This window comes from Dermacentor variabilis, chromosome 5 (assembly GCF_050947875.1).
Source record: "Dermacentor variabilis isolate Ectoservices chromosome 5, ASM5094787v1, whole genome shotgun sequence".
Taxonomy (NCBI): Eukaryota; Metazoa; Arthropoda; class Arachnida; order Ixodida; family Ixodidae; genus Dermacentor; species Dermacentor variabilis.
Genome location: NC_134572.1, coordinates 149,440,775 through 149,584,953, shown reverse-complemented (window position 1 = coordinate 149,584,953; position 144,179 = coordinate 149,440,775). Strand labels below are relative to the sequence as shown.

At 47.2% G+C, this 144,179-nt stretch overlaps 2 protein-coding genes across 2 annotated transcripts in view; both read right to left on the bottom strand.

Annotated features, from left to right (window-relative positions):
* The window catches only part of LOC142583666 (uncharacterized), an 89,012-nt gene extending 83,236 nt beyond the window's left edge, over positions 1–5,776 (bottom strand). The window contains exons 1-2 of the mRNA XM_075694156.1: positions 5,547–5,776; positions 1,014–1,257 (exon numbers count right to left, since the gene is read on the bottom strand). Coding sequence (XP_075550271.1) covers positions 1,014–1,257; positions 5,547–5,707 — 405 coding nt within the window. The 5' untranslated portion in view covers positions 5,708–5,776. The remainder of the gene's footprint in view (positions 1–1,013; positions 1,258–5,546) is intronic.
* Positions 5,777–34,485: 28,709 nt separating this feature from the next.
* LOC142583233 (angiotensin-converting enzyme-like) lies at positions 34,486–134,459 on the bottom strand. Its single transcript, XM_075693605.1, has 15 exons — positions 134,093–134,459; positions 82,788–82,958; positions 80,589–80,747; positions 80,387–80,474; positions 76,631–76,774; positions 73,976–74,164; positions 71,315–71,406; positions 69,565–69,734; positions 64,926–65,050; positions 55,189–55,284; positions 54,630–54,771; positions 50,938–51,036; positions 48,639–48,770; positions 46,783–46,949; positions 34,486–36,658 (listed from the first exon to the last, which is right to left on the bottom strand). Exons 1-15 carry the CDS (start codon positions 134,192–134,194, stop codon positions 36,546–36,548), a joined length of 1,989 nt encoding a protein of 662 aa, XP_075549720.1. The 5' UTR covers positions 134,195–134,459; the 3' UTR covers positions 34,486–36,545.
* Positions 134,460–144,179: the final 9,720 nt, after the last annotated feature.

Here is a 144,179-nt window from a genome sequence, read left to right as displayed (position 1 = left end):
GTCTTGGACCTCGTGCTGTAAATGACCTCCTCTTCAGTGTGTCTCTAAATAGCAGGCTTGGAAGTTTTAAGTGTTTAAGACTTCTGTTAGCTCCGTTTCATCTTTCTTATCCTTCAAAACAGATATTTAACAAGTTCACATTTTTCCGGCCAATTGTGACCTGTTCTTCATGATTGCTTTAGCGGGATTCTTGCGATAAGAAACATTAATATAAGCATTGGTCTTTGTTTCGTCCTGTGTCAACTACCTCAGCTGAGAACCATTGTTGGTATAAGTTAGTACATCAGCGGCTTAATTTTCACCAAAGAGGCAGCAACAAAAATGGAGCTTGACGTCAGGCGACTGGTCTCGGAAAGCCCTATAACGCACCTCCCCCCCCCCCCCACTTCTACGCCCCTCTTTCGGGCCTTCCCGTCGCGCATGTCGTCTGCAGGACTTCTTGTGAATTTTGTATTTTCTAGAAACGCTGATAATAAGATATCAGATTGCTAGCATTTCTACGGCATCTCACTCGCCATTATAAATTAGTCATTCGTCAACAGGCAAAAAAAGAGAACAACTCGCCGTCGAGCAGCTGATGACACTCTGGGATATCATGCACCTACTGGCATCTCGGCTCTTGAGAAAAGGTCCTGCGCGTGTTTTCCCAACCTTTCGAGGCACCGATTGTGGTTCGAGCGAATTTAGGCCCCCTCAAGACCTGCTACCCTCCGCTTTCTACTCAACTTGCGCTTTTGCCTAGCAATCGCCGACAGCCTATCACGTGGTGAAGGCTCTTTTTCTCATGAGCTTTCATTTACGCCTTCTACAACTGGGCCTCAGCGTTCGCAAATGAAGATCTATATTCATGCTTTTTTGCTTCCTTTGTGTTTTCTACTTCGGAAATCTCTATCTAACGCACGTGGAACATAACTTTCGGTTACAACAGAGCCGAGCAAGGCCAGTATATATCGTCGCAAAATTTCGAGAACACATCTCGAACAAATAAAGGCCGCACAGACAGGCCTTCTTACGTCCAGTACAGGAGCCTGCTGCGGAGCCAGGCGTACTGGCATCTGGTCGGTGGAAGGGGGAGGAGGCAGCACCGGCGGGTGCTCGGGCGGCGACTCCTTCGGGGCGTCGGGTGAAGCAGTGGCCCCCTCCGGACTTTTCTGCGCATCTGTCGCGCCACCGTCGTCGCGGTGCTCACCTCTCTTCTTCGACCGCTTGCGGGTCTTGGCGCTGATCTCCGTGTTGGACGCAGCCGAGTCGGGACTCCTGGGAGGTGCGAAGACAGCGCGCACTTTTGCCATCCGCGTTTCTCTTACTCGCAATGGGAAGTTATACTTGCTTGCACTGGTTTGTACTGTATGGTTCTGGAAGCCTCTCGGCAAAAGCTTCTTGTGTCTCGTATGTGCCTCCAAGACATGAGATCAGGCAAACTGACTTGCGATTGCTAGTTATACACTTGGTATTTCAACTGGTTCGGGTCATTCTGCCTGAAAAAGTTTAGATTGCAATAGGTCTAATCACACGCACGCAAGAAAGCACGTTAAAAGACGCGAAGGTGAGTCCCGGGGTCGAAGGCAACAACTGTCGTTCTCCGAGTGCATGCTAGAAGACGCCGCGCCGTCGCAAACGCGTACTTTAGCTAGATGCAGCGCCTTAATAGCGTAGCCTCGTCAACTGTCACATGTGGCAGCGATTAAAACAGCAAGGACACTTACGACAACGGCACTGCGAGAAAAAGGGAGCCGGACTTGCTGTCGCAAGTCATTTCAATCGTCGTTGTAAAGAAATATATTATTTTCCCTGGTCATCCCCTGTACGGAAACCTCGGAAATGCTGGCCTGCTCATAGATAAACAATACTAAGTTTCTATGGGCTTGCTTCTACTGAGAAGAAAGTGAAACTGCTGGTAAAGTTAGAGCACTGCAAATGTTGGCCTGCCCATAGATAAGCAATCCTACATTTCTATGGGCCTGTTTGTACTGAGAAAAAAAAACTTAACTGTTGGTGAAGTCAGAGCACTACACACCGTACTCCACACTGCCTTGTCTTGAAATGCAGATGCAACAATAAGGTTGTAGTGACATTATTGTTTAAAAATGATTTAATCACAAGGAAAATATCTCCGAGCCTGTTTAGGTCGGAAGCCTATTTGCTTTCGCGCACCTTGTACTTTGGCATGTTATATTCTGCAACGATGCTGATATGCAATGCATCTGGAACTGAAGTACGAGATCTCGCAAAAGCAACCGCTACCCATGCTAGGCCTTGATGTCTATTAAGGTCTATAGGCAAAGAAGGTCGGAAGCCTATTTGTTGGTACGTCTAAGGACAGACGATACTACCCCGAGGAAGGGCGGTTATAAGGCTTCAGGGTTACTTGCCTCCCATTACGCTAAAGCTTCCATCCTGGAACGATCTCCAGCGCGTCCACATTAAGCCATCGTCTACGTGTATTGTCCGACAAGCTCACCAGACCCACTGCAAAAACAAGGAAGTGTTACTACAAAACTCGTTTCTTTCAAATGACAGCACCATCGTCACCAATGCAAGCAAGCGTGTCAGCTGCTAGCGTTCTCAACGGCTACGGTACTGTCGCTGTTACGGTGCGTCATACCCATTACATCCAGGTTACGGACACAAATTAGCAGAGAACACCGCCATAGCATAAGCGATCGCGCTGCCAAGCCACCAAGACTGAGAGAGAAATAACTTTATTGGGTCCAGCGGTATGGGGACCCGATGTCCGCCTAAATGGCGGCCAGAAGCCCGTGGGCCCTGGCGGCGCCTTTAGCCCGCTGGACGGCTCAGAGTTGTACTTCCGGGTCCGAACTGAGCAGTACGGCCTCCCATTCCTCCTCAAACTATATTGCTGCTTGTGGAGTCACCTGAGGGTAAGTCCGCAAAATCTGTCTCGGATCCGCCAGTCCCCCACATAACTGACATTTGCCCTCATATTGATCGGGGCAATACCGGCTGTAGGCCACCAGATTCGGATAGGTGTCGGTTTGGAGGCGGCATCAGGCCACCCTCTGCAGCTTACTGAGTGTCGGGTGGATACCGAGCCCTCGCCAATGTGTAGTATTTGGTGATTTCACTGTAGGTAACCATGCGCTCCTCTCTCATCTCTGGGTGAGGCTGCTCTCTGGCTCGGTTAGTGAGTTCTCGAGTCAATGGGAGAGCCGCCTCGTTCCCAGAGAGGGAGGTATGAGCAACAATTGCACGTGTCTTGTTTGTCTTGTACGTCTTGTTTGTACGTGTCTATTGTTTAAAAATTGAATTCAATTCGACAGCCGGGCTGCATATGGAGGGTGTTCCAAACAAGCACCTGCTCTGCCACAACCTCCAGCGATCTACAACAATGCAAACACACCGACACCGATGTCTCTAATAAATGTCGAACGGCTACATGACCACCAAAGAACTGGGGAGAAACTCGCAGCTCACGAACACTTCCTAGGCGGGGTTAATTTTGGACAACCTATCCATTGGTCCGAAGACAGTTATAGCACTAGCACTATCCAAAAGTACAACCGCAAGAACCGACTCACTTCCCCACAGAAAACTTGAAGAGGCAAGCTTTTATATCCGGAAAGCACAAACGTCCATTCTTCCTTCCGATCTACGATACACCTTATAACAAAAACTTTAAAAAATCTCTTTGCTCAGTGCCAAGGCTATCCCAAGAGGGGGCATGAGCTCCTGACTTACTGTGCATTGAAAGCGCTAATGAAATATTAGGAAGAGATAAGCAGCTTCTTCGCAGGCACAGAATTTTCCAGATTAGGAATGATCGCTGTATCGACGGTAAAGTATGACTTCCTGAGTGACGTAGGACGCACCACGACGTAGGTTTTCACGTTTCATGCCAATAATATGCTTGCGTAAATTCAATTTGTGGTACTCGTGCACCAATTTTATGCTTAATTGCGCACATTTCACGTTTCGAAGTATACGAAAAAAATATTCGTATTTACGAGTTGTGACTATTCGAATCAATTAAAGAACCAAATGGGACATTATTCAATTCGTTATTCGAAAGTTTCGAATATTCGCACAAGCTTGCTGAAACATTACGGTGAACGTGTTGGAACCTTCTAGAACGGCACACGAGAAAGAGTCGATGTGGTGACTACGCACATATGTAAACTCTGTACCTAGCGTAAAATAAATATTCGACTCCTCATACCTCGTTTCGTATAGGAAGTCGTCGGTATACTGAACTTCAGGGACATGATGTTAAGGTGGGTAACGCTGGCCCAAGACGTCATGGCGCCATGCCGGCGAAAACTTCTCAGTTGGGCCCCTACACAGTACGCAGCTGAAGCGTCTAACATTGACGCACGGGACAGAGGAGCACATAGTGTGCAAAGTATGTGCGTGCATGTGCTATATAGTGTGGAAGTAGCATGATTGAAAGCTGCGCCTTAATCCGACCCACTTATCTTCAGCTTATGTATAGAAGTGCCAGAAACGCTGGTCTTAGACACACAAATATAACACATTCTTATTCGTGACTGCCAGATATGTTCCGGATACGGTCTTTAAAACCTGACACGTCGGTTTAGTATGGCCAAGCATTACATACATGTTTTTATTTAACGTTTCTAACGACACATTTGTTCTGCGCATGACCGCAAGGTGGTGAAAGGTTCATGATGGGGAGCATGATAGTCGTCCGCCCCACTAATAGCATGATGCTAAAAAGGAAACTACCCATACTGGTTTCTCGGAAAGCTTTGCAGATGAAGCAAAGTTCATCCTGGTCCGGGTACACCGGACCAGGACGAAATTTTCATCTGCGAATTGTCATGACGAATTGTTCTTCATTTCAGCCGGATTATAGTTCGTTCCCAAGGTATATCGTTAGCGACACGGAAAATTTTACTAAGGGCGCGCCAATCCTGCCTGAATCCGGCAGAGTAGAGCACTGACCGAATGTTGGCAGTAGTTGCGCCTTATGCAGGCAGGAAGCACGTGACTATATATGCTGCCGACGACAGTCATTCACACCGTGTGGAACATGTGGTACCATCTGCAGCCGAGTATGTGGGTTTAGTGCAAGTAAAGGAAAACCAGAGGGCACGGCCACTGTTGTATATATAGGCCCAACTGTGATGGTGTCACGAGCTGCGCTCGTGACACATCCAAGTTTGTTATACGTCTTCGCGTTCTTTGCGTTTTGCCAGGTTGCACAAAAACCACACACTCCACGTGCACCGGCACTCCGCTGTCCGCATTGGAACGTCGTTGTCCCGATCACGAGGTGATGCTGCCGCCGTCCGGCAAAACGAGAGAGAAAAGAAAACACATACGTTTGCGACTTAGCGGTGAATGCCAGGGAAATGCGTCGCACCTCTCTGAGTTCCCGGATGCGTATAATTCGTACCGCGTTTACGTTATTGCAAAATGTTGTTCAGGAGCTCACTCGACACGTCCTGCCTCTTCGAGGACGCACGTGCAACTGACAGCGATTCGGAGCGGACAACCGTTCGTTGCAGTACCTGGCACGCGAATGAGAGGTTTGCGCCCAAGGGCCGGGCCCCTGTTGGACTCACTTCTGCCCCTCCTCGGCGGACTGCCGGCGCTGACGCTTGCCGTCGCGCGACTTGTGCTTCTTGTGACGCTTGGCGCCGCCGGTCGCGGTCGCGGTGGCGGTCGTGTCGGCCCCCACGGCGCCCGTGGTGGAATCGTCGGGGCTCTTGTAGTGCGCGTCCATGGCGAACGAGAGATGCGGCTGCCTGGCTCCGAGAGCAGTGACAGAAGGTGCAGTGCGACTGAACGGAGGCTCGCCGGACCAGGGGTTCGCGGTGTCGCGAGGGGTGCACGGGCCTGCAGGGATGCGCGAGCCTTGCGTGCTTCTTCCTTATTACACACGCCATGGCGCTTACCCACTACGGCGCCAAATAAGATGGAAGGAATGGAGACACAACGTAACCCTTTCGGCGCTTTTGTCGGTATAAAAAAGGGCACAAAGAAAAACTGTTCTACATAGTGACAAAAAAGAAAGGTTAGGAAACTCAAGGAGGAACTTGAACTATTGTCGATACATCTCCGCCAGCATAGGCAGCAGTTTCTTCGTGTTTGTCTTTATCAGAACGCCCTAGCGGTGAAAGCAAAATGGCCGAAGGCGAAGAAAACGACTGCAGCAGTAGCCAGGTCTTTTCATACTATTTTACTCAATGAGTAATGTCTCGGTAGCGTCCGTAAATTTGTGTTTTATTTAGAACACGCTTACAAATTTAAGGGTAATTCCATAGGTTTCCGTTCGCATATCGTAGCATATCGCGAAGGTTTAGCTCTCATGTGCGCGTAGTCCAAAACACAACACGGCCTGCACATCCTAAACACAGAACACCAAGGCTCAGCGGTTGTCAAGGGCTTTGCATGTGCTGAATGTAGACTGTGGGCGCCGGTGCTTCCGACAGCTTCCGATTGCTTGTTTTATGATTCCAGAGGCGATAAATCAGCCTGAATTGCTGTACTGAGCGGCAAGGGGACTCCCTTAGCGGAAAGTTTGCGTATGAAGGACTCAAATATGTTCGCCGCATTATAAGAACGGTGGTGTCGTATGTGGAATAGGATGATGATGAATTGCAGGATGGACAGTTTGCTTGTGCAGGCGTGGGAAACCGTAATTGCTGCGCTGTGGGCGAAGAATAGGTCTTCTATGAGGAAAGTAAATCCGACGGTGCGACCATCACAAATGTGGATGCCATTCAGGTGCAATAGAGAGCTGTCTATAACGAGCGCAAATATTGTTTTCAGGCCTTTCATGCACATAACCACTATCTCATTATCATCATGCAAGCTTTCAAGCATTTAAATGCGCCAAACTCCTGAAAGATATATTGAATTTTCCAATTATTTCGCATTGCCTTTTACAATCACTAAGCTCTGGTGTCCTATGTATATGACATGACGCGGGAACTTATAATGATGGGTCCCTCGGAATATAATTAATATATCTATGTTTCGATCGTCATAGCAAATGAATACAAAAGGAAGAAAAAGCATTCTGCACGTTGAAGAATAATTCAGGGCTGAAAGGTTAAAAAAGAGCAAAGAACGCAGTGTTGGGCGGAATTTACTACAAGTGATATTGTTACGTAGGAAGACACCGACGAAAAGCTATTTATAAGTATATTTACAAGGCAAGCCCGCGCTAGCTTCCAATCGTCGTCGTCGTCTTCTTACTGCTCGGCTCTTCTTCATTGGAAATACTATCCCGTAGCACTACCCCCGGCGGCAAAATCGCCGTCCCGGAGCGACTAAAGGCCGGACTCTGAAGCAGTGTAGTAGGTCTTGAGCCTACTGACGTGCACGACATCACTAGATACCAGAGTAGATGATGAGGTTGAGCTCACAGGAGCAATTTCGTACGTCGCAGGCGTCACCTGGCGCAGCACGCGGTAGGGCCCTGTGTATCGCGAAAGGAGCTTTTCTGAAAGTCCGACGTGACGAGAAGGCGACCACAGGAGCACGAGTGCACCAGGCGAAAACTGTACGTCACGGTGGCGGGCGTTGTACTGACGCTGCTGCGTGGTTTGCGAGTCCGTCATTCGAGCACGGGCAAGCTGGCGTGCATGGTCGGCGAGGGCGATGGCGTCGCGCGCATACTCGGTTGTTGAGATCGCAGCAGGAGGAAGTACCGTGTCAAGGGGCAAGGTCGGTTCGCGACCGTAGAGTAGATAAAATGGAGAAAATCCGGCGGTGTCGTGCCGGGAAGAATTATAAGCAAATGTGATGTAAGGAAGGGCAACGTCCCAGTCGTGGTGGTCCTTCGAAACGTACTTGGACAGCATGTCGGTAAGAGTAGGGTTTAACCGCTCTGTCAGGCCATTGGTTTGAGGATGGTATGAGGTAGTCAGCTTGTGTTGAATAGAGCAGGAATGCACAATGTCGGCGATAACTTTCGAGAGGAAGTTACGACCACGGTCAGTAAGCAGCTGTCACGGGGCGTCATGCACTAAGATAATGTCACGCAAGAGAAAGTCCGCGACGTCAGTGGCGCAACTGGTAGGAAGAGCCCGCGTGATGGCGTATCGGGTGGCGTAATCAGTTGCGACGGCTACCCATCTGTTCCCAGAGGATGACGTGGGAAAGGGACCGAGGAGGTCTAATCCAACACGAAAGAACGGTTCCACAGGGACGGTGATCGGCTGGAGATGACCGGTAGGTGTTTTCCGACGCTGGCAGGGATCACAGGCAGCAACATAGCGTCGGACGGAGCTAGCGAGACCAGGCCAATAGAAGCGGCGACGGACGCGGTCGTACGTGCGGGCTACCCCAAGATGTCCTGCAGTGGGTGCGTCATGCATCTCAAAGAGCACAGTCTGTCGTAGATGTTTTGGCACAACAAGAAGAAGATTAGGGCCATCAGGGAGGAAGTTCCTTCGGTACAGAATGCCGCCCTGGAGGACATATCGGCGAACGGATGCGTCGGTAGGTGTAGAGCGCAGACGCTCCATGAGTACTCGCAGCGATAGGCCTCGGTACAGCTCATCGGCGATGTTAGCGAAGGCAGACACAGAGAAAATGCCAAAATGCCATCGGCGGTGCTACTGTCGGCGTCGTCAGGCTCGTCTACCGGGTAGCGAGACAGGCAGTCAGCGTCCTTGTGTAGTCGGCCAGATTTGTAGGTGCCAGAGAACGAATATTCTTGGAGGCCTAAGGCACAGCGACCAAGTCTTCCTGTAGGGTCTTTCAATGAGCATAACCAGCAAAACGCGTGATGGTCTGTGACAACGGAAAAGGGTCGGCCATATAAGTATGGGTGGAACTTCGCAACCGCCCAAACTAGGGCCAGACACTCACGCTCAGTGATGAAATAGTTGCGCTCCGCGGGCGAGAGGAGGCTGCTGGCGTAAGCTATAACACGGTTGTGGCCACGCTGGCGTTGTGCCAGTACTGCGCCAGTTCCGTGACCGCTGGCATCAGTACGGACTTCGGTAGGCGCAGAAGGATCGAAATGGGCCAGAACGGGAGGCGTTGTGAGAAGGTCGATTAGAAGCGAGAATGCAGAGGCCTCGTTATCGCCCCACTGGAAAGGGGCGTCTTTTTCAAAAGCTCGGTTAGTGGTCGTGCTATGGCCACGAAATTTTTCACGAAACGGCGGAAGTACGAGCAAAGGCCGATGAAGCTGCGCACATCCTTGACACACTTTGGAACAGGGAAGTGCGTAACAGCATGGACCTTGCCTGGGTCCGGTTGCACTCCGTTCGCGTCAACGAGATGTCCAAGAACGGTAATCTGGCGACGGCCAAATTGGCACTTCGATGCGTTGAGTTGCAGACCGGCTCGCCGAAAAACGTCCAGGACTGCTGAGAGGCGCTCGAGGTGCGTAGCGAATGTTGGGGAGAATACTATAACGTCGTCAAAGTAGCACAAGAACATGAACCATTTGAAACCGTGAAGAAGGGAGTCCATCATTTGTTCAAAAGTGGCCGGAGCGTTACATAGACCGAACGGCATCACTTTGAATTGATAAAGACCGTCGGGTGTTACAAAGGCAGTCTTCTCGCGGTCGAGATCGTCCACGGCAATCTGCCAATAGCCGGAGCGAAGGTCAATAGAGGAGAAATAGCGAGGAGGCTGTCAAGGGCGTCATCAATCCGAGGTAGGGGATACACGTCCTTTTTGGTAACCCTGTTAAGGTGCCGATAATCCACGCAAAAGCGCCATGAGCCATCCTTCTTCTTTACCAACACAACAGGTGACGCCCATGGACTACATGACGGTTCAATAATGTTCTTGGCAAGCATTTTGCGAACTTCGGTGTGGATAACTTGACGCTCAGCCGGTCATACTCGATACGGGCGGCGATGAATAGGAGAGGCATCGCCGGTATTAATGCGATGTTTAACAGCTGTTGGTTGGGACAAAGGACGATCGTTAAAGTCAAAAATATCTTGGTAGGAAATAAGAATGCGGTAGAGCGCACGAGCGTGCTCGGACGGCATGTCGGGTGCAATCATTTTCTGTAAGTTGGCGATGGTACAAGTTGCCGACTGCGATGGCAGAGGAGGATCGGCTGAATTGTCGTCTACTGAAATCGATGCTACAGAGTGATCCTCGAATGAGCAAAGTTGGGCCAGAGACATCCCGCGTAGCAGCACTTGTGTCGTCAAGCCAAAATTGACCACTGGCAGGCAGACGCAATTCGCCGTAATAGATAAAACTGTATGAGGTACTGTGATCCCGTGTGTAAGGAGGACGTCTTGCACAGGAGCCGCGATGTAGTGACCGTCGGAGACTGGTGGGGATGATACGAAGTCAACGTAAGTCAGTGACGAAGGTGGCAAGCGAACGAAGTCGACGGAACCCTGGCGAGTAGGGTGTTGTTCAGCGGGATCCAGAACAGGCAGGTCGAGGCGGAGAGTACTGGCGGAGCAATCGATGAGAGCAGAATGTGCGGAGAGGAAGTCTAAGCCGAGGATGATGTCGTGGGGACAGTGAGCGATGACTGTGAATAGCACGGTAGTGGAGCGATCGGCGAAGGAGACGCGGGCGGCACACATACCAACTACAGGGGCTGTTCCGCCATCGGCGACACGGACAACAGGCGTCGTGGCGGGCGTGATTATTTTCCTCAGCCGGTTACGAAGGTCAGCGCTCATTACCGACAAATGCGCCCCAGTGTCTATGAGAGCAGATACAGAAACACCGTCGACTTGCACGTCAAAAAGGTTCAGATGAGTGGGCAACGTCAGAAGAGGATTTGGCGGCGTAGGGAGCAATGAAGCGTCACCTCGAGGCGCTGCATCGTCTAGTTTTCCGGCTGGGAGCGGCGTCCGAAGGGAGTCGGCGAATAGGAGCGACGGGGCCGGGGGGAGCGAGATTGTCGTCGTTGGGGCGAAGGCGAACGAGAATAGGGGCGGTTCGGCGCAGGAGAATCGGTGGCGGCATTATCTGAGCTGGCAGCATAGGGACGAGAAAGGCCACCTGGGGGGCGAGAGTAGGCAGTATATGTAGACTGGTTCGGGGAACTCCAGCGACTGCGACAGTGCCGAGAAATGTGCCCAATTCGATGGCAGTGAAAACAAATTGGCTTGTCGTCTGCAGTGCGCCATTCAGAGGGGTTGCGGAAACGTGGTGGTTAAGAAGGTGCGGGACGGGGCGGAATCGAAGAAGCCGGATGGGTATCAGGGCGATGGGCCGAGCAGATGGTGTGGATACCCATGTTGGCGAACTCCTGGCGGACAACTGCCTGGATCAGGGAAACAGTGACTGCAGGTGCATTGGAGGGGCTGGAGTCGAAGGCAGCCGGATAGGCGGCCTCGATCTCACGCCGGACAATCCTGGTAACATCGCCAGTGTTGTTGGGACGAGGAGCGTCGGCACAGGAAGATGTCGCTGGGGTGTTGGGCAGACGGGCAAACTGTTGGTCGATACGTCGGCTTTTAGCGAGTTCCAGGCGGCGGCACTCTTTTATAACTGCATCCACCGTCGCCACGTTGTTAAATACGAGCAAGTTGAAGGCGTCATCGCCAATGCCTTTGAGGATGTGGGAGACCTTGTTGGACTCAGTCATGTGTGCGTCAACTTTGCGGCACAGAGCCAAGACGTCCTGAATGTACGTGACGTAGGGCTCTGTTGACGTCTGCACAGGACCGGAAAGCGCCTTCTGCGCGGCAAGTTGGTGACCGTAGGGGTTGCCGAACAAGTCTCGGAGCTTTTGCTTAAGCGAATCCCAACTGGTGAGGTCATCTTCGTGCGTTCGATACCAAACTCGAGGTGTGCGACCGAGATAAAAGACTACGTTGGCGAGCATGATAGTAGAGTCCCACCGGTTATTGCGGCTGACGTGTTCGTACAGGCTGATCCAGTCCTCGACGTCTTCCCCATCTTTTGCCGAGAATACGCCAGGATCACGGGGAGCGGGGAGAGTGATGTAGGTCGTCGAAGTGGCAGCAGGTGTCAGAGCCGGCGGGGTCGAGTGGTCGTCGCCGGGAGCCATGATGGAAGGCTCGACGTACCGTCCACTGCGAAGCTCCGTGACGAGGTACAGGGAACAACCACCTCCACCAGATATGTTACGTAGGAAGACACCGACGAAAAAATGTTAAAGTGGACTAATTTGATAGAGCCGATTTAAAGAAGAAGAAAAGGTAAAACATAAACGTAGACAGAAAATATGAGAGCGTTAATGTGATTTTGAATAGGATCAAAAAATGTGTGAAGGATCCAATTAATTAAACCTGAAAGGAAAAGAGACGGAAGAAGAGAAAGGCAGGGAGGTTAACCAAACCGGAAATGTGGTTTGCTACCTTACACTAGTGGACGGGGCAAGGGGATGTAGAACGATACTCAAGAACCAGAAAGATATAGAAAAACGAATCACATATATACACAATCACTGCTGTTCAGATACAGGACAGCAGTTAATATTTGTCAGTGCTAAAGTCGGTGTTGCAGCTTTGTCGTCCGCAAGAAGTGCAACAATGCATTTGTAGCCCTCCTCTAGCAGGTGCGACGGCTATTGACTCAGGAAGTTAACGTGGCATTCGCCTTGCAAGTGTACGATTTAATCTTGTTTTTACACTGCTCCATCATGACTTATAGTTGTCAAGGATGTATTCGGAAACGGTCGTGAAAACTTTCCTCTGACGTTCCACAGGCCCCTAATAAGAGAAAATTCGAGAAGCTGCTGTTGTAATCGCACCGCTGGCGCGAGTCGTTGGGAACTCGGCGCTGACGCCCGTGGTTGCACCTGGGTCGCAAGCCCCAAGGGTAGCGTTGGCCTGGCGGCCTGGGGTACAACTGGAAGCATCCGAAGGTCCCGGCAAAGCATGAGTCGACTGGTAACAACAAAACAACTTGTTTATTCTAACATCGCAAAGAGTTGGCGGTCAGGTTGACCGAAGTAGAGAGACGGGAGTGCCCTTTACTCAACAGAAGAAATCGGAGCCCTCCTTTGGCGTCCGGGGGCAGCTGCTTTTATACTCTCGCAGTTGAGGGCAAGAAGGAACCCCTCTATAGATGAGCACGTGACTGTGCCGCTCGGGCACAATGGGATAAGGTGACGCATACTGTCGTGTCGCCGCCGGTCGGGCACAATGGGAAGGAGAAGGTGGCTCACACTGTCGTGTCGCCGCCGGTCGGGCACAATGGGGAGGAGAAGGTGGCTCACACTGTCGTGTCGGCGCCTGTCAGACCCCCTCGCTTCACAGTTGTTGGGAGCTCCTCTCCCCGGCTGCCGCGCTTCGACAAGCGTGGGCACCAATATGCACATACACTCACACACGCACATGAAGACACGTGGCATCGGAACATGCCTGGACGCGCTTGGCGGGGAGGCGTAGCGGCGACGCCGAACGGGCCAAAATGTCTGCCGCTTTGTTGCAGCCGCGCCGGCTAAACCGCGCGTCGTAGGCGAAACGTAACAGACCGCCCCGCCGGGGGAAGGAGATCCCGATGGACAGGGGACTGCATCCGCTGTCCGGAGGGATGTCGTTCGATGATGCTCATAACCGAAGTCGGGCGTCCCTCGACGTTTCTTGAGCGCAGCGCACAGAGAAGGCCTCGTTCTCTCGTTCAGGTTCGCACAGGACACTGCAAAGTGACTTCGGGAGAGTTCACATTTTTGTTCTCGTTCCCGGCAAGCGTTAGAACTACGCTGAAACTCAACCGCTCAGTCAGCAAACACGGCACAACCCTCACTAAGCCCTGCCAGGCTCTTTCCCCTTCTATACCACTGCCTAGTTCTTTACAGTAGTCTAGCAGCACTTAGAACGCGTCCACAAATTGGAAAATTGCACTAGAAAGCATGTCATCACTTTGAAACACTAAACAAAAGCAATATGTTAAAAATCCTGCCTCAGGAAGAAAAACATCAGTAACAAACAATTTTGAGGCTGATTCCTACGTTAGGGGCTTCGACTTAAGCCATCGGCGTTACCGTTGAGACTCCCCTTTTTGTAACGCACCTCAAAGGAATATTGTTGCAAAGCGAGGCTCCAGCGCAGGAGGCGGCCATTTTTGGGAGAGATGGTCTGCAGCCATTGGAGAGGGCAGTGATCCGTCTCAATGATAAACCTCGAGCCGGCTAGATAGCATGACAATTTCTGAACGGCCCACACGAGACACGCACACTCTTTCTCGGTGGCGCTGTACGCCTGCTCACGACTGGTCAGCTTACGACTAGCATACAGGACGGGGTGTTCTACTTCTCCATTTTCCCGTTGGCACAGTACAACGCCCATGCCTCGCTCACTAGCATCGCACTGAACTACGAACCCTTTTGTGTAGTCTGGCGATCTTAGCACAGGCTGGCTTGTTAGGGCGCTCTTTAGGGCGCTAAAAGCTCTTTCCTTTGTCTCGTCCCAGACGACTGTTTGCGGCTCTGTCTTTCTTAGAGCATCCGTCAGGGGAGCCGCGATATCAGAGTACCTGGGGATGTACCTCTGATAGTAGCCGGCGACACCTAAGAACGACCGAATATCGGTCTTCGTGCGCGGTTGCGGGAAGTCTCGCACAGCGGCCACCTTTATTTCAGAGGGGCGGCGACGACCCTTACCAATCACGTGACCGAGGTAGACAACCTCGGCCTGTGCTAACTGGCACTTAGGAGCCTTTACTGTCAAGCCCGCTTCGCGCAGGCGGGTTAGCACTGCCCGCAAGTGTGCCATATGCTCAGACCAGGATGCGGAGAATATCGCTACGTCGTCTAGATACGGTAAAGCGAATTCTTGCTGTCCCCGCAACACTTTATCCATGAGGCTTGAAAAACAGTATGGCGCGTTCTTCAAACCAAAACTCAACACTTTAGGACGGAATGTTCCCATTGGTGAAATGAACGCCGCAAACCTACTAGCCTCTTCTGTAAGTGGAACCTGCCAATAACCCCTGACAAGATCTAGGGTGGAAATAAACTGAGCGCTACTAACTTTCTCAAGGCGCTCCTCGATGTTAGGGATCGGATAAATTTGATCCTTAGTGATGGAATTAAGCCTGCGGTAGTCGACGCAAGGACGAGGTTCCTTGCCCGGTACCTCAACTAAAATCAAAGGGGAGGTACAATCACTCTCACCTGCCTCAATAACACCGAGCTGTAGCATTTTCTTTACCTCAGCCTCCATAATATCGCTCTGGCGGGGTGACACCCGGTACGCCTTGGATCGTACTGGCTCTGGGGAGGTAAGTTCTATGTCATGAGTAAGGACAGAAGTCCTACCAGGCCTCTCAGAGAACAGACCTTGAAACTCTTGTAAGAGCTGGTGTAGTTCGGTTTTCTGCTCAGGCGACAGCGGTGCTTTACTGATAAGGTCACTAATGACTTGACCGGTGTCTTCCCTGTTCGTCACTGAGCCTAGTCCCGGAAGCTCGACCGGAAGCTCTTCAGGAACGTTTACCATCATGCACACCACTGCTTCCCTTTGTCTATAAGGTTTGAGCAGATTACAGTGGTAAACTTGCTGTGCTTTCCGCTTTCCTGGCAGACTCACCACGTAGTTAACGTCCGACAGTTTCTGAACAATTCGTGCTGGGCCCTCCCACTGCACGTCTAGTTTGTTGTTTAGCGATGTGCGCAATATCATGACCTCATCGCCCACCTCAAAACGACGGGCCCTGGCGGTCCGTTCATAATAAACCTTGGCCCTCTGCTGGGCCTTTGTCATTGCTTCACCTGACAACTCCTGTGCCCTTCTTAAGCGTTCGAGGAGCTTAAGCACGTACTCCACCACGACTGGGTCGTCGCCCCTGCCTTCCCACGATTGTCGAAGCATGCGAAGCGGAGACCGAAGCGAGCGACCGTACACCAGCTCAGCTGGCGAAAACCCCGTAGCCGCATGCGGCGCGGTCCTTAATGCAAACATCACCCCAGGCAGACACAGCTCCCAGTCAGTTTGATGTTCAAAACACAATGCTCTCAACACGCGCTTCATGACGGAGTGGAGCTTCTCAACGGAATTCGACTGTGGGTGGTACACTGAGCTGTGTAACAGCTTTACCCCACACCTTTCGAGAAAAGTTGTCGTCAAAGCGCTAGTAAACACTGTGCCCTGATCTGATTGGATTTCCGCAGGAAAACCAACTCGCGCAAATATGGACAGTAGTGCATTGACTATCTCAACTGAGCTGAGTTCTTTAAGCGGCACTGCTTCAGGGAACTTTGTCGCTGGGCAGATCACAGTCAAAATGTGTCTGTACCCCGTGGCTATTACCGGCAGAGGTCCCACTGTGTCAATAACGAGCCGTCTAAAAGGCTCCGTAATGATAGGTACCATTCTCAACGGCGCCCTCGATTTGTCCCCTGGTTTGCCCACCCGCTGACAGGTGTCACATGACCTTACGAAATGGTCTGCGTCCCGAAAACACCCTGGCCAATAGTACTCTTGCAAGAGACGGTCCTTAGTTTTCTTAACTCCTAGGTGTCCGGACCACGAACCCCCATGCGTCAAGCGCAACAGATCCTGACGATAGCATTGAGGAACGATCAGCTGATCGAACTCCACTCCTCTGCGGTCTAGATACTTCCGGTACAGGACTCCACCTCTTTCCACAAAACGCGCATTTTTCCTGGCGATACCTTCCTTGACATTGCAGCGTATGTTTTCTAGGCTACCATCCTTCTTTTGCTCGGCTATCAAAGCCGACCGGCTGACTTTTAGCAACCTATCAAGTCCGTCTGACGTAGGCGCGATGAGCAAATCTGCAGATAGCTTTTCTAACTTTCCCGCATCGGGATTTTCCTCTCCGGTATCTGGTGCCTTTAACGTTACAGACTCAATTTTATTCAGTTCGGGCGTGCTCTGAATATCGGCTTGCTGCGCCTCTGACCCTTTCTCATTGTTCGCCAACGTCGGCCCCGCAACTACCGCCTTTGCAGCGAGCTCCCGAACCTTCGATCTGGTTAAGGCCTGAACGCTAGCCTCACCAAAAAAAGCCCCTTCTCGCGCAGGAGGTGATCGGACCTGTTCGAAAATAGGTACGGGTACTGGGGGGGCAGCATAGATGACACTGCCGCCTCCGTCTCAAGCGCTCCGAAAGGTCCTTCAATAAGCACTTTTGCTACCGGCAGACACACGCTATGAGCTTCCACGGCTTGCTTGATCCATGCGCACTCGCCCGTGAACATATGGGGTTCTACGTAAGAGGGGTGAACTACATCCATCGTAGCTGCGGAATCGCGAAGCACTCGGCACTCTTTCCCGTTCACGAGGAGGTCTCGCATGTAAGGCTCGAGAAGCTTCATGTTCTCGTCAGTGCTGCATAATGAAAAAAACACAACTTTTGGTGTTGTTTCCGGACACTGCGCCGAAAAGTGACCCGGCTTCTGGCACGTATAACAAACGCGCGCTTGCCTCATCTCGAACCGTTTTCTGCGTTCGGCTTCGGTTGCTGCCGTCTCCTTTCGTTCGTTTTGCCGCCGTCTCCGCCGTCTCCTTTCATCCGCACTACGTGTGTTCCCCTTTGCTCTCATGGGTGTGAACTTCGGCCTCTCAAACTTCGAGCCAAACTCACCCTTTTGACCGTCCTTAGCTCCGCGAGCCCGACGCGTCACAAACTCCTCGGCTAGCTCAGCGGCTTTAGCCACCGTACAAACGTCTGGCCTATCCAAGAGCCAGTACCGCACGTTCTCCGGTAACCGACTATAAAACTGTTCTAGCCCGAAACACTGCAGAACTTTCTCGTGGTCACCAAACGCTTTCTCTTCTTTGAGCCACTCCTGCATGTTTGACATAAGCCTGTACGCAAACTCTGTGTATGACTCACTTCTGCCTTTCTCATTTTCCCGAAACTTCCGACGGAACACCTCCGCTGACAGCCTGTACTTTTTTAGCAGACTCGATTTCACTTTGTCGAAATCCTCTGCCTCCTCTCTATCCAAGCGAGCGACTACGTCGGCCGCCTCGCCGGGTAACAAAGTGAGCAAGCGCTGTGGCCACGTTTCCCGAGAGAACCCCTGCTTCTCGCACGTTCGCTCAAAGTTAACCAGGAACAAACCAATGTCCTCTCCAAGCTTAAACGGCCGCATCAGGTCAGTCATTTTGAACAATACTCGTTCTCCTGCACCGTGTGCCTGACTTCCATTACGAGCGCGTTCCATCTCTACCTCGAGACGCTTCATTTCCAAAGCGTGGTCGCGCTCTTCTTTTTCTTTCTCTTTTTGTTCTTTACGTTCTCGCTCCTGTTTTTTTGCAGTCTCCCTCTCCTCAATGGTCTCAAGGCATTCCGACAGCTCGTCATCCTCAGCTTCTAACTCAAGAATAGCCCTTAGCAGTTCAGGTTTTCTGAGTTTGTCTGAGACATCCAGACCCAACTCTCTTGCAAGCTCTAGCAATTTCGGTTTGCGCAACGACTTCAAATCCATGGCTGCTCTGAATGCTGCTTTCTCTACTGCCTATTATTGTCTTGCCGCAATCTAACCCGGCAGCAACGACAACCACAATTACCAGCTCTGTTTCTGACACTAACAAAAGCCTGGCAAAGCTCAGAAGAAGAAAGTCCCGCACTCACCAAACCTCGCAGCCAAGAGTTCAGCGCAGTCGTTCCGCTGCAGGCAACCAGTCATCACACAGGGCTCGTTGCACTGCTCCCGGATCGTTGTTGAGCTGCTCAGCATACAGTCAACTGCATCTCTTCGCTGCTGGCCTCCGTTGTCGCGATCTCACCGCTGGCAGACAGTTGTTGTAATCGCACCGCTGGCGCGAGTCGTTGGGAACTCGGCGCTGACGCCCGTGGTTGCACCTGGGTCGCAAGCCCCAAGGGTAGCGTTGGCCTGGCGGCCTGGGGTACAACTGGAAGCATCCGAAGGTCCCGGCAAAGCATGAGTCGACTGGTAACAACAAAACAACTTGTTTATTCTAACATCGCAAAGAGTTGGCGGTCAGGTTGACCGAAGTAGAGAGACGGGAGTGCCCTTTACTCAACAGAAGAAATCGGAGCCCTCCTTTGGCGTCCGGGGGCAGCTGCTTTTATACTCTCGCAGTTGAGGGCAAGAAGGAACCCCTCTATAGATGAGCACGTGACTGTGCCGCTCGGGCACAATGGGATAAGGTGACGCATACTGTCGTGTCGCCGCCGGTCGGGCACAATGGGGAGGAGAAGGTGGCTCATACTGTCGTGTCGCCGCCGGTCGGGCACAATGGGGAGGAGAAGGTGGCTCACACTTTCGCGTCGGCGCCTGTCAGACCCCCTCGCTTCACAGTTGTTGGGAGCTCCTCTCCCCGGCTGCCGCGCTTCGACAAGCGTGGGCACCAATATGCACATACACTCACACACGCACATGAAGACACGTGGCATCGGAACATGCCTGGACGCGCTTGGCGGGGAGGCGTAGCGGCGACGCCGAACGGGCCAAAATGTCTGTCGCTTTGTTGCAGCCGCGCCGGCTAAACCGCGCGTCGTAGGCGAAACGTAACACTGCAGAATTGTCGGTAGGAAATTTCAGATACGTTTTTATACAGTTTGCAAATTGACGACAGGTTAAGAAGAAATAAGAAATAGTCAGTGGTTTCAGGATTGTGTCAGGTATGGCCTAAAATGGACAGCGCGCAACATTGTATGAGTTCTATGTCCTGTAGAACCCACCTCTCGATGAATGCCAACTTTAATGCGATTAGCAATGACACCATGTGGCGACACACCGCATTGGAAGCGCCAAAGCGCGTCATGTACGAGGCATGTGCTGTAGCTGGGTGGTTCTTTCGCGTTTCCATCTGGACACGCTGAGCCATCTAGCGGCACGGCCGCGAAGTTCGCACGTGGCCTCCGACATGCGTGGCGCACCGGTGCATGCAAACGCTGAGAATTGTTCCCCATAATAAGCGCGCACATTCCTGGGGCTGCGCGCTAAAGCATTGGGCTGCTGCGCTTGAGTAACCCGTGTGAAGCAAGTTCGGATAAGCCCAGCGCGGGAGAAATTTTGAAGAATCATTTATTCGATTACGATGTTTAGGGTACTTCATGCACTTTCCGGGATGTTTCTATTAGTCTCTAACCGTTTTACCGCCGACTTGTTTTACTGGGTATCCATGGTCTAATGGACACAACATCGGGCTGCTGTTCTGAAGGAAGAGTGTTTACACCGTTGGACAAACTTCGGTCACAGAGTATGTAACACTGCGTATGTGCCACCCTCCAATTAACTTCCTTTACACCGACGTGGGTCACTAGATGTGTACCACTGGGTGTGTGAACCTCTTTACCGATCCTTTTTGATGGCAACTTGGGTCACTGAATATGGGCTACTGTGTTTGCGCCGCTCATAAATGAAGGGAAGCGAGATGGAACAGCCCAGCTGCAGCAGATGCCTCATACATGGCGCGTTTCAGTGGTGGCAGTATGGTGCATCGCTACATTGCTTCAGTGCTAATCGCATTAACGTTAGCAGGCATGCTGATATGGTGCTTGCCAGAGTTTTTGATGCGGTTAGCGTTATTAGGATAGTTCACGCACTTTGCAAGGTCTGTCTGTCTGTCTGTCTGTCTGTCTGTCTGTCTGTCTGTCTGTCTGTCTGTCTGTCTGTCTGTCTGTCTGTCTGTCTGTCTGTCTGTCTGTCTGTCTGTCTGTCTGTCTGTCTGTCTGTCTGTCTGTCTGTCTGTCTGTCTGTCTGTCTGTCTGTTGATGCCTCTAACAGTTTTGCTGCCTACGTGATTTGTCCATGGTGTAGTGTTTAAAGCACTGCCTTGCTGCGAGGACCGAACAGGTTTCGAAACCAACTCATCGGGTCGACTTGGGTTACGGCTAACTAAAAGTTATGTGTGCCGCTCATCAGTTAACCCGTTTCACGCCAATCTGTGTTACTGTGTACGTGTGGGCCACTACTTATTTGCCACTCTTCAATGAACCCCGTGCTCCCCAACTTTTATTACTGGGTATGTGAAACCAGGTATGCGCCGCACTTCAAATGAATCTTTATGATGTTAGCTTGGGTCCCTGGGTATGTGCCGCTGCTCAGTGAGTCTCTAGCCGCGTTTACACGAATGCAATGAATGGCGCGTCGCATGACATCACATCAACTTTCTAGCATATCGCATCCAAGTAAACGGGGCTAATGCGCTAGGAAAGAAAGTCACATTAATGCGCCAGACAGGGGTAGATTGAGACGAGTAAGTCGACTTTCGCAGTGCACGAAAACGCGAACGCATCGCATTAGGAATTCCGGGAAATGGTATTTGCTGCAGGTGTGCTGCGCTCACCAAGCTGCTGTGTGGCGTGACGCCGGACGCATGTCGACCTGCTTACTTGCTATAGCCTTCGATGTGCCACGGTCGCCGAGCTGCGGCGTGGTGTGGCGCCGGAAGCGTCTGATGCGTTGCTTTGCCTTCGATGTGCGACATCGTACGTCGCCACCATCGCACCATGGGTGATGCGGTACATGTCATAGAGTTTCTCACTATAACACCTAGAGGGTAATCTGGAGCCACCGTCTATGGGAGTTTCTTAAGGGGCACCGTGCCGTCATGGGAATGACGGTATATGTGTCTGCGAGGCTCGTGTTGGCTGGTGTTGTAAGAGGCGTCGTCTAAAACGTGGATATGGCTGCGCAAATAACGCGTTCTCAAAGTAAAATCTTCATAAGATGTTTCCATTCACGCATATTACATCTTTACTCACCCGCAATGCATGACCAAGCGAAGAAAAGCAAGAACAGACGACCAACTGTTTCATAGCGAGCGCGAACCTTATCGTCTGTCCTCCAACTTTAGCGGCCCGCTGATACTTCTTACGTAAGATGTAGTCGTACACACAATAACAAGTACTCATAGTTAAACAAAACATGTTTTCGCGTAATAATAAAGCTGAAACAGCTTTTCACGTGCTGTTTTAGCAGAAAATGAATCATTGTGACAGACGGAACGGTACTTGCCAAGCGCGTCTTCAAGGTTTGCTGTCTCTCCGAGAACGATGCCAATCCGAAGTCACAATATACCGGCATTCCCATGCATACCACAGCGCAGCAGCGCCAGATTTCCCTCTAGGTAATGTAGTGAGAAACTCTATGCTACATGTAAACGCTGGCGCATCGCCATTCTCGTTATGCGTTAGAAAATGCGACGCGCTACTGTCGCATTCTGTCACATTCGTGAAAACGCGGCTTCTGTACTCTAAACTTGGGTCATTGGGTATGCGCCACTGGGTAGGCGCTCCAAGGTATGTGCCGCTCTTCAATAAACCTATTTGGCGCCAACTTGGTAAAGAGCGTACCTGTCACTGGGTATGTTTCGCTCTTCAATGAACGAGTTCTGTTACGCCGACTTGTGTCACTAGCAATGGGTAACTGAGTATGTGCCACTCTTCGATGAAAATTAATCATTTAGATTTCTCCGGTAGTGCGGGAGACGACGCCACGTCATAAATATTGTGACAACATTGCCTGAATATGTACTCACGCACGCGCGACGCGCATTCTTCGCTCCGACGGCTCTAGATGTCGCAGCATGTTCCGAGGTAAGTGCGACAGAGCATCCCGGCCGAATATACGCCTTATACATGGTTTGTTTGGGCTGTTGCAGTAGGGTGGGCCAATACATTACTTCAGTGCTAATCACAGAAACGTCGACATTCATCGTAAGATGGGTTCTGCCAGACTTGTTTCTTTCATTTTACCGCAATCCACGTGTTGATTACACGCTCCGGTTCTTAGCCAGATCACCAAAGCTGAGTGTTACTTCGAGAAACAACGATCATCGAGTGCTCATGGTCAGCGGCTACTTGCTTTTCTTCCCCTTTTAATTCCAATGTAGGATACCAGACCGAGCATCTCCATGTACACGCACAAAGAAACCTTATTTTGTAATAGCGCAAGTTTGACAAGGACCAACAAGCCCCTATAGCTATCCTCATCGACAAAGAAACCACTTCATGTCTCAACCGATAAATATTGCTCTTCTTGGCATAAGAGAAAGAGAGAGAAGGGAAGAAGGAAAGGCAGGGAGGTTAACCAGACTGAGTCCAGTTTGCTACCCTACACGTGGGGAGGGGAATGGGGAGTGAGAGAGAGAGATAACTTAGGTGTAGGATGTCTATAGTCGGGCACTCTAGTCTGTTGCCTTCAGGTAGTGAAAAGGCGCTCGAGCTGCTTTCTGGGCTAATGAACTGTGAGGCCAGGCTCCCGAGACCTTCGTCTTCGCGACTGATGGTCTCTTCACACTTGCATTTAGCGCACATTGGTGAATCCGCCATTCCAATACGATAGCTGTAGGAGTTGGTGAATGCTACTCCTACCCACAGCCGACACAGCAGTGTTGGGTCACGTCGTGGAAGGTTCGCTGGAAATGTAAGTTTCAGTGATGGGTCGAGGCTGTATAAAGGACACTTAGAGTTCTGTGGTGTATGCCAGTAACTTAACGTGATGGTACGAGCGAGACTGCGAAGCTCCCTTGCAGCGTCGACTCTCGATAAATGTATAAGGAGTGTCGGTGAGCGTCATTGGCGAGGTGATTACCAACGATGCCACAATGTCCCGGCAGCCACTGAAATATGATATCATGTCCTCGTTCAGAAGCGCAATGGCAGGTTCCTTGATTTGTGACACCAGCTGTTCATAATTGCCACGTCGTACACTTCGCAAGCTCTGGAGGGCTGCTTTCGAATAAAAAAAAATATTGCCCATTTGTTGGGTGGTTCTTTTTCAATGTATTCGACAGCAGTGCGAAGAGCGGCCAGTTCGGAACCTGTAGATGTCGTTACGTGTGAAGTCTTAAATTTGATGACGACCGATTGAGATGGTAGAACAACGGCGCCCGTAGAATTTTCCGAGACGGAACCATCCGTGTAAACATGGATTCGGTTAGCATATGAACAATGCAAAAGTTCCAATGTGATCTATTTGAGAGCCGCGGTGGTCAGGCTAGCTTTGTTCACTGTTCCTGGAACAGCAAGGTACACAGGAGGCTTTTTCAAGCACCACATAGGGGATGGCGTTCTTGTTGCGGGTGAATGCCTCAAAGACAAAGAGTGCCGGTTAGCCGCAGTTGATCTAGAGAACGCTGCCTTGGGTCTTTTCTCAGGCAAGTGAGCGAGATGGTGGTCAGGGACTCTGGATATATGGCGAACATGCGCCCGGAGTGCGTCGATAGCTATATAGGTCATTATTGGGGGGTCTCTCGCGGTGGGAATTGTTGCCATGGTTGAAGCCTTTCGAGGTAGCCCCAGACATGTTCGAAGGGCTTGGCCTTGAATGCTCTATAGGACATGGATGGTAATTTTGTTAGCATTGGACAGCACTGGTGTGCTATATCGCAAGTCTCCTAGGAAGAGCGTTCTGTATAGTTGAAGCTAGATGCCACGGATGTGCCCCACATTTTACCGGCAAGAAACCTTAGTATATGGGAGATAGAAGTAAGCCTCTTCTTCAAGTATGAGATGTGGGGGCTCCATGAAAGCTCTCTGTCGATAATAGCGCCTAGGAATCGGAGAGTTTTTTCGTAGGAAATTGGTTTGTGGTCAATAGAAACGGGGTACCAGGTCATGGGCTTGTGGGTAAAAGTGACTAAGGCGCACTTCTCGGTCGAAATGCTGAGGCCTTGAGAACGCAGGTACGATCATGTTAGGGTCATTGCTTTTTGGAGCCGTGCACGCACCTGGAGACGTGTAACTGCCGAGGCCCATATGCATATGTCGTCAGTACATATGGAAAGGTTTACTGTATGTGGTAGAACGTCGGCAAGTCCAAGGATTGCAAGGTTGAACAAAGTAGGGCTAAGAACCCCACCCTGAGGGACGCCACGGCAAGTGTAATGGTCAGTGGTTCGGCCATCTGGACTGTGCACAAAGAAGGACCTTTTGAATAGATTGCTCTGAATCCACCGAAACATGCGTCCACCAATTCCATTATTTTCCAGGGCATCAAGGATGGCTTCATACGTTACATTATCATAGGCGCTTTTCACGTCGAGGAATAGTGCAACCAATGTACGCTTGTGGTCTTTTTCTTGTTGTACAGACGTGACGAGGTCGATGACGTTGTCAATAGAGGAACCGCCTCTTCTAAACCCAGCCATGGCCTCGGGATATACGTTGTGGCACTCAAGATACCACTCTAGGCGGGTGAGAATCATTCTTTCTATGACCTTCCCAACACAGCTGGACAGCGCAATGGGTCGGTAGGACGCTAGGTCAAGTGGCGACTTTCCAGGCTTCAGGAGTGGTATCAAGCGGCTGGACTTCCACCGCTCAGGAACGACGCCATCATTCCATGACTGCTTGTAACATTCCAGAAGTCTGCTTCGGCGATCTTCACCTAGGTGGCATAAAGCAGCGTAGGTGATGCCGTCTTGGCATACGCACAGTGATGAAGATGCCACATGGTAATGCAAGTTACCACGTTTAGGCAACATCCGGAATTTCCCTCTCATTTGATGGCACTCTGAAAGCGCTCCATGGTTGCTTTTTGCCATCCCCTACGAGACAACAGCCTATATCAAGTTATTGTAAATTTTCTCGAAAGCTGGCGGCAAAAATGAGATTGAACCACTTTCATGCAGTTCCGCATGCTGTAATGGTTGGGGTCGTGCATGAAATAGATGGTAGCTGGCCCATGCCGTCGTCCAACCTATCCACGCTGAGGACGTTGTTGAAGGGACATACTTGTTCTTATCGAGAACTAGGAATATGGGATTTATTTACAGTATCTACATGAGAACATTACAGTTCATCAGTCCAGCATGACTTAAAGAGGAGTGCACACTGAGGAGCCGCCAACGGCTCCTTAAATACACTCTGTCCTCCCTAGATCCCTAGGTGAGGGAAAACGGCAGTTCACCGCCAAATAATTCGGAGCGTCTAAAGCCATCGTAGCCGACCCGCCTTTGAGGGGGAAGGTTTACGCACTCACTTCCGCACAGGTTGCACTGACCACACCAAGGTGATATGGTTTTCGCAGACACGGTGCTTGACCCGAGCAGGCGCCTCTTTATCCTCAGAGTTGACCTTTCAGTCAGTTGCCGCTGCGTCTGTACATTGACTGACGACTTCTAAGCTGCGTGAGACGGCACCGCAATATACCTTCCAGGAGCTCCCCTGCTCCAAACAGACTTTGACGGTGACGGCGTACACACTAACAATACTTGCTCCGCCGACTGCGTCTAGCCATCTCGGCGCCCTTCCGTTGAAGATCCGGCGCACTGTCTTCCTTTCAAAGCGAGTCATCGGAGCAGACCTGGTGGCACCTTTCCGTCGGTCGCTTCCCCGAAGATTGCCAGCCCATGCCGGTCAAACGTAACAATGCATCTAACGTCATATCTGAGTGAATGTGTTACTTTTCAGAAGGATTGAAAAACATGCGCACTATAATGTGTACACGACGTCTTTTGTAAAATAACAGAACGAACATATCCTGCAGACGCCAAATGAGATAAACAGAAGAGGCACGTTCTCGTTGCTAGGCGACAGCTGACTGGGCGGAGCATGCGCTCAGCTGGCCCTTCTGGAACGTACTGTGAAGAATTCTTTCCGTACGACCACCGTGCCGGTATGCTATCGTTGGACGTGTCGAAAGTTATTCAGGCAAGCGTACACTACATCTGATTTAGGAGCGTCCTGAAGGAAGGGATGAACAAAGGGAGGTTGTCGGCCAGTGACTTGACAGCTTATTGACGTGACACAGCGGCAGTTGTTCATGAAGGCCTGTTAAGCATTGCGGCGTAGTGGAGTCCAGAGCGAGTGCCATGGCTGTGCTTCGCTAGCACGCGGCGATGACTGGTGACATTATTCGATACTGACTTGTAGCCTTTGCACGAGTTCAGTAGTCGAGCCAGTTGTGTCTAGCTGTCTTCGAGCGAGTTCTTCGTGAATAACCTCTGCGCTCAAGACTGTAGCGTGTGCTCGTCCAAGTCGTTCTATACCATGAATCATTTGGCTTCTGGCGCGCGGACATGCACGTGGGATTGGCATGTAGGCTAGGCACGAGACTTGTCTCGCGTGGAACTGACGACACCTTGTCTGAGTCGGTCCCATAAGTGATTATTTCACTTCTCCGTGACGTAACTTCCAGAGTGATGTCACAGTTGCTACGGAGATTTGGTCAGTGCACACAAATGCTATTGTGGCTTAAAAATGCCTTGGAAGAGGAGAGGGCAAGGAAGGCGTGCCGTTTCTTTCGCTGCCTTAGTTTTCGCTTCTTCAGCTAAATAACTCGTGCTCAAAATGACTTTTACAAACGTGGTCTATGCAGTATGAGGCGGCCGCTTGCGGAAGTAGAAGTTCCAGATTCAGTAGAACACATTGATAAACTCCCAAGTATTCTGTAACACTGGTGTTTTCTCAAGTAACGTCCAGTAGGAAGATAGGAACATTTCAATAAATGGTAAAGTTAGTAACCTTTCTGATGTTTTGCTGTGTTTTAGTTGTTTACAAGTGAATTTTAATCCCGGTGACGTGAAAGCGACGGCTGAAATTGTCAGATTATTGCTGGAAGCTTACAAGTATTATTCTCGTTGCGATGTGCAGGCCACAGAGTATTGCGACTTGTTAAGGCAGAATCTATACTTAACGTATAAATGTTCGTATTAGTTATTTACAGGTCTAATTCTAACGCTAAATTTCCCGAAGACACTTCTCTGGTGCTGTTGTCATCAAAAATGCCCATCGCTATGAGGAAAGAAAGAAAGAAACATCAGCAGCGCTTTTATCGGTAAAGTTCAAGTATTCTTTCTCGTTAATTTTATCATATAGCCTGATTATACTTAAAATTATTTAACAGTAAATTTCATTAAAGTATACTTGCAACACATTATTACATAATTTAGCAGAAATGCGTGACTTTTTTTACGATTCTTGCAGTGGCGATCTTACGCGAATCCACCACGTATTCGTCTTCGCTCAGTACTTGCTTTGAATCAGGTTAGGATTTGGGCGTCGTTCCCTCTTCGCTTTCGGTCCTTCGTCTTTGTGTTCTGTGAGCGATGTTGAATACAACTGCGATACCGGACACAGGTTTGTGTGCACACATGTTCGGGGTCTAGATGGTCATATCGGAGTGCTTCTGTGGAGCGGCCAGAGCGATAGCTCCCGATTAGGCTTGACACCAAATGTGCATCGGACACATGAACACGGAAGCTGTGGCTTGCCTGCAAGGATAATTTGTTGATCGGTTACCGCCATTGTGCCGTCTCACTGGCTACAAGTATTCTAGTACACTCTAATAGAAGCTCCATGGACTGACTCTGCGACTTTGGTATGCTAAGTACTTTGGCGTAGCTATACTTGCCACAAGGCCTCGGTTTTAGGAGGTAAATTGGGTTCGAAATTCCGCATTTTAGCGGCTGTTTTATAAGATATATTCATGACTTTAGAGTGCCTCAATTTAACTAGTCTCATTCGACCGCTACAAGAAGATGGGGATGCCGCTTTGAATCTCGCCAAAAAAGTCAGCGCCCTTGACTTGTTCAGCGAGGAATTCCTGCTGGCGGAGGGACCAAGGGACCGCAATGCGCTTCGAGCCACATCGAAGTGGAACCGACCACTGCAGCAGAAGGTATCCAGATCGAAATTGTATGAAATACGGTTTTCTGTCCCACCCGATGATACCGAAGCCGTTTTTTAGCCGCACCAGCAGCACGTTGGCCTTATTTAAAGCTGCACGCGAATGAAAAGGTAATTGACGTTTTGATCGATGTAGTAGCGTGAGTAAGCGTAATCAACGAAAATATTGTTTTACGGGACCACCTTTCATTGGGAATCCCGTCAAGGTATATGTAGTTATCACTCATTGTTCTTGCACTATGTAGGGGCACATACTAACGGGAACAAGATTAACGCTCGCTGGCAACGAAAACATGAAGTGACACGAAGAAGCGACCCGCCGCGGTAGGTTAGCGGATACATGGTGTTGCGAGGTCGCGGGATCGAATCCCGGCCGCGGCGACCCCATTGCGATGGGGAGAAATGCATAAACCCCCGTATCCAATGTATTGAGTGTACATTACCTGGTCTGGTGGGCGAAATTAAACCGCAGACCCCACTACCGCGTGCCTCATATTCACATCGTGGTTTTGGCAATTGAAACCCAAGAATTCAATTAAATTCACGAATAGGTGCAATGAACGTCTACAATCTAGCGCAATTCACCGCTCTTTTAAATATACATGTAATTATGACAAAAGAGCCTGAAAATCGACAAATTGGCAACCGCGACAGTCGATTACAAGGGTAGTAAAACAAACGTGGAATGGAAGTCCTCTTGATTAAATGTATTCCCCTGCGCATCGTATTTCACATGGTTTCACTCCATCTCAAGATTAACTGGCAAAGTATTTAGTAACGTATTCGCCCCGAATATGGTATCAGATGCGTTGGGGACTCTATACATGAAAGTGATTTCGTAATATATCCTTGCTATCGCAGAGCGTCGAGCCGAAAGATTTGTCGTTCCCGTTTTCGTTCGGGTTCAGTGCAAGCAGTTTACTTTCGGCTCAACTTCGGAGTGAAAATATAGCAGTTCAAGCCCATCCTAACTGGTTCAGGATATGTCGCATAATCAAATAACTTTTTCGAGGAAATGAGAACAAACTTGCTTAAAAAGAAAGCTCGTCTGTTCTCCTGAGCTTCACAAAAAAAAAAAACCCACCTAAAACAAAATATGCATGCTATTTTGTAACGGCCAGTTGATGCCAAAAGAAGTTTTGCATATCCAACCCAAATGTTGAAATCTGTGCGAACGCTAAGCGTTAGTGAAACGGTTCAGTAAAGTCAGTACAGCTGAATGCGATGCGTATAAATTCTGTTGACCGTAAATAAAGTTTTACTGTACCATACCATACCACACCATATCATACCATACCATACCATACCATACCGTACCATACCATACCATGCCATACCATACCATACCATACCATACCATACCATACCATACCATACCATACCATACCATACCATACCATGCCATGCCATGCCATACTATACCATACCGTTGACTGAGCAATGTCACGAGGAACAAGGTGATGCTTGGCATTCTTTGAGGGAAGAGCGGTGATGGGAGGGGTATAAAATAAACATTTTCAAGAACAACAGCAGGCAAAGAAAGCTTCGTTTTAAAAGTCATGTCGTTGGAGCACACCTCATAAGCAATGAAGCATCATTTCAACCCGCACCTACTTGAGACTGCACATCAGTGTGGTGAAAGGTGACCGCCAAGCTAGAAAGTTTTATTTTTTAATTGACCCCTCTCCAGGTTCGGTCATTTTAAACGGACAAGCGCAGCGCATATACAATGCGCGCTGAGGATCGCGCCTGCAAAGTATTACAGCGCTGTGCGCCGCGAAAACACCTGAAATTGTCCCTGCAAACTTCTTAATCTCATCCGCCCACCTAACTTTCTGCCGCCCTCTGCTACGCTTCCCTTCCCTTGGAATCCATTCGGTAACTCTTAATGACCATCGGTTATCTTCCCTCCTCATTACATGTCCGGCCCATGCCCATTTCTTTCTCTTGATTTCAACTAAGATGTCATTTACCCGCGTTTGTTGCCTCACCCAATCTGCTCTTTTCTTATCCCTTAACGTTACACCCATCATTCTTCTTTCCATAGCTCGTTGCGTCTTTCTCAATTTCAGTAGAACCCTTTTCGTAAGCCTCCAGGTTTCTGCCCTGTACGTGACTACTGGTAAGACACAGCTGTTATACACTTTTCTCTTGAGGGATAATGGCAACCTGCTGTTCATGATCTGAGAATGCCTGCCAAACGCACCCCAGCCCGTTCTTATTCTTCTGATTATATCAGTCTGATGATCCGGATCCGCAGTCACTACCTGTCCTAAGTAGATGTATTCCCTTGCCACTTGCAGTGCCTCGCTACCTATCGTAAACTGCTGTTCTCTTCCGAGACTGTTAAACATTACTTTAGTTTTCTGCAGATTAATTTTCAGACCCACCCTTCTGCTTTGCCTATCCAGGTCAGTGAGCATGCATTGGAATTGGTCCGCTGAGTTAATAAGCAAGGCAATATCATCACGAATCGCAAGTTAATTAGGTATTCTCCATTAACTTTTATCCCCAATTCTTCCCAATCCAGGTCTCTGAATACCTCCTGTAAACACGCAGTGAATAGCATTAGAGAGATCGTTTCTCCCTGCCTGACGCCTTTCTTTATTGGGATTTTGTTGCTTTCTTTATGGAGGACTACGGTGGCTGTGGAGCCGCTATAGATATCTTTCAGTATATTTACATACGGCTCGTCTACACCCTGATTCCGTAATGCATCCATGACTGCTGAGGTTTCGACTGAATCAAACGCTTTCTCGTAATCAATGAAAGCTATATATAAGGGTTAGTTATATTCCGCACATTTTTCTATCACCTGATTGATAGTGTGAATATGGTCTATTGTTGAGTAGCCTTTACGGAATCCTGCCTGGTCCTTTGGTTGAGAGAAGTCTAAGGTGTTCCTGATTCTATTTGCGATTAGCTTAGTAAATACTTTGTAGACAATGGACAGTAAGCTGATCGGTCTATAATTTTTCAAGTCTTTGGCGTCCCCTTTCTTATGGATTAGGATTATGTTAGCGTTCTTCCAAGATTCCGGTATGCTCGAAGTCATGAGGCATTGCGTATAGAGGGTGGCCAGTTTTTATAGAACAATCTGCCCACCATCCTTAAACAAGTATACTGTTACCTGATCCTCCCCAGCTGCCTTCCCCACTTGCATAGCTCACAAGGCTTTCTTTACTTCTTCCGGGGTTACTTGTGGCATTTCAAATTCCTCTAGACTATTCTCTCTTCCATTATCGTCGTGGGTGCCACTGGTACTGTACAAATCTCTATAGAACTCCTCAGCCACTTGAACTATCTCATCCTTATTAGTAATGATATTGCCGGCTTTGTCTCTTAACGCATACATCTGATTTTTGGGTATTCCTAGTTTATTCTTCACTGCTTCACAGTTCACACTTCACAGTTTATTTTTCAAAAAAAAAAAAAAAAAGAAAGGCGGGACTGTGACGTGTTCGTCGCACGAACCCCCGGCTCCGGTATAAGAGAACGCAGGGAAGGGATTTCGCTTGCGGGAGCTAGACGGAGGCAAGTGGAGAGGGTTTCTATGTTGCCAGTGGAGCTCGCCTCCTGAATACATGGGTTCACGGCACTTCAGATATTTCTAGATCTGCCATTATTTAACTAATCTGAAAAATTCTTGCGCTAGAACGCTCCTTAGAGGGCACGTAGCAGTTTCCAGCGTTTAAAGCTAGGGAAACTATGGAGTCTGTTTTCTTAGAATGTGGAGACTTCTACCCAGCTATCGATTTACGCACCACTGGCCTCCTTGAAGCCCTTTGGTTCAGCGAGATCAGTGGAAAAGTAAACATGTCTGCAATAGGGATTAGTAAGAGGCGATTGGAGAATTGATGGAATAAAAGCAGGAAAACGACAAAAACGGAGACGTACAAAAGCACAGTTCGCAATAGGGGATCAGAAAATTTGGTTGTGGGAGTTCATAGTGTTTTTTTTATTTAACCTAGGTAGGACATTAGGCAGTATAATAACAAGAGCTAGGTGGCGCAACCCACCGCCCCGTTCGAAAGGGGTCGCTCATAACATCCATCCATCCATCCATCCATCCATCCATCCATCCATCCATCCATCCATCCATCCATCCATCCATCCACCACATAACCAAAATTTGCTCTGTGGCCTAATTAGGGGCCTTTTAACAGATAACTGCTTGACGGTTATCAGTTTAAAACGTTCGCGAGCGTATTACTAACATGCTTGCCTCCCACGCGACACATTGAAAGCCATAGTAAGGGTGCTGCTACTTCCGAACTCGGGGAAAGCTCATGTGCGTTTCCAACTGAGGTAGCATAGTTGAGCGGCAAGTTCAGGCGAAAGCACGAATAAATAGGTCTAAAGAAGGTGGCCCACATAAAGCGAAAACCATTATTTTTTCTTGTAGGTTTTGGTCGGGAGTGAACAAAACCTCAATTCTGTGATTACAGTTCCTATCGACGAAAAAATTGCGTTTTTTAGGTTTTAGGTTTTAATGCGATAGTATTCTTTGGGTATTTCACGCACTTTCTGTAGGCAAACGTGTGTGTGTGAGCGTGCGTGTGTGTGAGCGTGTGTGCGTGCGTGCATGTGTGTGTGAGCGTGCGTGCGTGCGTGTGTGTGTGCGTGCGTGCGTGCGTGCGTGTGTGTGTGTGTGTGTGTGTGTGTGTGTGTGTGTGTGTGTGTGTGTGTGTGTGTGTGTGTGTGTGCTTCCTTTGTGCGCATTTTTAGGCGCGGCTGCAATTTTTCCTCCATCATTACAGACAACGCATTGAAGAACAAATAACTAACATGACTAAAACAAAACATCGACTGTAGCGTTTCAGCAAGCCACTAAGTCAGCCAAGAAAGTATCAGCCAAACAAGCTTGCGCCATCACTGACTTCAACGAGGTATATGAATCGAGTACTGGTTCTTTGCACTATGGAGACGGAGTAGTTCTGTACCAGAAGAACGATAATGAGCATCCAAACCTAAGACGGAAGGTCAGTGACTATTATTCTTGTTCACAAAAGCTCACATAAATTATGCTACTACAAAAAAAGAAAAGCTTCAGCTGTTGTCAGGGCCCTCCCTTACTTCAATACATACCTCGAAGGGAGCCATTTCAAGCTATTCACGGACAACCAAGCGCTGACCCACATATTAAACCTCATTCAAACAAAAGAACTTCTACCTAGGCAGTGACCGAGTGAGACTGAGTATTTGACATGGCCTACAATTATTGGACGCTGGCGTAATGTGGAGACTACACCCCTCTGTTAGAGACTGTGACAAGCATGAGAAGCCCCTATAGCGCGTTGGAAAGGAAAACATGGTGCCTAAAGATGGAAGATAGCAAACACCGAAGTGTTTCGGGTATCTTCGAACTTTACCATGATTCTTTAGATTATGGTGCACAGGATCAGTTGGGGTGAACGCACTGGAAAAATTAGATTCTACTGGGGTGGTATGAAGAGGGACATCTGGAAGTACGGCCGTACTCCCAGATGTCCTGTGCCACGATCCTGTGTCAGATCTGTGTCACGCGTGTCAGTTTTGCAAAGTTAAAGCTAACAACGAAGCACTCGAAGGTCTTGTTTTCTGTGATTTATCTCCATTCAAAAAAAGAAGAAGAAGAAGAAAAGGGAGGCAGTACGGACCACCCGAGCCTCCTTAGCCATCGACCAATGCACGCGGGTGGTATAGCCGTCAGCAAGAAATGTTGAAGACAGCACGCTACAACGGGACCTAATGGTGTCGTGGGAACAGCCTGGCTTGGGACCATTGTGCGATACCAACCGAAGAGGGTGAAGATAGGCAGGCGGCCTCTGTGACGCCTCTACCGAGGTTAAACTCGAAGGAAAGAATCAAGAGGAGCAGGTCTAAAGAGGATAATTATTAGCGAGAACAATCATAATTACAGGATAAGCATGTCCCTTATCAGATTACTCAAATTCATTCAACAGTATCAATCCTCATACACACTACAAATGTTGATGCCGTTGCATGATCGACGTAACTTTTTTTTTTTGCGTGCAGGTAAAGCACTGTAGCGATCTTTAGTGAATGCGAGTAAGACAGAGATTGAAAAATGTATAAACTTCTTTTTATTTCTGTTTGAGTTTGCCAATACAACGCACATAATTTTTAAGTACTGCAGAAACAAAAGAAATTCTTACACTATTTTCTTTGTACACGAAATAGAAGTACGAGGCTGCACTTATGTAGCTCAAGCGTCTGCCACTCATTATAACCAACCAGTATCGCCATTAAAGTTGACGAAGTAAAAACTACACGTCATGGCACAGCGTTCAGGAATTGCACGTGAAATAATAGCTAAAAACTGAGCGCATTATACGTATATCGGGGCACATTTTTGACGAAGTCCCTACAACAGACTGTTTTACTATAATTTCAACACTCCTATGTGCACACGTGAGAGACTTGCTACTATACCTTGCTTTCTTACTTAATAAAAGAAAGATTGGTGAGTTTTGCGGAGGGTTGTCTGAGAACTTGTCCTGCAGACGAAAGATGGCACAGCCTAGTGTCGCACAAACCCTATTGAAATTTGGGCGAGTTTGTATGAAGTACTATTTTACTTAAAGCGCAGAAAAACAAGGACACAAGAAATTATATCTAGTCTTCCTTTCTGGTGTCCTTTTTTCTGTGCGCATTAAGTAAAATACGAATATAAACTCTGTTCTAACACTGGCGTACTGGGTGAACTTCAACGCAAGCAGCTCTTTGTTACTTCTGTCATGTTTCGCAGGAACAAACATCTGTATTTAGTGAGAAACGAAATTATTGGACAGAATTCACGCTCGACAGCACAACGCGTTCGTATCTTTAGAAAACACAATCGTGGTGCAGGTGTCACTCCTCAATAGCTAATATAACCGAGTCTTAGATTATGCTTTTACGTAACGTTATCGTTTTATTGAACTATACGTTTTGTCTCCAGTTATGCAGCCGCACGGCCGGGCATTTTTTTTTTTTCACAATCCGCGTTCATCTATGCGCCTCATGGCTGAAGCATAGCAATAATGAAATCCTACTTGCCGTATTAAAAAAAGTGTCTTTTTTTATTTGGACGACAACCTTGTTATCAGCGCAGTCAATAGTGCGTTCACGCGTTCCATGAGCGTCTAGGGGCTAGTAGTAATACCAGTGTAGCGGCACTACGAGATTGGTGACTTCACAAGTAGATAAGTGATTCAGCTAGAATATGTTACATAATGCTTACGACACAAGCTACATAGGCTGCAAAAGCTCTTATTTTATTAACGCAGAAAGTCGGGCTGGTTGGTGTTGATGCAATTGCTGTGACATGGTTACTAGCGCGAATAAGACTAACGGAAAGAAGTGGGACAGGACAGACCGCCAGACTTCAACTGACAAGCTTTATTCAGAAAAACATGCCAAGAAGCCACCGTACGCTCAAATAAATGCGCAGACAGACGTATTTATTGTAGCATACGGTGGCTACTTAGTATATCTTTCGGAATATGTCAGTTGAAGTATAACGCTGTGTCCTGTCCCACTTTTTCCCGTTAGTCTCATTCGCCCTAGTAACTATGTCACAGCAAGTGCTCTTACTTCATAAATGAAATTTAGGAAAAAAAAACTTCAGAGAGTACAACAGTGCTGTTCATTTTAGATATTTTTGTCGCTCTCGGATACGTGCTCTAAGTAGGGCAAGACAAAAAAAGGAAGACTTGAGGAAGTGTCTAAAGGAATAGGAAGCCCACTCCTTAGTTCAATACCAGTCTGCGTTCCTCGTCAAAGAACTTGCGCATGGCCAAGATGCGAGGTCGCTTTGAAAAGGCTTTAAAATATAGCGATGACAAATATTAATGCAATAAAACAAAAAGAAAAAGGACTAGAAGTAACGACATATGTACGATTCTCAAAACGAGATGCATGCGTTGAAAACTCATGGAGTGATGCGTTATGTTTTAAGTTTCTTTTCATGCAATGAAACGAAAATGAAGCGCAGACATTCGAATAAAAGGAAAATAAAATAAAGAAGAACGCATAAGGTGCCCTTTCGGTGCTGTCACTGCGAGAGACAGCAACGAGGCGAGTTCACGTGGACCGTACTCTGGTTCTGCGGCAACGACAGACTTGCGGCGTCCGGAGCATCATAATGAGCTGTTCTTCCAGCACAAAAAGACGGCTAGAATAGATGCCAGGACAGCTCCTGCTGATAGATCGACTCTGTTGGCGAACGACGGCGAACCCATGTAGTCTTGGACTGCGAAAACAAAGAAAGAAGGAACGTGAAGTGCGCGGTTATCAATTTAAATATTGAATTTTGGTAAAAAGAAAACAAAAATATGTGTATGCACAGGAATTAGAGATATACTTGGTTGGATGTTCACAATTAAAAATGTACCGAAAAGAATATGTCTATGCACAAAACGGTACATCTCATATATATATATATATATATGTGTGTGTGTGTGTGTGTGTGTGTGTGCAGTGGCGTAGCCAGAAATTTTGTTCGGGGGGGGGGCTACGCCACAGGCCCCATGTATATATATATATATATATATATATATATATATATATATATATATATATATATATATATATATACATGGGGCCAGTGACGTAGCCGGAAATTTTGTTCGGGGAGGGGGGGCACATTGCAGCTCGGCCTCCTCCTTAAGAGGAAGCTTTAGCTCGGGTGCTCCTATTTAAATACATGTAGAAGGGGAATTCGTTTTTCCCTGCAACCACTTCACCAAATTTGAGGAGCTTTCTTGCATTTAAAAGAAAAAGTTTAATTCTAGTGACTGCTGGTTTCGAATTTTTCATTTAGGAGGTCACTTATTTATTAAAAATTGGCCAAAATCGAAAATTTACAGAAGATGAAACTATCAAGTTTAAAACTCCGTGACTCAACAATGAAAAATGATATCACAATTCTGTGAATTGCATCTAATAGTACATCTACAGCGGACAAAATAGATATGTTACATATGCATCTCAAAAAAATTTAGTGTTGTGGAAATACGGCTTTTGCAGAACCCTTGTACACAACGTAACCAATTCACGTAAGATACAAATTGACATAGCAAACTTGTCCACTTTGACTGTTATAATAGATGTCGTTTACAGAACCACAATATCTGTTCTTCATGCATAGCTATTAGTTTGTAAACGTCGTGCTTTTATTTTTTCAAATTTTCGAATTTTTCAAAATATTTTAAACAAAATTCGGGCCCTAAATCGAAGTTCTGTTTCCAACAGACATTAAAATTTAACTTTATCTCTCAAATGCCACCAATTTCAATAAAAGCGATAAGCAGGATTATCTCAGAAAAGCGTTTATTTCTGCGTTTTACAAGTATTTGAATAGGCCGCGTCGGATTGGGCCCGAGCTAAAGCTTCCTCTTAAACAATTTGTCGAGTGATCAAATACATGAATAATAACTGCATTGTCATTGCCAAAGATGCTGCAAACGAATTCTTCGACGCTACGCACTGTCAAAACAATAAAATATGTATTTTTTCATAAAAGAATATATTCGTATGTGCCAAAAATTTTGCCCAAGATAACTGATATCAATGCTTCCATATTTTTGTCTATTTATTAGGTAAAGAAAATATCACACGAACTTTTAGAACTATATCAGTTCGAAACCAGGAAAGCAGTGCATGCCGCTGATATGAAAACTTAAAAGGCAATGAGCTGAACAAGTTGAGGACAAATATGTTAATGAAACTTTGTCATTCAAGAACCGTGCTTACATTCTTGTATATATGCAGTGGCCAGTGAAAAATCTCAATGACGCTGTCGTTTGTTCCAATGTATTACGCAGGAGTAGCTGTCCCCTGTCGTGTATCGTGAGTAATTGTACCGAAGTTATAGTCGCGATAGAGAGCACGTATAAAAAGCAGGAGTTCTGCAAGATATACGAGGGCAAGTCAAATGAATGTGAGCCAACAACGGGGTACTTAAATAAAAGTAGTCTTCATGAGAATTTAGACATTTGTCCCATTGACTAACGAGTCGCGTGATTCCCGTCTTATAAAACTCCTTGGGTTGCTGCTGCAAAAAGTCTGTATCTGGTTCCCTTGAGCTGTTTTTTCGGTTGTCCCAAAATGTACGAGTCGCAAGGTGACAGGTCTGAGCTGTATGGCGGATGTTGCAGCGTTTCCTACTTGAACTTTCACAGTTTTGTACTAACCACATAAGCGACGTGGGGACAGGCATTGTCGCGGAACAAGATGACCCCATTCGTCAATTTTCCACGTTGTTCGTTCTTGATTGCGACACGCTGCCGTTCTGGCGTTTCACAATATCGAAAACAATTGATAGCCTCTCAAGATTTAGCAAATTCTATCAGTAATGGACCCTGACGATCGAAAAAAAAGTCACCAACACCTTTCCAGCGGAAATGATGGCCTTTGCGTTCTTTGTGCGTGGTAAATTCGAATGTTTCCACCGTAAGCTTTGCCGTCGTGTTTCAGGCTCGTAGTACTGGCACCAAGGTTCGTCCTCGATCACAATTGCAAACAAGAAGTCGTCATCCTCATTGTGATACCCGATCAGATGAGTCAAGGCAGCGCGAAACTTCTCCGTCTTCTCGCGATGGATCAAAATCTTGGGGATCCATTGCGCACCAAAGAGCCGATAACCGAGAAGCTCATGAATTATGGCGTGAACCGAACCGTGACTGATGTTCAGACGGTCTGCCAGTTCATTGATGCTTATCCTCCGTTCTTGTTTCATCAGCTCATGAACCTTTGAAATTGTGTGGGCGGTGATTGCATGATGGTTTTGGCCCGGTCTTGGAATGTCTTTGCAACGTCCTTTGAACCGTTTGCTCCAACGCTTCACAGTGGTCAATGAAACGCAGTGTTCAACGTACACGGCAGCCATACGCCGATTAATTTCTGTTTTGGAAACACCTTCAGCTGTCAAAAACTTCGCGACACCGAGCTGTTCAAATTCTGAAGTGTCCATAATGTGACGCAACCATATTCAACCCAGTGTATGAGAGCATCAAAGAACATTTAGCTTCACACCTGCGTGTCACTTTTGTAAATGGGACATGCCGTTCTCCTACGCGCATGCCTCGCAGATAATGAACCGAACCATTATTGCGCGGTTAGGGTAGGCTCACTTTCATTTGACTCGCCCTCGTACATTAGAAATGCAAAGATACAATGGGATATACAAATGCGAAAATACGGCTTGATAAAAGACGGAAAAGTGTCACTGGAAACAAAGTTCACTGCATGTATACACAGAATTAACCTCGCAACAAGATATTTAAATATACGTATGAGTCTCCAATGAGTCTATGTATGTAAGAAAATGTAACTGTATATAATGCGTCAAACAAGGCAAATAAACATGTTGCACAATCATAGATTCACAGAATCCTAGATTCCGCCCCCATTCTATCCACACCCCCCGATGTAGTACGCGCGACGGAAGGCGGCGCTCTTGCTCCCCGCTTTTCTCCTTTGCGCACACAAGACTGAGCCACCATCGTCGGCTCACCCATTCCACCTCCCCTCCTACGCTTTCACTCGCACATACAGCATGCAGCGCGTGGTCACGGTGTTATCATCCTTGGACTTTATGCGAAACATGAGGGCGACGGCGACGGCGACGGCAGGAATGCGCCTGGAGTGTCCATATAATTGCTTTCGCAATAATATAATAAACGTATCCGGCAACTGAAGCGTCCCGTCGCCCATTACTTTCCGCAAAAGAAGTATCAAAATCGAACTTTCACCATGCGACAATTCGCTGCGCCGCAACAATGTATTTTTTTTTCTGTGGGGCGGAGGCACCGAAATGAAAAAAAAAAAACGCATAGGAAAGTATGCTGGCCAGAATCGAATGCCTACTTCGGGCACCTAATGGGGCTACGGAAGGAATACCGAAGAAAACATGAGACGCTTGGTCCACTCAGAACCATACGCATACTGCTCAGTATCCTACACCGGCGAAACAAGACTTTCCGGAAAGGTTCCGCTCAAGGAACGCGGTGCAATCCTTCGAGTCCCCACAGTGATGGCAGCGAGCGACCATTGTTTTTTTTCTCTCGTTTGCTAGCCAGAAAGCGTCCAAAACTCTGTCAGGTGAAAATCCACTCGGCCAGAGCAAACCGAACGCGCACCGAAGTGCACCGCGCGGTGGTCGGGGCCATACGAGAAAAACGTATGCGCTCTGGCTGGCTCTGGCAGCCCGCGGGTAGGGTAGCGAGAGCAAAAAAAATTGAAGAGGCTCAATGTGTCCTCGCGAATAAAAGTCAAAGAAGAAAAAAATAAATAAGAGCGTAGTTACTTTGGCTGGCCTTAGTGTCTTGACATGGATGTTCTGGCGTAGGTTAAAAAAATGTTGATATTTTTTTTATGTGACATGACGGCACAAATGAACCACCCCAACGCTTCGTCTCATTGGACCTCGCTGCGTGCTTTGTCAACTCGCCTGCTAGTGTGTTGATTTGGCTTGTCTCGTTGTATGTTCCGACGTAAGACTTTAGAAAAGTCAATGGAACTTTGACGTCAAATGTTTATAACAACATTAAACCCACAAAGTTCCGCAATTGAAAATCTTAAGCACAACTTTCGAATTGTCAATGCAACTTTCACATCAAAAACTTATGAGATTTATACCCATAATGTTTCGCAATTGATATCCATGCCCTCCATATATATTCCGTGGCCTCAGTGAGATGCCGCGGCGAGCCCGCTCACCATCAAAGCGCCCTTGAAACTTTGTGCTCGGATGGGACTGCTTGGCGTTATGTGACTCCCGGTGCATGGGCGTTGCCACGAAATCCAGCCCGAGTTCGGAATCTCCGCGGTTAAATGGCTTTTCGAGGGTCAAAAAGACATCCTTGACAAAATCCAGAGTGATTTCCGGCGCCGGGGGTCGCTTTGGTCGGCGGCGCATGGACAGCACGAAAAAAAATTTTTTTGGGGGGGGGGGCTGAAGCCCCATAAGCCCCCCCCTGGCTACGCCCCTGTGCGTGCGTGCGTGTGTGTGTGTGTGTGTGTGTGTGTGTGTGTGTGTGTGTGTGTGTGTGTGTGTGTGTGTGTGTGTGTGTGTGTGTGTGTCTGTGTGTGTGTGTGTGTGTGTGTGTGTGTGTGTGTGTGTGTGTGTGTGTGTGTGTGTGTGTGTGTGTGTGTGTGTACAACTAATGAAACGATAAAACTGAATCTGGAATAGGCTAATGCGGGTAACGGGGTGACACTTTGAATTTTGGATGTTTTATGTTAAACTTGATGACACCACTGGTTCCACGAGACGCTTTGGTACTTATGACGCGTATTGCGATGTCCTCAGGTGCCACGACCAAGCTTTTTTCGGCGAAGTTACGGTTAAAAGGACGCTAAGGAGGAATATTACCTTAAGTTATGTTCGTAGGCTTACGCCTTAGCAATAGCGATGGCGCCACTGCTACCATTATAGAAGGCTTGTTAAGCCTTATACGCTATGCCAGAACGAGAGACCGGTGGCAACCTCACAGAGAGGTTTTCACACCAGCTCACCATGACGTGGCTGATTCTGACCGTGTTTAGTCCTGTCTAGTTAACAGTTTATAAATGAAAGTTATACAGTCCGGTTAAAGGAACCATAAATTCAACTTAGCATGTTTCGAAAAGGCTTCCCTTTGGCAAAAAACAATCACAACAACTACAAAAAAAAAAGAATCCATGAGACTGTTTATCGAGGCACTTTTCATACTGATCCGCACTCAGGTTCCGCAGCGAGATTCAAGATTGAGAAACTTGACCTTTATTTATTACAGTACCAAACTTTTCTCCCCAAAATAAAAGTACTTCTGCAGTACATCATTCTATGCTGATTTAGTCCTGATCTTTACTGCTAATTTAAAGCGAATCCAAGCGACATGTTTTAAAAGCCTTGGGGCTGGCTTTAGCTAACGTCGCATTCTACTTTGGTGCTAACGCGTTATCTTTTTTTTAGATGTTTACAGTAAATTCAGCCAAATAATCGCAGAACATTTTCCCTAACAAATGTCGTATCGCCGTGTTACGTTACGAAAGTTGCAAATAGAAATTCAATGACTATAAAATCAACGGAAATAAATTCTCAAAATTGCTTTTTTTGGGCGAGTTCGCGCTCCATTCTTTAGGCATAATATCCAGCAAAAATGACTACGTGACAGAATAGGACGCACACACACACGCATAAGCACGGAGCAATACGCGGTCTGACATCGGACATGGTTTCTCCGATAGGGCAAGGCGGTCAGGCAGTCTAGTAAGCGCAAGAACCCTTATCGACTGCAGGCACATGCGAAGTAAAGCGGTGTCGAAATTTCGGATATTTGTGCAAACTTTCTCTCATGTACAGTCGGCGTCACCCTTGTGTAGAACGGAGGAACGGCTGCCTCCGGGGATCTCAGAAGCCAGCCAACGACGCCTAACGGTAGTTGCTGAGGCTACCGGCTAACGGAGGCTGAGGCTGAGGCTACTGAGGCAGCAGCTACCCTTAGACGTCGGGCCCAGCAGCTAGCGCTAGCTATAATCTATACCATTGCTAAACTATAAACTATATAAGCTATACTGTCGGTTAAACCATACCGTCTTGTTAGATCTGGAGGCCCAGCTGCGCAGTAAATCATCTGTTTAGAACCATCATCATCATCATCATCAATATCATCCTATTTTATGTCCAGTGCGCAACGAAGGCATTTGCAACAATGTCCAAACAGACCAGAGCAAACCGTCGATCAAGAAACGTTTCCGCGTGTTGGTATTTTGTGGCCGTAAACTGTGCTACAATAGCAACGATACCGCAAAACCCCGCATATATTACTATGACCTTTTTTTAATTATTAGCATCTCAAATTCCCCCTCGTGCTATGTGCAGCTACTAAACAAAATTTCAGCCAATAATTCAACCAGGTAAGTCGGAGTGACACCGACCGGATGGCTGAAGCAGGCGTCGCCAGCCATGCTGCGCGAGTCAATTATTTAATTAAAAGATTTTACGTGCCAAATTCACGATTTTGATCATGAGGCACGCCGTAATGGACGACCCGAATTAATTTAGACCACCTGTGGTTCTTTAACGTGCACCCAATGCACGGACACGGGAGCTTTTTTCTTTTTTTTTTTTTTTGCATTTCAGCCCCATCGATATTCGGTCGCCGCGACAGGGATATGATCCCTCGACCTCATGCTCAGTAGCGCAACGCCAAAGCGCCTAAGCAACCACGTACGGCGGGTCTGTGAAAGTAGATTACAAACGCATGGGCGAGCATCTTGGAGGACCTTGTGGGACGCGCTTGTGCAGCATTTCGAACTCACTAGACGGGACCGAAGATGGCTTTCTCCGGGACGAGTTGACAGGGAACTATCCGAAAGCAGCGCGACCGAGGACTAGGATGTCTGAAGCGCGCAGGCCGATGTAAACGAACGTTTTCGCGGAATTTGCCTTAAGTGTGTTACATGCAGAGGAAACTTTTTTTTTGCTTTTTCCTATTCCCGAATCTCGCCACGCATTATATGGCGCTTTTTATGATAAAATATCCTTTCTACCATGAATGTCGACGTTATTGAGGTTAGCATTCAAAATACGTAGTTACATACCGTATTGCTGAAGACACCTTTATTTTGAAACTGTGGTCATTCGGAAATTTCTATTGCTTCAGCTTTATGACACTCCTTCATGATTGTATTGCGCTTCTTGTTACACTGACGAACACAAGGAACAAAGCGCGGACGTACGTGGCGCAAACTACCAACTTGTTTAATACTGTTCAAGAACATGCGTATATACAAGATCCTGTGGAGCACTTCTGGAGCCAGATCAAAGTACGTTTGCTGCAGAGGATCATTTTCAGGACCATACTTATTGCACAAGCTTTTTCAGTGCCTTCTCGCAATCCGGTTCCTTATGAAGCGCGATAAGCACCAAATTTTAAGAGCGATGATAGCAAATTTCGTCTTCGGAGGAAATCTTTTAGTTCTGCTGCGATAAAGCTTTACTGAAAAAAAATTAGCTAAACTTCAAAATGAAGTCGCTGAATTCGATGACCATGCACTAACGTTGAAAGTGGATGCCAGCTACAATCACGCGGTCACTTTCAATCGCGATCGCCCTCGACCGGATCCAGAGAACCGCGATCCGTGCATCGCGGTCGGGCGTCTTGGTCGCGATGGTAGATTGGTGACGACGTTTCTGATGACCATGTAGTTGTGAGAGTTGCAGACGATCAGCAGACGATAACAGCCTTACCCCCAATGACAAACCAAACAATATTAAAAAAAAAAGAAGTAACAGGCAGTTTATACTACGATTTTTTGCAGCATATTAGACAAACTTAAGAAGTGATTTGGGACCCATTAACGACCACTGGTGCGCTTCAGCTCACCCAAACTCGATCTGGATCATTGGAACGCGTAGCAGCGATCAGTGTCGATGGTGATCGCGGAATCCGATCGGGATCGGGTCCTACCGCGATTAAACGTGACCGTGTGACATCGGTATTATACGGATGTCACATAGCACATTTGCGATCGCGATCGAGCTCGATTGGGATCGAATTTCTCGGTCGCACTTGGTTCTTTTGCGCAAGTTGGGGAAGGGAGCCAATTGAGGTCAAGAATTTCGACCCGAATCGGGCTCGATCGCTATTGAAAGTGGCCGTGTGTCACTGGTATTATTCATATATAACCGGAATAAAGAATTAGGGTAGAACCCACCTCGCGATAACTGTAAACGCTAAGAGGAAGCTTTAGCGCTGGCTCAACTTCGATGCCGCCTATTCAAATACATATAAAACGAAAATGGTTTTTTCGAGATAAACCCGGACAATGAAATTTGTTACTGTTGAAAGAAAAAATGAAGTTCTATGACTGCTGAAAGCGGACTGTTGATTTATATTATCGATGTTCTAATAAATATTGTTGAGTATCACAAATTAAAAAAAAATAAAGAACGAAAATATCATGTTTACAGTTCTGTAACTCAGAAATGAAAAATGCTATCACAAATCTGTAAATTTCATCTTATAGTGCTTCTAAAGCGGATAAAATATATGTAATATACGTGGCTCTTAAATACACAATAATATCTGAACAGGAAATTTGCAAAACCCTTGTAAGCTTTGTAACCAATTCACGTAAGATATACATTAATAAATCAGATTTTCCCCCTTTGGATGCTCTAACGCATGCACTTTACAGAACTGTGCTATCTGTTCTTGGTGCAGATTTACTACGTATTCGTAAACTTCGCGCTTCTATTTTATTTTACGCTTACCAATTTACGGCAATCTTTTTGCAAAAAACTTAAGGTACTAAATTAAAGTTCTCCTTTCAACTCAACTTTCACCAGAATGTAACTTTGCCTCTCAACTGCAACAAATTTCAGTAAGATCGGTCCAGTGGATTAGCTCAGAAAAAGCATTTCTGCGTTTTACGTGTGTTTGAATGGGCGCGGCATCGCTGTTGGGCCCGAGGTAAATATTCCTCTTAACGTGGTTAGCATTGAAGCATTGCAGCGACACACCACATTGCCAACGCCGAAACGCGTACGCAGCCAGGATACTCTCTCGCACTTCCCACCACACACTCTGCGCCATCTAGCGGTGCCGCCACGAAGTGCGCGCGAGGCGCGGATTCAATTGCGCCGAGCACTGGATAAAATTTTAAGGGATCTTCTTTGTCATTGAAGAACTGCACTTACGCAGATGGCACATATCCATTTGCTCAAGTTGGCGTCAAAGGGGTCCAATGAAGAGTGACACTTTCTTGCTAGTAGCACACGTCCGGCGACTCAAGTTGATGTCAGAGAGGTTCATTAAAGAGTGGCAAACACCAAGTGATGCGTGCACAATGACTCAAGTTGGTCCGACGGTTGATTTCGAACCCTGTTTCCTCGGCGCAGCAGCCCGATGCTGTGCGCATTAGATGATACGGACTGCTCAGTAACACGAGTTGGTGCGAAAACGGTTACAGAAAAAAACAGAGACAAAGAAGCACCAGGGAAAGTGCGTGAATCACTCGAAGAATGCTAATTGCATTGATATTTCTTTAATATCGTTCTGCTTGCTGCGCTATACAGTTATACAAAGCACAAAAAACAAACACACATTGCGCCCATGGGGCTGTGTTTTTTGTTCTTTGTATAACAGTATAGCGCAGCAAGCAGAACGGTGCCATACGAACTAGGCCCAGTCGAAGCTTTCTTTAGTACGTCTCTGGTGCTGGACAGAGTCAAACCAGGGCCACGAGGGTTAATTAGGCACAACCTCGCGCTGTTGCGCACTGCACCACTGATGCGCGCGTGTAATAGCGGAATGAAGCAGTAGTTTTACGTTGTACTTGTAACAACACTATGCGGATTGTTATAGACCATGCCTTAGTGCTCACCGTTGGCCTTGTCCCAGCCGATCTGTTCCTTGCTGATACGTTCGTCGAGCCATTTTTCCAGTGGCGCGAAGTACTTCTTCAGGGACGAAGCCGACATCTCTCTCGTGCCAGCCATGATCTCCAGGACATCGGGCCAGGGCTTGGAACGACCCAGTGACAGTCCCTGTCTGTGAGCGTTTTAGAACACACAAATAATCAAAGCCATGGCATAGCTTGGTGGTTCATTATTTCAAAGCAGTTGCACTTTCAAGGCAAGGCAGGCTTCTTTATTTCACTGCGGTGGACTGCCTGCGAAGCCCGGCGCACCGCAAAAAGCGTTGTCAGCCCTTCCTGTTTAACTGTTTACTTTGATTGTTTTGTTATAAGACATTAAAATTAAACATACCAAATTGTGGGGTATTACGCGTCAACACCATCATCTCATTTTAGGAGACGCCGTAGTGGGGGACTCCGGATTAATTTTGACCACCTGGGGTTTTTTAATGTGCACCTAAATGTAAGTACACGGTGTTTTTGCATTTCGGCGCCATCGAAATGGGGCCTCCGTGACAGGGATTTCATTCAGCAATCTGGTGCTTAGTAGCGCAACGCCAAAGTCACTATGTAACCACGGCGGGTGATGAATATTGTATGCTCTTATGCAACGCTTGGTACAGGCTTTGTTAAAGTGGCAAAAGATCAATGCGCTATCCAAGCGTCTGTGAAAGTTAGAACTGAAATCTGCTGTCTATTCTCGATTGGCTCAGAACTCCACGCGATGGAAAGCATTCTTTATAATGCTTTGTGCATACGCTGCTATAACGCTAAGGTATAAAATTCAGCATCTGCAGGGAAAATTGAAATAGCTTAGGACAACATTGACCGTAATAAGCTAAACAACGCGAACTTTAGAGAATGCCCAAGCTTCAGAACTGGTTAAGCAGCGTAGCTGTCTGAACGGAACATCGTGCGACACAGCAGCATTTCCGCTCTTCATCGCTATGAGTTAACAACTATGCAGCCGAGCCGTTCAATACTCACATTTTGCATTGTTGTATTTGCATTTTGTATAATTCTAGTAAAAGAAATGCAGTCGGAGACATTAGTTACTCGTTACAGCGCTTTTCCTTTCTTTGTTTCCGTTCCTTTCATTCGTATTCTCCTCTCCTCTACATCACCGAAAGCACTTCAGCGAGAAGCTCGAGTATACGGCTACGTGCAACACTGAAATTCTTCCACTCCCCCCAGGAACACGCACAAAGTTTGAACGCCAATAGACCACGAACTACCACGAAGAAGGCGCACAAACCATCGTAAGCTTTACAAAAGAAGAAGAAAGAAAAACGACAGAAGAACTGTTACTACGAAGCTGGTTGTCTACGAATGCTTGTTCAGCTTTAGTACAGGTGAAAGTTAGACAAAACCTGGGGCACTGGTTTTAGTACTATCTTTTACACGACTCGCAAACGACACTTGTGCACGCCCAAGCACGCTACTTCCAGTTTTACAACAACGCCACTGTTATCGTCGTAAACAACTCTTGTGCAATCTTCCTTGGCGTCTGATCAACATCACAATTACTGTTCCAGCGCATCTGAATTTCGGACTTCCTTTTTTTCTATATATAGGCCCCTCGTTTCTCGGGCAGTACAAGTCACGCCGGCGTAAGATCAGCGAGGCATAGCGGACCTGCTAAGGTGTCAGTAAAGTCACTTGTGAGGTCCCTGCTTGTTAGGGCTCTAAGCAGGGGCAGAGGAGGCGCGGGGTGGGGGGTCTAACGAACAGCTGTTGGTTGTAGGACAGTGTGATAAAGAAATTAAATTGACCGAAGTGAAACGAAATCGCTGTAAACTTTAGGGGCGAAGTGCCGTCCTTACTTGAGGATATCACCAGCGCTTCTCTCTGCGTAAATGTCGCATTCGTGAAATGGATGCTGCTCGTCGATCTTCTTTGTGACTGTGCACAAGTGCTCGTGGAACTGGAACTGAAGGATGAATGCCACAAAGTATCTAAAGAGAAGATAGGGGAAAAAAGAAACACAAATACGGGCGTGAATTACTGGTATAGTGTCACTGCAAACCAAAGTGATTCAAGCAAACTGTGTCGCCCGAAAATAGAACGGCGGAAGCGGAACACAGACTAACGTAGCGCATTTCGTTTTTCCGTGGGCATCGATGGCAGCGCCAGAGACGTGTAAATGAGTATTCCGAGGCTAAAGAATTTAAAGTTACGAAGACAAGATAGGCGAGTACCGTGTAAACGAAAATATAGGTCGCTATTCTTCCCTGAAACACAACAGTTAAGGTCGCTCCTCAACTCATAAGCGGTCTTCAGCATTATATGTGAGTTGTCATCTGGCCAAGCCGAGGTCAAGGGTGGACCTATATTCCAGGCCGGCCTAAATTTCGGTTTATATATTGCGTTAGCTATAGGGTAGCAAATATGCCTAACTTGTCAAAATCCGCAGTTCAGCGCAAAAATAGAGGGCATAATATCGTGAGGTAGATGCCGACGTAAGCTTATATAATTGCCAAAGGAGCTTTCGATGACGTCATAACTCATAGTGCTCGGACCTTTTACGTGTGTTTCCTGCAAAAATAGCAGAATTATTCGCATGGACGCAAGCACAGAAAACTGCGTGACCTCGCAGCGTTGTTTAATTGGTGCCATATGCCGTTTGTGTTGCATTCTAGATTAAAATTGAGGCACGATGGAAACTCCCTCTGTGGACCAGTTGACGGAAACCTTCCGAATCGGCAATATAAAATCGCAGCTTGATTTAGTGTGCTTAGGAAATGTAAAGTTAACTGTGGGTTTATAATATACACATTGTGTTTCGCAAACAGTGATATGATTCTTTCTAAAGCGATCGCTTTCTTTGGCTCTGCACCCCCGTTTTGCGGGTTGCATGTTTCGAGCCGTTTGTGGGAGGAGACCAACTTACGCCACTAGGTATGTGATGGTTGCAGTCTTACCTAGTAGGCAACAAGGTCCACTAGGTATATTTCCGAATCAGCAACTTTGTACTGCTTGCTCTGTAGCTTACAGTAAACAACTTGAGTCACTGGCTACGTGCTACTGGATATCTGCCCATTGATGGCCCGATTCCCCGTAATAATTGCGCCATGGTAAAGGAGGGATACGTAGCCTAAAATATATTAAATTGATAGCATCCTATGCGATCAAGTTGAAGCCAAAATACTAGGAACAGTGGGGGCTCGTACGGAGCTCTAACTGAGGTGCAAAGATCGCAACAATATATACTATATGTTGTGGCATTTATTAGCATAGCGGTTGATAGTGAGTTTGCCTCTTCGTGTGCCTGCTGATGTACTGAGGTCACACAAGAAAGCTATCGCTCACATTGACGATCATCTTCAAGGGTTACTGCCAACACTATAAATATATCTTTTTGTTTGTCATGGCGTGCACGAGGAAGCGATTTTCTTAAAGAAATTGCAGAGTGTTGTTTAGGAATATCAACATAAAAAAAACACGAAACAGCGGGACAAATATGCACTTGTTTTAACTTCAAATGTCTGTAATACGCCCAGACAGCGCCTGACCAACAAAAGGGCAGTTCGAGACGCTGGGAGAGCTTTCTGCTTGACACCTAATGCAATGTAAACCTGCGGGAATTGCATTATTTAGTCGATGTAGTTAGCCCAAAATGGATTTTATTGGTCTTGTTGCAGACGTTTATTATTATCATTATTTTCAAATACGGATAACGTTTTGCACTAAAGGTGGTTCAGAGCCGGTCCATGTTTTGTACCCATGCGTGCTCACAGCTGAAACAAGGAAAAAAGAAAAAAAAGGTAGGAAAGAAAGCTGCACAAAGCGAGGAAAGAAGCAATAAGCTAATGAAAAAGGGTGGTCACGACATACAAAGGCACGAATCACATTATCGGCAGTGACGATCATAACTTCCTTTTCATGGAGGGCAACTAAAAGCATACCATAGCAAACTTGCTCGTTCACTTTATGTGATGTGGTATGCAGTCATGATTCATGCCTTGTGTGTCGTGTTGACCTTTTTTATTAGTTTTATTATTATTATTTCTTGCTTCGTTCCACTTTTTCTCCTTCTTTATTTCCAACTCTCAACTCGCATGAGTGATGTCCTGTGCTACTTAGCCGAGATGTCCAGTGATTGTTTCGGATCAGCTTGCTTACCTCAGGTACGGAACTTGAAGAGCCACGTGGTATTTAGCTCCACCATCAAAGAAGGACTCGTTACGCTTAATGGGAGGCGACACGCCCTGGTATTTTATCCTGCAAACAAAAGTAAAAAAATTGAGAAATATACGTTGCGATCAGTAAAGTTTTCATGATCGCATCCCCAAACCAGCCACTCTGCGAACGTTCTGTCGTTTATTCTAAAATTTCGTGCAGAGAAATTCTCGATATCCGCTTTAGGCGTCAATCCATGCGAGCAGTTGGAAGATCGCTTACCCATTTCGGGAATTTTCAGCCCCAATAAAGGCACACATTAATATTTTAAATGTTTGTTCAGCACCTAAACTTATCTTTTTTTTTATTTCAGAAAACATTTGCTGCGTCCACAAATATGAACTTCACGTGTGCACTTCTACGGACTATTTCGAGAAAATTTTGCTAAAGAAAGAGCGGTCACTTCAAAAATTTTCTGTAATGCGGACAGTAGCTGTAAAACACGACGAAAGAGAACCGGTTGCCTGAACTAACAGGGCTTCGAAACGCACACGCAGGCGTCGGCCAAGTAATTCTCTGTACTAGTTCACTTGACGCCATATTGATACATTTCACAGCAGATATTCAATCAAACGTGTCATGAGATTTGTGTACATGATTCGTTTGAAGTCTTAATATTAATTAGTGTTTCCGATCCTAAGGCATTTTGTAAGCATGTGCGAGTGTTCCCGTATCGCCTAGAAGGGTTTCCGAATTGTTCATCAATGTCTGAGTGTCACTTAAGGTTCGAGAATTAATATCAAGGTACGCCTCTTACACTGAAGCTGGCTGACAAAATTAAGCGTTAGTATTTATCGCAACGCACACACAGACGAAAAAAGAATAACGCTTCGTTCTTTTTAATTTTCCGTTAAATAAAGTGTTGAGAAAAAATGAAATGGTGACACAGTCTGGCAGTTGTGATATAAGCAATAGAATCTGCGCATTGAGATGTGTGATGCTTTGAGTTCATGACAAGTCCTTGCCTTGTTTTCTTTTTTTTTTTTTTGCGGAGCTTTGGAAAGGCGTGCGCTATAAACATACGTGTGCTAAAATATATTTTTATTACGGAATTAGCGCTGGCTTTCGTTCACACAGCGCGCGATAGGCAGTAATATAGTCTGCCCTTACATAAATCAATAATAAATGTAGCGCTCAATAACCAGTTGAGCACGGCCAGAGTAGTTTATTCAAACTACCCTTAAAGGTGAACACTAAAGCCTGAGCACTTCTATTTGTTTGTGTATTTTGTCTGTACTCATACTACGCTTCTAATCGGCCGTGGTGGCTCAACGGATACGGTGTTCTACTGCTGTGAACCAGGTCGCGGGTTTGATTCTGTAGGCCACGGTCGCCGCATTTCACCGGGCATGAAATGCAGGAACACTCGTATACTTAGATGTATGAACACCTTAAAGAACCATATGGGCGGTATGAATTAGCCGGAATTCCACGAACAGCGTGTCTCTCATATCCCCAGTGTTACTTTCGGACGCTTAACTTCATACAGGGCGTTTCAGCTAACTTTAGCCAGAGTTTTTAAAAAAAATATATGCCGATGCACTCTAAGACGACGCGACCAAATGCATGTTGCTCACTTTTGTATGCAGTGTGACACGCTATATTTTGTATTTTGCTTAATTAGATAATTAATCGATATTAATTAACCAACTTCTTAAGCAACGAAGCGAGGCAAGAAGTTCCAGTTAGAAAGTTGCAAAGCGCTCTATCTATTAAGTATTATTGTTCTTTAGCTAACTGCGGGTGCCTGCGAAATACAAAAAGAAAAATACTACGTGAGATGCCCGCTTGCGCGACGTGATTGCAGCGCACCCAAACTGTCCGCGTACAAAGGAACATAGCATCTAGCAGGGCACGCTGCCTCTTAAAAGGCGACAGGGCAGTGACGAAGGCGTTGGCTGTGCGATTTACACCAGCAATGTGCTTCCCTTGCGGCGTTTCATGATAGCGATAACCCAACGCAGCGGCAGCACACCCGGCTAAATGCTATATTTGTTTGTGCGCGGAACACTTGGGATCAGCGCAATCACGACACGCAAGCGGGCATGTCACGTGGTACTTTTTAAAGCGAAAGCTTTACCTGCCGCGAACTTGCGATTACGCCGTGGCGGTGCTCCGAGGAGGCGCATGACATCACAACGCGCGCCACGCCACGGATATTTCTCTCTCTCTCCCTTCCTAGTCACTACTGCGCATGCGCCAATAGTAGCACCGAGCCGCAGGTGTTCCGCCGCTGCGCAGCGCCGCGCCTTTCCGTTGCCGCCGTTTGGTCTGACGTCACACCGCGTTCCTCGTCGTTGCGCTCGTCTCCGCTCGCTTCGCCAGCTGCGTCGCACGCCTGATAACATGTCGGAGGATTGAAAAGGAGAGCTCGCGTGCGCCGCAACCACAGTTAAGGCGGCAGTATGGACGGCGACAATTCTGATAAGCAGGAGGAGGCCTGGAATCGACATTGGAACGAGATGAAGAGGAAACGAATCGCCCAGGAAACAGACCAACAGCGCGCCGAACGACTGGCTAAACGCCGCAACATAGTTAGACAAGCAGACTAACCTGGACTTGCAATCAAGATTAACCAAGACTAACCATGCTATGCCTTAGCTTTCGCTACGCGTATCCTGGCATAGCCGAGCTAAGCCAGGAATTTAATTTCATAATAGCGTTATAGTTCTGTAATTAGTCGAATGTAATAATAATTATTATACTCTTTTACTAGCATGTCTGCAGCTGATTGGTATAGTACTGCCAAACCTAAAGCAATACTAAGTTTGCTATCTTTTTGAATATTTTACAACTGTTGTTTATATTTTTACTTATACACTGTACAGGAGGTCCCATTACAGTCTTTGACCTCGGGACCTCCTCCTGTATATTGTCCCCTTGTACTATATCTTGTCTATTAATAATGAAACCTCATTCATTCATTCAAGCCACTGCAAATTTTTTTAAATGTATTTCGCGGGCATCCGCAGTAAGCTGAAAACCACTCAGACATAATAGATAGAAAGACAGAAACTGTTTATTCGGACATTTTGCAAACCGCTCTGCAACTTTCTAATTGGAATTTCTTTCCTTGCTTCGTTGCCTCAGAAGTGGTTAATTAATATTGAGCAATTATCTAATTAAGCAAAATGCAAAAAATAGCGTGACACACTACATACAAAAGTGAGCAATATGCATTTGGTCACGTCGTCTTGGAGTGCATCGGCGTATTCTTAAACTCTGGCTAAAGTTAGCTGAAACACTCTGTATACGAACAAGTAAGCCAAGTGTCAACTATTTAGAAAGTCGCAGACGAAGCATTTGCACGTGCGTAAGCGTTCGTTCTCTAAAGATCGCCTCTACTGAAGAATGACAAGAAAGTTACTTCGAACTCAAGTGCGCGCTTAGCGCCTAATGGACTCTCCGAATGGTTGTTATGAGTAAAAATTTAAAAAGAAGCAATCAAATGCAACAGCGACTGTAAAAAAAAAAATTGTTATATTGAATGGCTGCTTCGCGTTTATAAGAACACTTCGCCATTTTGTGGCACCTGTGCCATCGTCTTGGCGGTCTGTCAAACGTGGCTGGTGTAATTTCTCACCGACCCTTGTTGCGCACAGGCGGCCTTGAGAAGTCATGTCCGGCAGACGTACCTGTACTCCCAAAATTTCTCGTTCATCTTGTCGAACGGCGTCTCCCCAGTGAAGATGCTCCACCGCCACTTGTCCAGCAGGTATCCGAACGGCAAGAAGGCAATTTTGCTGAGCGCCGACATAAGCAAGATGTCAATGGAATCTGGAGACAGGAGACTGACATCAAAAGGAGGCAAAGCTGGCGTGCTGTTGCGCTTGTTCTGCGATGCGCGCCGCACTCGCGAAAGGATATTACAAAACACAATGCAGAACGCGAACGGTGACTGCAGAACAAAGAGATACGTGAACAAGTGCCACGGCTGCGATTTTGTAGCGATGCCTTTTCCGATGCTATTCCTTTTCGCGCTCGTCTCGCTTCGTCAGCGGTCAGAGTAACACTCCGCCCGCGTTATCGACGGGATCAGTCGGGCGTGAGCGGTGAATGATAAAAGTCGCATAGAATCGAGCGTAATGCGTGGCTACAAAATCGCAGCCAAGGACTGACGAACGCAGTCCTTCTTTGAAACCAGGATTGAACACGGACGTTCAGCCAATAGAAGCAGCGAGAACGACTACTCACTGTATTTATCCGTTGATTTCATCAAGTTCAGCTTCTCGTAATGCGATTTGGTGGCAACCGACAGGCCTATCAGGTCTCCGACAGCTTCGTGGAAACCTGCACAGAATGAAAAGTTACGCTAGTATTTTCGCTTTATGATCTACCTTAATGAAGCTGTCTTACAACCTCCGAAGAGGAAGATTTTGCATATCCTTAGGGAACTCTTCTGATGGGACATCATCAAACCCGAGTCATAGTCAAAAAAGACCCAGGCGTTTCTGTTTATCAAATTATACTGTCAGGACCTCTTTTGAGCAAGCAGATTAATTAGGAATGTATCATATTATTATAGTTGGATTTTTTTAACTCCACTAATTTTGCCTTGCTTTGAGGAATAGTTACGCCAGAAATCGCAGCTTTTTCAGGTGTGGGCACACCTGCTATTTCTTTTCATTATAAAAATGCTTACGACATAAATGGACCCGCATATTTATTACTTCACTGTTGATGACTGAAGGGACGTCAACTTGTCTATTTTTTCTACCGTTCTTGATTGCACTATTCACTCGCCGTGGTGGTTACGTGGCTATATTGTTCTGCTTAGCAGAATAAGGTGGCGCGTTCGATTCCCGGCAGTAGCGGCTCGTTCGATTGCTCATATATTTGACATTGGTAGGTTAGCCTGAACGGAAGAAAAAAAAATGAGCACATTACAGGAGGTTGAAGTGAACAGCATCTCTTTCTTTCCAAATGGAAATTAAAAAAAAATGCAATTATTTTTACTGCGAACGACGGCCTTCATCGCTATGCATGAACTAAATATGAAGGCAGATGTTCCGCTCCACTCTTACGACACCATTCTTAACCCGATCTTACAAAAAAATTTACTAGCGCTTATCACTCGGGGACCTATCTAGCCGAGGTAGTGAGTTCAACTTTTTTCGATTCCTAAAGTCAAACTTGGTTTCAATTAGGTCCTCTTGAAACTTGAGAACGCAGACAGACAGACAGACAGACAGACAGACAGACAGACAGACAGACAGACAGACAGACAGACAGACAGACAGACAGAGATACAGACAGACAGACAGACAGACAGACAGACAGACAGACAGACAGACAGACAGACAGACAGACAGACAGACAGACAGACAGACAGACAGAGATACAGACAGACAGAGATACAGACAGACAGACAGACAGACAGACAGACAGACAGACAGACAGACAGACAGACAGACAGACAGACAGACAGACAGACAGACAGACAGATAGATAGATAGATAGATAGATAGATAGATAGATAGATAGATAGATAGATAGATAGATGTTTTAATGGATAGAAAGGCCGGAAGAGCTTGTCTTTAGCGTGCTGCTCCTGACCGAGGTAAAATAAGTGTAGTGGCGGGGAAGGAGCGAGTTAGATGGCAGGTGACAATGGTCAACTTATCTGCGCACAACCAAAATCTACTCCAACGTAAAGGCGCGGGAGATAGATGGTTTTATATAATATGTAATGTCGCTGCCTCTCGATGCCCCAACTAGCCCAAGCAACCACCCTAGCCCCAAGTAAATATATTAACAATGCCTTTAAGGTTAAATATAAGCGGTAACATACGTAAGGCGCTAACGAGGCACGCGAAACAGACGTAAATGGCAAAGGTACTGCCCTGTACCTACTTCAAGATTTTGCAGATCCTTCATCTATAGACCTAATCGCTTAACCGACGACAATACATCGCGAGAGGGCAGTATCGTGTTTACCATTGCGTTATACTGTACGCATTGAAGTGCCAGCTACGAGGGCGAATCAGAAAGTATGTCCCCTCTTTTTTTATTAGTCAAAGTAAGGTACATACAGGTAATTACAAATATATGTGCTGTTCTACGTACCTTACACTATTATTCCACATAGTCCCCGCACTGGTTCAGACATTTGCCGCGTCGCAGCACTAAACTTGAGATGCCCCTGTCGTCAGTCAGTGACGCACGCGGCCTCCCCGAACGCCCATTGTCGTAGAAGTCTTCACGGCCTTCTGCGGACTCGCAACACCACCGCTTCACGCTTCTCAAAGCGAGACACCTTTCCGCATACGTGGACTGCATTTCCGTGGAGATTTCGATGGGCGTTCGTCCCTTGCTTCATAGGAAACAAGTCCCACTTCGTTGCTGGTACGTCGTGGACGTGTGGAGCACAACCGCCATCTTCAACAACTAACAGCAGCGCCGTGCCGCGGAGCTACCGGCAGATAAGGCCAGGCGGGTCCAAGAAAGGCCCACCGCTGAGAATGGATATGTTGACTTCGCATTTACAGCCGTAAGAGAGAGAGAGAGAGAAAGCAAGGACAGGAAAGGCAGGGAGGTCAACCAGAAGAGCACCCTGTTTGCTACCCTACACTGTGGGTGGGAGAAAGGGGAATAGAAAGATGAAAAAAGGTAGAGAGTAAGCACTGAGTGCGTGTGGGAGGGACACCATACACAGGGTGTTGCGTTTCGCCTGCGACACGTGGTTTTGCCGGCGCGACTGCGGCGGGGCGGCAGACATTTTGGCCCGATCGTCGTCGCCGCAACACTCATCGGCAGGTGTTTCCAGGCGCGACTGCGGCGATGCGACCGAAAAGGATCACCCTCTCATTCCAGTCATTGTGCCCGAAACAGGCGATGCCAAAGCAGGGACCATCCTCTCATTCCAGTCATTGTGCCCGAAACAGGCGATGCCAAAGCAGGGACCATCCTCTCATTCCAGTCATTGTGCCCGAAACAGGCGATGCCAAAACAGGGACCATCCTCTCATTACAGTCATTGTGCCCGACCGGCAGCGCTACAACAGGGTGCTACGAGATCGTGCTCGACAGGGTGCTACGAGATCGTGCTCGTCATGGTGCTACGGCATCGCTACGACAGTGTGCGTCACCATTAGCCCATTGTACATTCACGTGCTCGTCTTTTGAGGGGTTCCTTCTTGCCCTCAACTGCGAGAGTATAAAAACAGCTGCCCCCGGACGCAAAAGAGAGGGCTCCGATTTCTTCTGTTGAGTGAAGTGCTCTCCCGTCTCTCTACTTCGGTCAACCTGACCGCCAACTCTTTGCGATGTTAAAATAAACAAGTTGTTTTGTTGTTACCAGTCGACTCATGCTTTGCCGGGACCTTCGGATGCTTCCAGTTGTACCCCAGGCCGCCAGGCCAACGCTACCCTTGGGGCTTGCGACCCAGGTACAACCACGGGCGTCAGCGCCGAGTTCCCAACAGATCGTACCAGCAGTCCGATCCAAACATCTGGTTGGCAGCGGTGAGATCGCCTCCGACTTCAAACAACTGTCTGCCAGCGGTGAGATCGCGACAACGGAGGCCAGCAGCGAAGAGATGCAGTTGACTGTATGCTGAGCAGCTCAACGACGATCCGGGAGCAGTGCAACGAGCCCTGTGTGATGACTGGTTGCCTGCAGCGGAACGACTGCGCTGGACTCTTGGCTGCGAGGTTTGGTGAGTGCGGGACTTTCTTCTTCTGAGCTTTGCCAGGCTTTTGTTAGTGTCAGAAACAGAGCTGGTAATTGTGGTTGTCGTTGCTGCCGGGTTAGTTTGCGGCAAGACAATAGTAAGCAGTAGAGAAAGCAGCATTCAGAGCAGCCATGGATTTGAAGTCGTTGCGCAAACCGAAATTGTTGGAGCTTGCAAGAGAGTTGGGTCTGGATGTCTCAGACAAACTAAGAAAACCAGAACTGATAAAGGCTATTCTTGAGTTAGAGGCTGAGGATGACGAGCTGTCGGAATGCCTTGAGACCATTGAAGAGAGAGAGACTGCAAAAAGACAAGAGCGCGAACTTAAAGAGCAAAAAGAAAAAGAAGAGCGCGAACGTAAAGAACAGAAAGAGCGAGAGCAACAAGAGAAAAAAGAAGAGCGTGACCGTCAACACGCTTTGGAAATGAAGCGTCTCGAGATAGAGATGGAACGCGCTCGTAATGGAAGTCAGGCACACGGTGCAGGAGAACGAGTATTGTTCAAAATGACTGACCTGATGCGGCCGTTTAAGCTTGGAGAGGACATTGGTTTGTTCCTGGTTAACTTTGAGCGAACGTGCGAGAAGCAGGGGTTCTCTCGAGAAACGTGGCCACAGCGCTTGCTCACTTTGTTACCAGGCGAGGCGGCCGACGTAGTCGCTCGCTTGGATAGAGAGGAAGCAGAGGATTTCGACAAAGTAAAATCGAGTCTGCTAAAAAAGTACCGGCTGTCTGCGGAGGCGTTCCGTCGGAAGTTTCGGGAAAATGAGAAAGGCAAAAGTGAGTCATATACAGAGTTTGCGTATAGGCTTATGTCGAACATGCAGGAGTGGCTCAAAGAAGAGAAAGCGTTTGGTGACCACGATAAAGTTCTGCAGTGTTTCGGGCTAGAACAGTTTTATAGTCGGTTACCGGAGAACGTGCGATACTGGGTCTTGGATAGGCCAGACGTTTGTACGGTGGCTAAAGCCGCTGAGCTAGCCGAGGAGTTTGTGACGCGTCGGGCTCGCGGAGCTAAGGACGGTCAAAAGGGTGAATTTGGCTCGAAGTTTGAGAGGCCGAAGTTCACACCCATGAGAGCAAAGGGGAACACGCGTAGTGCGGATGCGAGTGGAAGCAGTGCGACCGAACCTAAGGAGACGGCGGCAGCCGAAGCCGAACGCAGAAAGCGGTTCGAGATGAGGCAAGCGCGCGTTTGTTATACGTGCCAGAAGCCGGGTCACTTTTCGGCGCAGTGTCCGGAAACAACACCAAAAGTTGTTTTTTTTTCAATAGGCAGCACTGACGAGAACATGAAGCTTCTCGAGCCTTACATGCGAGACCTCCTCGTGAACGGGAAAGAGTGCCGAGTGCTTCGCGATTCCGCAGCAACGATGGATGTAGTTCACCCGTCTTACGTAGAACCCCATATGTTCACGGGCGAGTGCGCATGGATCAAGCAAGCCGTGGAAGCTCATAGCGTGTGTCTGCCGGTAGCAAAAGTGCTTATTGAAGGACCTTTCGGAGCGCTTGAGACGGAGGCGGCAGTGTCATCTATGCTGCCCCCCCAGTACCCGTACCTATTTTCAAACAGGTCCGATCACCTCCTGCGCGAGAAGGGGCTTTTGTTTGGTGAAGCTAGTGTTCAGGCCTTAACCAGATCGAAGGTTCGGGAGCTCGCTGCAAAGGCGGTAGTTGCGGGGCCGACGTTATCAAACAACGAAAAAGGGTCAGAGGCGCAGCAAGCTGATATTCAGAGCACGCCCGAACTGAATAAAATTGAGTCTGTAGCGTTGAAGGCGCCAGATACTGGAGAGGAAAATCCCGATTCGGGAAAGTTAGAAGAGCTATCTACTGATTTGCTCATCGCGCCTACGTCAGACGGACTTGATAGGTTGCTAAAAGTCAGCCGGTCGGCTTTGATAGCCGAGCAAAAAAAGGATGGCAGCCTGGAAAACGTGCGCTGCAATGTCAAAGAAGGTATCGCCAGGAAAACTGCGCGTTTTGTGGAAAGAGGTGGAGTCCTGTACCGGAAGTATCTAGACCGAAGAGGAGTGGAGTTCGATCAGCTGATCGTGCCTCAATGCTATCGTCAGGATCTGTTGCGCTTGTCGCATGGGGGTTCGTGGTCCGGACACCTAGGAGTTAAGAAAACTAAGGACCGTCTCTTGCAAGAGTACTATTGGCCAGGGTGTTTTCGGGACGCAGACCATTTCGTGAGGACATGTGACACTTGTCAGCGGGTGGGCAAACCAGGGGACAAATCGAGGGCGCCGTTGAAATTGGTACCTATCATTACGGAGCCTTTTAGACGGCTCGTTATTGATACTGTGGGACCTCTGCCGGTAACAGCCACGGGGTACAGACACATTTTGACTGTGATCTGCCCAGCGACAAAGTTCCCTGAAGCAGTGCCGCTTAAAGAACTCAGCTCAGTTGAGATAGTTAATGCACTACTGTCCATATTTGCGCGAGTTGGTTTTCCTGCGGAAATCCAATCAGATCAGGGCACAGTGTTTACTAGCGCTTTGACGACAACTTTTCTCGAAAGGTGTGGGGTAAAGCTGTTACACAGCTCAGTGTACCACCCACAGTCGAATTCCGTTGAGAAGCTCCACTCCGTCATGAAGCGCGTGTTGAGAGCGTTGTGTTTTGAACATCGAACTGACTGGGAGCTGTGTCTGCCTGGGGTGATGTTTGCTTTAAGGACCGCGCCGCATGCGGCTACGGGGTTTTCGCCAGCTGAACTGGTGTACGGTCGCTCGCTTCGATCTCCGCTTCGCATGCTTCGAGAATCGTGGGAAGGTAGGGGCGACGACCCAGTCGTGGTGGAGTACGTGCTTAAGCTCCTCGAACGCTTAAGAAGGGCACAGGAGTTGTCAGGTGAAGCAATGACAAAGGCCCAGCAGAGGGCCAAGGTTTATTATGATCGGACAGCCAGGGCCCGTCGTTTTGAGGTTGGCGATGAGGTCATGATATTGCGCACATCGCTAAACAACAAACTAGACGTGCAGTGGGAGGGCCCAGCGCGAATTGTTCAGAAACTGTCGGACGTTAACTACGTGGTAAGTCTGCCAGGAAAGCGGAAAGCACAGCAAGTTTACCACTGTAATCTGCTCAAACCTTATAGACAAAGGGAAGCAGTGGTGTGCATGATGGTAAACGTTCCTAAAGAGCTTCCGGTCGAGCTTCCGGGACTAGGCTCAGTGACGAACAGGGAAGACACCGGTCAAGTCATTAGTGACCTTATCAGTAAAGCACCGCTGTCGCCTGAGCAGAAAACCGAACTACACCACCTATTACAAGAGTTTCAAGGTCTGTTCTCTGAGAGGCCTGGTAGGACTTCGGTACTTACTCATGATATAGAACTTACCTCCCCAGAGCCAGTACGATCCAAGGCGTATCGGGTGTCACCCCGCCAGAGCGATATTATGGAGGCTGAGGTAAAGAAAATGCTACAGCTCGGTGTTATTGAGGCAGGTGAGAGTGATTATACCTCCCCTTTGATTTTAGTTGAGGTACCGGGCAAGGAACCTCGTCCTTGCGTCGACTACCGCAGGCTTAATTCCATCACTAAGGATCAAATTTATCCGATCCCTAACATCGAGGAGCGCCTTGAGAAAGTTAGTAGCGCTCAGTTTATTTCCACCCTAGATCTTGTCAGGGGTTATTGGCAGGTTCCACTTACAGAAGAGGCTAGTAGGTATGCGGCGTTCATTTCACCAATGGGGACATTCCGTCCTAAAGTGTTGAGTTTTGGTTTGAAGAACGCGCCATACTGTTTTTCAAGTCTCATGGATAAAGTGTTGCGGGGACAGCAAGAATTCGCTTTACCGTATCTAGACGACGTAGCGATATTCTCCGCATCCTGGTCTGAGCATATGACACACTTGCGGGCAGTGCTAACCCGCCTGCGCGAAGCAGGCTTGACAGTAAAGGCTCCTAAGTGCCAGTTAGCACAGGCCGAGGTTGTCTACCTCGGTCACGTGATTGGTCAGGGTCGTCGCCGCCCCTCTGAAATAAAAGTGGCCGCTGTGCGAGACTTTCCGCAACCGCGCACAAAGACCGATATTCGGTCGTTCTTAGGTGTCGCCGGCTACTATCAGAGGTACATCCCTAGGTACTCTGATATCGCGGCTCCCCTGACGGATGCTCTAAGAAAGACAGAGCCTCAAACAGTCGTCTGGGACGAGACAAAGGAAAGAGCTTTTAGCGCCCTAAAGAGTGCCCTAACAAGCCAGCCTGTGCTACGATCGCCAGACTATACAAAAGGGTTCATTGTTCAGTGCGATGCTAGTGAGCGAGGCATGGGCGTTGTACTGTGCCAACGGGAAAATGGAGAAGTAGAACGCCCCGTCCTGTATGCTAGTCGTAAGCTGACCAGTCGTGAGCAGGCGTATAGCGCCACCGAGAAAGAGTGTGCGTGTCTCGTGTGGGCCGTTCAGAAATTGTCATGCTATCTAGCCGGCTCGAGGTTTATCATTGAGACGGATCACTGCCCTCTCCAATGGCTGCAGACCATCTCTCCCAAAAATGGCCGCCTCCTGCGCTGGAGCCTCGCTTTACAACAATATTCCTTTGAGGTGCGTTACAAAAAGGGGAGTCTCAACGGTAACGCCGATGGCTTAAGTCGAAGCCCCTAACGTAGGAATCAGCCTCAAAATTGTTTGTTACTGATGTTTTTTTTCCTGAGGCAGGATTTTTTTTAACATATTGCTTTTGTTTAGTGTTTCAAAGTGATGATATGCTTTCTAGTGCAAGTTTTCAATTTGTGGACGCGTTCTGAGTGATGCTAGACTACTGTAAGGAACTAGGCAGTGGTATAAAAAGGGGAAAGAGCCTGGCAGGGCTTAGTGAGGGTTGTGCCGTGCTTGCTGACTGAGCGGTTGAGTTTCAGCGTAGTTCTAACGCTTACCGGGAACGAGAACAAAAATGTGAACTCTCCCGAAGTCACTTTGCAGTGTCCCGTGCGAACCTGATCAAGAGAACGAGGCCTTCTCTGTGCGCTGCGCTCAAGAAACGTCGAGGGACGCCCGACTTCGGTTATGAGCATCATCGAGCGACATCCCTTCAGCCAGCGGATGCAGTCCCCTGTCCATCGGGATCTCCTTCCCCCGGCGGGGCGGTCTATTGCGTTTCGCCTGCGACACGTGGTTTTGCCGGCGCGACTGCGGCGGGGCGGCAGACATTTTGGCCCGATCGTCGTCGCCGCAACACTCATCGGCAGGTGTTTCCAGGCGCGACTGCGGCGATGCGACCGAAAAGGATCACCCTCTCATTCCAGTCATTGTGCCCGAAACAGGCGATGCCAAAGCAGGGACCATCCTCTCATTCCAGTCATTGTGCCCGAAACAGGCGATGCCAAAGCAGGGACCATCCTCTCATTCCAGTCATTGTGCCCGAAACAGGCGATGCCAAAGCAGGGACCATCCTCTCATTACAGTCATTGTGCCCGACCGGCAGCGCTACAACAGGGTGCTACGAGATCGTGCTCGACAGGGTGCTACGAGATCGTGCTCGTCATGGTGCTACGGCATCGCTACGACAGTGTGCGTCACCATTAGCCCATTGTACATTCACGTGCTCGTCTTTTGAGGGGTTCCTTCTTGCCCTCAACTGCGAGAGTATAAAAACAGCTGCCCCCGGACGCAAAAGAGAGGGCTCCGATTTCTTCTGTTGAGTGAAGTGCTCTCCCGTCTCTCTACTTCGGTCAACCTGACCGCCAACTCTTTGCGATGTTAAAATAAACAAGTTGTTTTGTTGTTACCAGTCGACTCATGCTTTGCCGGGACCTTCGGATGCTTCCAGTTGTACCCCAGGCCGCCAGGCCAACGCTACCCTTGGGGCTTGCGACCCAGGTACAACCACGGGCGTCAGCGCCGAGTTCCCAACAGATCGTACCAGCAGTCCGATCCAAACAAGGGACACTATAAACGGTCTCTTAAGCCGGTGCACTTCAAGTATTTCACTAGTGCACGAATCGCTTTTCGTGCCAGTGACGGGTGTGGTCACGGTGCGAGTATCTTTGACTCGGTGAACAGTCTCGAGTCCAGTCGGTGTAAGGTTGCCCTCAGAGACAGGCGTTGGACATCGTAGCGAGGGCAGGTTTGACTAAAGAAAAATAGTGGCAAATACTTTCTGATTCGCGCTCGTATATCAATGGTCTGAGCTTTTAAACATCAGTCTATGCTTATCAGAAAAAACAAAACAAAAAAAAAACGCCATCGCAGTTTTAAATCTGACGCAATGAAGGAAGATAAACGTGCGAGACGAGACAAACCTTCGTTGGCTCCCTCGCGCAGCAGGACATGCAGGTGCTTGTACAGCATGTAGTACTGGACGTGTCCCATCTCGTGGTGGACAGTGCGCAGGTCCTCCGCGCTCGGGTCGGTGCACATCTTGATCCTAGAATCGGAAAGCCGCGGCAAAATTTTCAGTTGTACTAGTAGAGACTGCACTGTTAAAAAAAACAACGTATCTGTTCGTTTTGATGCAGCATTGAGAACTGCGCACTAAGCTCGACAATTTTTCTATACTAGGTATCTATTGCCCTATAAAAAAGCATGGTCCAGATCTGTGAAGAGCTCTAAGTACTAATGACAAGACCCCAATGGGTTTTCGTCCCGTTGTCTGTACTCAAATGGTCGCATTTGTGTGGCGCAGGCGCCCGCATCACATCACGGTACGCTTGTTCCTTTCCTACTCTCCCTCTCACTCCCCCCCCCCCCCCTTCCTGTGGAGCACAGTCACTCTTCATCATCATCATCAGCCTAGTTACGCCCACTGCAGGGCAAAGGCCTCTCCCATACTTCTCCAACTACCCCGGTCATGTACTAATTGAGGCCATGTTGTCCCTGCAAACGTCTTAATGTCATCCGCCCACCTAACTTTCTGTCGCCCCCTGCTACGCATCCCTTCCCTTGGAATCCAGTCCGTAACCCTTAGTGACCATCGGTTATCTTCCCTCCTCATTACATGTCCGGCCCATGCCCATTTCTTTTTCTTGATTTCAACTAAGATGTCGTTTACCCGCGTTTGTTGCCTCACCCAATCTGCTCTTTTCTTATCCCTTAACGTTACACCCATCATTCTTCTTTCCATAGCTCGTTGCGTCGTCCTCAATTTCAGCAGAACCCTTTTCGTAAGCCTCCAGGTTTCTGCCCCATATGTGAGTACTGGTAACACACAGCTGTTATACACTTTCCTTTTGAGGGATAGTGGCAACCTGCTGTTCATGATTTGAGAATGCCTGCCAAACGCACCCCAGCCCATTCTTATTCTTCTGGTTATTTCAGTCTCATGATCCGGATCCGTGGTCACTACCTGCCCTAAGTAGATGTATTCCCTTACCACTTCCAGTGCTTCGCTACCTATTGTAAACTGCTGTTCTCTTCCGAGACTGTTAAACAATACTTTAGTTTTCTGCAGATTAATTTTCAGACCCACCCCTCTGCTTTGCCTCTCCAGGTCAGTGAGCATGCATTGCAATTGGTCTCCTGAGTTACTAAGCAAGGCAATATCATCAACGAATCGCAAGTTGCTAAGGTATTCTCCATCAACTTTTATCCCCAATTCTTCCCACTCCAGGCCTCTGAATACCTCCTGTAAACATGCTGTGAATAGCATTGGAGATATCGTATCTCCCTGTCTGACGCCTTTCTTTATAGGGATTTTGTTGCTTTCTTTGTGGAGGACTACGGTGGCTGTGGAGCCGCTATAGATATCTTCCAGTATCTTTACATATGGCTCATCTACACCCTGATTCCGTAATGCCTCCATGACTGCTGAGGTTTCAACTGAATCAAACGCTTTCTCGTAATCAATGAAAGCTATATATAAGGGTTGGTTATACTCTGCACATTTCTCTATCACTTGATTGATAGTGTGAATATGGTCTATTGTTGAGTAGCCTTTACGGAATCCTGCCTGGTCCTTTGGTTGACAGAAGTCTAAGGCGTTCCTGATCCTATTTGCGATTACCTTAGTAAATACTTTGTAGGCAACGGACAGTAAGCTGATCTGTCTATAGTTTTTCAAGTCTTTGGCGTCCCCTTTCTTATGGATTAGGATTATGTTAGCGTACTTCCAAGACTCCGGTACGCTCGAGGTTATGAGGCATTGCGTATACAGGGTGGCCAGTTTCTCTAGAACAATCTGACCACCATCCTTCAACAGATCTGCTGTTACCTGATCCTCCCCAGCTGCCTTCCCCCTTTGCATAGCTCCTAAGGCTTTCTTTACTTCTTCTGGCATTACCTGTGGGATTTCGAATTCCTCTAGGCTATTCTCTCTTCCACTATCGTCGTGGGTGCCACTGGTACTGTATAAATCTCTATAGAACTCCTCAGCCACTCGAACTATCTCATCCATATTAGTAACGATATTGCCGGCTTTGTCTCTTAACACACACATCTGATTCTTGCCTATTCCTAGTTTCTTCTTCACTGTTTTTAGGCTTCCTCCGTTCCTGAGAGCCTGTTCAATTGTATCCATATTATAGTTCCTGATGTCCGCTGTCTTACGCTTGTTGATTAACTTCGAAAGTTCTGCCAGTTCTATTCTAGCTGTAGGGTTAGAGGCTTTCATACATTGGCGTTTCTTGATCAGATCCTTCGTCTCCCGCGATAGCTTACTGGTTTCCTGTCTAACGGCGTTACCACCGACTTCTATTGCGCACTCCTTAATGGTGCCCATGAGATTGTCGTTCATTGCTTCAACACTAAGGTCCTCTTCCTGAGTTAAAGCCGAATACCTGTTCTGTAGCTTGATCCGGAATTCCTCTAGTTTCCCTCTTACCGCTAACTCATTGATTGGCTTCTTGTGTACCAGTTTCTTCCGTTCCCTCCTCAAGTCTAGGCTAATTCGAGTTCTTACCATCCTATGGTCACTGCAGCGTACCTTGCCGAGCACGTCTACATCTTGTATGATGCCAGGGTTCGCGCAGAGTATGAAGTCTATTTCATTTCTAGTCTCACCATTCGGGCTCCTCCACGTCCACTTTCGACTAACCCGCTTGCGGAAAAAGGTGTTCATTATCCGCATATTATTCTGTTCTGCAAACTCTACTAATAATTCTCCTCTGCTATTCCTAGAGCCTATGCCATATTTCCCCACTGACTTGTCTCCAGCCTGCTTCTTGCCTACCCTGGCATTGAAGTCGCCCATCAGTATAGTGTATTTTGTTTTGACTTTACCCATCGCCGATTCCACGTCTTCATAAAAGCTTTCGACTTCCTGGTCATCATGACACATGTAGGGGCATAGACTTGTACCACCTTCAATTTGTACCTCTTATTAAGTTTCACAACAAGACCTGCCACCCTCTCGTTAATGCTATAGAATTCCTGCATGTTACCAGCTATTTCCTTATTAATCAGGAATCCGACTCCTAGTTCTCGTCTCTCCGCTAAGCCCCGGTAACACAGTACATGCCCGCTTTTTAGCACTGTATATGCTTTTTTTGTCCTCCTAACCTCACTGAGCCCTATTATATACCATTTACTACCCTCTAATTCCTCCAATAACACTGCTAGACTCGCCTCACTAGATAGCGTTCTAACGTTAAACGTTGCCAGGTTCAGATTCCAATGGCGGCCTGTCACTCTTAAGTGCGCGCAATAGCAGTAAAACTCAAGCGCGAACACTCCAATATAAAAATAGACACCGAACAGGTACTCAAACATAAACTAAAGAAATTTGTAGCAGTGTAATCTTCTAAAAAATGATTATGAACAACTTGAACAGCTGCAGTAATGATATAAAATGTAACTAAGGCACTTCAAGAAGTCTCCTGCCTCAACACTGTGTGAAAGGAAACGTTCTTGTTTCCAAGATTTCTTTCGAAGCAAAGGGCTGATGTGGCGGCGCAGCTTACCCATGGTTACTGTATCAAGTACGAGCGACGTCCGAATCGATCTTTCCGCAAAATGCTACCGCCGCCAAATCTCAAAGGCTATGCCTGGATTTTCTAAAGTCCTTGCAGCTTCCCACGAAAGGTACGACTTTAGTGCAACTCTTCTCGACGGCTATTGTTTTGTCAAGAATTACCATTTCTTTTGTTGTTGTTTTCTTTTTGTTTTGCTTCTTCAGTTCGCATTCGAAACAGTGCGCTTTCAGAGAAGGCAGGGAAACGTTGCTATACATGGTCATTGCAGCGATAAGCAACGTGGCTGTACTGCATACCCGTGGAAATTTATACGTATCACAGGTTTCAATGAGATATCTTCCGAGCGAAGCTATGCAGAGCCATGATGGGGAAAAAAAAACGCACCACGATGCAACAGATAGCAAAAAAAAAAAGAAGGAAGAAGAAATCAGCCCACTATAGCGACCTAGAGCCCAATTTTCGGCGAAGCTGATTCTTTTCGAGCTGGATCAAGTTTTAAATGTCTGCAGTTAAACTACACATCTTAAAACTTTGCACGTATGTGGCCCATTACGTAAACCATGCCATTTCCTGCAATTTTATACGTGATGTCATATTTCGTTCTCGAGGACACCGAAAAGAAATGCGCGTAATGCTTGGAAAATCTACATGCAATAGATAAGCTACAAGCAATAGACTTTAGCACGCCCATAAGCCATGACGTGCTCGCCTGCTGCCCTCCCCTAGCTATAGGGTAACCAACAAAATGCTTTCCTTGTTAACATTCCTTCACTCTCCCATTCTTTTCTCCTCCCCTCACGTGTCCCGAGTGTTGCCTGAGTTCCGTGAAGCAACCCAAGTAAGCTTTGAATCCATACTAACTTGCCCGTCCTTCAGTAACCGTGCAACCAATTCACCATCTTTATTCTTGTACATCGTCAGCATGTTTCATGTCGGATGCGCGTATGTTCACACGGTGCTTCACTCTCAGACACGCGCTGATACTTTGCCCATCCCAGCGATAGACGTAGCTACAAAGGGTGCGGCTTCGTACCTGAAATCGTCGCCGTCATACATGTTCCAGGCGGATGCGTGGCACTGAATGTCCCTGTCGGTCGGCTTTGTGATGATGGACTTCTTCCAAAACGTGTCCGTCATCTTGTCGAGGCCTAAGCTCGCGAAGAAGTCGTCGGCCGCGCGGAACATCATCGTGGCATTCCATTTCTGCAAAATGGGCGAAACCAAGTGAGTGAATACATTCAGAAGCGATCTGCAGTGCAGCGTCATTACTGGAAGCGGCAATGAGGGAGCTGACTGGATAGATTTTCGGGCCCGCCAACAGCGCATGTCGAGATCTCGTCTCTGTAGAAAGGGTTAACCGTGGTGAGTGATCGCGAGTACTCGACAGAGTAGTCACAAAACTGATAAAATTCCTTTATCGGGTTCTTTATGAGCAACCGAGCATATATAGAAGTCTTAAACAGACATTAACGCTGACTTCCAATACACGGCCTGCAGCGGGTTTTATAATTCGCAGCAGCAGGAGTTACTTTTTCGCGTGTTCATTGGGTGCGTAACCTGTTTTGTAGTAGTCGTCTTTGTATAAACGCCGTGCTCCGATCTGCTGCACAGATGTGGAGGCGTTGATTCAACGCCAAACTCTAAGCAGATATCTCTTGCACGCGACAACTTCAACTGACATTCAGTTTTGAGCATCGCGTTTTCATGGTGACACATTATGATCTGCGGATACATGAGCGCGATCCGAGACGTCACTCTCAGATTAATTTAGCTTCTCAGCAACGGCACCCACCTCAACTTTTCCCCATAGTCAGTGCCAATTTGAGATTAGATTTATAAATCCTGAAAACTGGGCCAATGTGGATTTCCGGTAATTTGGGTATTCCGCAAGAACTGCTCCGGAGGAATCGTTCATGCTGTGTGAGCTAAGTGCGGCGTCATGTACTATACTTCGGTGACGATGAGCTTCCAGCCAGCCTACATTATTGTAACAAACACAAATCAACTGTAGTGGCCGGAGCAGGTGCATCAGCGGTAGGCTTTTTGTTGTTGGATATTCGATATGTGCCACAAAATAGCGAAATATATTCTTAAATTGAACATATCAGATGTATGCGGACTAGCTAAAGAGAGAGATAGGAGGGAGGAAGGGAACTTAACGAGACTGAGTCCAGTTTGCTGCCCTACACGTGGGCAGGGGGAGGGGGAAGTGAAAGAAACAGAGAGAGAGAACACGTGAGTCTGTATCACACACTCACATGCAGTAAGCTAGGTGCAGGATGTCTACAGTCGGGTACTCAAGTCTGTTGCCTACAAGTACTGAGGAAGCACTCGAATGGTTTTCTGGGTTGATGAACTGTGATGCCAGGCCCTCAAGAGTTTTGCTTGTGCAAATGGCCTATCGTCCAGTCGGTACTAGCTAAAGGAAACTGAGATGCTCATTTCTCAAAAGTCACTCGGTTGCATCTTCAGTTTCATCGGAATACAATACAACTGTTTGTCACTATTAACAATGTAGCCCCAAGAACGCACTGGTTAAACGTGTCGACGACACGACAAGATAGCTCGAAAACATCAAACAGCGTTCGGCCGTCTTTTCTGGCTTACCCGGGCTTTGCTCACTGTAAGACTGAGATGTGTAGCATTCAATATGTGCAGCTCACCAAGCGAACTTAGCATAATTCTTTTCGAGACGTATGTCGTCATACTGCCGTGCTATGGGGACAGGCAAAGGCAAAGTCGACGAGATATTGCGCTACACAAGACACAGGGCTTGTACCGACCTGCTCCACCATTGTCTTTGAGATGTCGAGGGGTTTCTCTTCCGTTGTGAGGTGAGGGTAAAGTGTGCCCCACTCTTGCGCCCACATGTTTCCTGCACGTCAGAAGAAAAAAAAAAGAAGTCAGTGACGAGCAGCTAGAAAACACCAATAGCTCCGTAAAAGAACGTGCTAAGAACAACTCTTGTTCGCCATGGAAGCAGCTATTGTGAAGTCGTGATGAAATAGAGTTTTGCGTTATTTGTATTACATAGCATCATTTTTTTATTTGTCTCCTTAAAGTGGACTGTAACGTCAGATGACCTGACGAAAAAGAAAGAGAACATGATAGCTAGTGACTATTTAAAAATGAATGTTGTTCATGTTCAGTTATCTTTACGAGTATGTAGCGTGCAGTATGATTCACTTTGTATAGAAGTTGTCTGTTGCTATCACTTGAATTCGTAATTGCTGATAACGTGTCTTACACACAAAAGAAACTAAAAAAAAATAATACATTAGTAATTCATTAAGATGCTATTGACTTCATGCGCTAATGTGAATGTTGCTGCTTTAATTAGAGATTTTCCCCCTTCTCCATTGAGGTGCCTCGGCGTTGTTGTTGCGCCTCGAACAATCTAGCCTCACTGACGATTGCCTGTTAAGGTAAACGGACGTATTAGCGCAAGCTCATGGGCCAGCTGGTGCATGATGAACTTGAAAAAGCGGGTGCCAGCGTAACACAAAGCACGCGCAAACAAGGAAAAATTGGAGGACGCTTAAGCTTCGCCTTCAAGAGTGGAACGCGACAGCGTTCCCATCGACCCGCCAAGGGGTGTAAGACAATGCGCTACGGCGTAGGGATCACTTACGAGGCGCCCCGCATCGGACTTTGCGGCCACCTATCACACGGAGAGCGTCGAGCAACGCAGCGTTCGGCGCGGCAACGAAACGTGCGCCTGAGCAAACGGAACGAACCAAAGAACTCGGTGTCTCGGAGGGGGAAACGATCTACGCCAGCCAAACGTCGTGATCGGCACGGGCAGAGAGATAGATAGATAGTGATCTAAAGAAAGGAACGGCGCTTGATTCTGCAACCCGCGTGGGAGCACGGCGAAGCGTCGTCAGGGGAGAGGGAGTCGGAGCCGCGACGCGCCTGGCACCGGTCCGCGCACAGCCCCAATGCGCGCATGGCGCGCCACCTGTCGGGGCAGCGCCGTACATTGAGAGGAGGGGGTCTTCTGTGTTTGCCGCAAGATGGCTCTGCGTGTGCGGTAAGCGCAGAAGAAATGTAGCGGAAACTTACTTCGCTCCTCGTGTAAATGCGACTTCTGTAAGTTACATGCTCATAATTACCGATATAGACCGCAGTATAACTTTCTACGGCACGTTTTTAAGGCAGCACCGCGTTCACTAGAAGCGCGTTTGTACCGATTTCAAGCGTCGAACTCGTGGCTGAGTGGCAATAAAGAAAAAAAAAAAAACTCGTGGCTGAGTGGTAGCTACTCCGTCTCACACTCCGGAGACCCTGGTTCGATTCCCACCCAGCCCATCTTGGAAGATGCTTTTTATTTATGAAGTGCCTGCCGTGATTTATCGCTCACGGCCAACGCCGCGGACGCCGACGCCGACACCGACGCCGACGACACCGGCTTTTCTGCGACACGAGCTCCTTAACGCTATCGCGTTAAAAGGCGTTAGGCACGGACGGACGCTGGACTTTCAACTGTACCTTATTGGAATTCACATCGCCCTCACATAACCTCCGACGCGTGCGCATCTTCAACTCCTCCCAAGACATATATGTGCATAGGTAACACCTCGAAAGTACATTACCCTGCGAAAACAGCCGACGCATGCGCAACTTCTACTCCTTCCAAGACCTGTGCATCAATGTCAGTTTTTTTTTTATTAACCGTGTCGACCGTCCGTGTTATCGTCTGTGTCTGACGCGTTTTCCTTGTGTGCTGCGCGTCCTTTGTGTTTCGCTGGTACCCCCGTTTTTCAAGTTGAAAAACACGTAGTTGCTTAGGATAAGTATTCACCCACGACGGAAATGGGGGCCTAGATCCCAATCAGTGGCAAAATCGGATACTGGTTTCCCCGTTGACCGGAGTTCAACGGCCAAACAGTGATTGATTCATGACTAAGTGGATAGCGAAGCCGTCTAACTGATACTTAAGTACGTTGACGGATACAGTGGAAAACTAATATCGCCACCTTAATCTTTCGCCGTTGGGTCATGGACGTCTGCGGACTGAAGGATTGGGAGCTTGGTTACTTGATTCAGTTTAACGTCCCAAGAAGCACAGTGGCTACGAAAGATGGCGCGTAGAACTGTCCAGGAATAAGTTTGATCGCCTGCTTTTTCTTTCTTTAATGCGCACAAAGCATATAGTATACGAGCGTTTTTGAATTTCTAGAAGTGCGATGACTGTAATCGAACCGCTGAATTTGTATACACAGCGGCAGATCGAGGGCCATAGCTACTGATTCGCCGGAGCAGATAATTTGGAACTTTCTCAATTCATAGAGACCTCCATTGTTGGGTCTGGTACTTATGTTCAATTTACAAATAGGCATTTCAGCAACGTGCTTCTGAAGCATAACTCTGCTGTGAGGCAAAGCCTATAAGGTTTATAGATCAACATGTCTGCAGAATGAGCGACTTCTATAAGCACTTACCTAAGAGATGGGCTGGTATGGTGCCGTCCTCAGGCAGGCGTCCTGGGTAGATCTCCCTGAGCCTCATTCGCACGTAAGCGTGCAACTTTTTGTAAAGAGGAGAGAGCTCTTCCCATAGTTTATCTACTATTTCCGTCATGTTTTCTGTCTCATAATCGCTGAGCCAGGCGCTCTTTAGGTTGTCGTAACCTGCGATTCGGCAGACAAAACGAACAGTTCGCGGCATAAAATAACAGTGACTCCGGAAGTGACCATCGTGTAACATCAAACTTGAGTTGAATTCTGGCGTCTTACGTGCCAAGACCACGATTTGATTGCGAGCCACGCCGTAGTGAGGGGGGAGTCCAGATTAATTTTGACCACCAGGGGATCCTTAACGGGCTCCAAACGCACAAAACACACAGGCGTTTTTTGTCGTTTTTTTTTTTTTTTGCATTTCGCCCCCATCGAGATGCGGCCACCGCGGCCGGGATTTGATCCTGCGACCTCGTGCTTAGCAGCCCAACCCCGTATAGCCACGGAGACACCGCGGCTGGTACAGCAAACTTCTACAAAATGAGGATGACAGTGCCACGTTTGCGCGTCAAACGTCCGAGAGGCTTCCTACGTATACTTAAATTGCAGCGTGCACGAATAGTGTTCACCCTGTCCCTCATTCCTCTTTCCATTCCTCATTTCCCTTATCCCTAATGTACCACACCGGACGCCCGTCCGATTGACCTCCCCGCCTTTCCTATCCTAGTGTTTTCGCTCTCTCCACTATGTATTCGAGTAATTTCACTAATTTACCGGCGAAATGCAGACACACAATTCCGTTACGGTCTCTCTTCAGGGTCATATATCCGTGACTCGAGTGATTACTTGCTAATCTGTGCCTGAGTTATTGCATGCTTTTTTTTAGACAAGGAAGAAATAGTTTTTATCGCACAAAACGCGGAAGGAACGAAGAGGGCGACAGGTGACTTCCTTAATTCCACGTTTTTGCGCACTAAAAAGTATTCTTTTTTTTCGTGAATGTTGTACCAACCAGCACAAGCAGCCATTATTTTTGCATGCATATCAGAATACGGGCAGCTGACATTATCTTAAGCTTTTGCTTCGATGAACTTATGTATGTTATGGGCGGTTTCTTTAGCGTGGCATAAGACATTTGCTTTGAATTAAATGATACATTTTATCTGCTCGAACTGAGTTAAATGACTACAAAACTAAAATCTACCGGCTAATGTAGCTAATGTTTAGCCCAGGTGTGTAGCAACCAATGGAGTTAACAGTGCACTAAATAGCCAGGACAACGAGAGAGAAAGTGAAAAAAAAATGAATTAGGAAGCAGCAGAAAAGTCCATCTGATGCTAACCTACCTAGGCTGCTACTTTGCATCAGAAAAAAAAAGTAGAAGAGAAGGTGAGCGAAATAATTTTATGAAGAGTGACGATGAGGATATAGCCGCTTGAATAAATATTTTCACTTCACAGGTGGAGTAAACAGCGTCGAGCAAAACCCGTGCTGCGCAGGGAAGAAGGTAATGCGCAAATTACTCTTGCAAGTAGATAGAATTGAGTGCGGCGGCCGAAATCTGAGTAAGGCCCCTTCAGATAGCGGTCACCTTTCGAGCTGAGAGTATTAGTAAACGCCTGCCATTCTCTAGCATCATAGTTCGGTTACCGTTTCACGTATGTCCCAACTATATACCACAATTGGGAGATTGCCCATGTCGGAGCAGATGCGCCTATCATTTGGCAAGGCCAGGCACAGTCACCGACTGCGAAAATAGGTGAATTACCTTGATGGAGGGAAGTGCTGCGGCATTCGAAAAGGCATAATAGCATACTAAGTAAGCCTGTGAAGACGTCTATGGCGGCTGCTTGGTGCAGACTAGTGCTGTATTTATCGCGTTTTGCATAGTCGCACTGACGAGACGGTTACTACCGGGACCGGAGAATCGCAAGAGAAGTATGCCTTCATTTACGGCGTTTATCGCAGCTCTACCGGCAAGACCGCTTCCCCACAGTCCTATGCAGAGCCCAGGTATGCACTCGTACTGAATACAATAAACATTTAATTCAGCAAGAATATTTACAACCGCGACGCCAAGAGCCGAGAAATAACGAGTTAATCTTTATCGCCATTCAATTATTTGATGGGCTGGCTTTGACTCACTAATTACAAGACCACACCATCCTCAGCACGCTTTTTGATTATACTCTCTCTCTCTGGTGGAGCAGGTTTAACCAAACTGAAGGTCCGTGAGAGAAACCGCAGTAAATAATCAAAAATGAAAAGAAAAATATTCTTCGGCTCTAATGACACGTAGTTTAGTCTCCACTGGAAGGAAGATTAAGGTGCCAAGTAATGTCTTTTGTCAAATAAGTTTACCCTATCTGAACACTAAGAAAGCACTGCTGGCCAAGGTTGGCACCGATGGTGGAGCTCAGGTCGGGCTTTCCGGAATTTTCCGCGCAAATGAATGGTGTTGAAGACAAAATTGACCATTGTTTTGTCGCTTTCAACTTGTTGCATACGATGAAGCCTTTTTGTTGGAAGCGCACAGAAGTATCTAGATATAGCAATTGGGATTGTTATAAAAGTGAAGTCAAACTGAGAACTTCCTTATTTCAAATTGAAAAGAAAGTTCAAGGATCGCATTGTACTCACCGTCTAGAGACGCTCCTTCATTGGCTAGCGTGATGTACGGAATAAAGTACTCCTTTATAGCAGGACCTACAGCGTTGTGCCATGCAAGCCAAGTTTCAAGTAGTTTGTCGTAGTTGCCGACTTCCTTCATAATCCGCGTGAGGTCTGCAAACAATACGGGAGCAAATTCAGAAAACTCATCAGGTCTACTGGTGTCGAGCACAAGGAACTCTAATGACGCACTTGCAATGTTTTCTCTATAACCAAGACTATGACTAAGCATGAATGATTTCGATAGTCACTTCAAGCCTCGATCTTCCTGTGAACTTCTCTATCTTGTTTCGATAATCACTGGTAACGCTAAAAGGACCGGTGTACGAGAATTAGTGTCTTGAAAATTTAGGGTAACGACACAACGCTCACAAATGCCGCACGAACAGTCTCCCTGTGAAGTGACGGGTGGCTGTGCGCCGCGGCCGCATCTGTGGTTGCCTCGCGTACCCGGGATCCCGCTGGACATCGTTCATTCAAAGCTACGACGAATGAGATGGACATTGTTTCTCGCTCTCCTTGGCGTGAGAGCACCAGTCTAGGTCGGGGTATGAGTGCTACGCGCCAGGCTTTGTTAAGCGTTATGAATTCATTCAGTACTTCACGAAGCAATGTACACCAGGCCTCTCACTTAAAATCCTGAACACCTAAGGTATCAAGGAATCTCCTCTGGTGAAGAGGGGTATTTTGCTGCCTGAGATTACTTGAAGAGGTTCACATCACTTGCATGAGGTACCGCAATACACAGCTACTCAGCAAAAATTAATTGCCCGTTTAGCTCTTCGCCTAAAGGTAGTTGTTTTAAATCACGAGTCATTGAGTTCGCATGGCACACTGTTGCGCACTCCAGGGTAGCGTATCCTACTGCTGCTGCCTATCGAAGCTCGACCGACGTTACTTATTGGGTAGCGTGGCGTTGTCGGCGGGCTGGAGGCATCCAGTAGACCATGGCGACCAAGCAAGGGCGAGACGATTGCTAGTGCGAAACTTGCATGGTTTATTCAAAGGTAGATGAAAGAAAATGAGAAGAGCATGAAGTGTGTAAAATTACATTTCGGAGCCCCTTAAATAGGCTGTCTACAATCGTGGGCGGGATCTTGCTTCCGTCGATGCCACGTGACCGGCACGGAAAGAGGACCCCTCCTCCTCTGGTTATACCGAGCCTGCTGAAAGGAAGAAGTTGTCCCGCCTCCCGGAATTGTAGACGCATGTCCGCCTCTTCTGCGCTTTGCGGGTTCGTGGAAGTTCTCTTCTAGGTCCCATTCGAGGAAAGGGCCTCTCTAAACTCGCACACACACACACACACACAAAAGAGGCTGTACACTGCGGGGCTTCCGGCAGACAGGCACACTCGAAACGGTCATGACGAATTAGAAAGTCACGCTTGATTTCGACGAGGCCCGGTAAAAGGTCCGGTGAAAGAAAGTTCTTTCTGCGCGTGGATCAGGACGCCCACAATGGCAAGCGAAGTCACACCTCATTTCGACGAGGCAGGGTGAGAGGGTTGGTTGAAATTCCTTTCGCCACGTGGTCTCAGACGCCATCCCTAACAACACCCACTCGAAACAAGTCCGGAAACTGTATGCCCTTTACGATAGTCCTCTTTGTTCCTACTTGGCTTATAACCACGTGCTTTTTTTTAGCTTCAAACAACAACAACAACTTTAAAATCCTCTGTGGCAGGTAGCACAATTTTAACCGACGAACTAAATTACTCGGTGAGGTGAACGGACATAACTCCTGCTCTAAATAATTATGCTTGATTGAGTAATGAACATAATTGTACTATTTAACTATTTAATTATTTAGTTTCCGGCAAGTAGTGCAATTTACCGGTTGTAGCCGGTGAGTTCGCGAGGCTTATCCACTTGGAACGAATCGCGGGACGGCAACAGTTTCGAAATATTAATTTTCAACGTGTCCGACAACATGCATTGGGGTTCCATTCACGTTTCTGCTTCCCCACATGTGAAAATGTTTTCATAAGTAGTAGGCAGAACAACAACGCCTCTTTACCGCAAGTCTGCGGCGCATAACTCGAAAGCGGAGCTATCCCCAGAATTCGTTCGAGGTCGATGCTGCTTGCAAACTCTAAGATTCATATATTGTAATATGCGCTGTAATATATTTAGCCAGAAAATTAATTAGCGGAATTTTGTTAACTTATCAATGACGCATTTGATTTTTCGTGTAATTTCCACCTCGACGAGATATTTAGTTAAAGGATTACAATTGTGCTATCTGATACAGGCAATGTTCGAAAATTCCGCGCATGTAAATAAACACCCTATATTGACCCTTTTCGCGGGGCAATTTGTTCTAGCGGAACGAGATGGCGCTTTCGGCGGCGCCCCGCACGAGGCCTCAGCGACACGTGCACGAATACGAAACCATTACCGCTTCCACCTCGCGTCTGTAAGATTGGCTATCGGAAATGCAACTGAGTTTCCGCTAACGCAGTGTGCTCCAGTCATGCTGGATTGAATCGTGTGTATTGAAGACGTGCGCGGTAGTGACTGGCTTATTAAGGAATGGAATGAATCTGTGTGGCCAAGTTCGCGGACCGTTGCCACAGCTGTTCGTACGTGTTACCGGAACATCGAGATGTACGGTTTTCTTCAAGGATACACAAATTTGCTCATCCGCCAGCCCTGTATCGCTAACCTTCAAAGAACGTGCTTCAGCCCCGGAACGACGGCAAGCGTGAGTACCGCTCGTTAAACAATGACAAAGGGAGTAGCGCCGCGTCCTGTCATAGTAGGTTTCGCGAACAGCGTCAACACACGTCTACCCTCAACTGGCACGATATCTCACGCTCACTCTATCGCCAACGTGTCAATCAGTGAACGGACGCATGCTTGAATATAGGCACACCATATACGCAGAATGAATGACGCACTACATCGATAGCGCACGAATGGTCGAAGCTGAATGTCTCGTGACGGTAAACAAGAGTAAGCGAGTTAATTGTGGTAATACATATTTGCTACAAAGTATTACAACGTACAGAACAGCTACGTTTCAAGCCTTGCGCGCAGCGAGAACAAATCTATCGGAACTGAGCACACCCGCGAGCGATTAGGCATAAAATAATCAGATAGCGACCGCACAGAGTAAATTTACTGAGTCAGAAATGTAACAAGCCGCTTCTTTAAAATACTTGCGAACTAAAGAACAAAGAACAAACCACGCTAATCCTTTTTAATTCATTAGCGAAACGTTCAGATAGCTTGAAATGAATATTTAGCCTTGCTTTTAGAAAAAGCACGATATACGATGCTCGCGCCGTTTGGACATAGCGTCATCAGCTCCCAAAGCACTTTACGTGTTCTCTGAAGCTGCGGCCAAAGCTTGGTGTCGTCCCCCTATCACCGCTTGCAATATCTGCCGAAACAGAGCTTTTTGCTAAGCCGCACCGGCTTCATGCACACCTATTGTAAACACGGAAGCAACGGAGGCAGTTCAGGCAAGCAATGGACGAATCACCACGTGATCAAACATGGCAGCGCTTATGGAATTGCCACGAAAATGATCAATAGGAAGGAATAATTAAGCTACAGGGCATCGGAGCAAGAGAAACACCGTAGCCGCTGAGGTAAGGTGGCGGCAGGCGAGCTTTTCGTAATTCTGTGTACTTTTGTCAGTTAATATTTCCATATTCCCCCCCCCCCCCAAAGAAGTTATAGAAATGGAAAAAATTACGAGGCGGTTTGTCATTGCGCTTACCTGGTTCCAAGGGAAGGTCATTTTCCTTGCCCACGGTCACCTTGGTCGACCCGTAGATGGCGGCCATCTTCGAACTAAGAATGGTCGCCTGAACGCAGTGAAACAATATGTGAGCTTTGTCGTAATTTCAGCATTATAGTAGTCTACGCGATGGCTTAACGAGTGTGATTCAGTTAAAGAAGGCAGGGATGATTGTACTCACGTTCTCGAGCTTGTCGTCGGGAAGCGCAGCGAGTCCTATGGTAGCCACGTGCCTGAATATTCGTTTTAGCGAATTGTTTTTGAAATTTTGCCAGTCAAAACGCTTCGCCGTAATTCCAAACTCACGCTCGAGCTTGGCGACTTCGGTGGAAACCTTATTCTGTAAGGCGAAAACAATTAGTGAGGCACTAGTTGTCGCGGTCCGTGAGCAGCAAAGCGATCGGAAGTGACGTCAGAGAAAGAAAGAAAAGCAATTATTTCGGGAATTTTGTGAAAATAATTAGCGAAAATCGGATGTATCGTAATATAACACAAGACCCAACAAATTATCGCATTTCTAAGAGCAATATGCATGTGGGACCGAGAACAAAAGAACAAGACCGTTTCTGCAAAATCTTTCGGTACGCTTTAATTATAAACTGCGCTGGTCTTTTGGAACTTGTGGTAACTCGCACCGACGGACAGAACAAGTTAGGATGATTGCGTCTCCGTCAAGGGCTGAGCACTACAATGCAGCGCTAAATGAGTGCTTGACAAACTGTTGTACTTTGGCAGCACGAGGAGTTTTGAACTCGTAAGACGTGGCAAAAATGCCGTATTACTTCTCCTTTTTACTTAAGCCACGTGAACAAGTAGCTCACCAACTTACAGTGCACATATGCTGACGCGTACCGAAGTTTCATCAGTTTCTACTTTGCAAGATGACCTGCGTGGCAAAGTTTCATCAGTTGCTACTTTGAATGATGATGCTAACCCGCAAGTTTCGCAGAGGAGGGGCTAATCTGCAAGTGTAGTTACACGCCCTTATCAATCGAGACCTTTCATGTCAAAGCAGCGTCGCTGCCACCTTTTCTAGATAAGAGTGTTTTCTTTAACTGTAGCATATTTTTTTTTAAAATTGCCTTTGGCAGGTAGCAGAATTCTAAATCTTGAGCTAAATTACAGGATGGGGCGGTCATTACTTCTAGGAGAAAGCAAAATGCATAAGTGAGTAATTAACATAATTACAGTATAGACTCGTGTAAGGGCCGCACTTTCTTTTTTCACAATTTTCGTGAGGTGCGGCTTCCATACGGGACACAACCTTTTCGTCAATATCGTGCCGGCGCAGCCTTGACCTGTGCACAACCCGGATGTACCACACACTTGTGCATACTTTACTTGGGTTGGTGTGGGTCGTGCACACTTGACTTGTGCACAACCAGGGTGCATGTATTGTTGCCTCAGAGGTCAACGTGCAGCACTCGCCACCTAGTAGCGGCATTCAGAAGTACGCAGCGAGCGAAAATTCGCCGATGCGCGCGCGCGGCATCGGGATACCGAAGGTGATTGCTTCTCCGTTAAAAGTTCCTTTTCTTTCTTATATTTTACGCTGCCAAGTTGGGAGTGCGGCCCTCTCGCGGGTGCGGCGCTTACACGAGCCTATACGGCACATTAATTAAATGTTTGATTAATGACTCTACGACGTATATTTCGATCTATGAATTGTACCTTGTGAGTTCGCAAGACATATCCACCTGGAACGAATTCTGAGGATGGCACCGGATTGGAGATATACGGCGTCAAACTTGCGGTGAGAATTCACTGTTGCTCCGATTACATTAAACACACACACACACACACACACACACACACACACACACACACACACACACACACACACACACACACACACACACACACACACACACACACACACACACACACACACACACACACACACACACACACACACACACACACACACACACTCACACACAAACACACACACACACACAAACACACACAGTTTTTTATGCATTGGAGCACAACACAAACTGGAACGCCAATGCATTTCGCCGGACGCACTGAAAATAGTATATGCCAAAATTGGTGTAGTCCTCAGAATTAGTTCTAAGTGGATACGCCTTGCGAACTCACCGGGTACAATTCGTAGATTGAAACATATGTCTTAAAGTCATTAATCAAAAACGTAATTATTGTAATTATGCTAATTATTAACTTAAGTATTTTTATTTCTCGTGGTAGTAATGAACGCCTCATCCGTAACTTAGCTAGAAGGGTAGAATTGTAATATACGCCACAGGCAATTATTAAATATTTGTACAGCTAAAAAAAGCAGCTGGTATATAAATGCCTGCTCGACACTGCGCAGCGTCAAACTCACAATGAAACGAGAAGCCATTGGATTTGAGCTTACCGATTTGTTTTGGTTGTGCTCGGTGATATTGCTTGCATAGTCCCACTGAGAACTTGAGTCCACATTGTTGATTGTTGTAAACGGATCGTTCAACTCTTCTATAAAGGTAAGAGCCAATGTCTCGTCTTTTATCAAGGCTGATACATTTGACAGAGTAGTAAGGTAGGTGTCCTGTAAAGTAAAATAAAGATAAAACAATTGCTTATTACTCCGCTTCACTGTCACCTGGACACCGTTACGAACTAACTGCTACATCAGCACAAAGTTTTAAAACATCTGGTTTTGCCGGTTTTCACACGTGTAGTGGGTGAACGAAGATGGGCTTTAACTATTGCAATAACATGTGGAGATATACGTCCCTTAAGGTTAGTGGACGACGTCTGTTAAAGCAGAGATTAGCGTGCCGGAATGACTTACTAGAAACATCAACCGCTGCTCATGCTGCCTTGCGCATATGCAAATAAATAACGCATACTACTCGTACATCAGCATGACCCACACACATCATTAGCGCGCACAACACATTCAGCACCGCGCCGACTGCCATATAATGCTACGCATATCATGGGAAGTTCTCATTGCTTAATTTTTGTCTTAATGTGAAGCTCGTGGTTCGGATTTAATTTCGGAGTACGAAGGGGACGGATTATTTATGTACCATTTCAGGATAGCCGCCTAAATTAGTGTGACACGGTGCCTCGTCTGCCGCGGCGTATTCACATTTTGTCCGAACGGAGCGCTTTGTACAACATTAATTTAACTGAAGAATGTAATTTGGCAGAGCTATACGGTGAAGGTATGCTGACACACGGTAAGCGTTGTTGACAACATATGTTGCTGCATGGCTATTTCCCGCCAGGTCTTTACTGATGTCAACGCCAAAGTAATTATAGTATAGCACACTGTCTAAAGTGACGTCATTCGGGTTACATGTATGTAAATTAGTGGCTTATCTAGACACACCAATTAATACGCATCTGTTACTGTTTAATTCCATAAGTCATCGTGAAAGCGCAAGAGAGCGTTCGGAAAGCGAGATGCTTACAAGAACTTGTAGCTGGGTGCTTGGCAATTGATCTTGATAACAGCTTAAGAACACAGGAAAACACACCAACGCACATGCATGTCCTCTCACGAATACGAATACCAAAGAAACGTGGCCCCCACTTTTCTCTCTTCACACAAGCGAATGACTACGTAAGTTTGCGTCAAGTTTACGGACTACTGTCTTGTAATTATTGTGCAACTGTAATGCACTTGACAAACATGTTCCGTCTTCGTAACAGCTTCAGCGCGCAAAACACATACAAAAAGAAATATGAGCCACCCCTCTGTGAAGGTGGATGACAAGCTGTGTAGCACACGACTATGAGGTGACACAGAATCAGAACAAAGGTACGAAGACACTGATTGTCTTGATCGGGGGTCATCGTGACGGAATGCGGGCACACACATTTATTTTTATACATTTGCGTTCATTCGCGTTATACATTCTTTATACACATTAGTTATATACATCCATGTTTTCATTTTGCGATATATTGAGGCAAATAATTTGATACCGAAATCACCCCACAGACTGGCAGAAGGCAAGTGTCGTCAGCGCCTTCGCAGAGGGTGGGGCATTATGGGAACGCTGGCATGATGAATGGCAACGGAGCCAGCTGTGGAGCCACGATCCATTGCTGATGATGATATTGTTTGTTCATACAGATTTGTTGAGGGACACGAAAAATGCACGGGACTCTAGCCATAAACGTCTTCGCTGTAAAAAGTCAGAAGCCTTTATGTGAAATGAAGAAAAGGGTCTTTATTCGGTGTTTGTATGTGTGTGTGATTACGTGCGTGTATATTGTTTTCTCGCGCTTTTAGGTTATCACCAAGATAAAATATGCTTGTCGAGTACGCTGTAGTTCCTCAAGAACTGCTGAACAGTATTCCACGAACTTAACAGCGTCTTACATATACCCGGCTAAACCTTTGTGTAGCAGCACATCCAAAGCTACGTGGGCGGAGCTTTCATGGTTATGTTACCACGCCAAGAAGGCCCAACATGTTGCTGGCGGTTTGAGTTAGAGTTTTACCAGCGCATATAACACATTAGCGTCTTTTTTCTTGTCTTTCTCTGTGTGACTGTTTGTACATGAGCCCGCTTGGTGTATTCATACTATGAGTGAAATTGTGGTAAGGTAAATCCGAGATGTATAATCTTTATGAAAAGCGAACGAAAATACATAAACAGTGAGCTGACCTATAAATGTCGCTGAAGAAACAGATAGAATTGTTCATGGCGCTCTTCTCGTAAACACATTACTACAAGGCCTCCTATAATTATACGCTTAAATTGAACTGCATATGCAGTCACAGTCCATTGCAATAATACCTTATGGCAATCCGTACAATATGTTGTATAGGAAGTGCATTTAGTAAGCGAACATTTAAAGGTGTAGCTTTTCTTGCTGAGTTCGAGAGAGTAAAACATCTTTATTAATATTTGAATGGCGAGAGCAGTGTGCGAGGAACCCTCAGTCCAGGGTCCCTAAGATGATTCCGGCGATGTTTCGAGCCCGTTGTATCACTGCTCGGAGGACCTCGGGAGGTCCGTCGCGGAGGGCATCGTCCCACAGCTCTTTGTTGCGTAGGGGGTCAAGGAGAGCTGGCAAGGGAGGAAAGAGGTTTGCAGTGCACTCAATCATGACGTGGAAGATTGTGGGCGAGCTGCCACAGCCAGGGCAACGATTTGCATAACAGTGTGGGTAGAATTTATTGAGAGACAAGATTAGGAAAAGTTGCGGTTTGTAACTAGCGTAATGCCACTGCTTCCTCCCGCGAGAAGGACGGCGGTGGTGCGGCGTGGGTGCGACGAATGCGTGTATAATGACGGAGTATGTCTTTGTAACGGAGCAAGGGATCCCCCCACCCTGAACTAGTCGCCTCACCACGCCGAGTCGCCCGGAGGGAAATTTCTCGGGCTGTCCTGGGCCTTGATCTTATAAAGGCCTTTGACAACGTAGCGCATCAGGCTATACTAGAGAATCTGCAGTACCTAGGTGTGGGCCAGAGGACCTACAACTACATCAAAGATTTCCTCAACCACCGCACAGCGGAACTAAGAATAGGAGAACTACAATCGGACAAGATCCCTCTTGGAAGTCGTGGCACACCGCAGGGATCAGTCTTATCCCCGTTCCTCTTTAATTTAGCGATGATCAGATTACCGGAACAACTTAATCAGATTCCAGGTCTACACCACAGTCTGTATGCAGACGACATTACCCTGTGGGTGGTTAAAGGTAGCGATGGAGATATAGAAACCACGCTGCAACAAGCTGTAGACACGGTTGAAAAGTACGTTACCGACAAAGGCCTCGCCTGCTCCCCGCAAAAATCAGAACTCTTCCTACTCAGAGCCCCTACAAACCGCAAATCCGACACTGCGCCATCCCCAGAAATCACTGTGCGAGCCGGAGGAGGCGCGATCCCGGTGGTGACCACCATCCGTGTACTAGGCCTCTTCATGCAAGCTCACGGGCGCAACGGCAACACAATTCATAAACTGGAAGCATGCGTTCAGCAGACGATGCGACTCATTTCAAGAATTGCCAACCGACACTCTGGCATGAAAGAAGCCAACCTCATGAGGTTGGTACAAGCCTTCGTTCTCAGCCGCATCACCTACATCACCCCGTACCTCTGCCTCAAAGCGGCTGAGAGAGAGAAAATAGAGGGGATTATCCGGAGGGCCTATAAACAGGCTCTTGGGCTACCTATAAGAACGGCCAACGCTAAATTGCTAGCCCTAGGTGTGCACAACACCCTCGATGAACTAGTAGAAGCGCACCTTATATCTCAATACGAAAGGCTAGCTCAGAGTGCCGCCGGGCGAAACATCCTCCAGAATCTCGGCATCAACTACGAGTCGATGCAAAGCATTAAAGTAGACATTTCTCACGATCAGAGGCGCCATCTCAAAATTAATCCACTCCCTAAAAACATGCACCCCGAATTCCACAAGGAAAGGAGGGCCGAGCGGTCCAAAGCCCTACATCAGAAATTCCACTCCTTCAAAGACGTAGTCTATGTCGACGCAGCAGAATACATAGAACGCAACTGTATGTCCCTTGCAGTGGTGGACTCCTCAGGTCAAATACGCGCTGGTGGTTCAATTCGCACCAGAAGCTCCGAAACAGCGGAAGAGGCGGCTATCGCTCTGGCAATAGCCTCCACACATTGTCATTACATTATTAGCGATTCCAGAGCAGCAGTACGCAATTTTGCGAAAGGTCGGGTCTCGGCTCCCGTAAAACACATAATAGACACAAACCAACACCCACGACCAATCCAGATCATTTGGGCACCAGCACACTCCTCCCTACCCGGCAACGATGCCGCCCACACCGCCGCTCGAGGACTCGCCAACAGAGCACCCGGACGGCTCACGCTAGGGTCAGGGAGGGATCGCATGGTCAGTTACCAGGAAATAACTCAGCACTACAGGTTAGCCAGGGCAGAGTACCCGCCAGCACACAAATCGCTTAACAAGCGACAAGAAGTAGCTTGGAGACGACTTCAGACGAACACCTACCCCAACCCCATAGCCTATCACTACTACTACCCGGACCAATACCCTAATACATGTAAGCATTGTAAGCAAAAAGCGGATCTATTCCATATTATGTGGTCGTGCCCAGCCGAAAATCACACAAATCACGAAATAAGTAGTACTGAGCAGTGGGAGGCCGTGTTGCTCAGCTCCGACCCTGACCTGCAGGCCAAGGTCATCGAGAGAGCTGAGGAAGCCGCCCGGGCCCAGGGGCTCGTGGCTGCCTAACAACAAGGTCATCCGTCAATACCTTGTTTTCAAATAAAGTCTTTACTCACTCACTCACTCGGGCAACCGCATGTGCGCGTTCGTTACCCGGCAGCGAGGTATGACCAGGGGTCCAGAGTAAGTGGATGCGGGGAGGTGTGGTTAGTGTATTTTGCGGGATCTGTTTGAGAATTTGGTGCGCCGCTCTCGGGATGCCATGTCCTGATAGGAACGCCCGGCATGCCTGTTGCGAGTCCGTCAATATATACACTTCCTCAGGAACACGGATGGCGTATCGAATTGCAAGAGCAACACCGAGAATTTCTCCGTAAGCGGCATTTATTCCGCGCATTGCAGCAGAGTCTCTCAGGGATTCGGTGCCATCCAAAACTACCGAGGTATAGCGTCCGTGTATAAAGTGTGTGTTTCCGGGATGTTTGCAAGCATGCGGCCAATGTATCGTACACGGGCTTTGCGCCGCCCTTTGTCATGCTCGGGGTGCATATTACGTGGCAATGGATGAATACTTAGTGCTTGGCGTATCGCTGACGACAAGATCATTGGACGGGTTTCAGACTCAAGGGGTGGGACAGAGTATCCTAGCCCTGTGAGAAGATGGCGGCCAGTAGGAGTGAGTAGGAGGCGCTGGCGATGGCTGACCCAATGTGCCTCTAGCAGCTGGCCTAGTGTGTTATGTGTCCCTAAGTTAAGGAGACGGTGTGTGGAAGTATAGTTTGGGAGGCCATGGGCCAGCTTCGTCGCTTTGCGAATCATTGCGTCGATGCGAAGTTGTTGCGCTTGGGTCAACCGCTGAAATGGGAGATGGTATGTAAGGCGGCTGATCGCGCATGCCTCCACCAAGCGCAGCAGCTCCTCTTCTCGAAGGCCCGAGCGCCTGTTGGAGACCCTCCGGATCATGGCCAGAATTTGCTCAATCTGGGTCTGGATAGAAGAGAAACAGTGTAGTTTGACCTGCGATCCGCTTGGATGTGTAGGCCGAGAACACGAGCACGATTAACCTGTGGTATCGGTGTGCCATCCACGTGCACAGTGATAGGGGGAGTAGAGGAACGGCTCCGGGGGCTAATGATTATGAGCTCCGATTTTTCCGGAGCACATCTTAAGCCGCATTTTCTCGCGTACTCGGAAACTGTATCGACTGCTTGCTGCACTCGGTCCTGGATGGCTCCGTCGGAACCCCGTGTCGACCAGATAGTAATGTCGTCCGCATAAATAGCGTGGGCGACATTAGGGATCTGGTCGAGTAGTCGGGGGAGTCCTGCGAGCGCGATATTGAATAAAGTAGGGAAAAGAACTGAGCCCTGGGGTGTCCCACGTCCTACAAGGCGAATCGTACCGGATCGATGCGGTCCCATTCCTACGGTGGCTGTGCGATCTCGAAGAAATGCGCGGATATAGTTGTACATACGAATTCCACAGTGTGAATGTGCAACATTGCGAAGGATGAGGTCATGTTCAACATTATCGAATGCCCCTTTTAGGTCTAAGGCTATGAGTGCTCTCGTTTGGGCGGATGACGGAGGTCGTATGACTTCGTCTCGCAATTGTAAAAGCACATCTTTGGCAGACAGATGAGCCCGATATCCGTATTGAGAGTTAGAAAAGAATGATTTTTCTTCGAGGAAGGACTGCAGACGCCGCAAGAGTACATGCTCCATGAGCTTACCAATGCAGGATGTTAGGGAGATGGGTCGTAAGTTTTCAACTTTAACAGGCTTGCCCGGTTTCGGGATCAGTGTGATGACGGCGTGTCGCCATGCTTGGGGAAGCATGCCCTTGCGCCAGTAGTCATTGAAGATATGGGTGAGGTGGTTAATATCCGCGTCACTGAGGTTACGAAGGGTGGCGAATCGGATGTGGTCGGCTCCCGGTGCCGTGTTGTGGCGTAGGTCTTGTAGGACCACCCGCACCTCGTCAGATGTGATGTCCGCGTCTAGCAATTCGTTCGCCTCGCCTACATAAGGATAGTCAGGGTACTGTGGCGGCGGGCCTGTGGGTATGAAATGCTTCTCTAGCTATCTGAGGACTGTCGAGACATCGTCCCTGTACTAGTGCATTAGGATGTGCAGCTGTTGAAATGTTTTTCCCTTTGCTGTGGTGGGATCTGTGAGTGAGCGAAGAATCGACCACGTTTTTTCTGTGCTCAATGTGCCTGAGAGGCGATCGCAAAATCCTCGCCAGTTATTCCTCGTAAGGATCTCTGCATACTCCTGAGATTCCCGTGTAATTTAATCTATACGTTTCCTAAGTTTGCGGTTGAGGCGTTGTTTCCATCGTCGTGTCAACCCTCTGCGGGCGTTCCAATGATGAAGTAAATGCGGGTCTATGTCTGGTGTCTCGGTTGTGGTGCGCAGTGTGCTCGTGGTGGCCTCTGGATCTTGTGCGAGAGAGTGAGGCACATTTTTGTATCCATCTGGCCTCTCACGCCGGACGTGTTTAACGGGATGGTGGCGCCATCTAGGAGCGTTATAGCGAAGTAGTAGCTTAGCAGTTTACGTTTACGTGTTTTAAGGACAGAGGTCTATACAATAATTACTAGAGGGAGCCGTGGCGCATGTGCCTATGGGAGCTGCAAGCCGAACTACTCAGCCAGCATGGGAATGACGCTTAGTACATGAATTCGCCTAGCCTCCTTCCTTTTGACTTAAACAGGCTTTGTGACTTAGCAAACTAACTCATCGATTTCAACAAAGTACGGCGTTATAAATAATTGAATAAGCATGAATAAAATTGTCCGATGGTAGGATTCGAACACAGGACCTTCAGCACACAAACCTGATATTGAAACTATTACGTCACGGACGTAGGCGTAGAGAAGAGGCATAGAACACACTTTCTCGAGGGAAAGCCAGCGCCTTGAGACGCTTCACGCGTTCCGATCCGCAGTCGCACTAGAAGACACCGAAGCCTCAGAAACACCATGGTGCAACACGACGCTATGAATCTACAGTGAAAATATAAACAAGTAATATATATGCAATGGGCTGCATGTAAATATATGAGTACATAATATCGAGACTGTCTATAATTCGCGGCAAATAATATCATTTCCTCGTAATTTATACCTCTGAAACCACACTTGATATACATGGTTCATGAGCCAATCACACCAAAGAATGTTTCGTTTTACGTCGGAAATGGAGATGGATCTGCCTGAATTTCTTAAAACTTTATTTTAAAGCGCGGAGTGTGCAAGAAGTGCGCAATTAGAAGTCTCACGTAAAGAAAGCAAGCCGTTTTGCAAGCAAATTCCACGGCATACGAAGTCGGCGATCTTGGTTGTTCACTTTCGGGGATGCAATAGGGAGTTCGTAATTAGGGCACCAAGCGCCTTGGGGCGCCGAGAAGATAGCGGGCCACAAATGAGCATGCGCAGAACGCAAGGGTGCCTTGGGTCTTTGCGTTAGGGTCGACCCAAAGACCCTAAACTCTAAATGTAGTGTGGCTTCCCAAGCCGCCTTGGGTGGCTCGTGCGGGCGACGAACAGTCTCGTGATAGAAAAGAGAAACATACGAACCGCAGCCATGCAGAGCTCGGATCTCTCAGTCAAGTTATGGCGCCAAGCATGATTGGCCACAAAGCTTCGTATGCGCGGTCGCGTTTCACTCCCAACTTACATCGGCATACAACAGTTGGTTGCAGAGCAAGCTAGCGGTGTCCCGGGTGGTTTTCGGTATATTTAGAGGCAAGAGACGCCGCGCGACACCGGAAGACAATAGTAGAAGTCGTGTCGGCGTCCCCCCTCCTCCCCCCTCCGCCAGGACTAGATGGTAACCAAGGGTCAGTGGGATGCCTCGCACTGGGCGCTCTCGAGTAGACTACAAATGAAGCTGTGCAGGATGATATGGGCCGGTCGAGCTCGGAAGTGGGAGAAGCTCAGAGTAAAATTGAAAAAAAAAACGACGAGGAATATGGAAGAAAGTAAATGGGTTGGGAGAGTGTTTAGATACTTGTACAGGAAAACATTGAGTCACAGTGAAGGAAAAGAACTAGGAAGCTTACCAGCAAGTATGCGACCGGTATATTAAGCAACATAACGAAGAACTCTAAACGGAAAGTCAGAGAGGCAGAGATGATCTCATAGGTGGCGGCAATGGAAAAGAAACCTGCTATGAGTCACTACTTAAGAGGAAAAAGGAAATTAGGAAAGAAACAATTTACGATAAATCAAAGAGAAGCTCATTACCTTTCAAAGCGAGATTAGGATGCCTTAGAACAAGCACTTATAAAGCGAGATACAACAAGAAAGAATAAGCATATGCTTGCTGCGGTAAAGCTAGCGAAATGATGGAGTATGTTTTATTAGAATGTGAAGAAATCTGCCTAGCGATAGATCTGGCACTTCTGGCTTCTTTGAAGCCATTGGGTTAAGCGAGAGCATGGGGAAAGTAAACATGCCCGCAGTAGAGATTAGTAAGAGGCGATTGAAAGATTGGCGAAAAAAAAGCAGTGAAACGACAACAACAAAAAAAAAAAACGGAGGCGTACAAAGTTGCCAATAGGGGTTCAGAAAGTTTGGTGATGGGGATCCTTCGTGTCTTTTTTTTCTATTTCCTTTCTTTCTCTTTTTTTAAAACGTAGGTAGGATATTACGCAATATAATAACAAGAGTTTGGTGGCGCAACCCACCTCCCCGTTCCAAAGGGGACGCAAATAGCATCCACCCATCCATCCGCGGGAGCAGCGGCGTCGGCCGTGCGGGGAACTAAAGGAACCAGAAAGCTCACATTCGCGCATGCGCTGCTGCACGGTAATGAAGTAAACGCTTCTTGGGGACAGAATGGATTCTAATTGCGCTGTGCACGTACGCGCATGCTGCCTCCGAAACCACGATGCGTTCAAGGTGTCCGTTGTACTCGCTCGTAGTCAGCAACTCCGCTTAACACAAGGCTCGATATCATTTGTGCGCGCCCGCGCTTATGTTTTTGCGTGTGTGCTCGTGCTTGCGTGCGTGCGTCTACTAGTGCTTCGAATCGTTGTGCACTCACACAGACCTTCGCTGTATATATGTAGATTCCAACTCGTTGGATCTGCTGCATTCTTTCTTTTTCGCGTGCTACTCTTTGCATATACAGGTGTGCTTGCCCAGGTCGCGGACTCACTGAAGACGACCAAGTTACCAGCGTCAAGGTGGCTGGCCATTGGGACCGCCGACACCCTCGCGCAGGTCGTGTTCGTTGCAGGTTAAGGCGCGTTCACAGTGGCGGGAAAACGCGCAACGCAGAACGTTTTCCGCGCGCCGCTTCCCACACAAACCGGTTTTTCTCCCGCAGACAGGCTGCTGTGCCGTCACAGCACCTTTGCCGTAGTCATATGCAGCCAACGAAATATTCCGCAACACACCAATATCTTGATTTGATCTTGATTGTGAAATTGAGATCACCTTAGGAACAGGCGCTCATGTATGGTGCACTGGAATATCTCACGCTTTAATGCATCCCAGCGGCGCCATGTTTCTTTACACAGGCAGGAAAATCAGACGTGGCCACCAGAAAGCCAGAAAACGAGAAACGGCAAGAAAGGGTAATCCTTTACATAGCAAGTTGTCTGCTTATTCCGTAAAATTAACCTTGAAGAATAAAAAATCCGTGCCCTTCAACTATGTGAAGAAGGATGATCAGCGAAGCTTTGAATGTGGGCCTCTTAACGGCGAATTGCGCGTCTGCCGCGGGTCGACCTTGCATTGCACTATTTTCCCGATCGGCCCACGTATGAAACATTGTTGGTGTATGTCCACGGAGACGAGATCCGACAGAACCTACCCATAAAGATCTTCGCTGTGAAATAGAATAATTGGTATGCTTTCTTTTACTCTACGTAGCCCTCAGATGTTTACATAGGCGAACTACATAGCAAAAATTGGAGGACGCTTAAGCTTCGCCTTCAAGAGTGGAACGCGACAGCGTTTCCGTCGACCCGCCAAGGGGTGTAAGACAATGGGCTACGGCGCAGCGACTACGCGCCCCGCATCGGACGCGGTGAGCGTCGAGCAACGCAGCGTTCGGCGCGACAACGAAATGTGCGCCTGATCAAGCGACGCACGCCTGAGCCTTAGAAACAGCTCGTTTCTAAGGCAACACCGCGTTCACTAGAGGCGCTTTTGTACCCCTTTGAAGCATCAAACTCGTGGCTCAGTGGTAACGTCTCCGTCTCACACTCCAGAGACCCTGGTTCGATCCCCACCCAGCCCATCTTGGAAGTTGCTTTTTATTTATGAAGTGCCTGCCGTGATTTATCGCTCACGGCCAACGCCACGGACGCCGACACCGACGCCGACGACACCGGCTTTTCTGCGACACGAGCTCCTTAACGCTATCGCGTTAATATATAAACTCCGTTTCATACATAATGTGCAACGCTATGGAAGCTACGCAAGTAGTGCGGTCTCCAAATTTTATCACTCCGCGCGTTCCGTCTATGCTTCGCTGGGCGTCAGCGGCGTTTGCTCGCGCGATCATGAACGTGAGGCTGCCGTGACGGGATGCGAATAAAAAACAACGAAAAGCAAATTGGTATAAAGTACGTGTTAGCAGCCTAATGATCGCATGGTTCGTCTGCTTCAAGGGTCAATTCTTATTTTCATTCAGAACTGACCTTATATAAAGAAAATATTCACAACACTGGGTCAAAAGAAACCGACCGGACTATTTCTAAGTGCGAACGCAACCACTACAAAAAGTATCTCTAGCCTCCACAGCATTGCACCTGATGTATGAAACGGAGTATAGGTGCACTTGGGCTTCGTAGCTTTGGCGGTGCTGCCACAGAAAGTTGCCGCCGGGTATAGTCAATGACGTGGATGAAATATGTATAGACACGTGCTATATCAGCTGGAACACGGTGTACGTGTTCAAATTTCTGTAATAAATACCAGTGACTCCAATTATTCAGCGCCGCCATGCCGTCTAGCAGCCCTTTTGAGCACGAGTACAGTGACACAAAACCAGACCAGAAACGAGTGCTTAGAAAAAGTTTATTTCGACAAGAGACGATACGAGCACTGAGTCACAATCCCGGCACAATTCCACCAGGACCATAACACAAAAACGAAACATGGCACGTTTTCAAAGTAGTGTCCGAGCCCTCACTCGCCAACAACGCTGCGGCCCGTGCTAAGAAGCCCGAAAGAGATTAATGAATGAAGGAATGCTTCTTTCTGCTCCCTGTCTCTCTCTTTTAACCCCTTCGGTGTCTCGGGGTCACGTCATTTTCGGCCAATCGTCGAGCCCGCTCAGGTGTCGTCATTTTCCTCCAATGCTAGGCGCCCGTGCAAGTGCCGTCACAGTCGGCTCAGGGGGGTCGCTCCAAGGGCTCCATTGTCCGAGGGGTGACTTGCCATGGCGTTGCCTACGGGTATGCAAGCGCTCAGCTGGGGGAGACGGGTTGTTTTCGAGCGACATTTCAGAGCTGCAAACCAACTTCGCTCGGGACCCAGATTACCTGGAATCGTGCCAGGCTCCCGTTGCACTCTCGGGAAGAGTCAAGCAGAGGGACAATAGGTAGACGTGCGGCGCACGAGGTAGGGGTCGCCAACTTGTCTGACAGGTCCGGTAACCTGTTAGACACGCTTCTACGCACCTTAATTGGGTGCGACGGCGATTCGATGCGGTCTGGTGAACTCGAGTGATGCCAGGAAAAGGGTCCGTATCTAACAACGGGTAACCCGTTCGGTCCTGGGGCCGAGCGACGCTTCATGGAAGATAATGCTGCTTTTACCTTGTCAGCTGACGGTTGTGCACGAAGACGTTCAGCGTCTTCGGGTAGAACCTGACGCAGATCACTAAGCATATCGACGTTATCGTGACTCATTCTCGTATTCGTACGCGCAATGTTTTCAAATTGCTTTACAAAGAGCGAATAATCACGCGCGGGAGGCCACATAACAGGAAGTGCTCTAGGGCCCACAGAACCGAATGCATTCGGCTGTCTTAAAAGCGAGTTCCTTGCAAAGCGCTTAACTTCAGGGTGTGCACACGGATTACGTCTGCATTGCCAAGCAGCAGCTGGCCAAGAGGACGCTGCGATGAGGCGTTGGAAACGCCTGCGTAGGTCACGCTGCCATGACCGCATCAGCGGAGTCAGTTGACTCACCCAAAGGGCAATACGGAGTTTCCTTGCAGTATCCGCCAGTTCTTCTGACCTGCGTCGTCTGAGTGCACGACCTCAACTAAACAACGCAGACGCCACTGCACCTTCTGCGCGTCCCATGACTCTGGGTCAGAACTAGAAATGGAGGTTCGCAATACTTGGGCTTTCTCTATGCTTGGGCTCCCAAACATTGGGCAATACGCCTAAAATTTGGACACCTATTAGAACGGTTTCGATGTTTGCCATATCTGAGATAGCAGTCGTTGGCACTGAAGGTAGCTGCGAAGATTTTCCAAAATTATTTCTCGAGTGAGCAAGGAAAATAGAAACTATTTGTTACCTTTAGGGGTAGTACCATGCTTTGAGTAAGACTTTCAGTGCGACAAAAACAATTAAGATAGCAAATTATTAATTTCTTGTAATTCAGGTGGAAAATAATGTCACGAGTAACACTTCACCGCTTAACAGGGACGCCACAAATGCTGTGTGGAAGCGCGCACGGCGGCTTAAGCAAACACACACTGCTCGAGCTCTTTGACACGAGACTTCTTTCATGCGGATGCTTACCTATTCCTGAGTGTGTTCAACGTTGTGTGATGTTACATTAACGCAAATACTAACTACATTATGCTCATGATGTGTTTACGCTCGTGTTGAAGCGATGCACGAAAATGAATTAAGTTGAACTTTAAAGCGACGCTTTCTTTGTGTACCGTCCCGGAATTAATGTGACTGCTTCTTCTTCTGGCGGCTGTCTGCTACTGAGTTCGTATCTCGACAGATATTTATGTTTGTATGCGGGCCAAATGACAGTTCCGGCAAGCGGGGTTATTTAACTCGTCTGTTCTAGCCAAGAAAATAGTGCGAGGAAACACACCTCTGTTCTGCGTAAGAAAAAGAGAAGTCCTACATGGAACCTGAATATATATATATATATATATATATATAGTTTTGACTCATACGAATCTTTAAAGCACGCCGGCCTCCTAATGCAACGGCGCACTATATTGAACAGAATCGTTGGTTTCCTTATTTCTTTTTATTTGTCAAGCAGTCGGTAATTTTCTCGAAGCAATAATATACTAATTGGGATGCAGTACTTAGAACAAATACCGCTCAGCAAGTGTATGGCGTATTTATTCGTCGAAACATTTAAGTACGTGCACGATATTCACTTCCCTGTAAATGCACGTAAAAAAAAAAAAGAAATCGTAAGCCATGGATAACCCCTTAGCTACGCATCGAGACTATGATCAGTTATATCGGAGTTTTATGTCTACTTGTAGTCCAGACAACCTTTAAAGTATTTTCAAACACTACAGTAACTTATCAACTAACGAAACTCCCGTTTGCAAGAAAAGAACATTGATGATTATTTTCAGATATCTAAACGGGATGATGCGAGGTGGTGTAAAACCGATTGAACACTTTAATGAATCCCGACCACTGTTTTACTGGATGTTAATTACACCTTATTGACACTTTAACTGAATGTTAATGGTAAGCAGCTTGGCGGCGCTCAGTTGGGCCGAGGCTCCAACAATTTCGCCAACTGCAGGCACAAATAAAGTTTGCTCCAATCTAATCCAATCCCGCTAATAGGGCTATTGCAACCTAGCCTCGTCCGATACATCTGTTTATTTAGAAAAACAAAAGCAAAATGAGAAGCCTCTGTTGTTCCGCCCTGTGGCATTAACAGCGATTTTGTCTAAAATTAAAGTTTGAATAAAAACAGTAGTAGTGACATTGGTGATATCGGGATAAGGCTGGTGAAATTTGTTGGCTATATTTTAGCACCGATTATTGTTCGCATATATACAATTACTGATTAGCTACCTCCATTGTTCCAGTGAAACGTACATATTGTGAAAGTAGCAATGCTGTAAAAATAACGTGATCGCAATGAGTTAGGAAAGTATATACTTGTATATCTACTGCAAATTTCTTCAGAAGCCTTCGAGAAGGTAAATACATTTAAGAGTGTCAGATCTTTTTTTGAATGATGCAAGCTGCTGACAGTGTGCTGATTCGGTTTTCTCAAAAACAAACCCACAGAACTGGCCTAACCTAATATATGCAACCTAACACAGTTTCAAAAGAAATATGTAACCCTTGGACAGTTTGTTAACTATACTAAGGTATTTGATTTAGTTAACCACGAACTTCTAATAAAAAGCTTAATCATTATGGCATACGAGGCTGCACACTGGTGCTAATAACACTTATCTATGCCATCGGCAACAAATTATCCAAATAAATATATCAAGGTCACAGCTTATGAAGCTATATAATGCGGAGTTCCGCAGGGGAGTATATTAGGTGTTCTGTAGTTTACTTTATATGTTTTGATGTAGTACGTAATAATCGCAGTGCAAACGTTGTTATGCGTGCCGATGACACCAGCATTTTCTTTTATGCTAATAAAAACCTTAAAGATACGTGTAATGACAAATTGCAAAAATTAGCATTACGGTTGTTATCTAACCGTATGAAAATTATTTACAGCAATACAAAGGCGATTATGTTTAGACCAAAGAACAAAGAAACCTCTCCACATGTAGCTATTGTTTCTTTAATGGTTATAACACTGAACTTGTTAATCACTTTAAGTGTGTAAACGCGGTGTTCCCAGCAAAAATGTCCTGAACTAATCATATAAATCTTCTCATTCAAAAGATTGCTCCCATAACAGGAATAGTTGGTCGCCTGAAACACCTTCCCTTGACAAAGGCGAAATTCATCATCATCATCATCATCATCATCATCATCATCATCATCATCATCATCATCATCCTTTCTTTGTGTCCGCTGGTAAGATGAAGGCTTCTCCCATCGATCTCCGATTGTCTTGCCCTAACTGATTCCAACTGGCCCTCGCAAATTTCCTAATTTCATCATCCCACGTAATTTTCCGCCGTCAGGTCTCGGCGGCTCTTGAAAGACAAAGGCCGAGAGAAACCGACGGAACGTTGCCCCTCAGGGCGACCGACCGCGGGAATAACACGCGCTGGAGTTGAGTAGAGACCACCCGCTGAGAAGACGTCAGGGCCCGCGTCACGGCGCCTTTTAGTCATGGTGTCGTTCTGCAGGCGACTACATGAAGTAGTTTCTCTCTCTCTCTTCCGCCGTCCTCACCTGCGCTTCCCTTCCATTGGCACACGGGCGAAATTGTTATTTATTATTCCTTGTTTCATTCACATTTGACCCACTGTATACTCATCTGGAGTACGTCGACGTTTTCTCACCAGCAAAAATACATATAATGCGATAAGTCTTCATTCGATGCATGCTAATAACGAATGCCCTCTTGGGACAAGAACTGCTGATCTATTTATAGGCGCTCGTGTCATTAGAATCCAACAGTAGTACCACTAGAGGCTAAGCGTGCGAGTTTGGTGTGATCTCTAATTACATTTGCGCTGCTGTGAACTTTCGTAATGCCAGCAGCGGGCTCGTCCAACTGCCGAATAAGTAAAGCGCCGTTTTACTCACCGACGGCGGCAAAGGGCGGTAATGGCGCATGCAATGTCACCACTCCCCCGTTTAATTGGGTGGCGGGAGATTTGAATTTCGAAAAAGGTATTCGGACCCAAAGCGTCAAAGAAAAAATAAAGCGCCCGAGATCAAAATTTACGCGGAAGGGGCAGCCATCCCAGAAGTGGAAACCCTAAGAATCTTGGGAATACTGATACAGTCAAACCAAAAAAACGACACACTAATTAAGAAGCTGAGAAACACCGTCAACCAAATCTCCTTCCTCATCAGACGCATCGCGAATAGGCGAGGAGGAGTTAAAGAAGCCGAGACCAGGAAACTAATTCAGGCTTTCGTTCTTAGCAGAGTCATCTACTCTACACCATACGTCATTCTCACAGTCAGAGAAAGGAACGGCGTGGATTCTCTAATTCGACAATCCTATAAAATTGCGCTCAACCTCCCTCGTCATACCCCAAATGAAAAACTACTACAGTTAGGAATTCATAACACCTTAGCGGAAATGACGGAAGCACACCTCACCGCACAATACGAAAGACTATCAGGAACTGAAACGGGACGTTTCATCCTAAAGAAGGCAGGCATACAATATGAAGGAATCCGAGCACACACCTTGCCGATTCCAAGACACGTGCACGAACACTTAATAGTCCATCCTCTGCGCAAAAACATGCGTCCACAGTACGATACAAACAGAAGAAAGGCTAGGGCACAAAAACTTCACGAAAGATTTTCAGTTCAGAAAGATACGGCGCATGTGGACGTGGCAGAACATGCGGACAGAGACGCCTTTCCCTGGCAGTTGTCGATCATCGAGGTTCTCCCCTCGCATCAGCGACAATCGATAAAACAAAATTTCCAGAGGAGGCCGAAGAAGCTGCCATAGCTTTAGCTATTACCTCCACCACTGCCAAATACATCATCAGCGACTCTAAAACCGCAATTCGAAATTTTTGCAAAGGAAGGGCCCACTCAGCAGCCATCAGAATATTACGAAAAATCTCCAATACCCGCCAGATCACATTGATCTGGGTCCCCGCCCATTCAGGCCATCCTGGAAATGAGGCGGCGCACCAATTTGCCCGAGGATTCGTAGTTAACCGGGAGGTGCGTTACCCCGAGCTCAGGTCGGCCAAGGAGCGAATGACGACCTACAAAGAAATTACTGCCCACTTTAAGAAAGAAAGACAAATCTTCCCAGAACCACATAGATCTCTAAGTAAAACACAACAAGTCAGTTGGCGACAGCTCCAAACAGACACTTTCTTTAATCCGTACATATACTCCATATGGTTCCCAGAGCAGTTCAGCCCCGTCTGTTCTCTCTGTGGGCACCATAAGGCAGACACACCACACATCCTATACTCATGTAATCAAGACAAGCCGTCGAAAAGTCTGCAGCTCTCTACCCAATTGCAGTGGGAGGCCGCGCTGCTCAGCTCGGACCCGGAGGTTCAACTCCGAGTCACGGAGCGGGCCGAAGAGGTCGCCGAACGACATCGTCGGTCGGCCACCTGGCGTCCGGCCTAGAAGAGGAGCCCACTGCGGGGAGGGGAACGTCACCGCAACCCCCGCCTAAGACCTCTTCTATAATAAAGTTTATCTCCTCCTCCTCCCTTCTGATGCAATTCGCTCGTAAACTAAGTCTTGGCACGAAACAAGCGCTGCGCGGTTTGTGGAATGGTATTGAAACAGTTCACGTCGACTTAGTATTTGCCTTTAGTGTCCCTTCAAGCTTTGATTGTACAGCATGCCAGTACCACATCCGCATGCAATTTGAATATCGGCGCCACTTTCTGTCCTCCCGAGCTACTCGGCAAACCAAGTTTGCGCTCCTTAAAAGACCTGCGCAGGGATGAGTATATAATAAGTATCTCCAACGCCTGCAATTAACCCACACCCTAAAACTTTTGCAGGGAATCACCTATGATATGCTTCGAACCTATCTCCTGAAATATTGTTGCCGCAATTTATTTCCTCTTGAAGAATGAGTGAGCGTTCTAGTGCTCTATATGATACCTCAAAATAAGTGCAAAAGGAGAATTAATTTTCATTTATGCCATAATCACCCAGCGTCCTTAATGTTCCTTTTATTGCTTCTAGCGCGCTTCCCATTTCCTCCAAATTTAAACGCGGTACATGATGTAGTTCTTCCAATAAACTTTGAAAGCATGTGCACAATATTTTCGAGTATTTCCAGTCTCACTAGTGGCTTCGCCGAAATATAAGCCGACTGTTTCGATTCGGATAAAAGCCTTAGACGTTAGAGCGCGAAACACCGTTCGAAGTTGAACTGCTCATTCATTCTCTTTTTCATAACTCATTTGATACAGCACGCTTCGTGTTCAGTGTAACAACATTGAAAGAAAATATTGTGTGTAGGGGCCATTGTTCTTACGCACATTTTTTAACAAGGTGGCCTTTTTGTTACTCCTTTACGTTCGATAAAGCATTTGGCATTTTTGCTGCCTGGTGTGTACGTAAAAATAAAGAGCGAAGAAAAAAACTGAGCCCTGAGACTGTTTCATGGTGCTGCTAACCGACAGCCACGCGCTCCGAGTAGCCCGTTTCAATCGCTGAGCACGGTAACTTGCTGGGAACATATAATGTTTAAGTCTGTTACGATTCTCTACAATCTACGAGCAACATCTTCAATATTAGAACAGGAATTAGAACGTTAGCGAATTAATTTTTATGACCCAGTCGGATGTACAAGGTTCCAAACAATGAAACCTTCCATGGGGAAGCGAGCGTGCTCTGAAAGCTCCTTTCACCCGTCCTCGCGTAAGGAACGGTTGCCGCACGCCTGGGTTGGAGGGCGTCTCTGAAAAGCTTTACGCGAACAGCTTTATTAAAAAAGAAAAAAGAAAAATGTCGGATTGTCACAATCTTTAAATCGAATTGCTAACACGTGGGGACGGGTGGGCCCTTTCTTCCAGTTTTGTTAACTCAGCGCGAGGAACCGCCGCAGTCGAGCGTAAAACTTGACGAGTTAAAGCACGACAGACACGCCGGCGTCGCCAGACGCCACTCATGCCGAACGTGCGACCGAAGCGAGCGACTGGCCTGGCGACGTGCTTGCACGTCTCCGCAGGCGGGCGACAGCGCGCTCGCGCTAGCAAGCATCGCGTGGGCCAGCAGTGAGGTGAAGCGCTCGTTCAAAGCCAAGGGCAGCGTAAGGACGCACGAAAGCAGCTTCGCAGCAGCCTTGCGCCGAGGAAGCACCGCGGAAGCATTCGCCGATGGCCCCACAGTAAAGAAACTTTCAGGATCAGAATAGGTTTTTATTGAGATGATTAGAAAGATTACATTACCTCATCAGAAAGATTACCTCACCGCAATGAAGGCTTCCTTACTGAGGTTAAGGAAGATATTATTGTTCGGGCCTAAAAAAAAATTACTGGTCCTTTCTCAACAAGACTTCGAACAGAATGCACTTGTTCTGATACGCGTAGAATAAGCCGTGTTTCCTTTAAAGATTTTTGCTTGATTGCAGGCATGCCCTGTATACGGTTTCGTAATAAGTCATTTATAATAATTTATTATCTTGATATATTTTGCGGTTTCACATGCTGGAGTTACGATACGATCACGAGGCACGTCTTGAGGGGGGGGGGGGGGGTTCAGGTTAATTTTGACCCCGAGGGGTTCTTTAACGTGCGCCTAAACCATAGCACACGAGCGTTCTTGCATTTCGCCCCCATTTCGTGGTCGGGATCAACGCGCGACCTCGAAAACAACAGCTCCGGATAGCCACTGGGTTACCGCGGCGGGTACACTTACAATTGCTGCAGCATTTTTCGCACGTGAAGGTAAAATATGATAGCGTAATATTTCTACTGATCCTTTATTGCGCACTGGCCAGCTGTACGAGCAAGTAGTACATGGACACAATCTTTCCTCACCTGTGTATAACAACAATCATCGCTTCGTTGTGTCTTCCTCGGCGCTTAGTTCGTTGCTGAAGGGCAGCCTAGCAAGCGTCCGCTCAGCTGTTTCCTTACAGTATACACATATTTTAACTTCTTTAATTGTTCTCCCTACGGCCGTCTGATTCTGATCCTGTGCCGCATAGTGTGTTGTCATTTCATCTGTATCCTACCAATCAACCTTATCGCACACGTTGTCATGCAGCTGAGCGAATTCCTATCTGAAAGCAAGGGCGCGCGTACCTGAAGCCACTTGGCTCAGAAATAATGAACACAAGTGCAGATGCGCTAGATCGTAACCGAGAACAAAGTTAGATAGAAAAAGAAAGAAAGAAAGAAAGAAAGAAAGAAAGAAAGAAGGAAAGAAAGAAAGAAAGATGAAAATAGTTGAAATGTACGGCGATTAGCAAACGAGCCTCTTCATGTTCCACGCTCTACACATGCACACTGCGCAGCTGCTTCGAGGAATGGAGGTACACTCGGTTGCTATGCTGAAATGCAGGGGACACCTCAGAACCACTTTGAGTATGCGTTAGCAATGACATCATCATGAAAATGCGGTCAGCTTGAGTCTTGCGCACATTATTCCCGACGCAGTTCATATTACCAGGTTTTCCAAGCATATTGTAAGAAACAAATACTCAGCTGTAACTTCTGCGTTTTCAACAAAATTTGTTGAGGGGTGAGACAAGTTAACCTTGGCACCTCTTCGGAAGCACCACAGTGGTTGAAATAAAAAGAAAGCTTTTCCCTATATATCAATAAAATATTGTGTCTGAGTAATAACGCCTGTGTCGAACAATACACATTCTCGTTTTATATTTCGTTGCCATCTTGCAAAACAAGCCGGTTTCATAACCTTCACCTTGTAGCGCGGTTAGTTAAACTAAGTAAAACTTAATTACGACGATCGCAAGACGAACAAACGCCAGTTACCCCAATTTCTGTCTTTATGTTCAAGAAGTTAGTCGTAATTTATGTATATGGCGACGCTTGAAAACATAGGCTTCTCGAGATTCCACGAGAACTTTTCAACAGATTGTCTCGTACTTTCTGTAAGAATACGCGTAGTTGCAAGCGTTATTTCATAGCCGTAAGCTGTAGTTGTTGGGAAGCTAAATGTGCGTCTTTCCCGCCTTTGCTACATGACATCATCAGCGCTAAAGAAAGACGAGTACCGCGAACGAAACGCGTGAACACCAACACGGGCGGTAACTTATATTGTATTCCGGTACGCACATACTGAATTCGCACACAGTGGATTGACATTTCCGAAAACCCTTGTTTGTGTCGGTGATTTTTTCCGCTGTCCTGGCCAAGTTGAAGTTTGAGTGGTACAACTACCACTGCTAGTATGTGGCATAGTCATGCTTTAGAGAAAATTACATTTTGCTGAAGAGCTACGAAGGCAGATCTCTTATAGTTAACGCATTGGAATAATACCAGAAAACTGCTGCTGACGTATTAGTAAGGCGAGTGATCTACTCAAACTGGCATATTTGTGTAGGCAATAACGTATGTTATGTACTACGATTTATACCATTAACACATGCACTTTACATAGTTTCCGGCTATATGCCGATCGCACGACACAGGAAAATATTACACTTGCGTATCTCTAACTTCGCAGTGTGCTCGCTCACTTTTTACGTGTTGATACGAAATGACCACGGCCATATTCTATCCCAATGTGTCCCAGTAAAGGACCCCATGTGCGCGAAATTGTTCGGGAGCCTCTCGCTACGACGTGCTTCGTAATGAGATCATGGTTCTGGTACGTAAAACCGCAAGTGTAATTCAATTAGTTTCCACCATCTAATGAAAGCACACATGGTAAAACCATGGCTATGTTGATTATCCACGCGTCACATAGCACATAATCGTCGCAAGAGAGTCCATACTTATTGTCACATATCTGCACGAGCATCGCAGTGAATACCAACCGCACGAAGCACGCAACAGGACCAACGCTGTTATGTGTTTCCCTATCGCCGCTGCAAATTTGGCGTTGCTTCTCTTTATCGCCCATACTCGTACTTCTTCCCTTCTCATAGGCCACAGGTAGATTACAGGTAATCTTGCACAGTAGCTAATCCACTTCGAAAACTCGCGATGACGAAATCATAATCCAGTATACCCTAATCGTATGAGCATTGATCTCAGGGTCAGATGGTCTTGAGCTCAATTAGTGGTTCGTCCAGAGATGCAGAATTTGCTTGCCTTCGCGTTCATTTATTACCCCATCACCGGCGATAAAGTGTTATGAGATACATCGAGAAGCCGGTCTAAACAGCGACCCTTTGAGACTGCGGCGCGCCAGCACGTTTACATGGCCGGATAGCAACCAGTACTTATGTTTCTGCACGAGGACCTTGAGTGGCTTGGGCAGCACAAACGCGGTAAATGATAGTATTGCCTGTGTCCCAGCTTCGACTCCAGTCTTATCGCACGCAAAGTGGAATGCGCAGCATTACTCGCACCTTGGTAGCGTCGTGTTACGGGGAGGGTGACAGTTCTTTTTTTTTCTTCTTTTATGATTCTTCCTCCACTTAGCTGATTTCCGCAAAGCTGATTTGCCATATGCATTGTCGCTGTAAGCCTGTGATTATATTTGCCTCGCTCTGGTGATCTGCTAGCCTTTTGGTTAGCTAAGATGGTAGAGCGATCGCCGTGGAGAGGCGTCGCTCGCGTGAATAGGTCGGCAAGCTCCCCCGTGAGTTTGAGGGAGTTCGACTGCAGAATCTCGGCGAGTATGTGTCTGAACGAGCGTGAAGGAATATATATATATAGTGAGTAAATCTGAGTCAGTCCCGTTTTTTTTAATTTTTTTTTTCAATTGATGACTTCCAAGTTTGATTCCTGGAACACGATGAATTTTCTTCAACTCGGAATCTGTCTTTGTGAGACCCGTTTAATTTCATATCGTAGCCCCTTCATTATATATAGCGATTAAGGCTTGCCTTAAGGCATATAACGGAGGGCGTTATCATATGTATGCTGCGAGAACATTGTTGTGTATGAAATCAAGCTGTGGTATTTGTGCCCCTGTCGAGTGGATGGCATTTTTCTGCTTCAAGCATCACTCGCGCAAACAACTTGCAGCAAAATATGATCAGTGCAGCTATATCCGCTGTTTTATCAGATGCTAACATGCTGGTCAGCAGTGGCAAAACACCTAGCCAGGCGCGGCCGTGGTAGTGATGGATGCTTCTGACACGATAACTCATGGTAGAGGAGGCAGGATGACCTAGGAAAGCTTTGGCAGATCCTTTTCGGTTATTCTGTGCCCACCTTTCTTTCTCGTGTTTTCTTTTTCAAATTGCGAATTCCTACATCAAGTCGCTCAGCTCTCCGTCGTTGCAAGTGTTAGTAGACATTTACACCGTTCTCATGGTTTTCAGACAGAAATATGATAAGGAACACCGCGCCACTGTGCTTGCGCTACTTAAGCATGTAACGCTGGCTCCTTAGCAAGACCTTTTTTTTTTCGTCTCCGTTTCAAAGCCGAACCGTACCCAAGCCGTACGTCTCAGACCATTCTGCGGATGCCATGAATCCGGAAAAGCCTTTGCAGCAAACCAAATGCGGTATCTGGCCGCATTTGGCCAAACCATGGAAACGTTTCGATGGGGTTCAGATTCTTTCTGAATTCCTCGAGATGTATTTTAGTTGGTGCGCGTAACATATAGATCATTTAAGGCAAGCTTGATTTTTGCTGGACTGCCCCGTTCGTCTACAGCCGCAGGTAACGCAGCACGTGCAAGCGTCCAACACGGAAGTGGCTTGAATTTTCAGCACGGCCATGGCAGTCGCTGCTTCGGTGACTTCATTCGCGCCGAGCGAACTAGACGCACTGATGCACGCCGACACCTAATACAAAACGCTTACTAATAAAAGTGGTCAGCCCTGGTACGCTTTCTAGCCTTGACAACATGCGTAAGCATAGAATGGCGTTACGAGGAAGTGAATTACCCAGCCGATTGGCGCCGATCGGCTGGCGCTGAAAGTACAGGCGTATATATGCCGGGTGATTACCGCTTAATTAAAGCAGCACCATCGGTTAGTAAAACCAGCGCTAAATTAAGGTTGCGGCTAATGAGGCTTCTGGTGAGGGCGTTGGTTTGATTATCCAGTCGGAAAAAACGCAGGAAATGTTTTTCAAATGCACAAAGCGGGAATACCTTTGGTGTTTGTTTACTACAGCAAAAGTGCTAAAGTTGTTCCCACGCTGATGTAAATACAGTCGGAGCCTGATATAATGTTGTATTATTTGACGGAAGCACATATATACACATACAACGTATACATACACATCATATACAATTTATAACCTGAATTTGCTGTAAGAGGACTGGCATAAAACTGGCGCTGATGAATCCGCCGGGTAATTGGTGAGAAGCAAGCAAGATACGACGTCGTCAAATTTGAATGTTTGTGTAACCGTTGTACGCAACCAGGTGTCCTCTCTTCCCGCTATTGACACTAGGAAACCTTTGTGCGACAAATATTTAAAACGTGCAAGTCTTGCGGAAATGAGTTCTGTTTGCAGTTTATATATGCATACTGCGAGCGGGTGCATATAGCCGCATTTTCTTGCATCACGTCATCCGCGCACGAGCAAGAAGGCATTCGTGAGTATTTTAACCTTTTTTTTTCTCTCTAAAGCTTCGCTTCCGCTTTACGTTTTTTGAGCTAGGTGTGGACGAATGCCTCGATATATGCGATAGTCTATCTGGAGCCGCACCTCTGGTTGGCTTAAGCAGTGTATTATACTCAGGAACAAACAACGGCCAAGAGAATTTTAAATTTGTTGTTTTTTTTTCGGAAGCTGGTTATGTCAGTGCTGTTATGTCGAGATAGGACTCTTTACGACATTAGCGTGGCTCTAGCAAAAAAAAAAAAAGGAGCTACGGGAATGAGCGAAAAAAGTTGATGCACTCCATTAGCTCCATTCTCCTTCTGTTATTAGCAACCTAGCCTGGAATAATCATGCGAGCACTTCTGAAGTATCTGGAGGCGAAGGACTTAAGTGTCCGACTACAGGCACGCCGTGCTTCGTCTGTTGCACACGTGATCAAGCTGAACTGCTGTGTTTTCTTTCTCTTTCACTCCTCCATTCCCCTCCCCGCGTGTAGGTAGCCAACTGGACGGGTTCTAGTTAACCATCCTGCCTTTTATTTGTTCCCGCCCTCTCTCCCTACAAAGTTAGCCCGATCACTACCTACTGAAGGCAAGAAGACCAATAAGGATGCAATCAGCACAGTCCTTCGTTGATAGCATAGCTCTCTCGCTCCGAGCTCGAAGGAACAGTTAACTTTAAATCTGTTACGGTGTGCAGTAGAGATCAAATTTAATGTAAACACCACATTATCCACTGATACGTTTGCAAAATTTCAGAACCTTCATCAGAAAAGATATTTTTGAAGTGATGCGGTATGCCGTTGTCGGTGTATCGAAGAGTCGGATAGCCTCTATGGCTATTCGAAATCTATATAGACTGCGGAATGGTAACAGTGTTGGCACGGCAAGTTACACTTTACGCCCTTGAACAAGCAGAAGTATAATACCGGGAGATGTCTCGTGGACATTTTATCAGTTCCGGTAAATGTGGGACAAACGGATCGTCACGGAGGCAGACCTTTCTGTTACCACTTAGCTGTCTTCGCTTTTGACAAATCGCATCACCAGACAAATTCACAATGTAATCATATTTTACAACTAGCGAGCTAAGTAACTATACGTCCGATAATCACAAATCTGTCATTCATTTTAAGGCACGAAGCGTACGCAGACACTATGGCGACTTTTCAAATCTGATTGCGACACTTGACTTCACATGCTCAATGATTGGGATCTCGGAAGCTTGGTTAAGTGACCACGACAAGATGCTGTTTTGCGTTCCTAACTATCAAGCAGAATGCCCAAATCGTCAGTAAAGCTGTCATGGCGATGCCGCAATCTATATTTTAAGTACTCTTACGTACTAAAGAAGGCACGACCTTCTTCTCAGCGTAGATGACTGGGAATAGGTATGGGTCGAACTTAAAAGTGACGTTATTAATATGGACAACAAAAATCTATTAATAGGTTGTGTATATCGCCCGCCTTCATCGTCTATGAATGATTTCTGCACCGCGCTTGATGACGTGCTGAGTATCCTTGCAGACGAGAATAAAAACGTTATAATTACAGGCGCTATTAACATTAACCTCGCAGACAGCTCGTCTGCCTACTCCTCACAACATGCAAATTGTTTCAATAGCTTCGGTAACGAATGCTTAATAAGACTGCCTACGCGGTGCACTAACTATGGAGATGGTACAATAATCGATCATGCGCTTTCACATTTGCTGCCTCCACCAGACGCACGCGTCCTGTTGCAAGATCTGATCGATATGTTTACGCTTTCAGAATAAAGAAAACACTGTAAAAGCCATTTACACAAAACTAACACTTGACGAAGAAGCTTTCATATATTCAGTAAGCCAAGCTGGTTGTCATTCTATAGCACATATGAAAGATCCACAAACGGCCTTTTTGTTCTTTATATCTGTGCTCAAATCGTATTTTGACAGCCACACCCGCAAAGTCAAATGCAAAAAAAAAAAAAAAAAAAGTTTGCGTCCCCACAGAATTCTTGGCTTTCAAATAACCTTCTAGTCTTGATGCGCAAAAAAGACAATCTGTATAAGAAAACGAAACTACGGCCATTTAACGGCAACTCAGGCGTATAAAAATTGAGGTATAAAAAATTGTCCATCTTTCTTTCTATCGAACTAAAAGAAGCTAAAAAACTTTATTCCGAGAAAAAAATTATTAGAATGCGGAAAAGACATTAGTAAGAAATGGAAGATAGTAAATAATTTTATAATAGGCGAAACAATCGCGATAATTTAAAGGAAATTATTCATAACACACCTCACAAGATAACACCTCACAAGATATTGGTGATGCCTTTGCAGCATTTTTCTTCAGTAGCGATTCGCATATACCCACGTGATATAACCATTTAATGCAACGCCTACCTCACTCATTCTTTTTGTTTCCAGCCACACCACAGGAAATGGAAAACATTGTAAGAAATTTAAAGCAACAAGTGCAGGTCTTGATAATATGCATTCGAGTAACATCAAGCTAATTGCGCGCCTAATCTCGGATCTTCTCGCAGTTATTATTAACCTAATGTTTAATACTGGAACTTCCCCACAAGAACTAAAACAGGGTATAATTGCTCCAGTATTTAAAAAGGGTGACCATGCCTTGATTACTAATTATAGGCCAATATGCATTTCACCCTTTTTAGCAATGTTATTGAGCGGCTGGTAGAAAAAACACCTAAATAAATACCTATCTAAATTTAGTATTCTTTCACCATTCCAATTCGGCTTCCGCAAGGGCTATTCAACCGAACTTGCTCACATTGCTCCAAATGAACAATTAAAGTTGGCAATCAATAAGGGCATGTATGTTGCATCAGTGTTCGTGGATCTAACTAAAGCGTTTGATAAAATTAACGACCGCATTTTATCCTTTAAACTTGAATCTATCGGAATAACAGGTGCTGCTTTAACTTTAATGCAAAATGACTTAAGAAATATAACACAAAGAGTAAAGTAATGGCTTTCTTTCGGAATCATTGACAACAGACATTGGCATACCAAACGGACTCATAATTGGCCCACTCATGTTTTTATTATATGCTAACGACCTGCCTCATTGCCCGCTTTCTTTTAACTACATTCTTTGTGTAGGTGACACAACTATCTTTAATCTGACAACTGTGTAAGGAACCTAGTTTTGAAACTTAATACTGACTTAAACAACGTGTTAAATCGGTGCAATATTAACAAGCTCAATATAAACTCGTCTAAAAGTAAATTTGTTTTATACACGTCCCACCAACGCTCATCCGCATTCATTCCTCCAATGTACCTCGGTATTAATCTTATCGCGCATAGTGCTTCCTGTAACTATTTTGGTGTAGAACTTGATTCTAACCTTAAATGTCATCAACACATAGCCAACATTAGGCAGAAGGCAACCTGCGGAATAAGGACACTTTTAAAAGCTCGGTATATGTTTAACCACAGAACACTGCTCTTTTTATACTATTCATTTATCCATTAACATATAAACTATTGCATTGCATGCTGGGGCAATACGTATGCTACCTACTTACAATCATTACAAGTATTACAACACCAGACTGCTAGAGTAATTACATTTAGTCCTAACCATTTCAATCCCAAACAGTCATTGCATAACTGTAGACAAATTTATTACCTTAAAATTGGTATGTTTTAAACCTACAACTAGATGACGCTCACCGCAACAGTCTGATATCTCAATCTTGTCTAACGAACACTAATCTTACGCGATTTGCACTAAGCAATAATTTTATTCTTTCCAAGGTATGGACAAATTATGATAAGCAGAGTATCCATTTTTCGTCCGTTTCCTTCTGGAATACACTACCTCCTACTATTAAGTCATGTAAATCATTTCAATTTAAACGAGAACTAAAAGACCATATTTTATCATCTGCAAGCACTTAGTTATGTCTTTTTTTCCCTTTTATGCCTTCCTAATGCATGTTTTGTTAATACTTACGATACACAAATAAAAGTTTGGTTGGTTATGTCTCGTTATCCATTTACTTTCATAATGGCGTTATAGTTGCTTCTACTTCTGTAATTAGTCGAATGTAGTAATAACAAGTATTATAATTTTCTACCAGCATGCCTATAGCTGATTTGTATCAGTACTGCTAAGCGTAAACCAACAATATGTTTGCTATTTGTTATTTTTTACATTATTTGTTGCAACTATTGTTTATATTTTTATTTATACGCTGTACAGGAGGTCCCATTACAGTGCTTGACCTCGGGACCTCCCCCTGTATAATATTTCATTGCACTGTATCTTGTCTGTTAATAATAAAACTTCATTCATTCATTCATTCATTCATTCATTCATTCAATTCATTCATTCATTCATTCATTCATTCATTCATTCATTCATTCATTCATTCAATTTCCTTGCACTCACTTGAGGCCGTATTGAAGCAATAACAAAGAAATGCGCTTCGCCGCCTGTGAAGCTGAAAACATAGAAAATCACATCAAAAGTCACATTAAACTTAAAAAAAGGCCCATCGTTCTATAGACATTCTACGCCCACGTGCGGCAGAGCAACTTGCGGTGCTCTGGTTAAAAACATCGCGCCCTCTTCACCGGATTGCTAAAGCATCTGCCTAAGGGGATTGTTTGCTTGTATGACCTGAAGTAGGATAACTATACTTTCTTTTTGTAGCAAGCGCACGCAAGATATGGATAACGGAGATAAACAGCAGCGATTGCTGGAAGGCGGCCAGTTATTCTATACTATAGCTGCTATCAGCGCACAGCGCGGTGAAGCGTCTTTCCCTGCATGCGCGTGCTTTTTGATATCTAATGGGACAGTTAGACCACGGATCGATAAGTTTTATCGCACGTGAGCACCGAAAGCTTTGTACGACATCCTCGAACAAACAAAAGATGTTTCTCTGCAAGGCTCAGATAAGATTGCGTTGGAGCGCACACAAAACTTGGGCCCTTCCGCCGAACGTTGTGCATACCGCGAGCGAAACCTTCCGTGGTCACGTGCAAAATGCGCGACAAGCACGGCGACTGGAAAGCATTCTTGCTACCAGCATAAAGGGGAACGCGATTACTCAGTTTGCTCGAGCAGGCCGGCACTGATTAAGCCTGGCGCGGTGGCAAGCGTGGAGCGGCAAACAGCTTGTCGCGGTAGATTTTCGGAGCAGCCGGACTCTGTTCCTTGTATAGTTACTGCAGACGAGCTGCCGCCTGCCTCGGCACGTTTTAAGAGGGAACGGCCATTCTCTTTTGAATGATTGTCCCAAGGTGACAGTTCCTTTTTAAAATCCAGTACACCAACGCTGAAACTTGAGAAGCAAATGACGGTACTGTTAGAGTTGTAGAGATGCTTATGGTTTTGTTTAGTCGTGCCTCTCCTTCAATGTCTCGGCTCGCATTATCCAGCTGTTTCACTGCCCATTGTAAAATATTTTCGGAAGAATTCTTGAAGAATGTGCACACCATTTAACATTGTTTTCCTGTGTTTCGCGTGTTATGCTTTCGTAGGCTGCTTCTGCCTTATTTCCGCACCTGCAAGAGTGTCGCAACCAGCCTGGCAACTCTTCACCTTTAGCGGCTGTCCCCAAGGCAATCTGGTAACATTGTCTTAAATAAGCAAATAGAAAAAAAATTACCGACGATTACGTTACTTCCTAATGCGAAATTTGAGCGCAGCAAATAAGCTGTTTCACCTTTTCGATAGATTGAGGCAAAGAAATCGAGCAACACATGTATGCGCTATCACAGAATTTTTTTTTTATTTTTCACACGTATTCCTTTAACAAAGACTCCACTAGGTAAGCTTCTGCTTCGGCGGCACGCAACTCTGGATTCTGACGGCGACGGCGCTGGGCCTCTGCTCTGGCAGCTCGTTTAGCAGCAGCAGCAGCAGCAGCAGACGGAGGACTTCCATCGGTCGTCTCGCTCATGGCTCAGAAAGAACTGGCAGATAATTTCGCAGTGGCGAACGGCAGTGGCAATTTCGGCTCGGGCGGTGCACATATACAGATCCGCCGCCACCGATCTGGCTCTCTGATTGCCACCGCACAGGGCGAACGGCAGCGGCAATTTCGGCTCGGGCGGTGCACATATACAGATCCGCCGCCACCGATCTGGCTCTCTGATTGCCACCGCACAGGGGTTGCATTGGAGGAGGAGCGAAGAAAGGAATTAAGTTCGAGCCGGCGCTTTGACAACCGGAGACTCGCAGGAAGAGGGGGGAGGGGGGCGGCGTGTACACCCAGCGGCAAACGATGGGGGCAGAAGCGCGCGCAGCAAGCGGACAACACGATAAAGGGAGGAGGGAAGAGATAGCAACGACTGACTGATGCCGCTGACGCCGATAGTGAGTCAACCCCAGCTGCGGAGTTGGTTTCAGGGACAACGCCGCCGATGCCGACACAAACAATATGATACCCTCGCTTCCGCAGCGCTAAGAACCAGGTCTAGCCGTGGGAAGGTGGTCACGTATTCGTCGACGTGAAATAACCGGCGCGTCGGCAACTGAAGAGCACCCTATCCGCCACACAAGAACAGGGGGGGGGGGACCCTTTCCTCCTCTTTCTGCATGGCGGCGACGGTGTTCTATGCAGTCACGTTATCTTGACTCTCTAGCGGCGTCAGCGGCATCCAGCGGTATCAGTCGGTTGCTGCTAGCGCTGGGGGATGAAAGGGGGGCGGAGCTATTTACGAGGCCGACGACAACGCCGACGACGACGCGAAACCCAGGAACGGACGCCAAAGAGGTGCGCTCTAAAAAATAGAGACGCAGAGGAGGACTGCTGACCTGCTTCGATGCCATGATTTGAGGCCACAGCAACCACCACAGTGAAACGCAAAAATTTCAACGTGTGCGACACAAGAGTTGACAACAGTGTACAGCCCTCCTCGTGGCACTCCATATATATATATATATATATATATATATATATATATATATATATATATATATATATATATATATATATATATAGCGCACACAAGCGTGCGTTAGTGTCCCATGGCGGAGACGCTGTAAGTTTGAGAGATAGGGGGTTTCTTCTGAGCATGGCGCTGTCAAGACGCCATGTTACCGTTACTCGTGCGTCCCGCGTTTCATTGCTTTTCGTGGGTCCTCCTTATCAGTGACCCTCTCGAAACGGCAAGGAAGCCTCGACAGTCGCCAGGAAGTTGAAACGAAGGCAGTCGCTTATCGTCGGGCGTGCCCCATCGTTCACCGAGACAGCCGTCACTGCTGCGGGCAATAAACCCCAGGGGTCAGGTGCTTGCCCCCTTAAAAGTGCGCGCTGAGAGGTGGAGATGTTTCTGGCCGGCGGTGCTTACAGTGGAGGTCAGCTCTACAAGTCACTCTGGAAGACGCTAAAGGTCACTCTAGCACACTGTGCTTCACAGAATCGACAAGTGTGTACGCGTCTAATCTGGGAACCGCAGGACTTTCAACACGTATCGGCATGCGCCGTCTAGCTGGGCAGCTTGGCCAGCCCGCAAGGCGTACCTTTCTTTTGTTCACCGTAAAGGCTGGTCATATATCAAAGATCACACACCGAACCGAAAACGCTATATACCACGATTGCTTGATGGTATTCGTGCCACGGGGACAATTTGCGGAACGTGTAGCAAACCAAGTTTTTCTCTCTCACATCTCCAATCTCAAGTTCACCACTGTTCCCGCTCGAATTTCTTCACGCTAATGCCTCGCCAACTCGGCGTCCATGGAAAGAAGCTAAAAGAGCAGAGAGACAGAACGTAAATACAAGAAAGTCAGCGGTACCAGGGTCTGGTTTCCTTCCCTACGAGGGGGGAAGGGTTTGTTGTTAAAATAAGAAAAAAAAAGAGAGAGGAGGAATGACACATGCGTGAATGCATCCCGCATTCGCACCAGTTGGCCGACGTGCGAGTACGTAGAGCTAGGAAATGGATGATGCATTTTGTTAAAAAAGAAAAAAAGAAAGCATCGAAAGTCACGCCATTTCTGCTGCGCATAAAGAACACCAGTTCGCTGTGCGAGCACATAAACTACCAGCTTCACATACATTCATTCACCGATAAATCCATCGGGTTGCTTTTCGCGGCTGACATCCCAGAGACGGAACAAACTCGAACGTATTTCAGGGCGCCGAAGCTTAGCAGCGTTAAATAAAACAACATTTCGCACCACTTCATTCTCCCATGGCCTTTCTATAGGTTTTCCTGAACGAAGAATTGCGCAAGCAAGTCCAGTAATGGTGTGTGTGTATATATATATATATATATATATATATATATATATATATATATATATATATATATATATATATATATATATATAGAGAGAGAGAGAGAGAGAGAGAGAGAGAGAGAGAGAGAGAAGGGGAGGAAAGACAGGGAGGTTAGCCAGTGTAAATACCGGCTGGCTACCCTGTGCTGGGGAAAGGGGTAAAGGGCATAAACGGAGAAACAAGAGAAAAGGAAACTGAGAAAAATGCACACAGTAACGCGATGCTACGCGCTACAACAGTCAAAGGCGGTCGCACAATTTGAAACTTCAGCAAAGCCTTTGAGGCCTAGAGTGCCGAAACCCGCCTAGACCAGTGTCCTAGAACTTCTTTCTTCTGTGAAGGGGCAAGTCACCTTTTTTTTTTTTTTTTTAGCGTGGTCGCGAGCGCTTTTCTTGACATATTGTAACGGGGACAGTAACGCAGGAGGTGCGCGATCGTCTCCTCGCAGCCGGAGGTGTCGCAAACAGGGCTGTCGGCCATTCCAATGCGGAAGGAATAGGAGTTCGTGAATGCCACGCCGAGGACCGTATAGAAGTATAGAAGGATATCTGGTGCCGCTGTGTAGAAGTATCCACAGGCACCCGACGGTGGTTACCAACTCATTGAGTCCACAAGAGCAACAAAGAATATCTGGTACCCCTAAAGTGACTATTAAGAAGGAAATTTATCAAAACGAGAGATGGTCATTTGCAGTGCAACTTGGAGTGCCTCGTTGCGCATGTCCCAAATAAAGGGTACTTGTGCCTGCATGCCACGCGGCATGTTAAGTTCTTTTGGTTTTTTTTTTCGATACGGTTTTACGCTTACGTTTTCATGCGGCTCCACATATGTGCGCTATAGGGTTTCTTGCATTACTCGATTCGGTTGAGGGAAGGAGTCACCCAGAAAAGCCCGGCTATTTCAGGAACTTTGCTTACATCCGCGTTTACAACACGCCTGCATGAATAATTGAGCGCGTTGAAAAGCACGTTTCTATACGCGTGTAAAAAAAAAAAATTCCTTCTCCCGCTTGCGATGTGTGAAGAAATACTCACGCTTAGCAAGCGTGATCACACTTGAGCGTGGTGAAATTCTACGCTTCAAACAGGCGTGCAAAAAAACTATTCGCGCCTCGTGGCTGTTAATCGCGGTATCCTTTAGGGTGTATCTCCTGCGTCTGGTGGAGCAACGCCATGCTATACGTTCATGTGCGAAGAAAATGCTGTATTAGTTGTGTTTTAACTGTTCAGCTTTTTTGAAGTTCACACCTTAATAGTGCTTCATAAGTATGTTAGGCCGTCGTGTCTAGATGTCTTAAAATACTTGCTCTTGCTAACCTTGCTCTTGCTAGTTAATGGGCCTTGGCCCCCTTGTCCAATTAAGTTCGGCGCGTCAATGTGAAAAGTACGCCCGCTTGCGAAATTTAACTACAGCTGCCCCTCGCACATGGCGCTCGTACGTCGCGTGCAAACGTCAAAAATGGCGATTCCCTCCATGTCGTTAATCTGCAACCTACGGCAAACAAACAAGTTGCATAAAGGTTTTTAAAACAAATGTACCTTGTGAGGAACGCGGAGCCGTAACGGAAGAACAGAAGAAAAAAAAATGAATGTGAAGGCAAAACTGAGTCTACAAGGCAAATCGAGTTCACAGTTGTACAAGCAGAAAATCAAGAAAACAGAAGAATAATTTCTTTTTCGTTTCGGTTTGTATTTTTTTTTTTCGAAGAGAGAAAGCTGCAAGACAGCTCTTAACCTTTCTGCTTTTCTCGAGCGAGGTACTCGAAATCTCGTGTCGGCATTAAAAGCGAATCAATCACCCGCAGCCTTTAAATTTTTTTTTGTTTTTGCATAGCGTAGCCACTACGCAGAAAAATTCTGAATGTAAAGCGCTGTACAGCTGCCAGGCAAACAATTTTATTTTTACCGCTGTCTGTCCGGACACTCCGCGTTGAGACAGATGCTTCCGCCCGCTGTGGCGATGTTCGCGCGTGTCACCTACCTTGTTTTGTATTTGCGATGTGAACACGTGGTTAAATGCCGCCACCGCTGGTCTCATCGCGTGTTCGCTGATCAGCACCGCGTTCATGCATTACATACGGAAATGCAGCGTGTATATATATATATATATATATATATATATATATATATATATATATATATATATTACATATACGCGCGCTCGAAACAATAGCTGATGAATCACTGAGCGACGTAAATATCGCCACCACTCACCGCAATCACGCGCCGTGCGACCATCCCAGCTCAGCTCGTGTGCTCGGCCCGGAAAGGCGTTGTCGTTGCCACCGTTTCGGCTCGACGCCTCAACTTAATCAAGTTAACTTAAATTATGGAATTTTATACGCGCCAGAACTATACGATCTGATACGAGGTACGCGGTTGGAGGAGCGGCGAATCGGGATTACTTTCGGCCGCCTGAGGTTCTCTAACGCGATACCTATAGGCAGCACGAAGCGTTTTTTTCTGCATTACGCGTCTTTCGAAATGTGGCCGGCATCGAACTCACGACCACGACGAGATCGGTGGCGCAGAGCGTAGCTACACTGGGCTACCGCGGCCAATGCAGCTTCGTGCTGTACGTACTCTCGAGTAAGCGTGCTGGCGACAGCGAACAATGTTGATCGACATCGTGTCCTTCGGACATGTTCTGCGTGTCTGAGATTATTGAACTTTCCGTCGCGATCGAGTGGCGCTGTAGTGGGGAGAGTCAACTATTTCGCGCATTTGTGCAACGGTACGGGCATACGGTTATATGCTGTCAGAACGTTCTGGCGTGGCAGCCTGCAATCTTTACCATAACTATATTTCTCATCACTTTCTTCCTTGCTTTCGAGCAGAAAAACAACAACGGAGTAGCCAAGGCATTTTCCGCCTCAATGTCGTCACAGCGATCTTTCTATAACAGAGCAGAGGTCAGAACACACTGCTCGGTTCTCTGCAATGAGTCGGTTACTGTTACGCATCGTTGCAGCTTATTCTTCGAGAAATCAAGTTGGGACGGACTCGCAAGTGATCCGACGTGACTGGTTTAAGCGGCTGAATTAACGCACTAGGCAGCTTTAAAATAATGGCACTCAAGCCTATACAGGTTGCTCCCATTGCGCCCCTGCGCATGACGCAGCTAACTTACTTTTTCGAGCTGAGGCTCGCTCTCGCTGCTAATACAAAAATATCAAATATCCCGCTTGTTCCCCTAAGCTCTGCATGACCAAAAAATTAGAGGAACCATCTAAGGTTCTCGCCCTAAGCGCCAAACGTGTCCCGATTTCTGATTAACAAGTAACGTCCGCAAGAAACAAATGATGATGCAGGCTATCTTTTCTTCCCCCTTCATTTCACGTAAGTTGCAAATATCGTACAATAAATCCCTGTTCTATTTAAGGTAGGTTGTCGATACGAAAGCTCGTAGGCATGAAGTGGGGCGGTTTCGGCTGGCGCTCCCTAATTTAGATTGTCTTGGCCGATGTCGGCCACTGCATTGCCTATGTCCCGCGTCAGCCTCACTGACAATTAGTATCTTTCAGCTAGAGCTGTGAAGGTGAAGCTAATGTACTCGTTGTAATAACTGATGATTTCACTCTGCGAGTAGCATTTACAGAATTTATTTTTGCAGCCGTAAGGGCGCTGCAAGCACGTGAAGCTAACGCGAGCCGGCAAACCGGTACTAAGGGTTGTCCGAGTCCCGATATACCCCGGCAACGCAAATCGTTCGCTGGTTGGGGCGCTCTAAGCTTATAGCCTGTATTCTAAAGCCTCTTTCGCTGGCTTACCTTGTGCAGACAGGCCTCATGACCAAACAGTGGGGTACCAGGCCACGTACGCCTGCTCCATCAATTCCTCATGACGATAATCAAGTGGCGAGGGAAATTGTTGATAGGCTTGGACAACAACAGACTTTGCGAAACCCAAAGCGCCGTGAAGGTGACGCCGCCGAAAGTGATCGGTCGACATTAACAGCTACCATCATCGAGTAGCGTTTAGTCACTGTCGCGAACGCTGGTGGTGAACAATAAAATATGTAGTAGCAGATGCGCACTTGTCCGTGAAAGCGCCCGTCCTGTGCTTTTCTGTCGTCTTTGTCCGTTCGAGCTTTTCCTGACAATGACTGTCCCTAAATGCCGACGCTTGCTCTGCTGAGCGTCGGCTGCTATATATATGGACGCCGTAACGTACATTTTAACGCGCAATGTCACTTTCTGGAACAGAACGTTGCGGTTTCTTAGTCACCGTGGCGGGCAAACGCATGCAAAACGTTAAGCAAACACGTAATACATTTATTACATTAGCAATTTTATGGATACTCCAGTAGGGGGGAGGAGGGGTTTTCTATAAATGTGCACCTAGTGGACATATCCATGTCGTCTGCTGCTGAAGTTCTGATTGGCTGGGATGGGGCACGCGTCGGAAGAAGACATCATCACAGCGGATCAGCACTTTAGCAGCAGACAAAATGGACATGTCCACTAGGTGGACGCTTGCAAAATACTTGTTGTCGCTGCTTCGCCCTTCGCGGGCGAAATTGCCACTTTTTTGAATCACTCTGAATAGCCGCAACAACCCGCTTGGGAACAACATATGTACAACACAAGCATCAACTGCGCATGAAACCGAACCTCCAGCGCTTTTTTTTTCTTCAAACCATGTATTCACTACGTAGTCAAACCACTATGCCATATCGCACGGCGCGCCGTCGTCAGGCGGCCAAAACAGAGAGAAAAATACAAATGGAGAGACAGAGAACAAGACACGCGTCAAGAATTCCGAATGCGTTCAGCTTAAGCCAGCTGCACAGCGCGAGGCGTCTTGACGCACGGCGACACGAAACCAAGCGGAAGACACAAGTAAAGAAGAAACAAGAAGCTCAACCGTTTGCCGTCGTAAAGTCTCTCTCTGGAATTTCTCCGGGCGGCAAAGGTCGGCATCCTCGAGCCAAGTGTTTGTCGCAGCTGCCGACGGCTTCGATGCGCCGTCCACTTTTTGTCGCTTCCTCTTCGGCTCGTTTCGGTATCTGCTATCGAGATGCTATCGCCAGAGGCCGTATTGCCCCGTCGATCGCCACGAGCCCATTTCCTCTATACGTTCAATAGGAAGCGCAAGCGGTGCGTGCTCCCCTGTTTACTAAGCGCTTCATACAGCGCATGCGCACGACGCGTGTGCCCGTGGCACAGCTCAGTGGCCGTGGCGCTGCGTGGCGAAGCCCGCTAAGCTCGAAGTCGCGGGTTCGACCTGCACCGCGGGCAGCCGCATTCCGATGGGCGCGGAATGAAAAAAAAAAAAAAAAACAAGAACGCTCGAGTACCGCGCATTTGGTGCGCGCGTTGAAGAACCAAAACCATGTGGTGAAAATTAATACTGGGTCCACCTCTAACGTAGGGCCTGGGTTTGGAACGTGAAATTCCCGAATTTTTTTTTTATATATATATATGACAACGTGCCAGTTTGCGACGCACCTGTTCTAAAAGCGCTAAGAAAGTTTTTTTTTTATACTAGGAACACGTTCGTTAAAAAGGTTAAACGAAGAGCGCACACGAACGTGTCAAGAAAGGGGCGTTATCGGTTTTTATTATTTTTTCGTGACTACTTTAGGTTAAAAAGAGCCGCCACAACTATTAAAATGTGACAAATATCTTTCTTTTCGTTTCAATAGTGAAAAAAAGGGAAAATCAGAGAGCACTGCCACACCGTTCTGCCCTTTCCTCTTCTTTCTGCGCGCCATTCGTGTGCTGCGTTTTTCAGATTAATCACTTCGAATCTTATCTTGCCACACTTTTTTTATGTGTTAGAGTATCTTACGACAGGCCGCCTGTCCTGTGTTGCGTTTTAGTATTTATCAGTTTCGTATTGTTTTTGTCGGATTTTCTTTCAAACGTTGACATATAATTGCACAGAAGATATAGAGAGAATCAAGGTAGCAATTTCTCCTAAGAACAGGGCTTTAATATTAAATTAACTCGATGTCTGCATATCCTCGCCAGGACGATTTGAACGTGATAGTCTGTGAGATATATTGTTACAAACCAGTGGTCATTGGATTATACCGGGCAATATCAACGCGCTAAACTAACTTTACGGTAGCTCGGGAATCAATTCTAGAGTCGGGAATCTGGTGTCATTCGCCTCTGATCACGACCTTTGTTTCATAAGTGATGGCATTCCCTACGTAGCTGCGAGGCGTTAAGTACAGTAGTTACCTGGATTTCACTCTAACATCCCGGTGCTTCAGTTCACGAGCTATGTGGTTTTCAGACAGAAACGCATGGAAGGGATCATATTCCCAATTACACGCGGATCAGGGTCTAAACAGACCCTCCACCTCGAATGCAGTACGAAGAATCGACTGGTTTACATTTAAGCTACGAATGAAAAATGCATGCCGAGAAGAACTTGGTCACAATTTTGCGGATACCATTGCAGAGGCAGCGAGAGAAGCTTCATGCCTCCTAACGTTGATAACGAACCGTTCTGATTTCTACGTAGAACTGGAGAAGCTACGTGCACTTTGATGACGAGCTGAAAGGCGACACAGGTGAAATAAGACAGTTTGTGGCGTCAGCATGGCGCGTAGAACGCAGACTTCCTAGCGTCGTTTGGACAAATTGCAGGAACAACTTTGGAAGCCACATTGTAAATCACTGGACCCTCGCCAACCACTGCCATACCCCTGCAGGAGTGTTCACGACCTGCGCTCATCTCCGCAACAGCGACGTCCTTTCATGTATTGACCCCTACATTACTGCCGGACACAACTTGAGTTGGCGAATGGCTTTTGTGGTCAAATTTCTGACGCGTGAGTCACGCCCAACGTTGCAGATGTGTCTACCCTGTGGATCACGTCGTAGAACTGGAAATTACGTTTAATATGGAAGAGCTTGACACCTCTTTGGTTGCTTCTCGATGCTCATCTTCTGAAGTGCCCGACGGCATCACCTATGCTGCTCTAGCCAACCTTGGATAAGAGGCCAGGCGATAACTGCTGAATTACTAGAACCACTAGTGGCACGACGGCGTTTTTCCCCAGCAGTGGAATATAAGTAGGCTTCTGCCACAACGTAAACCAGGAAAGTGGCCATTTGATCTGACATCATTTCGCCCTGTTGCCCTGAGAAACTGCACAGGAGAGTAATGAAAAGGATGACCCTCACACGCCTATAGAATGATATCTTGAGCGCCACAATGTCTACCCTGACTACATGCAGACTTTCGGCGAGGCACGTAATCAATAGACAATGTTATTGTCCTCACACCAATTGACGAGCCACAAAATTGCTTCGAGCGCATATCAGTGGCCTTCTTTCTTGTTGTGAAAAGCGCGCCCGGTAACGTCACACGTGAAGCGATGTTCAAGTAGTTGAGGCTGTTGGAATCGGTGGTCGAATGTTTCAGTGGATCGGCCACTATTTGACGAGACGATACTTCTTTGTGCAGATTGAAGACGGCCCGTGCAACTATTATAGATACGGTGGTGTCGCACAGGGCGGGGTGTTCAACCCTACTCTGCTTAACATAACTATGGTCGGACTTGAACTTTTACACAAGACAGTTCACCTATTCTTATACGCTGACTATATTTGTCTTTGGTCTTCTGCGGTGACTCATCTTCAAGTACGCGCAAGGAATCAGCAGGCAACCACCCTAACTTGTCCATATACGTGCAAACAAGGTCGCAGCGTATGCACCGAAAAATGCGCGTTAATTGCGTTTGCGCGCTATCCCATAACACCGTACTTTGTTTCTCTCTGTAGCCATTCTATCGCACGCAAGAAATCTCAACCCTTCTTAGGTGTGATTATTGATACAGACCTTTCATGGAGCCTCCACTGGATCTACCCGTAGCGAAGACTAGTTTCGATCGTTCGGATATTAAAGTTCCCGTGCGGAAAAACTTCGAGGACGCCGGTACATTGCATGTTGCAGCTGTACAAAGCACTATTTGTGGATTTTTTGCGGTGCAGATTGCCGCTTTTGGCGAACACCGTGCAAGACAAATACCCACAGCCGCGAAAGTTTTCAAGGTCAGGGAAACTACCACGGTGCGCCTCGACTAGTGCGACAATCATGATTACTAAATATTCTACTATTCCAACACCCATCACAGTTGACAACCTCAGAGCATACATTCGACATCTCTGTCGCGTCCCCAGTGCTGTTTTTCCGGTGCAGAGACCTCAAGCCACATTTTGAAAACTTGTTACCACACATCGGGGTTGCCTTCCGTCGAGCTTTACACCAGCAGCAAGACCACTGTCTCCCCTGTGGTACGTACGACAGCCACAGGTACACCTCACAATCCCGGGAATAACGAAGAAAACCCGTCATCCCACAGTGGCTCCGCGGCAGTTGACACTGACATTACTGAACAATATATATGCATAAACATTGCGCATTTACACAGATAGATCTGTCTCAGCCACGAGCTACACATGCGCTGTTGTCATCCCGGCCTAACAGAACACAGTCAAGTTCAAAGTGTCCCACATAACCTCTACAGCAACAAATCTTGTCACCCTACGTGCTGCTGTTAATTACATCGTGCTCACTCTCTCTCTTTTTATTCCCCTTTCCCCCACACCCAGTGTAGGGTAGCAAACCGGCTGCTCGTCTGGTTGACCTCCCTGCCTTTCCTGTCCTTGCTCTCTCTCTCTCTTTCAAAACGTGCAAGCACAACCTCGAAAGAGGGGTTGTTTTTTGCAACTCGAAGGCAGCCCTTCAGAGTCTCCAATCATCCTTACGACGCAAGACCCATGAGCAACTGATGTTTCAGACTGGAGAAGTTATCCCTCACGGTGGGATATGACATCATCTTCCAATGGCTGCCGGGGCACTGTGGCATCGTCGGTAACGGCCTTGCTGAGGATGCCACCAGATCAGCTCGTAAAAGAACGCCGACATTTCCCATTCCATTTTCATGAACGACACTGCGAGGCGCCTTCGTTTACTTGCTCAAACCAAGGGTCAAACTTCGTGGAGGGCCCGGCTGTATCGAATTGTCTCCACAGGTTTATACTACTTCGAAGCTGTGTGCTACATCGCACTTCTACCGCCTTTATGCAACTTTACTCTAACGGCTCTAGTTAAGGGTGGCTTTTATCAAAGCCGGCTCATATTACTGATTGGAATGACAGACACACCTATCTGTGACTCATAAAACTGTGAGATCAAACAGGTGCTGTGTTTTTGTGATCGTTATGACCGAGGAGCTTGTTTACGACATTGAACGCGATGCTCTTCGGAGTATATAAAATAGATTAAACAGCAGACGATCTTCAGAGACAAAAATTATTGGACGATATGCGCTATGCAGGCTTACCAAGCTACGCGGGCATTGCGAAGGTGCATGAAATCGACTGCCGTCAGTGACCGAGTACGAGTGATGTGTCGGGTAACCACACGTTCTATTTTTGATAGTGCCTTTCTCCCTCCTTCTCCTTTTTCCTTTTCATCCCTTAACACCCTTCCCCCTGTGTAGGGTAGAAAATCGAACGCGCGTCTGGTTGACCTCCCTACCATTCCCTTCCTTCTTTTCCTTTTCCGAATCCATAGGCCTGCCTTGATTTTAATATAAGCCGACCCCTTAGTTGAACAGGTCAGAAAATAACTAAAAGCGAAAAAGAGCAAGCCGCCCACGATAAATTGTAATCGATAACAGCAACAGACTGCAAGCGACATTTATTAGGAAGGTACAGCGCCTGCCATGTGCTTTCCCTGACTCACTGTATGCAGCCTTTAGCAACACCGCCTGCTCAGTGGCACGACGTCAGCATCTCGTCGAAGGTGAACTTTGAAAACGATGACTTTTGCTGCATCGCACGCATTCAGTGCGGTCCAAAATGGCGCACCCGTGCTCCCGTACTGCTGCCTATAGTAGTGGCTGTAGTGCTGACATTTAGTAGTGCCGTTAGCGGCGTGCAAATATTCTAGTTCCTACGGCTGCTAACGATATCCTCCAATCTAAGCCGACATAGGTGCTTCGTAACTATTGCTTAAAGAAAGAAAGAAAGAAAGAAAGAAAGAAAGAAAGAAAGAAAGAAAGAAAGAAAGAAAGAAAGAAAGAAAGAAAGTAAGTAAGAAAGAAAGCAAGCAAGCAAAAGAGCTTAGTCCTTACCATTACGACTTTATATAACATTATTCCAGTAAATATGTTTCATATTCTTTATCATATATATTTATAAAATTGTGCTTTTTGCGTTACACAGAAGGAGACATCTCATTGAAACTCATTATACAGAGCCGTGTTCCCAACAACTGTGCTGTCTGTTTTTGCAGTGAGTGAAAGATATTCAGCGGGAATGACGGTCCCTGTCATAAACGTCGTTCTTCATTCAATGGAGATGTTCTCCAACACGAACACAGACGGGCGACGTGACAGTTGTGACGAATAAAGCTTTGCGTTACGACGTGTGAATGAGCAGCAGACTTGATGATGGCTGGCTGCCGGACCAAACCGCTGCCGGAGCACGAAACGGGGAAACATTATCGTCGCTGCGATAGGAAAGCACGGACAAGACAGACAGGAAAAAATAAAGAACATAGACAAAGAGAGTGATAAGCCTATTGCTACGCGACGTTTCACTCACGCAACTAAAATATCCGGCAAATGAAGCGCAACAATCAGGGAGATAAAAGACTGAGAAAGTGCTTCATCGCAATCTCTGCAGTGACATCGGGCACTCTGAACACTCACTGAAGGACAGGGTGCATACAATAATGTACGTGGTTAGCCAATAATTTTCATCGCACACGCTGTACATTCGACCCCTGAACATCGAGCGCGTTTCGTTCAGTGCCAGCTGGTGGTGCTAGACGTTTAGACGACCAAACAGCCGATACTTGAAGCCATTTGGAAAAAGAACATTCGTTAGAGAATACAAGCCGAACTTGTTCCGATAGACGTTCTATATCCGCATTAAAATTTCACTAAGGCATCGCAAATAGCCACTTCGTCTGCCCCCGCGGCGGACTGATTTAACGGTGACAGCTTACCTAAAAGAGCCGATTCAACCTGTCGGCCGTCTAAAATTCAAATAGTGTAAGCACTCTTTATGTCCTTCATTTTTTTTTTGTTGCGTGTAATCATCGTTGTCTCGGTAATGCTACATAACTACACAAGGGGGCAGCGACCTGCATGTGGTTTGGGTTGCGCTGTATTCCTAAATCTGGTGGTTGTTACAGGTTTAACAGAAATCGAGAGTGGACCTTGATTGTGCGTAGAGAACCAGTTAACACGCAGCCAACAAGCCGATTGAGAGAGAGAAAAAGTGACGAGAAATATTTGCAACCGAATGTAGAAAATTGCATAAAATATGAGGCGTTGGAAGAAATTGATCAAGGTTGGGGTTGTAGGCAATAAGTTCTTGCACAATACTGTGTAAAAAAAAATTTCAGTAGCGTCAAAAAAAAATTTGCCCAACGTTGCGTGACATTACGAGGTTTATCTTACAGGTGTTGTCGCATGAAACAAATGAAAAAAACACAGGAAATTATTTTAGGTTCCGTGTGTGTGGGTGTGTTTCTTTTGTTCAGAAAACGAGTTACAGCTTCCACCAGATGATGCATATATCCAAATATGACATACTTACTCTATGAACAATCTCCGCCAATATGAAAAGAAACACATGATCTCTGTTCAAAACTAATAATTTTCCTTGTGTGTGCTAGTAATAAGTAAATGTTCCATGAGCCGGATAACAGTTCCATAAAGACCAGTTTGAACAGATGAACCAGAAAACAATAACAAAGGACTAAGGGAGATAGACATGGACGTTTCAGTTCAGCTGTTCAAACTCGTCTTAGATATTTTATCTGTTCTGATTTCGGCACTAAATCTTTCTCTTCTCGCTTCATCTTGTACGTTAAACTAGAGGCTTGCATTTGCATGACGTTCCTTGACGTTTTAGTTGTATTTAGCAGGTTGTATATACAGCTGTATTAAACTCGCCCACTGCAACCGTTTTACTGGACAAGCGCCAAGCTGCTCAATACGCTTATCCAGGCAAGGCAGAATTACGTCATGCAGAGTAGTGAAAGATATTTACATCACATCTGTTTTTAGAGTCGATTCTGACACTTTCGTGCTGCTTTCCCAACTGGATACAAGTGGAGACAATTTTAACGAGGAACATTTTTCTCCCCCTTGTTCACACAGGCTATTGTCCAAGAGACAATATCACTGATCATTCACAATTGCTGTCAGCTCGCGTTGCTTGTTTTGAAGTATTAGGATTGTCTTCCTGTACTTCAACACGTTCAGAATGCGCGTTATAGTGCTCCTAAATTCGTGTTTGGACTTGCAAGCGCCTGCATGCTGCACACAGGCTCCAAGGTTATTGAACAAACAACACTATATATGTCGAATTTCAGCTTTGCACGTATTTACTCTAAGGTAAGCTGTGCTGCTTTTGGCACATTCTGAAACATACGTACTACTACGACAAGAACAGAAGCAAGAGACAGGGCAGCGCAACATTATACAATGGACACTGCTTATGCACCTCTGTTATCCGCGAAGAGCAGCTAAATCTTAAATCTGCGTGAAAAACCTACACAATGCGTTTTCGTCTACTTCGTGGACAAAATGAAGTGCCCAAGTACGAAATGAGAAAGTTTGTGTACTTTTCTGACCACAGCAGTGTTTCCGATGGCGGCTACAGAAAAACCGAAGTGCTGTGGTTTGTCTATCACACTTCTTAGTCGCTCTTTTGCATGCTTTTGCAGCAGCAACAACGCTGCTTTAGAGAGCAGGTAAACTGGCATTCGCGTAACGGCTGCAAGAGCATGCAGTCAGGTAAATACGTTCACCGAACGATGCCGACTAAAAAGAGTATGCAATGCTACACAGCAGGTAAACAACAGATTGTAAAATCTGTACTTCGATCCGAAGATCTTGCGAGCGAGTTTCACGAATTTAAGCGTTACAATTAATACAAAACCTATTTCTCAAAGGATGGACACACAAACATAATGGGTGACTGAACGCTTCATAACCACGACAAATGTAAGAGTTGTGGTCGGGCATGCAAAAAAAAAAGAAAAAAGGGTGGCTGACCTATGCCGTCGTCTGACCTATTCACACTAAGGACGTGTTAAAGGGATGAACGTCTTCTCATCGAGAACGAGGTGTACTGGATCTAATTACAATGTCTACATGAAAAGTGGAGAACGTTACATCTCATCACTCTAAACGAAGCACACCGAGGAGCGGAAAACGTCTGCTGAAACCCCGTCTGTCCTCCCTAGATCCCCAGGCCAGGGAAATCTGCAGTCCAACCTTCGTCCGATCGGAGTGTCCCAAGTCGTCAAGGACCGGCGTTGAGAACGAGTGTTCACACACTCACTCCCGCCCCTTTCTTCACTAAACACACAGAAAGGAGGGAAGCTTAGTAGACAGGCGTGGCCACGGTTGACTCAAGCTGGCGCGTCTTGTTTCTTCGGATGACCCAGCAGTAAGCTGGGGCGACTGTTAAACGACCGTGGCGGTTACCGGTGTCCGTGAGTGAATGCCGTAGAACACCCTTTTTCCAGGGGTTTTCTTGCTCTCATTGGTCCGTGAAGGCAACAGTGAACCAGCTAACCATACTCGGTCCGCCAAACGCGTCTCGCCTTGCGGCCTCTCCGTGGGGGACGGACTGTCAGCTTCACGAAGCGATTCGTCGCAATGGCATGGAAAAGGCTAGAAAGTCACTACCCCTGCTGGCCGATCGTAACACAAAACACGCGCCACGGCGCCTATGCCATGCTATGATATATATACTACAAGGGCACAAGACACACGACGAGCTTCACGGAGGCTCAAAACTTCTTCCGCTCCGTGGTTTTGGCATTATATAATACAATAACAATGTCTAAAGGCACGAAAACACGAAACTATTAATATTGATGCAATGGCGCGAACAACGCGAGGACATAAAGACACATGAAATGTGCACCACAAGCGATGTCCTTTTCACCCATTGTGTCAACGTTAGCTATGCACCAACTAGGCCAAGCACCAGTATTGCTGCAAAACTAGTATTATTAAACGTATTTGCTGGATAACGACTCCGTTCTCTACGGAATCACGCAACGAGGCAAGAAACGCTACGTAAATATCCGGACAGCTAGAAATATGCGTTTTCGAGCCATTATTCCTTCGATAAAGCGAACAGCCTTCTAGAAGCGTCTAGTGATTCGCTTACATTTGCACTCATCGCCGATGGCTTCGGTGCAGTTGTTTTTCTGAGTAACCCTTCGTGAGACAGTTAATGACACCTGAGGCGAACCCACTGGGACATGCGAAAAAATGTAAATGCGTTACGCCAAAATTTCCCAACACGCACACAGAGGGGAAAGTTGCGCGTGCTCCAGCAGAGTGGCCTCGGGAAGCCTAAGCTTCGCTTGACGGCATGGTGCGCAGGAGGCGGCATTGGCGAAAACGCGCACGTAGGCAGTTGCCACGTAGAGAAGCTTTTACGTTTTTTTTCTTTTTAGCTTCGGAAACTCGCTTTCGTTTACTTAAGCACAAGTATAGCAGCTGCAAGAGCTGGCATCTCGAGAGAGTTCTTGTTTATTGCGAAGCCTTCGCTCGGCGGGCAAGCTGCCCGAACAACGGACCGAGGACAACGGCAGACTCTGGGTGCTACGCTGGTAGGTCAGGTCTGCTCAATTGCCACTTCTGATCGGCTCACAGTGCTGCTGCTGCCTATCTGATTGCTCTAAAAATGCCAATTCGGCTGAATTCGACAACGCGGTGGAATTTGACGCTGCTGTTGTGACCGGGGGTCCGAAAATGTGAGATGTTCATTCACCGCGTGGAGGAATGTGGGAACGTGGGTTGGGCCACACATCCATGATGTTTTAAACGCACGTCTATATTACATTTTATACGCGAGCGATGGGGAAAAGATGTTCAAACTCAAGCTGTCTAATCTCTTTCACCGAGCGTCCGTCCCCTCTTTTAATCCCTCCGTCGTCCTGTTCCCGTCGCCTTCCCTCAATCTGGCGCCTGGAGATGGGTGACATAATTACCCTCCAATGTGTAGTTTGGTAGCCCCTTTCCAGCGCGGAGAGCTTGACCCAAAACACAGGCACATCACTGTACACAAACAGCGAAGGGGGGAAGCATAATGACCCCGTCTTCGACGCGGACGTGGCAGTTTGGGACTGAGGTCATGCGAAGGAATGTCTCCTTGCAAATTGCCCACAGCCGTCCTGGCTGTGTTCAACTGTTTGCCATGAATCGTCGCAGTTGGAGATGGCTCTGACAAAGTCGTCGGCTCGTTCACGATTGTCGCGTTCTCCTGTTTCGCGGGCTAAACGGCCAACCACAACGCTCCAGAATATCACCCTCCGACGACGAACGGCACTTGTTTATTCTAGGCGTGGTTTGCAAGAAAATCCGCTACGTCATGCCGGCGTCGTTGTCGGCGTAGTGTGGCAGCAGTTGTTTTTCTAGGCGTGGTTTGCAAGAAAGTCCACTACGTCATGTCGGCGTCGTTGTCAGCGTTGTGTGGCAGCTTGGTTTAGGCTCCTGAGACTGCTGAGGCGGCGCGTCGGAGCAAGAACTATCAGCGCCTCGCACGGCAAGTTGTGTCAACACTGGCACGGAGGGACCGGTCTGCCCGCGTTGTGTAAGCATCGAACCTGTATGGGCGAACTTGCTTTGAGCAACAGAAATTGCAAGAATTTCGCTTTGCGACTTCAAGCAATTTTCTGGCCCTAACATGGCGACCACGACATCTTAACCAAGCCTGACAGGCATGAGAATGAAGCGAACGTGCGTCGGTGCCGTTAGCTATGTGAACGTACGAGGGCCGAACACGCAGTCCCGGAGATTTGAAGACAACCCGCCGTAGTTGCTTAGACTGCGTGTTGGGCTGCTATGCACGAGGTCGCGGGATAGAATACCGGCCACGGCGGCCAACAGATTTCGATGGGGGCGAAATGCGAAAACACCCGTGTACTTAGATTTAGGTGCACGTTGAAGAACTCCAGGTGGTCCGAATTTTCAGAGTCCCCCACTATGGTGGCGTGCCTCATAATCAAATCGTGGTTTTGGCACGTAAGAGCCCACAATATAATTTTAATTTAATTTGAAGACTGCCAACTAAACGAGGCCCACGATGGGGAAGGGGAAGCGTAAGCGTCGGCTCCATATGTTTCAAAAACATTCATTCCGTTACTGGACGCGCCAATAAGACAATGTGCCCAGACCGGTTTCAAAGGCGCGAACTGCTCTGTCTTACAGGGGGCCGTCCCCGTAGTTGCGCTGCTGCTGCAGGTAGCGTGGCCCTTGCATTTCTCCGCAAAGTTCGGGAATTAATATCTCGAAACTGGTGTCATCCTGAGAAGTCATCCCAAGTGGATCCGCCATGCAAACTCCACGGCTAGAATTTGTAAATTGCAATATGTGTCATAAGGGCTCATTCACACCGGGGACTGACAGTGGTCGCGCGACCAAGTTGGTCGCAAGGCGACCAGTCGCAAATTGTCGCTTTTCTCGAAAAGCGACCATCTTGGGCCAGTCGCTGTCTGCGCGATTTTTCAGTCGCGCGACCGTCGTCGCAAAACTGATAAACCAATCAGCGGCGCACCGGAAGTGATCTTTCATGTGTCTACATCCGGCCTCCTCCCGCGTCGCGGCAAAGTCCGGGTAGATTCCGAGAGTTCTCGCTGAGAACGATAATCTCCGGGATTGCGACTTGCGGGTCGCGCTCAGCCGGGCTTGCCGGTGTGAACATCAGTCGCCTTCGGTTCGCTTTTTGATCGCGAGTCGCAAATGGTCGCGCGACCTCCTCCAGTCGCCGGGGTGAATGAGCCATAGGGGAACTAATGAAGAACTTAATTATTAAATTTTAGTTAATTTGTCGATTGTATATTTCCTTTTCTTTGTGCGAGTGGTGTCCGCCGCTTCGAGCAGACCATCTCATGAACTAGAATTGTTCGATATGCCGCAGGCAACTTTTAAGAATTTTTGTGAAAGTGTTCGCCGAAAAATCCTGTATATACTACCGTGAAGCCTTGCGCGCTGGCTAGTGCATTAAGCATACGTGCGTGGCGTGTTATTTCCAACCGACTGTCGCTTCAAGACAGGCGGGTTACCGGAAGTGTACACGCACTTATTATTCAGAGCTATGTATCGATGCATATCGACACCCTACCGTAGTAACGTTTTGTGTCGCGTCTGCGCCAGAAAACTGCCGACGCGGCAGAAAAGGGCGCCTCGGAGGTAGCTTTGCGCTGAATCAGTCGCGCCATTTTTCTGCGAAGGACCTTATAAGACATAATTTCCCACTATTTCCAGGCGTCCACCGACCTTTGAAGCTGAAACTCAGGCATACACAAAAAGAAAAGAAATAAGAAATAGAACGCGCAAAATAAAGCGAAAAATAAAAATGTCAACATATACGCACTTCGCGAACACTCAGCAAGTTCGCACTGTCCGATCAAGCGCCGCGGTAAATGTTTCGTAAACACATGCTTCCCTCTTGAATATATTAAGGCGAACAACTGGAACCACGTCAAGCCCTCCGCGTAGTGGCTGATCTGCCCATTTGTTTCTGCCGGCATGAGGAATGGGACCGGCCGATGGGCGCTGCTATTATTAAAATGATAATTAAACAAGCATACTTCTCGAAGCTGGGCTTGGCGGTCCCTACGTGGGACTAGCCGGGTGGCGCGGGGTCTTCCCTGCGTCTTCTCTGGACCAAAATAAAGTTACTTCACTCACTCACGAAGAATGCTTCCTCTGCCTCAAGGCTAAATAAAGTTTACAGTTAGACACAAACCAGCCGAATAGAGCGAGCCCGTACAGTGGGGTTTAGATAGCCGAAACATACACCAAGTTTTCAATGCGTAGTAACATTGAAGGAGCCTCCGCTTAATACAGCTCGCCCGGCATAAGTAAGTACACGTGGCAACTTGCGGACAGCACTTGTGACATTCGGTGTTGGAAAAACCGCGTGCCGCGAACAGGTGGCCGAGCGTGCCTCATCAACTGGCCCGCGCGGCCCGCGGGCGCGCAGGCCCCCCGGCATCGCTACGTATATGAAGCACGTGCTTCGAGCCACGCAAGAACGGCAAGAAAAACCACTCACGTAGCTGTCGGTCGCCGCTGCAGCTCGGTGCGCGATAGCCAAGAGCGCGACGGCTACGAAGCGATAGGCGGCCGACGGCGGCGATCCGGCGGGAGCTGCCATGTCGGGCCGTTCCGGAGTGGCGCACGCTCGAAGCCTCCGCAGCTGCTGCTGCTGCTCTCTGCGCTGGTTGAGGATTTGTGTGCGCGCGCGCTCTCGGTCGCCGAAGGCGCTCTCGCGCGCGCTCTCCGAGTTGCAGCGACGGCGGCAGCTGTCGGCGGCGATCGCGCGAGCGCCAGTCCAGCGGAACGCGACGGCGGCGCAGCAGAGTAGCAGTGCGCCGTTACGTATGCGCCGCGCACGTCTTCTGAGGTACGGGTGTACGCATACGCACGCGGCTTAGGAGGGGGTTCCGCCTCTAGAGGCTCGAGTCGAGGTGGTGACCGATCGACGACGCACGCCGCTGCCGCGGAGACGCAGCTGTGCGGATTGCATTGGCGAATACTCGCGAAGGGTGAACGACTTTCTGGCAATGTGAGAGTTCTGGCGCGCGGGGTGGCAAAAGGCGTCACTTCTGTGCGACTTGCTTCGGGTGCTTCTGCGGTTTCGCTCCTGTTCGAGCGGGGCCTTTTTTCCTGGCGGGGTGGTACAGCGAAGCGCGCCTGTTAGGTTAGGTGTTTGTCAACGACCTGTTAAAGTGACTGCTCTGCAAAGGCATGCGATATTGAGAGAGAGAGAGAGAGAGATCCATTCACTCATTTCGGAAATTGCCCACGAACATCCGGAACATGTGCGTGTGTGTGTGCGCGTGCAGGCCTATAAATATACATAGCATTCTTTAGCTACGATGGAACATACAGGACTGATGTATTTTCGTGCGGATAATTTCGAGGAGCGGACATGACTTTCGCATCAAACCGCAATGTTCACGTAGCGAAAGCTAAGGCATAGCATGGTTAGCCTTGGTCAATCTTGATTGCAAGTCCAGGTTATTCTGGTTGTTTAGCTATGTTGCGGCGTTTAGCCAGTCATTCGGCGCGCAGTTCGTCTGTTTCCTAGGCGATTCGTTTCTTCTTCATCTCGTTCCGATGTCAATTCCAGGCCTCCTCCTGCTTATCAGAATTGTCGCCGTCCATACTGCCGTCTCAACTATGGTTGCGGCGCACGCAAGCTCTCCTTTTCAATCCTCCAACATGTTATCACGCGTGCGACGCAGCTGGCGAAGCGAGCGGAGACGAGCGCAACGATGAGGAACGCGATGTGACGTCAGACCAAACGGCGGCAACGGAAAGGCGCGGCGCTGCGCAGCGGCGGAACACCTGCGGCTCGGTGCTCCTAGTGGCGCATGCGCAGTATAGTGACTAGGGAGCGAGAGAAAGAGAGAGAAATAACCGCGGCGAGGCGCGCGTTGTGACGTCATGTGCCTCCTCGGAACACCGCCACGGCGAAATCGCAAGTTCGCGGCCAGTAAAGCTTTCGCTTTAAAACAATTCACAATTAGCTCTCTGATGATTACCTTTTTGCCAAAAGTTTCCAATTGTGATACTGAAGCCGAGCTGTACTGAAGTCAGGTCGCGTGTCCCAGAAACCACATAGCGCCACTTTCGTGATATGCGTGCCCGAAATGTGCTGAAAAATTGATTGGCGTGCCAGTCAAGGTCGTCCTGAACTTCTGAACGCACGCTCTTGTAGAGATGTCAAGTGGAACGCCAATATATTTCGCAGCACACTTTAAGGCCATATATCGCGAAAGTGGGGCTATAGTCTTACTGCTTCTGCTAAGCAAACATACGACTTCGCCACAGCATGGCCTCACTTTCGCATTCGGAGTCTGTGCACTAAAGTGAACAGAAAGAAAGGCCAATACTTTGCAGGCTACCAGACGTAATATAGCACGGAATGCCCGCAATCTAGCAGACCTACGATTCAACCCGCAAATCTTCAGTGACGGAATAAAATAAATTAATTTACGTGATATGAAATAAAGATATTGTATACAAGGCCTGCAGATAAATGTTTTCTTAGACAATCATGCAGTTTCATGGGGTTTGACACCATCCCGGATTTTTAATTATATCGCGCGAGCGTCGACTGCATGGAATGTCTGCGTCTTTATTATAACAGCGAGAAACGGCGAGATTGTAACTCAACGTGCAAGCGCACAAAGCACTCCCCAACGAAGCGTCTTCTGCGATAATGTTCCCTTCAGGAGTGAACATGACTTGACTTCATAATCGCTGAAGCCCCATCGTACACAAACAATACCTATACTCTATCTCAGTAGTTCCTTGCAGCACTGTGGAAGCTACACGAATTCTTGACCAATAGGAAGGTTGAACGGCCTTCGAGATGTGCTCATCCGCGCCGCGTCGTCTGCTTAGCGTCTGCTTGCAATCCTGTCAATACATGCTCCATGGTTGGTGGGTTGACTAGCAAATCTATTGACGCCATAACAATAAGCTTCGTTTACATGCATGCGACAGCGGGGCTTCGCTGCAACTGTACGCTTTCCCTGCAGTTACCTTGCAGCCTCCTTAGCAAGTAGTAAGGGCGAACGCCTTCATAAATGTTCACCTGCGCCGCCACAGCGTCGGCTCGGCGTCTACTTGGCGTTTGCTCGCTACCATCACACGTACCATGCTAGAGAGGGGCAGTAAATTAACGATGCAGTGAACAATTAGGCCTTTGTAATGTTCCGCATCGTCAACGCATCACCAGTGCTAATGGTGCGGTGCCATCTGCTAAGTAGAAATCAAATCAGTTTTACGGCTCTCTAGAGCAGCCAATAATCAGCCAGTTACACCCGGAACTATACACCGTTGCGCAAGAATCTTGCCTGTGTACGCCTCGTACCTTCGGCAGTGCTGCACGGTAGTTGTAAGCTGGAGTATAGTACACGCTGATCAATTCAAGTTTACCCGCCGCAGTGGCTTAGCGGTTATGGTATTTGCGCTGCTAAGCATGAGGTCTCAGGGTCAAAGCCCGGCCGTGGCAGCCGCATTACGACGAGGGCGAAATGCAGAAACGCCCATGTCCCGCGCATTGGGGGCACCGTAAAGATTCCCTGGTAGTCAAAAGTAATCCGGATTCCCCCATACTGCGTGCCTCATAATGAAACCGTGGTTTTTGCCCGTAAGGCTCAACAATTGAATTCGTTTCCTTTTCTTAATTTGAAGGCGCATGCGCGGGTCCGGTAATACAAAATGCAACGAGAGATCGAGCAAGCAGCAGCGGCCACGAAGGCTGGCAGGTGCGCGCAGCAGCTAAGCCCAGTGAGGGTGAGAGAGAGAGATACGAACCGCGCGCCGGCTTGCGAGAGCTAGGGTGACGTGGCGTCGCGGCGATGCCATTTCTTCTCAGGCAATACCTGGCGCGCTATCGTGGCAGCAGATGTTCCCTTTTGCCCGCTCTGCTCCGTCGTGGCGGGCTGTGACGTGGCGTCGCAGCTAATGGCAATGGGAGCGTACTTGCCGTTTGGCTGCTACCGGTAGACTGCGGCTTTTTCGCTCAATGATCCATTTGACGCTTTTGCATAAAAAAAACGGAAATACGCATGGCAAGTAGTACATGTCACGGGGGGCGCATGTGTCTTCCTGAAGGTGACAGTAGCAGACGGCAGTCACACCGGAGGGATGCCTTGTGCGCATGCGTATACACTGTCACCAATCTCGCCGTTTCTCGCCCGTTATAAGGCGTTGGCATGCATGGCGCTCAACGCTTACGCGATATTGTTATCAAAATCCGGGATGCTCTACACATACTGCAGTCATAAACTCCATTCCTTCCCAACCCTTGCGGGCTTGCGCAGAAGTGACTTGTCACGTTCAGTGTTCCTGTGCTTCGAGTTGTCGATTAATTGACAACCTGCAAAATAGTGCTGCGGCTGCAGTACAAAATCTGGTTGGAAAAGAAAACATATGCCCGCTATTCCTGTCAGGGATATTCCATCACTTTTTTGGCCAGCTGAGTTGGAGTCCGCATAGATCAAGTGTTTTTGCGTTGCTGATGTAAATTCTAGGCTAATTAGAATATAAACTCTGGTTGTTCCTGACGAAAGTGTTATCTTCTGTAGAGTATTGCTGATTTTGCCTGCAAGAAAATTTTCTTAGACATTTACGGTCCATTTAAAAACGAGTACAATCAAAGACGCACGTCGACCACGTACGGTAATATTCACCACCTTACGCTCTCTTTGATCGGAAAATACTTCTCTTGCTCATGAGGAGAACAATTTTACCAATGGTCGATTCGGCTTCGCAACTACGAACTGCTACCCACCGTGGTTTATCATTGGCTATGGTGTTGGGCTGCTGAACACTAGGTCGCGGGATCGAATTCCGGCCGCGGCGGCCGCATTTCGATGGGGGGCGAAATGCGAAAACACCCGTGTACTTAGATTTAGGTGCCCGTTAATGAACCCCAGGTGGTCAAAATTTCCGGAGTCCTCCACTACGGCGTGCCTCATAATAAGGAAGTGGTTTTGGCACGTAAAACACCATAATTTAATTTTCATTTATTTTACGAACTGCTAGCCCGCTGGTAATGGTAGAGTGACCGTCTCGGAAAAGCGATGGTCCCGAGTTCGATCCCCCGGACAAGAACGGGTTTTCCTTCAACTGCCAAGCTTGATTTTTGAGAATCCCGCATCGTTTCTTTTGGAGTTTCGTGCTACAGTCCCTTGGTCGACAATTTTCCACTTTAATTAAAAAAAGCCAGTGGACGCAAGGTAATATCACGTGTTAATTGTCCACCTTTGCGCTTCCAGTATGCGGTGTACTACGCCTCGATCGCGAGTGAGAGCGGTGCGCTGAGGCCGCCGGTCGCAGAAACATGTCCCTCCGCTCGTTCGAATAGCATGTGTATAGACGTACGACGTCTCTCCTGTAATAGTATAGTAGGGTTTCTCTGCATAGCAGCATGAGATTTAACGTTACATCCAGTTACATTACGCATACCTATGACATTCTTTCGTATGTGACGCACTATTTTTGGTCGCGGATGTGAGCGTCAAGAGAAGTCTCTGTAGCCTTTCTTAGCGTTACTCGCTATGTACGAAACGGAGTACAGAGTTCAGACACCACCTGGCTTTGAGCGTTTCTTGCATCGGAGGACCTCGGCCAGACGCGAAAGTTGCGTATCTTGCGCACGTGCTGCAGGGAATGTGCAAACAGCCGTCGGTGTCGTGCGGCCTTTGAGCTGGCGCTGATAAACGTGCAGAATGGAGCGACAGCTGTTTTCAATATTCATGCGGTGACCTTCAGATGTGCCGAATGAAAAAAAAAATGTACGCGTTTCTTGTTCGGCGCACGTACCGTTCTCGACGCTGAGCTTGCAAGGCCTGTCACGTGGTGTGCGGCGCGGGTATAGTGCATGCTGAAAGCTGACGTCCATTCCTTTAGCATAGCGGGACCATGGTATGTCAAGTGCAAGGCGCAGACAGCGATTCAAAGAAAAACACGTGCCTGCGTTGCTTCTGACACTTGCTTTCCCGGTTACGGCAATGAAACTATAGGAGTGTTTCCTCTTTCTTAGAGACATATTTTTGCGACGGGTGTTGTTACCGACGTGTCGAGCGTTTGTACACTACTCAGAGTCGAGTGCTCGGGTTACGGCGGCGTGGCACTAAGCCAGAAGTTACTTCAGCGCGTCCATGAGAGATAAGCTACATGCATATCATGCTTTAAGGAGGACGGAGATGACACGTTCGTCGTTAATCTTTTTTGTTTTGCGTCAAGTCAACGTTACCCACCTCAAAACTCTAGAAGAAACACTGACAGTCCTCGGAGGGTTCTAAATGATTTACCTTAAAATACTTTTACCAAACAGTTTCGGTTTCGTTTCCCACGGGGTGTGCGTGTCGTGACGCAGAAGGGGGTCACATGCGGGCCAAGCATTGTGTCACTATGTTTCTGACTAGTGCACTGTGGTTATGGCAATCGCTCCGGATTGTTGGATCTGTAGAGTTTCCTACAAAAGTCACTAGAGGGAACTCTGGCGCTGCAATCGTTCAGCTACCATGGGAACGATGGGTAGCAAATGGATTAGTCGAATTTTCGTGCTTGTGAGTTCGGACGTTCTTGCGGCGTTACTTAAATAGGCGCAGTTTTTTTTTCTAATTTTCTAAGCAATTAAATTGTTGTAAATGTGCGCACATGCACCATCATTGCGAAGTGTAGCATGTATAAATCAATATTCAGTTTACGATGATATGCTTTCAAAGCGACAAAGTCGTTTGAAGCCAGAAGAATGAACTTTAGGCAAATCCATCGTTGGCCTGCTAGCTGAATTACATGCTTGCAGCTCCAGTAGACACTAGCGACACATTTACCTATGGTAGTGCTTTTGCAGGAAGCCTCATCTTAATGTATCGGTTAACGGCCATGCTGCTAATACGCGTCACCCAGTTCGATGTAGAAGCATATATAGCATACGACGGAGCGATCGGAAAAGAATGTCAAGATGTTCTGCTCACAAGTGAACGCGTTCTGTGTCCTGACACAGACACAGCCGTGGCTCAGTAGTAGAGCGCCCGCCTCGGCTTTGGGAGGCCGAGATCTCGATTCCCACCACCGCCGGGCACCCGCTAGTTTTTTCAAACTGGGCGCCAAGTGTAACCCGGCGTGGCGCCTGGCATTTGCCAGGCCGTGATACGCTTATAAGAAAGGACCCTGCGCGCTTAAAATCCTGTCGAAACCCTCGCGTGCGCACGATTCACTGTTAATTTATGTCTGCTAACGTTATTGTGCTTTATTATTATTTGCGTGCCCCTCCTGCTTGAGCCACACACGGGCCCGCAGTTATTGCATAAATGAATAATACAGACATCCACCATACAGACCCTAATAGTACATTGACGTAGAATGCGTTAAGAGTGACCGCTCGGATCGTGCCTGTCTCACCACCCACCAGGTGGCGGAAAGATGTCTACCTCCACCGCAACTCCTAGAAGGTCCTCTTACCATACGTCCACCGCATCCTGATCATTGTTGTACTACTCAAATAACCCACATCTTTAAGTGAACGCCGGCTTGCGTCTGCGCGCTTGTTAGTATGTCACTGCTACGGGAGTTGCGTCAACGCCCTATGCGCTTTGCCATCTGCCGATTGCGGTAAGTTGTTTCCGCTACTTCTTGGCAGAAAGTTGTTTCGTGCCTCTAGAGCATTGTAATAGTGTTAAAACACACCGAAAACGTGCGCCGGGTGAGGCCAGGTGGTGCTGCGGTTGTTTCAGCTTCCTACAATATCTGCCGACGCCAGCTGCTTGTGCTACGACGGGAACTAGACGATTGACTGCACAGCAACAGACGGCGCGCCTGTTTGCACTCTATGCTTGCTCGAAGCTGATAGGCAAAGCTTTGCGCCGTCTACGTCATCGCTAGAATGCGTACGGCCGCGGCCGGTGTGGAGCACGTGGTGGCCCAAACATGACATGCACAGTTGTGCTATACGGGTGACCATGTGTATGTTTTTTTGTTTTTTTTTATTTCGTACTGCCAGCCTGTTTTAGAGCCCCTAGGCAGGAGTGGGATATACATAAAGGGTTAACAACCTAGTAACATGTGAAACACAAGAAAAAAAAAAGAAAAAGAAAGGGTGGAAACAAGCAAAGCGTCACGTTGTTCCAATGCAAAAAAGAAGAAACAACAATAAACAACAATATCAAAGAATTCTGAAATACAGCACATGTTTGCACAATGGCTTATACACGCACAATAAAATAAAATAAAATAAGGGTGCCCTTAACATGATATGATCTATATCACATAGTATATGGAATAGGACAGAGATCGTGGGGAACGTTTTGGGTCATAGATTAATGAGAGCGTGCACAAAGGACGATAAAGTTGAGCTTTGAAGAACGTTTTCAGGCAGGGCGTTTCAGTCATAGATGGTTCGGGGGAAAAACGACTGCTTAAATAAAGTGGTATTGTGCGAATACTCGTCTAACCTGAATGAATGTGATGAACCCGGAATGTTTGACAATCGCCTGTGTCAGATGGCACACTTCTTGTCCATGAACTGAGTTATTCCAAGAGGCGAACAACACTACCACGAGAAATCGAAACACAAATTCAGATAATTAAAAATGTTCACAAATTAACTTGCTAATTAATTAATTATGGTACGTATTCCAATTTACGAATTCTAGCCACTGAGTTTGTAAGGCGTATCTATTTCAATTGAATTCCAGGATGAAACCAGTTTCGAGATCTTTCCCAGAGCGTGGGACGAAATACTCGTACATGGGCGCTCCAGTTAGTATTGTTTCAATGAAAAAAAAGCGTTTTGTTAAAGAAATGTAAGTGGTACAGCAGTGCATATTTATCGCGAGTTTCATAGCGCACATCTACAAGCTGGTGTCATTCTGGAATTTCATTTCAAATAATTACGCCCTGCAAGCTCAACGTCTACAGTTTGTGAACTGCAATATGCACTGCAAATTAATTAATTAAGAATGTAGATAGTGCATTATTTAATTTGTTGAATATGTGTTTAGATTTCTCGTACAAGTAATCCCCACCTCCGAATAATCCAGCTCAGGGAGCAGAATTATGTCATCGGCAACAGATGATTTTTAAAAATTCTGGGAAACTTGAAAGTCATCTGCCCGCGTATATGTGGAACGTGCACTAAACGCTTCTGTAGACATAAACGCTGGCTTGGAGGCATCTTGAAAGCAAAACGTTTCCTAAAAGATGCGATTGCCCCGTTCGCTAGGTGGTATGATCTGTCGCTGCTGTCAGTATGGAAAGCTTGTGCGTCTGGCACACATCTTGACACCAATTCTATTAAGGCCCCCGTGTTTGGTGCAAGGTCGTTTGCATTACTCGCAACGCTGAAGTTCTTGAATCTCGCTCAGAACACCTTCGGTTCGTAGCGTTCAATCTGTAATATGTTGCTCACTTTCTGCCTAGCGTCGCACGCGTATTTTGTGAAGCGCGGTTTATGACGTGCAAAACGCACGCGGCACCGTTTGGCGCGAACGTGTTCATATACAGTGGCCAATATTTTGTACAGAACGTTTTCTTAGTCGACTTCCCATGGATTTTACGTATCTGGGATCCGGGTATCTTGTAACCACTTTTAGAAAAAAAGATTTTGTAGGGGACTTCTAGATGTCTTGTGAGCGCGCTAATAGTAATGAATGATACCTTGTCAGGCCGAGAATACGTAGCAACAATCGTCGAATAAGAATACATAAAAAAACGAGTGCGACTAGCCTAAAACGGTGTTCGATCAAAGTCAGTGTGTCGCTGTAGCTTTCAGCCATACCACCGTCAAGTGTCATCTCACTTAACTGCTACACCTTCCGCCAGATGGCGTGGAGTGCCAAACATGGATTTACGGACACTTGCGGAGATTTACAAACGCTCGCGATTATGTGTCGCAACAGAGCGACGAACCGGAATTGTGATCTTAATGAAGAGAGGAGTAATTACGGGGATGTCAAGAAAACACAAAGCTCTACCTATAGTGAAGCAATATAAATACCTCGGCCTATACATGAACGAAGGAAAGACTTGCTGTAACACCCACCAAAATGATGTGAAAATAAAGGGGAAGCGGAATGCAGCAAAAATGAAGCGTAGAACACTTTGGGGCCCCAATAAATATGAAGTAGTGATTGTAATTTGGAAAGGAGCAATAGTTCCATCGCTAACGTTCGCAAATGCCATTTTGTGTTTCAAATCGGGTATCTTGTCAGGGCTGGAAGTTGACCAAAGATGGGTAGGCCGGTTGGCTTTGGGAGCCCACGGCAAAACCACAAATGAGGCAGTGCAGGTTGACATGAATTTTGCATTGTTTGAAGTCAGAGAAGCGCCGAGCAAAATTAGTTGTGAAGAAAGACTCGAGAACATGGATCAAAATAAATGAGCGCCTAAAGTGCACAAGCATCTGCACCTGAAAAGCGTGGACACAGAATGGAGAAAGAGGTCAAGGAAGTTGGCGATCAAGCACAGGGTAACTGAAAGTGTAAATAGACAACCAGGAGTCATCGTAGGTGAAAGAAACAGATACAATGAATTGGACGCAAAGAATGGAAGCAAAGAAGACAGTGGAGATTCACAAGAATGGGAAGAAAGAAATTACAAGGGAAATTAGAAAG

Coding starts and splice junctions, on each gene's coding strand:
- LOC142583233 (XM_075693605.1), bottom strand. CDS start 134,194: ATGGCAGCTCCCGCCGGATCGCCGCCGTCGGCCGCCTATCGCTTCGTA. Junction 76,775..80,386: donor TGACCTTCCCTTGGAACCAG/GTAAGCGCAATG, acceptor TATTGTTTGCAG/ACCTCACGCGGATTATGAAG. Junction 46,950..48,638: donor AGCGCTGGTGATATCCTCAA/GTAAGGACGGCA, acceptor AAACGCTCACAG/ACAGGGACTGTCACTGGGTC.